This window comes from Garra rufa, chromosome 21 (genome assembly GCF_049309525.1).
Source record: "Garra rufa chromosome 21, GarRuf1.0, whole genome shotgun sequence".
Taxonomy (NCBI): domain Eukaryota; kingdom Metazoa; phylum Chordata; class Actinopteri; order Cypriniformes; family Cyprinidae; genus Garra; species Garra rufa.
Genome location: NC_133381.1, coordinates 27,316,814 through 27,450,868, shown reverse-complemented (window position 1 = coordinate 27,450,868; position 134,055 = coordinate 27,316,814). Strand labels below are relative to the sequence as shown.

Genomic DNA, 134,055 nt, shown 5'->3' with positions numbered 1-134,055 from the left:
TTCACGGCAACCTGTCAAAATAAAAGGGCTGGGTAGGTGTTGACGTTAAAAAAAAAACACAATCTAATAGGGAGAAAAAATAATTTCAGTGTTAGTTAGTTAGTAAACACAAGTACATCTAATTGAACATAATTTATTTTCATCAACAAATTATCATAGAACAGCTTTATGAGCTTTATGATCCATTCTCAAAGACTTTAAGTCATTATTTGGGTAGCACACATATTCTGAATGCCTTCAGCAGAATTAAAATTAGCCATTTTAATCTAGATTAATCTAGATTAATTCCAAAATTTAATCTAGATTAAAAAAAAAAATCTATGCCCACCCCTAATATATATATATATATATACACACACACACACACACATATTCACATATCTAGAAATATGAGAATGACTAACAGATCATTATTAATAATTAATAATTGATCACACATCAATTATTAATGATCATTAAAGTAAATGCTTACAATGTTTTTTTTTTACTATTTATACTATCTTAAATAATTTATTAATCATTTGTTAATGTTTGCGGTACACAATCTAAAGTAGAAACTATACATCAATTGCAAATGTTTATAAACATTTACTAGTCATAAGTGCCTTTTTGAGCAGTCATTTTGATTGCAAAAAGTGTCCCAATTGACTGGAATTCACCCCATTTTCACATCTTTACAAATAATTTATTAATCATTTGTTAATGTTTTTGCAGTACCCAATCTATCTAAAGTTGAGACTATTCATCATTTGTAAACATTTGTAAACATTTAGAGATATTTTTAGTATCTTTATTGGCACCGGATAAAATGCTAGTGTGGATGTATAACTTACTACAATTAAAAATGATGACACTTTATATATTTAATTGATTTAAGATTTGAATAATAGTTTTGCTTTCCATGCTTCCACATATCACAGCTCAACCACTCAAGCTATTTTCTTCACTGCACAAGTTTGGTGCTCAATGCTATTTCATCCATTAATCATCCATTAAAATCGACAGCAAATTGTGCTCTCTGATCAATCAGCCAATGTTTGATATAGGACATGTGAATAGTTTTGATGGGTAATAGTGATATTTACACTGACATTGTCTAGAAAATATCTATAAAAATAGACGAAAAGGTCTAAATATGTTTTCTAGTAACAAATAGTTAGAGAGAATAGAAAGAAATTAAGCTCAGGTTGCTATCCTATCAGGTTTGTGATACATCCTATTACAATGTTGTCTTGGATGTAGATTCATTTGTTCAGAACATTGTATCAATTATCATGACAGGAAAAAGAAGCAACTTGGCATTGCATTCTTCCCTTATGGAATGCCATAGTGATTTAATAGCTGGGCACATGTGGAAACCAGGTCAACTAAATTTGTTTATTCCCAAACAAATGAATTGACTAGATCACAGTTTACAGAGCAGACTGACAAACTGTAAAGAAATGTAGTCATGGTCCTCCTGAGCCTGAGGTGTGAATTAGTCTTTGTTTTAAACAATATTCTATCTTCCTTGTGCATTACATTCTGATTGTGTTTTCAGTTTAAATATTTTAGTTTTAATCACCAAATCATATCATACAGTTCAGTTTCTTGTGTGTCACTAATATAGGGGTCAATCTGAGCCCATCTTATCTTTGTAAATGTTTATCAGGTAATATAATTGCTATGGTAAACATGAATTTATTTTTTCCTGCTGCTTTTCTTACAGTAAGCGTTGGTTGTGTTCCGTGATGGTTGGCTGCAAATGTAATAAAGTAATGAAACAGCATTCTTTTTAAATTAAATTTTCCTACCACTAAGCTGTTTGCTTGGATCTTGCAGGGGTTTTACATTTTACATGAAACATGCTTTCCTGTACAACAGAGAAACACAATACGTCTAAGACGGCAATTATCATAAATATTGGATCTTCAGCACAGAGCTTTGTGTACTACACACCACAACACACAGTCAAGCCAGAAAACAACAACAACCTAGGATGTATAACTTGCAATTAGACCCAATCAACTCACAACTTTCCTCTCAGTGGTAAGTGTTCAACACCAAGGCAGAAAAATGCTGGAACACAACAAAGCAGCTTGACCTGGACCTCAATTCTGATTGTTTCAACCAGAATACTCTATTTAATGAGGCTTCACATTCTTATCAATTGCAGTCTCACATCATATCACGTTGTTTAAAACATTTTGCCCTGACCAGCTCAAAAAGGTTATTACAGTGCTTTAATTCCCTTCTCTGGTACAAATAAAAAGTGTCATGTTCGGCTTAAGGTCAGCACAGTAGTGAACTGCTCCTCCTGTGTGTCAATATTTGTACTATCAAAGGAGCAATAGAGGAGGTAACAATAATAAACATGATTTTGGCCAACAAATTCCCAGTATGGGTCAAACACAGTTTAGAGAAAAAAACCCAAATAAAAAAGTCTAGAATCCTTTTCTTTTGTTTAGCTTTGTTCAGAAACTTTAGTTTTATTTTTCAGCACACAACCAGCATCACTGGAATCCATCCTTACTGTGAGTGTGTAAAAATTTGAAATCACTTTTATTTGTGAATCACCATCATGTAAACCAAATACAAATGCGTAACTTGTAAAATGCATAAACCTTATGTGCATATATTATTTATTTAATATTATTAGTATTATTAAATGCATCAGCATGTGAATTACAGACAAAATTATGTATTTGTGCACATACAAAACTGTACAATATTTTGGTGCATTTTATTGCATTCTAATAAAATTTCATAGTACAGTACCTGTCACAAGGAAGGTCTGAGACGTACGGCTCCATTTGCAGCATTTATTGAGAATCGTCAACAAGCAAGAGTAATCACCGGAAAACAGGAACAACGTAGGAAATCCAGTAAACAGTTCGATACTCAGGCAATGGTCACAATGGTATGTAGCAACAATCAGAAACAAGATACACAGTCCAGGGTCATACACGGGAAATCCAACACAGAGAAAAACGCTTAGAATTATGACCACGAGGAACGATAAGACTTCGCGCCGGAAGTGTGTGTGTCTGTGGCTTAAATGCACGTGGGAAAATGTGAAACAGGTGTGTGCAGCAATCAGTTCAGTGGAAAACGAGGAGCAGATGTGTGCAGTGACTGGTGCAGTGGCTTGTGGGGATTGCAGTCCAGAAGTGTGGTGCAAGAGTTCATGATGACAGGATAGACCAGATACGTGACAGAGCCCCCCCCCCAAGGAGCGGCTTCCAGACGCTCTAACCACCTAATACAACCTGGAGGGTGGTGGAGCGGAGGCGGAACAGGGGGAGGGATGGAGGGCCAGGTCCATGTAGGGGTACTGGAACTATGAACTGAGGCGGAGCTGACGGAGGGAGAAGCCATGGCGGAGGAAGGGTTGGCTCCTGCATGGGGCCGACCGACGGAGGTGGAGCCGGTGGAGCCCGAGGGAGAACCGGAGAGTCGACGGTCCTAGGTGACACCGAGGATCCGGAGGGCCAAGGCGGAACCCAAGGCTCTGGCGACCCCGGCGGAGATGGAGGTCCGGAGGTACGCAGCGGAGCCGGAGTGACAGAGGATCGAGGCTGTGCCCACGGGAGGGAGGAGGTCCACAGAGCCGGCAGGACGGAGTGACGAGGCGCAGCCGGAGGAGTAGAGTCCAGAGGCGAAGGTGGGGCGACGACTGACCGGGGCGGAGCCGGAGAGACGATGGAGCCCGGAGGAGCTGGTGGGCCGACGGCCGACAACGGAGACGAGGGAGCACAGAGCCGGGGTGGAGCCGCAGGGTCGGAGGGCCGAGGTGGAGTCCAGGACTCTGAGACTGGAGGTGATGGTGAGGGATCCTTCAGTCTGGACACCGATGGAGACTGGCAGTCCCACGGCAAGTCCTCTGCACCGAAGGTGGGATGTGGGTGAGCAGAGGGACTGTCAGGAGACAGAGGTGGCGGGACTGGAGCAGCAGGGAGGGTGGGTGGGAACCAACCCACACAGTCCATGCATGGCCTCCGTGGCCTGAACCGGGCAGACAGGAATCTCAGGATGGCTGGACGGAACCAGCGGAGGCTCTGGAAGACTGGGCTGAACCAGCGGAGGCTCTGGAAGGCTGGGCTGAACCAGCGGAGGCTCTGGAAGGCTGGGCGGAACCAGCGGAGGCTCTGGAAGGCTGGGCTGAACCAGCGGAGGCTCTGGAAGGCTGGGCTGAACCAGCGGAGGCTCTGGAAGGCTGGGCTGAACCAGCGGAAGGCTGGGCTGAACCAGCGGAGGCTCTGGAAGGCTGGGCTGAACCAGCGGAGGCTCTGGAAGGCTGGGCTGAACCAGCGGAGGCTCTGGAAGGCTGGGCGGAACCAGCGGAGGCTCTGGAAGGCTGGGATGAACCAGCGGAGGCTCTGGAAGGCTGGGATGAACCAGCGGAGGCTCTGGAAGGCTGGGCGGAACCAGCGGAGGCTCCGGAAGCCTGGGCGGAACCAGCGGAGGCTCTGGAAGGCTGGGCGGAACCAGCGGAGGCTCTGGAAGGCTGGCCATCTTGCGAACAGACTCTAGAAGGGAGGTCATCTTGTGAACAGACTCTAGAAGGGAGGCCATCCTGCATGAAGACTCTGGAAAGGCGGCCATCTTGTGAACTGACTCAGGCAGGGCGGCCATCTTGTGAACTGACTCAGGCAGGGCGGTCATCTTGTGAACAGGCTCTGGAGTGGCAGGCATGGCATGAGCAAACTGTGATTTGGTAGATGTGACTTGAGCAGACTTTGGCTTGGTATGAGAGGACTCTGATGTGGCAGACGTGACATGAGCAGGTTGTGGTATGGGGTTTACTGCAGGATTGCGGGGGCCCTCATCCACCCTCCCAACAGTAAATGGTGAACCAGCCAGCTGGAGTGCATGGTCGATGTATTGTTCTAGAGACCAGTTAGGTGTGTGTAGTGGAATACAGGGTTTTAAGTCCTTGTTCAAGCCGTAGTAAAAAATGTGCTTTAAAAAGGTGTCTTGGAAATCTACCTGCCAGCAAAGTTCGCAGAAGTCAGCCACATACTCCTCAATTTGTCGGTTCCTCTGGCGAAGACGAACCAGACGATCTCCCGGGTTCATGATGATCTGTGGTGAAAAAGCTGCTGGATCCTTGTAGTGGCGATGTCTTTTGTCACAAGAAAGGTCTGAGACGTACGGCTCCATTTGCAGCATTTATTGAGAATCGTCAACAAGCAAGAGTAATCACCGGAAAACAGGAACAACGTAGGAAATCCAGTAAACAGTTCGATACTCAGGCAATGGTCACAATGGTATGTAGCAAGAATCAGAAACGAGATACACAGTCCAGGGTCATACACGGGAAATCCAACACAGAGAAAAACGCTTAGAATTATGACCATGAGGAACGATAAGACTTCGCGCCGGAAGTGTGTGTGTCTGTGGCTTAAATGCATGTGGGAAAATGTGAAACAGGTGTGTGCAGCAATCAGTTCAGTGGAAAACGAGGAGCAGATGTGTGCAGTGATTGGTGCAGTGGCTTGTGGGGATTGCAGTCCAGAAGTGTGGTGCAAGAGTTCATGATGACAGGATAGACCAGATACGTGACAGTACCAATGAGTAATGACAAATTAACAAACCAAAATGTGGCTGTGTTGACTCTGGTTCCAGGGCTATATCTGGATATGGTTATTTCTTATGAGTGGCCTTTCCTTGACTCCACACTACACATTAATACAAGGTACATTGGGTTCTCCTTCTGAGAAGTGTGTTGCGGATTCTGGAGAGCAAATTTTGCTTTCATGTCTTCTCACATGTTGAACTAAGGTGGGGTTTGGCTGCCTTTACTCGAGAAGCCCATTCTCTGAGTGTAAAATTCAATCTCACTATGGCCAGAGTGACCTCTGAGTTTGTGCATTTGTTGAAATGTTTCTCCATGTCTCCAATTTCTGTGGTTTTGTTTGAAAACTGTTTCATGCCTCAGATTGCACTCATGAGTGTCTATGGAGATTTAGAGCATTTTTGGCTGAACTTAAAGACTTCCTTGAGGGTCCAGGCAAAATGCGAATGTGATGACACAGTAATCCAAACAGGAAAGAGATACATGTTTGTGAAGGGCGTGCACTCTTGCAACCTTACACACAAACAAGTGGCGTGCTGTTTGCAAATCATCGTTCTCTAAAGTGCTTAGTGTGTGCCAAACTGACAAGCAAAGACATCAAGAAATACAATTACCATTTTTTTTTTAATCTGATCTTGGGTATCCATTATACTGGCAAACTGAATATTCCTCTGATTTAATGTTTGGTTGAAATAACACAATTAGCAATAAGTGCTGCATGATGAATCAAATAAATAGAGAAAACAGACAGTAGCTAGATGTGTGGTTAGAGAGGGAAAAAAGTTACAGGATATTGATTTGTTTTTATTTATTTAAATTGATTGCATAATCGGAATGTATCCTTTAGAACATTGACTTTTCTCCTACATAGAATAGATTATATGAATTTGAGCACAATACAACCACAACTACAGGGGGTTGTTTAACTTTTAAACTTTTATTGCATTGCCAAAAATGAAAACATTGCAAGATAAAGAGATGAAACATTTGCAAATGTTTTCTTTGTGCAGCACTGGTTATTTTAGCTGTCACATACACTGCAGTTCAAAAGTTTGGCATCAGTAAGATTTTTAATGTTTTTAACATTAAAAATCTTACAAAGATCCTACCTACAAAGCTACAGTACTGTTAAAAGTTTTAGGCACTTGTGTAAAATGAGGATGCTGTCTGGTGTAATAAACAGATTTTAGTTATCAATTAACTTCTATTAGCGAAATGAAATCAACATTTAGTGTGACCATCTTTTGTGTTTAAAGCAGCATTTGCACTAAATACACTTGCGCATAGTTTTTCAGGTAGCTTTGTAGGTAGGTTTCTTAAAGCATCTAGGAGACGTTGCCACAGTTCCCCTTCAGGAACTCAATCTGCGTCAAAATGCTTTGGGAATGCCTTCTGCGTGACCGTGTTCTGAAGCATCATCTCATGACTGTGAGCAGCTCTCGCTGTGTATGCTCAGCTACCGCCTGTCTGTTTTTGATGAGAGTGGTCAAGTTGTGATCCCATGGTCTTGTTGCTGCTAAGGCACAGCGTGGACTGTTGTCATAGGGATTGCGAGTGGATTTAGCAGAGGGATCCGCGAGGGGCTCGTCCTTATCTTGGTCCTCACCCACGAAATCCTTAGTGGCCTCCAACAAGCGTGATTCCTGGCTGCCACCTGGCAACAGTACTGCACGGGAATGCTCGTCCCCTCAAGTGAGGGTGCTAGAGTAGACATATCAGTTGCTTCCTGCCCGTCATCCGCTTCAGGACACAGAGTTAAATTCTCTAGCTATAATAGATGCCAGTCCTATGAGGGTGGCGTCCTCCGCTTAGTTGACACCCCTGCCACCATTGGTGCTTCAGGGCTCAGTGGGCTTCGATAAGCGAAATTCTAAGCACTGAAGTGACTCCTCTAGCCACACCAGAGGCCAGTCTCGAGAGACTGGTTCCCTTAGTTGACTTTCTAGCAGCATGGAAACTTCTGCCAAATGTCTTACGTAGATCCTGCAGACTTTAGAAGGAGGCTACAGAATCCAGTTTGGTTCTCGTTTGGGTTCTACAGTTGTTACATCTTAGTTCCAAAGAAGGATGGGGGGTTGAGTCCGATCATAGATCTGCGTCTAACCACACTACCAAAGCTTTCAGTTTAAGATGATGACTATCAAACAGATTGTGACTCTACTCAGGTCCAAGGACTGGTTTGTCATGATTGATCTCAAGGATGCATACTTCCATAATTCCTCAACACACGAAGATCCTGAGGTTTGCTTTCAGGGGCAAAGCTTACCAGTATCGGGTCCCTTTGACCTGTCACCCTCACCCCGCACTTTCACCAAGTGTGTGGAAGCTGCTCTGACTCCGCTGTAACTCCAGGGCATCCACATACTGAATTACATCGACGACTGACTAATATTAGCACAGTCTCAGCAACAGCCGATTCGTCCTCGCCCATAAGAAAGAGCTGGGGTTAAGATTAAATGAATCAATGAAAGGTGGTGTACAGGTGTAACAGTGTTAAAGAAGATGTGCTGTTCTGATCTAGAAGCACTCTTCATTAATTGTAAGCCGTTCTGTTCACCACGTGAGTTTTGCTCATTCATTTTTGTATACTTTCCGCAAGCGCAAGTGAGCTCAGCTTTACAGAAACTCGCTGAACAGATCACAGACACAGAACACCAACACCAGGACTGTTTTAATCATTCTTGGGGACTTTAACATCCTAGGGTCGGCAAAGGCGCTGCTGGTAGCACTTGCATATTTTCCAGATGACAGCGAAAAGAACTTAAACTTAAACTTGTGTACGCTCAACAAAACGTTGTACTTTTATAAAATAAAGAAAACATACATTTTTCTTTTATTTTTATTTATTAGAATGATTTCTGAAGGACAACGTGACTGGAGAAATTATGCTAAAAATTCAGCATTAAATAAATTTTTTCACTCAGTTTTATCACAGCTCTCTGTCACTAGCTTTATCTGTCAATGGATCACCAGCTTTCTGACAGATAGGCAATAGCTAGTAAGACTGGGAAAAATCAAGCAGCCGCTCCACTTGCATATTTTTCAGATGACAGAGAAAAGAACTTAAACTTAAACTTGTGTACGCTCAACAAAACGTTGTGCTTTTTTAAAATAAAGAAAATATTCATGGCACCTTTTTTTAGTCTTCTCATTCTCCGTGAATATCCTTTTGAAACTTGTTTCGTTTTTGGAAGAAAATGCTGAGAGGAATAAGCTTGGAGTGCGAGGAGATCTTTTATACAGTGTAAGTAATGTTTCTTATTGGCATTAGATAATGTGTTGTTGTGACATAAACTTGAACGCATTTACTAGTTGCCATTTTCCAAAACTATAACTCCTGACTAAATTCGAGTGCAACATTTTGAAATATGATATAGGCAATTTCATTGCATCTATACGGCGTCAGGATGTTTTTTTGTTTAATAAACAATAGGCTAATTTTTATGATATAAAATTAATGTCTAAGAATGCTTAGTTCAGACCAATCTTCAATATGAAATACTCCATCTGTAAATATCTGCCCAAACATGTTTATAATGTGCTTAATAATAATTAAGAAAAAAAATTCTCAGATGTTGTTTTTGTACTGTATGATAATAAATACAAAGCATGTGTGCATATGATGTAAAATCACATAGGCAATATTACTGATTGCTAATGTAACAATACAGTTGCTCCTGGCCTATCAACATGCTCACTGATTATTAATTAATTTATTGTAGTGACCAGATCATCATATGATGATCTAAATGCTGGTTTTCTAAACTTTCTATTTATCAAAGAAGCCAAAAATCTACTCAGCTGTGATAAATGTTTTTGAGCAGCAAATCAAAATATTAGAATGATTTCTGAAGGACAATGTAACTGGAGAAATTATGCTAAAAATTCAGCTTTAAAATCACAGGAATAAATTACATTTTAAAATATACTCAAATAAAGCCAGTCATTTTAAATAGTAAAAATATTTCAAAATGTTACTGTTTCTTTCTTGTAACACTTTTGCAGCTTATTATGTGGGCCTTTGTCATCTCAGGTGTGAATCACAGCATTATTATCATAAGCATGGCCAAAGAGGATGCTTACCAAATTAGGGACAGAGTCTTGTACAATCAGGCCAGGAACACACTGAATATTTCTAATAAGGATATTCGAGCAGCTAAGAGGGCTACGCTAAAAAGTTGGAAGATCAGTTCACTTTAAACGACCCAGCACCAGTGTGGAAAGGCTTGAAAACCATCATCAACTGCAAGACTCCATCCCCCCGCTGTCACGAGTCTGGTCTGTGTTATCTCGGTCTGTGTTTGAGGACTTTTAGTTTGTAGTCTTTGTCTCTCATTGTTGTTTGCTTCCCTGCCACTCTGTTCCCTTGATTGTCACCATGGACACTCATTTTACCACACCCACTCCTTGTTAGTTTCTATGGTTACCAATTGGTTCATTGCCCATGCTCTGTGTATAAATAGTCCTTGTGTTTCCTCTCTAGTTTGTCGGTTGTTAATTGTGTAATGGTTGTCTCTTTCCCGTGTCTGAGTTCCTGATCCTGTTCCTGTTTCTCTGGATTTTGTTGTTTCATCACGGATTCCCAATAAACTACTGCATTTAGATCCTGTTTTTCCTCATCATTTCCTCCAACGTTACAGAACAACCGACCGTGAGGATGGATCTAGCAGGAGGTTTAATCGACCCCGTAAGTGTGCTCTGCAGCATTTTTCAAAACGGTCGTCCCATTGAGTATTATGTGGAGGAATTTATCACATATAGCCACCTGGCACCATGTGAGGAGACCATGTTAAAGGAGTGCTTCTGGAGTGGACTCGACCCGGAAATCAGTTTCAACCTCCCTGAAGAAGACCCCAGTTGGACTCTCACACAATTCATCGACTTTGTTATGTCCTATTGCCAATCCCCGTTTACTGTGGGTGAGGTCGAGTCCGCTCGCAAGATGTCTGCTAGCTTCGAGCCAGAGCCTCAGCTGGTCCCGCCCAGCCTTCCAGAGCCTCCGCTGGTTCAGCCCAGCCTTCCAGAATCTCCGCTGGTCCCGCCCGGCCTTCCAGAGTCTCCGCTGGTTCAGCCCAGCTTTCCAGAGCCTCCGCTGGTTCAGCCCAGTCTTCCAGAGCCTCTGCTGTTTCAGCCCAGTCTTCCAGAGCCTCCGCTGGTTCAGCCCAGCCTTCCAGAGTCTCCGCTGGTTCCGCCCGGCCTTCCAGAGTCTCCGCTGGTTCCGCCCGGCCTTCCAGAGTCTCCGCTGGTTCCGCCCGGCCTTCCAGAGTCTCCGCTGGTCCCGCCCGGCCTTCCAGAGTCTCCGCTGGTTCCGCCCGGCCTTCCAGAGTCTCCGCTGGTTCCGCCCGGCCTTCCAGAGTCTCCGCTGGTTCCGCCCGGCCTTCCAGAGCCTCCGCTGGTCCCGCCCGGCCTTCCAGAGCCTTCGCTGGTTCAGCCCGGCCTTCCAGAGTCTCCGCTGGTTCCGCCCAGCCTTCCAGAGCCTCCGCTGGTTCCATCCAGTCGTCCTGAGGTTCCTGTCTGCCCGGTTCTGGTCACGGAGGCCATGCATGGACTGTGTGGGTTCCCACCCACCCTCCCTGCTGCTCCAGTCCCGCCACCTCTGTCTCCTGACAGTCCCTCTGCTCACCCACATCCCACCTTCGGTGCAGAGGACTTGCCGTGGGACTGCCAGTCTCCATCAGTGTCCAGACTGAAGGATCCCTCACCATCACCTCCAGTCTCAGAGTCCTGGACTCCACCTCGGCCCTCCGACCCTGCAGCTCCACCCCGGCTCTGTGCTCCCTCATCTCCGTTGTCGGCCGTCGGCCCACCAGCTCCTCCGGGCTCCATCGTCTCTCCGGCTCCGCCCCGGTCAGTCGTCGCCCCACCTTCGCCTCTGGACTCTACTCCTCCGGCTGCGCCTCGTCACTCCGTCCTGCCGGCTCTGTGGACCTCCTCCCTCCCGTGGGCACAGCCTCGATCCTCTGTCACTCCGGCTCCGCTGCGTACCTCCGGACCTCCATCTCCGCCGGGGTCGCCAGAGCCTTGGGTTCCGCCTTGGCCCTCCGGATCCTCTGTGTCGCCCAGGACCATCGACTCTCCGGTTCCGCCTCGGGCTCCACCGGCTCCACCTCCGTCGGTCGGCCCCATGGAGGAGCCAACCCTTCCTCCCTCCGTCGGCTCCGCCTCAGTCCATAGCTCCATTACCCCCACATGGACCTGGCCCTCCATCCCTCCCCCTGTTCCGCCTCCGCTCCACCACCCTCCGGGTTTCATTAGGTGGGTACAGCGTCTGGAAGCCGCTCCTTGGGGGGGGGGCTATGTCACGAGTCTGGTCTGTGTTATCTCGGTCTGTGTTTGAGGACTTTTAGTTTGTAGTCTTTGTCTCTCATTGTTGTTTGCTTCCCTGCCACTCTGCTCCCTTGTTTGTCACCATGGACACTCATTTTACCACACCCACTCCTCCATTAGTTTCTATGGTTACCAATTAGTTCATTGCCCATGCTCTGTGTATAAATAGTCCTTGTGTTTCCTCTCTAGTTTGTCGGTTGTTAATTGTGTAATGGTTGTCTCTTTCCCGTGTCTGAGTTCCTGATCCTGTTCCTCTGGATTTTGTTGTTTCATCACGGTTTCTCAATAAACTACTGCATTTAGATCCTGTTTTTCCTCATCATTTCCTCCAACATTATACACGCACTAAGGCGAATCAACTTGCTGAAGACCTGAATGAGTTTTATTGTAGATTCGACCCCCCCCCACACACACCTGTTCTGACTATCTCTTTAAACAACCATTAACACTGTAATACCCCTACCCCCCTCCTGCACTTCAAATCAGTGAAGATGATGTGCATCAGGTCTTTAGAAAGAACAAAAGAAGAAAGGCACCAGGCCAAGATGGTGTTACCACCATGGTGTCACCAGCCTGTCTGAAAACCTGTGCTGACCAACTGGCCCCCATTTTTTCACTGATTTTTATCACAGCTCTGTGTCACTAGCTTTATCTGTCAATGGATCACCAGCTTTCTGACAGATAGGCAATAGCTAGTGAGACTGGGAAAAATCAAGCTGCCGTATCATCAGCACTGGCTGCATTCTCTTCCTACTGCTATTCTCCCTGTACACCAATGACTGCACCTCTAAAGACCCCTCTGTCAAGCTCCTGGAGTTCGCAGATGACACCACACTTACCGGCCTACAGACAGGACAGGAGGTTGAATCTAGGAGGTTGATCTACCTTATGAACAGTTAAATGCCCCCCCCCCCCTACTTTTCTTTAAAAGTTTTGGTTCAATATACTTATTTGTTGATCAAAAATTGCCTTAAACTTTCATCATTTTTTGTTTAGTTTTGTTTTATTTAGTAATTTTTAAGGAGGGTGTATTAATTTCTGCAACACAACAATTTATCTTACTCTCCTGAATAATTTTGACATTCTTCTTTGGTAATTGATCAAGCAGACTGGTTGGAACATTATATCTCCATTATATCTTCTAAGTAAAGAGTAATTGCCAAATTTGTTAAGTGTACTCATTTAAGCTGTGCATTGTACATAATCGAGACATTCTTTTTAACTTTTTATTAATCAAAGAATCCTTAAAAAGTATCACAGGTTCCAATATTAAGCAACACAACTGTTTCGAACATTGATAATAAATTAGCGTATTAGAATGATTTCTGAAGAAATGTGACACTGTAGACTGGAATAATGGCTGATGAAAATTCAGCTTTGCATCACAGAAATAAGTTATATTTTAAAGTACTGTAAAATATATATTTTTTAAATGCAATATGTAATATTATTTTTTCCCTTTAATTTTGATCAAATAAATGGATGAGCATAAGAGACTTTAAAAAATATTAAATATCTTACTGATCCCAAACTTCCCAGTGTACGTTTAAAAAAATAAAAAAATAAATAAATAAACCTTACGATTTTTTAATTTTCATATTCATTTGTCTCAGCATGAGCCAAAGATTCACAATTTTCGATTCAAAAGCATAAACAAGAGTGAAATTTAGGACAAGTGCTGTTGCTAGAGAGTTTGAGCCAGCCCTTACTGGAATTTGTTGTGGTTAATGATGAGACCATCCTCTATCACAGTGTTTTTCAACCTTTTTTGAGCCAAGGTACATTTTTAATTGAAAAAAATCACAAGGCACACCAGCAATCGAAACTGTAAAAAAATGTAACTCTGTAGCCTACAATATACAGCCATTCTTATCGAAGTGTCTTGAACAGGAATCCAATAAACACAAAGAAAACAGTATTTTATGATCTTTCATATTCAGGGCTCGAAATTAACTTTTTTACTTGGTAGCGCCCAAAAAGTAAGGAGCACCAAAAAAAATTTAGGAGCACCCACTGAATATTAAGGAGCACCACAACTGCCAATTGAGCAGATCAGCCAGCACTCATCCTGGCATTTCTTTTTAGTAATGCACCAAACTTAATTTTTTATGGCTGATTGCTGATGCTTTACAAGCAAATGGGCTGGACTCTAAGACTCTAGACTCTAAAAGGCTTTTTTAAAAATATTTATTTTAAACCTTAAGCAAGGGACAAGAATATATTAAGATATGAGTACATGAACAAGATGTTTATTTTCTCTATTATAGGTAGAGCCCTTTAAATTAGAGGCAACCACTGCATTTTTAAACAATCTATGGTAGAAATAACAAAAAATAAACTACACAATTCTTTCTTAATCCTATTAAGGGCAAACAATAAATGCAGCCATAATCAAAGTAGGCTACTCTCTCAATTTCAAAGTGCAAATAGAGACCAAATTTTTCAAGCATGATACAGAGCTATTGACAAATACACAACCTATGAAGCTATTATAACCCACATATACTAATAACAGCCTAGATATGTTATGTAGCCTAATTTGCGTACATTGGGGAGTCGCTCTCTAAACCCGATGTATTAAAATTGCCTTTGAATGCGCGTGCGTGTTTTGCTTTCGGTTTCGTTTCGACGATCGCACGAAACTCTCGGCAGTGCTGATCATGCATCAACGCATTAATTTAACAAAAGAATTTGAAAGTGGGGGACCACAAACGGGATTTCGAAAAGTCTGATGTGAATGTATGCCTTGTACATTATATACTGAGGCAGAGGCGCCAGAATTGCATCTGAGAGAATGTGCACGATACTATATTTCTTCATAAGCATATTGTGAAGAGATTTTAATGGTCCACAATCAAAAATCACAATCAAGTCACATCACACACCCTTAATTGCAATGCAGTTTGTGCAAATCCGAAACGGAGGTTGAGAGAGAGAGAGAGAGAGAGAACAAAATTATTCAAAATAAACATCCCCATCAGAATTTGGACAAAGATTTTCGATAGTGTCATACTGCCTATTGCCCTGTATGGAAGCGAGATCTGGGGCCCAGCGAGTAACTACAGCCATAAAGATTGGCACAAACACCCTTTAGAAGTTCTGCATGTAGAGTTCTGCAGAAGTATCCTTCACGTCCACAGAAACACGCCTAATAACGCCTGCAGAGCTGAGCTAGGCCGTCTTCCCCTAAATCTAATCATTAAAAAAAAGAGTTTTAAAGTTTTGGATCCACTTAAACTCTAGTTCTGAGGATTCTCTTCATTTTAAAGCACTAAAAACACAAAAAATGTGTGCTCAAAAAAGTCATCTTTGTGTAATGGTGTCCAATCTGACTAACAAGGCACTCAATATCACCAAACTTGAGAAACATGGAAGAATCAAAGAAATTCTAAATGAAGAAAAGGAGACATACATACAACATTGGAAAGAACAGACCAAAGACCAAAGTCGTCTCCAATGTTATGTGAAACTCAACAGAGAGTACAGTCTAGCTGAGTATCTGGTCTCAGTCAGGAATATAACACACAGACATTTACTGACCAAATACAGACTGAGTGACCACCAGCTAGCCATAGAAAGAGGACGGCATAAAAAGACATGGTTACCTAAAGAAGAGCGAATCTGTAACGAATGTAGATCAGGAGCAGTTGAGACAGAGGAACACTTTCTCCTCCACTGTGACAAATACACATCCCTAAGAGACTCACTGTACAGTCAAATACAGCAGATTATTCCTGAGTTCCAGTCACTCCATGAAAATAACAAACTAAAAATACTACTTGGTGAAGGACCTACTTCCTCTTTGGTAGCACAACATATTTACAAATGTCATAAAATAAGAAGTAAAGAGTGAACACATCTGTATTAGTAGAACCATTAATGTTTATATAAATATATATATGAATGTATTTTTTATTTTTTATGGATGTATATTATATGTATTTTTGTTTTGATTCTATTCTGATGTATAGAATGCTTTGGCAATATGTATCCAAGTATGTCATGCCAATAAAGCAATATGAATTGAATTGAATTGAGAGAGAGAGAGAGAGAGAGAAATTTGCAGCAAAAAAAAAAAAAAACGTTCGGTTTCAGTGTCAGTGACGTGATTGATGGCTAATATCTCACATCTGAATTTAAGCTAAGAATTAAAAGATTACGTTTAATTGGTTATGTCATATTGGAGAGAGAACGGCGAGGCTATCACTGCATCAGCTCACAGCAGTCTGTGCAATAGTTAGGCTACCGAAAGTTTTGTAAAGAAATGAAAACAAGTCGCACTACAACAATTTCTCGCACTCGCACAAATGCTCCCAAATATATTTAGAGGTCGCGCAGATTAAATTTTGGGAGCATATGCAACCAAAATGGTCGCAATTTCGAGCCCTGATATTCCTTCTTGTGTCAAATAAAAAGTGCAATTAACAATATACAGTCGTTCTTATCAAAGTGTCTTGAATAGGAATCAAACAAACACAATGAAAACATTTTTTTGATCTTTCATATTTCTACCTACTCAGTGTGAAACCTAGGCCTGTTTTAGGTGAAATTGAATAATTTCCCACGGCACACCTGACGATCTCTCACGGCACACTAGTGTACCGCGGCACAGTGGTTGAAAAACACTGCTCTATCAGTTTGCCAGATTTCACAACTTTCCTGCAAGCGGTTCAATCGGTTGCCATAGACAGTGTAAGAAGAAAGGGAAACGGAAGAAAAATAAGAACGCCAACAGATACAACAGGTGCCTTCACAGCTTTGGTGCTTGGCCCCTAAATATACTTCATAAAAACGTAGCCACACTTTATAGTTAGTATATAGTATACAGTAATAAAGTACTTACAAATCATTTGTAAACTACTAGTTAGTAGTTAATTTATAAATAGTAATATAAATAGTTTATAAATTGTATTCTCTATATTGTTAATTAAGTAATAGGCTACATACAAATAGTCCTTTATTTATTTACATAATAATTTATTTACATATAGTCATGGGGATAATGCCGTTATAAATAAACAGCGTTACTAACGGAATTACTTTATTCTAGGGATGCACCGAATATTCAGCCACCGAAAATGTTCATGCCCAAAAGGGCATTTTCGGTTTTCGGCCGAAAGACTTTTATCACCGAAACAACACGGCCGAAACAGTATGTTGACGCAAACAGAAACCACGGCCTGCACGTGCTTGTCTGAAGCAACACATCTGCGGTGTGGACGTATATCAGTATATCCGAGAAAGACCCACAGATAGCGATTTGCAAAACATGTAATGCCGAAATTTCAAGAGGGGGTGTGTCTGCAGTCGTGCGGGCAGCCAGTGATGAGAACAGAGACAGATGTAGCTTTCAGTGAGTGAAAAACAATGGCTTTACGTTGGTGTTACCTCACAATATTTTAAAGATATGTCCTTTCTATATACTGTATTTTTATAAATATTTATGTTTTAAACCATGGAGGTGAGCTAATGGATATCGCACAAGCAACGTGAAAACTGCGCAATATGTGAAAGCGAAAGTGAAAACTGACAGTGCTTTCAGCATCTGACCTGCATTCTCTCAGAGACAATGAGAGACGATTATACTTTATATGCTGATATTAATTTAGTCCCCTAATATTTTTCTTGTGCCCTGAACATGGTGGGAAAAAAATAAAAAGAAACGTATTTTGTGTAAGGTTTGTTTTTTTGAAAGACTTAAATAAAGCTCTTAATTTTCATTGATGACTGCAGTTTTATTTAGGGGTTAAGAAAGTCTTAATTATAATTTCAGGTGGTCTTAAATGTGGGGACTGAAAGACAAGAATTGCGATGAAACTCAGTGGCGGCTGGTCAATAGGGGGCGCTGGGGCGCCGCCCCCCTCAAGTTAGCCAAGGAAGAAGATTACTAACATGTTAAAAATAAGTCTAATACATATTGCAAAATAATCACGAAATTGCATTATTTTGTCATACTATTCGACTGGTAGTTATGTTAGAAACTGTTAAAAAAAAAAAAATCTAAACTGTTTTTCGTTTGTTTGTGTATGCGGGACGCCGGCCAAATTTTTGAAACGCATGTGACTTGAGGCTGAGCTCTGATTGGCTTGTTTCAGATTGTCCTCGGGGCGCAGAGCACAGCGCCCCAGACCCTCCCACTTTAGATCTTAGCCAATCAATATTGTTTTTATACATTTTGTCCTCATGTGATTGGACCGTTCTCGACTGTCAAATATGTGCAATATCTTTTCCGAGATGGAAGTAAAATCGATTTTATCTAAAAAAAAAAATACCATCACAAGCCTCTCAAATGAAGAAAAAAATAAAACAAACTTACGAATCATGGAGCTTGGATAAAGTTTTCTCGCTAGATGCAATGTAAGTCATGCCTTTTATCGTTTTCCCTGTTTGTTATTTCAAAGTCCTGTCACCAAAGCGTTGTGGGCAACTAATGTTACACAGAAAGTAACTGAAACAATGCAGTTTAACTCGATCGTAGGGGTACAAGCACAATGGTTTATGTAGATGATGCAGTTACACAATAGACGTATTTTTTCAAGTAAATTGTGAGTGTTTATGTTATATATATATACAGTAGTCAACATTCGAAGTGGATCAAAACCTTTCATCAAATTTGTCCTAAAACCAAAAAGAATACCCGTTCTTATCTTTGGACAACTTTTGATTAACTTTTTTGATCCACTTCGAATGTTGACTACTATATATAGTCTACCAACTTGACAGATATATTGTCAATACCATTATAATTAGTTCAAAACAATTAATGGTCTACAAGTATTTACAGTTTTTGCATAAGTTACTTATTATATTGGACTATATATAACTTTATGAAAAGTAAATTATATGCAATGTTTTACTACAAATCAATTTATTTTCACTGTCTTTAAACTGAGATTTATCCTGTGGCTCCCTCGTGTGGATAACATTAGTATTATGGCCTTCAACTCTGAATCACATTAATATAAATGGCCAATATTTTTTGGGATGATTACAAATGTTTAATGATTACTTTACTGATAATAAAGCCTGTATTAACAATGTGATTCATTTTGTGTGCGCCCCCCTAAACATTTTTAGCACCAGCCGCCACTGAAAGGCTATCCATTGAATAAATATGAGCGCTGCACGTTTCAAAGTCATTTGCTGCACTGCTTTGTGTAATATTATTCTGACAGCGCCTCCAGCGGGAAGAGAAACGCATAGAGTTGTAAATGTGAACTGATGGATCCACAAGATAATGTGTTATAAAAATGTAAACAATTTAAACAAAGGCAGTAACATATATGTATATGCTATTTAAGTAATATAATATTTGATTGATAACAATTGTTTAAATTAATATAATTGATTTATTCTTTGAAACTTTAATATTAATTTATGCAATTGCAATGCTTCGATTTTAGTAAGATTAGTACACAGTCATAGCCATAAATGCAATGGTACTAATAATTGCCATAATTCTTTCGGTGTTTCGGTTTTCGGCCTTGGTTTACTCTTTTTCGGTTTTGGCCAAGAATTTTCATTTCGGTGCATCCCTAGTTCAGTGTTAAATAAATATTTTGAAATTGTATTTTTGTTATTTGATTTATTTCTCTGAAAAGCAATACAAAATAGTAAAAAGCAAATTTTTACTATTTAATTATTGTAATGGTGAAAAAACTGGCAAAATAAATGGAAAAAAATGCGAAACACCACGTTCGGTATTCGGCCTTCGGCCTTCGGCTAAGCATTTCATTATTATTCGGCTTCGGCCAAGAATTTCATTTCGGTGCATCTCTACTTTATTCAATAACGAGTAATCAAACAAATTACTCTTTCCCCCGTTACAATGCTGTTACCATTACTGACAATAAAAATGCGGCCTTACTATAATTGAGCTCACTGAAGCGGTTTTCATCCGAGTAGACATAGGACTTTCAGCCATAGGACTTGCAAAGCTGCACATCAAATCCCCCCAGCAAAATCTCATTTGCAAACAGATTTCTGCCTGCCCCAAATCCAGTGCACATTTTGTCTCATATTTGAACAGGAGACTGATTCATAACTATTGATCTGAAAGACGCATATTCCATTTTCAGATTGTCTAGAATGACAGAATGTTCCTCAGGTTTGCTTTTGACAAAACATACCAGTTCAAGGTTCTTCCTATGAACCTAGCCATGGTGCCTCGTATGTTCACACAATGTACTGACACCTCTCTGGCCTCATTAAAGCTCTGTAGTGTGTAGGTGTTAAACTATTTTGATGCTTGCCTGATTCCAGCACAGACAGAGGAGTTGATAATTTGACAGAGAGACTTGATTCTCGATTATGTACATATGTATCTTGAGACTAAAACTTTAGGTTACAGAAAATATTTCATGTGGTGAATCAGAACTCACGCATGACACAGGTATTCTGATTCAGAAATGACTCTACTTTTGATAGACTTTCTCACTGAAAGCAGTCGGCTTACTTTCTGTTGCAATAAAGAACCTAAAGGGTGCTTTAGCTGTCTGCACAAATGGCATAAGTAAATATACAGGAATCTTGACAAATAGCAGAACTGGACACCTTAGGAGTGAGAACGACTGATTTCTAAAGGCTGCACAGATATTTTCTTACAGGGAGCCTCAGAGAAACAGCTTAAACTTCTCTCTCCCCTCTTGAATCATGCAGGTCTCTCTTTTGAGTGCTTTTTTAAACACACACCCTTGCTTGTTCTGTTTACATTGCTGTGCATTTTAAGCAGGCCATGTGGTGGGCTTCTATGGCAATTCTCCATTACTGCAGACATGAATGAGCTTTTTGTTTGGTCTCACAACTTGTTTTCCAAGACGTCTGTTGCTTGGTTCTGGTCCTGTTTCCTGGATTCGCTTTGAGTTTTTTTCCCTCTTTATATAAACTTTCTGCTCTGAGAAATCATTTTGAGTGCAGGAGCACTGAAAGAACATTAACTGCTGAAAACCTTGTTCCAGGATCTGTTTTAGAAGCTACAAATCTTTAGCTGTACACCACTTTACCTATAATTTCCACTTCTCAAGCCCAAACAGACCAAGTCTCCAGTGCTCCAGGTGCAAGCATGTGCATATCATGGATCTAAATTTTCTAAAAGGTTTTGGAGATATAATGGAAACAAAGACAACATTTCCACATAAGTGGTTGTTGTTGTGCAGGTCCTTTCAAAACAATACCACTTCCATAAAAACATAACCTGGAAATGGCTAAAACCCATTTGTTTAAATCCGTATTCCACTGAGGCTTCTGAAAGCTGCCAGTGTCTTCTCTCGCTCTATAATCAGGGAGAAAGGGAGTAATATCCTGAAAGTGGCTGACCACAGACATGGGATCCAAAAGGATGGTGTCCAGAGGAGGAAGGGAGGGGCTGTGTGTGTGATAAGTGTGGTGGACATTTTGGCCATAGGTTTCAAAGAAGTTGTAGTTTTCCAACATCCATTTCAAAGGCTTTGTCTCACAATGAAATGTTACAATTCTAAAACTGTGAAAAATACAGCTTTTCCTTACAAACAATGCAAAATCATTCTATATCCAGTCACTAACAAAAAAAAAAAAAGTAGCTAGAGACATTTAAACTCTTTAGTAAACTGCTAAAGAAAAACTTAAATTATTATGTTATGAAGGACTCACCTTCTTCTTGCTGCAATAGATCTGCCATTTCTTCTCAGCAGGCAAAGCAAACATGGCTTCCCTGTTCTTGTCTGTAAGATCCAATTCATCCTGAGGTAAGGAAAGGACACATCAACTGAGTCACACTTAACCTCAATAAATGCAACAATAGTAATGCCAGACATATTTAATGTTGTTGGTACAGTTGTTTTTGGTTCCAATGAGAAAAACAGCTTATAAATCATACAGAATTATGTTTTTTTTTTTTTTTTCTAAAAAAAGTTTTGTGTTAGGTAATTTTTGTGAATAGATAGCAGATATTTCTCAACTGATCTGACACATGCATCTATATAAATTTATTAAAATAATAATAAATAATAGTATGTATTATTAACAAAATTGAAACAATGTAAATTAAACTGTATAAATGAAATATGAATTACCACACTTATAGGTAATTTACGCTGAAAATTATATGTATTAGTAAGAATCACACTTACAGCAGTATGAATTTCATTATATCATTCTTTTTATTTTATTTTTTAACTAGAACTCCAGATTATGTTTCAGGAAACTAAATTGAAAAGCCATTCACAATTCAGTTCACATTTGTACTACAGCTAAAATGTGTCAATAGTAGAAAGGGAACATAATGTTCAAATTCCTTAAATGAAAATAGTTAATTTCTCATTTGCCCCAGGTTGAAGACAATTTATTCTCCCTTAAGAACTCCTCTAAGTATCCATTAATTTTTATTTACTGCCAGAATAGAGCTTTGAACAAGATAAGATATTTGTCAAAGATTTACAGCCAGGATACCTGATCGACACAGAGGCCAGGTTTTGAAAAGTAACTTACTCTGACAGTGTCTGTGTGATATGATAGAGCAGATAACTTGATACTTTTTTATTTTTGTAAATGGAAAGACTCAAATATATCAAAGCTGTTAGCTTTTATAGAAGACAGATAGAAAAGATTGCTGCATAGAATGTGCAAATTATAGAGAAATGGAAACAAAACTAAAAGCTGTATAGTACTAGTGAGAAAGAGAACAAAAAAGCAGTGCTGAAGGGAGGGAGGTGCAGGAAAGACATAGAGAAGGAAAGATTTAGAGATGGTCAAAATGGAAGGAAGTCATATGTAGCCCACAGGGGACTGAGAGGAAACTGTTTTAGCCAGTAGCTACTGTACCAAGCAGAAAGCCTCATGCATAGATACACAAAAATGAAGAATAAACAACTGAGAGGAATGATTTACCTAAATATGCAAGCGTACAGTAAAACTTACTATAAAAGCAAGTCTGGTGTTAATGTTTTTAAACATAATTGGCTCTTGTGTGTCTCATTTTTGACAACAAAACCATATTTGTATTTAATTTACATGACATCTGAGAGCTACGATAAAGGGATAGCAATACAGTGACTTTCTATAGACTACTTTCCTTGCGATTTTTATTATTATTATTTTTTATTAATTTTTTGTCCTTGTGGGAGATCAACAGTCCACATTATGAAAAAAGGTATTCTCTGTAAACTCAAAAATATCTTCTTTTGTATTCAAAAATCAATGATATGGGGTTTGGACAACACAAGAGTTAGTGGTGTTGGAATTTGCATTTTTGGGTGTACTTTTCCTATAATGAAAAATGTGTAATACCAACTGAAATATTTGGCTTTATACTCGTTCATAGAAGGAACTCACCTCCACTCAAGAAAATCAGCTGTTCTTAAATTGACAAGAACAATCTTTCACAATGACAGCACAATCCTAAACTATTTTCACAAGTTCGCACTTACATATAATAAACTATGTAAAATTTATGCATATTTGGTGTGCTGTCCGGGAGAGGGCTCCAAGCTCGGTAAATATTCAGAAAGGGCAAATACAGAAAGGGCTCCTGCGGGAACAGACACTGCTGCGGGAGTGGGGAAATACAGAAAGAGTGGTCACTACTGTGGCAGAGAAGGAATAAAGAAAAAGGGGGGCTCCTGCGGGAGTGCATACCGCTGTGGCGGTAGGAGAGAGAGAGATAAAGGCACCTGCGTGAGCAGATACTGCTGCGGCAGTAGGGAAATAAAGAGAAGACACTGCTGCGGCAGTGGGAAAATAAATAGAAGGCTCCTGGGAGTGGAGACGGTAGGAAATAGAGAGATGAAGGCTACTGCGGGAGCAGACACAGCTATGGCAGTTGGAAAAAATACAGAGAGTGCTCCTGTGGGAGCTGAGTGCTGATAGGATGGTTGGATTGGGGATGGGGCCTGCAGATGGATAAAGTGATGTTCTAGGTGGTTGGCTATGAGAATCTGAGGTTCAAGGGACAGGGATAGAAATGGTGTTAGAAGGGTTGGCTGATTAGGGTTCGGTGGGCTTTCTGAATGTGGGAATGTGATCGGATTGAAATGTGTGTGATTGCTCTTGAAAGCTTCTGACGACCACTGACCGAAGGCTTGAATCTGTTGTTGGGAGAGACCTTTTTGGGCCGCTGTGTTTGCTGCTCCTATTTGGAATGAATGGCTGGAAAAGTTATCAGCTGGGGTGTCGGACAAAAGTAGAACAGACTTAAGATGTTTTTAAAACCAGAAGCAGGTGGCAGGACGGTTAATGTCGTCGGTGAAAAGAGTCGGATGGGAGTTTAGACTGGTATTTTCTGAGCTGGAGGAAGGCTAGAATGGTTTGGTGTGGTTGAATGGGTAATTGGAGATTGAAGATGTAAATTAAATGTTGTTATAGAACAACAATCAGGTTGCTGTAGTAGAAGAAGGATAGGCCGTTCCACTGTTTGAGAAAAGAGCTCATTGCAGCACAAATTAGTTAAAGATATTTGATCCTCTAAAGCAGGGGTGTCAAACATATACAGCCTGCGGGCCGAATACGGCCCACTAAGGCATCCAATATGGCTCGCGGGTTGCTTTGAACAATAATATTAAATATTTTTTTATTATCATTATTATTAGTAGTAGTAATATTAAAAAAAAGTCTATGTACGGGTATTCACGGCAATATTGTGTTTGGTTTTATTCATCTTTTTTCATTTTATCATTGATCATTTAATTGTGCTTTTATTGTGCTTCAGCAGGAACCTCATGCGCATTCTAAAGCGGCACCTAAATCAAATTTCGAACACGTCAGCTAACTGAAGACGTGTGGCAAGCACTTGCGTGTACGGTAAAGACAGCGGAGTTTGTGTGTCCTGAGAACAAAACAGGCTTTTGCCAGCTTGTCAAAAAAAAAAAAACTGTGGCTGAAAGAATTGAGGACCTTGCAAGAGACTCGAACCGTCAGCTGAAAGACAAAGTTAAGATATTTATTGCTTTCTCTGTAGCACTCAATGACAGTACTGACGTTAACTAAGTAGCTGGTTGCTGATGTTGATGCACTGTTTTCCTTTTAAATATATTTAACATTTAATCATTGTCTGATGCGCCCGCTCCGTCCGGGAGGTGAGTGGTAAAATAATAATTATTATTGATTACTAATTTTACACTGTAAAAAGTGCTACACCCATAAAGTAGGTATTATATACTTAGTTGTAATTTAGTTTATTTTATTTGTTTTATACTAAAAAGTATCAATATACTTCCTCTTTACTTAAAATATATCAGTTTTTATATAACAATATATTTTAAATAAAACTATTGCCATTTATTTGGGTAGTTATTTGTATGTGATTGTTGTGTACAAGAAATGTTATAAAAGTGAGGTGACATACGCAATTTATTAGAGCAGCTGTCGATGTGGCAGGTGTGTTCATAAAACATAAATATTTAAAAATTTTTGTAAGTTGGCATTATCCCTTTTTCACTGGCAGGGACTTTTCCAGGCAGACGAAGCATCGTCCTCGGTACTTCAACTGTTTGTTCGCTGCAGCGGACTAATTAACACGGTAAGTTGAGCAAATTTAGCCAAACGATTGGTAATGTAAAGTCACGCGAAATTGCCTACTCCAGGAAGCTAAGGTTAGGTTGGCAAATTGTACTGTTTAGCTAGCTATCCTGCACACATGACAAGCTAAGTTGGCTGAACAGTGCTAAGCAGTGTGGTCTTGTAGGCAACGATCGTCAGACAATGGCGGTTGAGACCGTGTTGTTAATATGCAATTAAATAAGTGTTGTAGTCACGCCTACGATGTGTTTTAAGGCTATTTTTAATCGTTATTTAGTGTTAACTTAAAGTAATATTTTATATTAAATGGTAAGGTAAAAGTTCTAGACAAAAAACGTTAACATTAGTACTAGTTGTGCGGGCAAATAAGGGAAAGCTGTGTGACAGGATTCTGGAATCAGAGGTCATGTTAGTATAATTTTGCATTACTAAAGCAGATGCACAGATTTGACTGTAGAGATGTGTGCTTAGTAGTCTGATTTTAGAGATTTGATCCACGTTTTAAAAAACTAACCTACCTAAATAAGTTACATTTACCACTGATTTTTAACCTTATTCTAACATGCATTTTCCTGGTCTTTAGATACCCAAGTGCTTTTGGGGTCTTCAAGCTTCACATCCAGGTAAGAAAAACTTAACAATAGATACAATTACAACTATAACTGTTTCCAGGTAAGTAAAACATAGGTGTGTTACATTGTGCTAATGTCATAAGGCTGTGAATTTTGATCACATTTTACTTTTTGACAGGATCCATCTGCCTCTGTGGAGAAAAGGAAAGAAGTGGTCCTGAGATGGCTGATTGAGTATATGGGGAGAGACAGGGAGACCTGAACAGTGTCCACCACGTTGGGCTTAAAGCTACTTGTCTATTTTTCTGTCTGTATATATTAATATATACACATATAATAACGTTTGCTCTTGAAAGATATTTAAATTCTGTAGCTTAATAAAAACAGTAATTTGATGACCAATCAGGTACAGGCAAGGACAATTGCATTGTTTTAATGTAATGCATCTATTTTTCTAGGACTGCTTTGATTATTTATAGGGATTCTCTCTAGCTCTGATTGGATGGAAATGTGATTGCTGATGCCGAACTAGCCGTGTTAATTATCTGTGTGTGCTCCTCAAATGCGTATCAAACATTTTCTTTACTGGCCCACTCCCTTCTTATCCAGATCTAATAAGCTAAGTCACAACCTTATAAATAGCAAGGCTGACTGAGGACAGTAGTCAGGAAGTTCACTGGCCAAAATCAGCACATCCAGATCTCTCAGCCACAGGAATGAGGAAGAAACAAACATCTGACTTGAGCTGAAAGGAGAGAAAGGGCTGTTCCGATATTACGTAATGTTATTCTGTAATCCAAACTCATTTTAAAAAGCAAAAGTGTTTTGCAATGCAATATGACCACATTAAGTACATTGTACTTATTTTTTCATGTAAGTACATAATAGTTAAGGCCACCTAATATAAAGTCTGACCAGATGTTTTTATGAAGGCACAGCTAGACAGTTGGTACATGCCCAATCTAATTCTGAATATGATGAGAATAACTGCAAGGAAGCTTTTAGTCACTGACATACAGTGCCCTCCACTAATATTGGCACCCTTGGTAAATATGAGCAAAGGTGGATGTGAAAATAAATCTGCATAATTTATCTTTTTGATCTTTCATTCAAAAAATTTACAAAATTCTAACCTGTCATTGAAGTAAAACAATAAACCGTGGGGGTGAAATCTCATTATCAAATAAACGTTTTTCTCTAGTTCACGCTGGCCACTATTATTGGCACCCAATTATTGCAACATCCTTTTCCCAAGATAACAGCTCTAAGTTTTCTCCAACAATGTCTAATGAGTTTGGAGAACACCTGACAAGAGATCAGAGACCATTCCTTCATACAGAATCTCTCTAGATTAGGGCTGTGCAATATATCGAACGATATTGTGAGGCGCGTTTAGTCAATGAAGCCGGTGCTTTGATTAGTAGTAAATCTCCATCACGTGCGTTCCGCTCAGGTAAATCTCTGACAAGCTACGCCATGTCAGAGATTTACGTCTCTGTGTATCAATTGCCGCTCCAGCGGAACCTGAGCGGAACGCACGTGATGGAGATTTACTACCCCCCCCCCCCCCCCCCCAGTTTCCATCGTTTTACTTCAATGAAAGGTTAGAATTTTGTGATTTTTTTTTTTAATGAAAGATCTAAAGGATAAACAATGCAGATTTATTTTCACAGTCACATTTGCTTATAATTAACAATGGTGCCAATATTAGTGGAGGGCACTGTAATTCTACAGATGATTCTGTAAGATTCCCAATAGCACCAGTGCGAACAAGACAGAATAGAAATGAGAGAGTTCTTAATCAAAGAAATTAAAATGGCTAAGCTGTTAGACAGCCATCTTTGATGGACTTTCCTGTTATAGCAGTGGATACTTTTGACCCTGATAACATGGATTCTGAAGAGTTCTTGTCAAAACTGGATAAAGCAGTGGATGTTTATAGTGTGTCAGACAAAGATTCTTGTAGACTTCTCCACATACCATGTGCATTAACAAGTGCTCTCTCACAGGAAGTTTGTAACAAAAGAGCAGACAAAGGTTCAAGGAGAGAAGCTCTACTTAGTTTATTTGGTTAAACTGAGAAAGATAACTGAGGTGACACTGGAACCTGGAGTTTGATGTTTAGCTGTTACAGTGGTTTGCCAAATGCAACTAAACAAAACTTGCCTTGCCTAGATGTAAATACACCATACGAGCAAATTATTTCCAAAATGACAGAGCATTTAACCCTTGTGCGTTCAAAAAAAAAAGTTACACATAGGTGCAAAATGGACAAAAATGTCCATGTCCAAAAACTGCCATAAAAATATAATTTATTAATATTTTTTTCCACTTTCACTGATGTAGATTTTTTAACCAGCATCTGTTCTATCCATAGATACCAAACATTCATTAATTTTCAGAATTTTAACCCTTTAAATGCTGGTTTGTTTACATAATGGCACAGGTGTTTTTTTATGAAAAAATGAAAAATAGTAGTTAATTTCCATATACTACATGATAAGCAGAATTTTTTTTCTTTGCTAATTATTTTCTTGGGTGTGTCAATGAAGAACAACAACATTAATTTTGAGGCATTTATATTTTTTATGTAGTGTCAGATTTTTTTAAAAAAAAACTAACACTTAGGCCCATAATGGACAAAAATGTCCATGTAAAAAAACTGTCATAGAAATGTTATATATTAATATTTTTTTCTACTTTCACTGACTGCTGTTTTTTTATCAGCATATCAAAAACAATGTGTTTAGGGGCTTCTAAACTTCTACATCAAATTCATGCTCACCTTTTATCTCTGTACAAAAACAATAACAAATGAAAAAGTGCAATCAAGGAATAAGATGTGTGTTTGGGTGAAAAAGAAAAATCCTCAAAGCTCATTAACCTTCTTTGATCGTATTTCGTAGTTTTCAAATTGCCCTATGACCCTGCCAAGGGTGAGACTCATATACATGGAGTGGGATTTTTGATTGCCAGTACAATATCATTTATTTCAAACTAATTACACCCATAAAATTTTCAGTAAACACATGCAAACCACACTCTGACATCCTTACCAACATAGCCACACAATTATAGCTGCATTATTTTTCCAACTCTATAATAGGCTATAATATGCATAAGCAGAAAACACAAAAAACGAGTATTTCTTTCATATGCCAAATTTGAAAAAAATGGCACAATCTAGTAAAAAATGGTAAAAATTTAAAATTTGAAACCTTGCCAATAGAATGAATGCCTATTAGCAAATATTGCATCATTTTATAGTCAAATGGCCCTGGGTTAAAAAATTGCCGTTTTAATGGGTTTCAATGTGGACATTTTTGTCCTTAAGGTCCTGAGTGTGAGTATTTTTTGTACGGAGGGTAAAATTGATTTTTTGAAGGAAATGAGGGTGAAATATTAAAATTTCAATAAAAATACACACCTGAGCCAGGATTTATGCAGTTGGCTTTAACACATGCACACTTATAACAAAAAACAAAACTGAAATGGACAAAAATGTCCATAAGGTCGCACAAGGGTTAAATGCAAAAAGTCAAATGAAAGCTGCAGAATCTAGACTTACAGTTGAGAATTTTCTAAATTATCTAATGGTTGCCATCAGAGACAAATGAGATTTGAAAGAGTAAATTCAGAAGGTGTTACTCTCAGTTATGCATGTGGAAAAGCTGGTCACATTGTGAGACATTGTCAAGACCATGAGAGACCTCATCAAAGCTTTGTCTGTCATGCATGTAGAAAGGATGTTCACATAGCAAGGCATTGTTTGGAGGTACGAAAGATCAGGAAGTTATTTGTTTTGCTTGTGAAAGGTTGGGACACAGGGCTGTAGCTCAGTCACAAGCAGATGCTGATGTGAATTTGAGGATTTTTTTTATTTTTTTATTAGTAGCATATTTGTGACCCTGGATCACAAAACCAGTAGCACTATTTGTAGCAATAGCCAAAAATACATTGTATGAGCCCAAATTATCGATTTTTCTTTCATGCCAAAAATCATAAGGATATTGTTACGTCCCAGGTCTAGGGGCTAGGAGTAACATAAATAATGGGGGCTCGTCCGGGATGTTCAATCAGGGCGGGGCCACCTGGGAGAAGGACAGAGAGAGAGAGAGAGAAAGAGAGCGCAAGAGAGAGAGAGAGAGCATGCATGCAAGAACCAGAGCTATGCATAGAGCACTTACGTCTCAACGTAACACTCCCACCCATAAAAGTCAAAATCCCATTTTGACAACAACAAACAAACACACATTTTTTTTTCATGACCTAGAAAGAGCATCAGCAAAAACGTTTTCAGTACCCTTCTTGTGGCGTATGTCGAGGTTAAAACTTTGGACCACTAGAGACCATCGCATTAGCCTTTGATTTGAGTTGGCCATGCGTAGGAGGAAGACTAAGGGGTTGTGGTCTGTGTAGACTATTACTGGTAGGGAACTACCACCGACATAGACCTCAAATTGCTGAAGGGCAAGGAGTAACGCTAAGGCCTCTTTCTCGATGGTGCTGTAACGCTGCTGTGTTTTAGAAAACTTTTTCGAAAAGTAACACACAGGGTGGTCGATTCCGTCTTCGGTTTCTTGTAGCAAGACCGCACCTGCCCCTAACGCACTAGCATCCACTTCAAGCTTAAATGGCCTGGAAAAATCAGGGGCGGAGAGAACTGGGGCACTACACAAGAGGTCTTTGGCAGCATTAAAGGCGTTATCGCACTCACGACTCCAAACGAAAGCTTTGGACACACTTAATAAATCTGTCAAAGGGCATACAACAGAGGATATATGAGAAACTGTGATCACAGGTGCCACATCCACAGCGGATTTAACAGACGTTGTCCTATTTACATAAGCTTTTAGCATGTTAACATGACAAACGCGACTCTTTTTTTCTACGCTCCGGAGTACGAATTTGATAATTTGTCTCACTCAACTTCTTTTCCACCACATAGGGTCCTGAAAACCTAGCCTGCAATGCCGAACCTGGAAGTGGAAGAAGGACTAACACCAAATCTCCTGGCTGAAAATTTCGTGCTACACTGTTCCTGTCAAAACGTTCTTTCATTTGAACTTGTTTTGAAGCCAAATTTGATTTAGCAATTTCCCACACATGATGTAAACGTTGACGCATTTGAGCTACATAATCACACACGGTCACAGGCAACTCTTTTTCTAATAACAACTGTTCCCTTAACAGTTTCAGAGGCCCACGCACAGTATGCCCAAAGACTAATTCAGCCGGACTGAACCCTAAAGATTCCTGCACAGTCTCACGGACGGCAAACATCAACATAGGCAGACCTTCATCCCAGTCCTTTCCTGTTTCCATACAAAATGCACGTAGCATGGACTTGAGAGTCTGGTGAAATCTTTCAAGCATACCCTGCGACTCTGGATGAAATGCACTGGAAAGTTGATGCTTAACGGCCAGTTCGCGAAGAACCTGGGAGAACAGTTTGGAGGTAAAATTAGAACCTTGGTCGGTTTGAATAATCTTTGGTAAGCCAAATGTAGAGCAGAATTTAATAATCTCTTTTACCACTGCTTTAGCCTTTATATTGCGCATTGGGACGGCCTCTGGAAAACGAGTGGTGGCACACATAAGAGTGAGTATGTACTGATAACCTGATTTAGACTTTGGCAATGGTCCCACACAATCGATGACAATGTGCTCAAAGGGTTCACCTATTACGGGGATTGGGTGTAGAGGGGCAAGAGGAATGTTCTGATTCGGCTTACCGGCCAGCTGACAAACATGGCATGACCGGCAGTGAGCAACAACATCAGATTTTAAACCAGGCCAAAAAAAATATCGCAGCACACGATCATAGGTTTTTCGAATTCCCAAATGGCCAGACAGAACGTGGTCATGAGCGAGATTTAATATTTGGGAACGGTAACCCACGGGAACAACAACCTGACGAACACTATCGCCGTTTTCCCACTGACGCATTAATACGCCATCATCAACGAAAAAAATTACATTTTCGCTAGGAACTTTTGTTTTGTCAGAAACAGCCGCAAAACATGTAGCTAAGGAGGGATCAGCCTTTTGAGCAGCCGCCAATTGCGAACGACCCATCTGTAACGGGGCAATATTACAGGTAGACAAGGCTGGTTCGACATACAACTTTCCTGACATACCTGTAGACTGTAGAAAAGAGTCAGATTTATCAACCACATCTTCAAATTTACGTGACTGAGCACGTGTAACCCCACATGAAGAGAACACAGCTGGAAACTGAGAAGATAGGTCACTTTTCACATCTGTTATGGGACTGTTAACAACAATCGGAGGAGGGAAAACTATACCACCCGCTAGGTCGTTTCCCAAGATAATATCCACACCTTCCACAGGAAGTTCAGGGCAGATTCCAACACACACTTTACCCGTAACTATATCTGTTTGAAGGTGGACATTGTGAAGGGGAACCTTGACACAACCTGCTCCTATGCCCCGCAAAATTACATCAGCACCTGTGTAGGTTTTCTGTGACAAAGGGAGAGTACCAGCTAGCATCAGACTTTGGGCTGCCCCTGTGTCCCGTAAAACAGACACTAGCTATGTTTCCATCCAAAAATGCGAATTTAACTTATGCGCACAACTGGAACATCGCATAAAACATTTGCGCATAAGGCACCGTTTCCATCCAACAAGACAAAGAGAACAAAATCGTCACTTCCTGATAAACTTGCAGTAGATTAAAAAAAAAAAAAACTAGGAGAAGTCATGAAAATAATAATAATAATTCTCTCGTTTCCACGCTTTTATTCGCTTTTAAAAGCTTGTAAATGTCCGTAAGCATTTTACTTTCACTTTCGATTTAGCGGCAGTTCGGCGTCAATTGATTGAATGGACAACAACAAAACAGTACGACAAACTCACTTAGTCTATTTTAAACATAGAATTATTAATTTATTAACAAAAACAAATAAACAACTGTTAAATAACTTCCACAAAGTTTAATTATGAATAATAGACCTACTGAAAATTGGCAAACACGGTGGAAAAAAATAAATAAGAAACGAATGTTCTTCCAATGAGCTTCCAAAATCACCTTAGATAAACGAAAACAGTCAACAGGCCTTTTTAAAATCCAAAATACTTTTAAAACTAAATCTTTCGGCAACGTCTTGCCTTTCTCACCTTACTCCTAATGTGATAAATGAAATCGGACTCATGCCGCGGATGTGACTGTTGTTAGACACACTGCATTGAGCAGCCGCGTTTAGTTTTTAATTGTACTGTTTGTTCTCTAACTGAACTAAATGATTTTTATTTCTATAAAATAATCAAAACGACCGCAGGGCCGGTGCAGTGGTGGGCAAGTGACGAAACCGCTGAAGGAAACATTTCAGAATGACCAAAACAACATTTCTGATGCTGTGCAACAAAATGGGTCCGCTGGTTAGTCAAGTTATCCCGTTCCAGCATGCAAAGTCACATGACTTTTTTAATGCGCATGGAGGAATTTATTCGGTAAGGTGTTTCCATCGTAGTTTATGCACATTTTTTCTTATCGGATAAAAAATTTATCCTACTCAGTTGTGCGCATAAGTTTTTTATGCGCATTTTCAGAATTTATGCGCATTTTCGCGTTTCCATTCAGAGATTTTTGTGCGCATATTCCAAAATGCGCATAAAAATAGGTGGATGGAAACACAGCTACTGACTTGGGAATGCCTTTAGCGCTCTCTGCTACCCAGCCCTGCAACATAAATGGCTTATAACCTGCAGTGTTTTGATCAGGAAAAACATGTTTTGTCAATGTTTGTACAAAACCTACACTTTTAGGCTTAGCTGACACATTCTTTTTTTTCCAGGCTTCGCAATCTGCAATAAGATGACCAGCATCAAGGCAATAGAAACAGACCCTGCCTCCTCCTGGGCGATACTGAGCACCTCTATAAACTCCTCCCCTTCCAGATCTCACAGTACCTGCTGACCCCTTCGCCTGCCCTTCAGCACCATGGACAGCAAACTTATCATATCTCACTGTAGGAGAAAAAACTGTCCGATGTGTCAATACAAATTCATCAGCCAGCACAGCGGCTGCTGAAAGGGACGTGACTTTCTGTTCGTTTAAATGTACAACAAGATTTTCAGACACACAGCTCTTAAAGTCTTCTAATAAAACTAACTCCTTTAAAGCTTCAAAAGTAGTCGTTTTATTTGCAGCACACCATTTTTCAAAAAGAGCTTGTTTTTCTCTGGCGAATTCTACAAAAGTTTGTTTGTCTGCTTTCTTATGGGCTCTAAACCTCTGTCTATACGCCTCCGGCACTAACTCATAAGCACGAAGAACAGTCTGTTTAACCACATCGTAATTTAGACTCTGTTCTATCGGCAACGCGGAGCAAACCTCCTGCGCTTTGCCGGTTAGCTTACATTGCAGAAGCAGAGCCCACATCGCTCTTGGCCACTGCAATGCAGCTGCAACACGTTCAAAAGCTGTAAAATAGCTGTCAACTTCGGCTTCTCGAAAAGGAGGGACTAAATTAATGTGTTTGCTCACGTCAAAGTCAGGCGAAGAAATCGCCGCTGGAACAGAAACGGGACTAGAAGAGACTGGCCTAGGCCCTGTAGGTAACTGAGCAAACGACGGAGAAGCAGGGGAACTCTCCGGCGCGCTCTCAGTCGGGTGAAGCCGGCCGTGATCTCGCCGAAAACGTTCCCTCTCCATCTCAAGCTCTAGCTCCCTTAAATGAAGCCTCTTTGTCTCGGTCTCTTCCCGTTTGATTTCCAATTCTATCTCCTTTGTTCTTAAAAATAACAACTGGTCCGAATTGGGTAATAATGAAGTACTACTGGGTGGTGCAGTTATTGGATACCTGGAAAGTGCGGGCGAGTGTGGCGCAGATGGCGGCTTCTCGTCGACCTCCGTCGGCGTAGAAGCATTTGCATCCACGGCACCCACCCCGGACTCATCAGGCAAAATCCGCTGCATAATCAATTCTTTGTGCAACAAGTCTTTAACCTCCTTCTTAGAAGCATTATGCGGTACAACAATTTTAAAAAATGCCGCAATTTTGAACAGATCATCCTTACGACAGCGATTAAACTGTTCCGTGCTCGGAGCGAGTGTAAAGGCGATCAAATCAAAATCCATAATACCTCTATGATCTGCTACTTTTTCACACACCAAAAAGAAAGCAGCCAAACAAAGAATAAACTGAAATGACTTACCCACTGTACAGCCACAAGAAGGGTTCATGGATGAGAAATAATCCGTTTTTGTGGATTAAGTAAAAGACGAGCCCCCAATTTATGTTACGTCCCAGGTCTAGGGTCTAGGAGTAACATAAATAATAGCCTTCACACTGACCTTTTAATCTTTCGTTCTTTTTTTATTTTTACCAAAATAGGAAGCTAGTAAACTTCAGGGTTGGGCCAAGGCCAAAATAACAAACAAAAGAATGAAACTAACTTTTCCCAAAGAAACTTAATACCCTAAAAGAAAAAAAAGTCAAACAAAAATACAGGGACTGAACTAACTCCCTGACTAGTTGAAAAACAGGAGAAAACGAATTTCACAAAAGAAAAAGGCACCCAACCCCTACAGCTTCCGTGCGAGAAAAAGGTGTATTTACAATATTTACAATAACGGGCAAAAACACACAGCCACGTTGAAAGAAAGAAAAACAATCGGAGTAAAACTTTACAATGAAAACACTAGGTGGGTAAAGTGACAAAAGCTATACAACGGTATTCACAATATTTACACAAATGTAATTATACAATGTTTCAACTTTTTCGTTACACGCAATCTTCCAAATAGCAACATGGGGGCTCGTCCGGGATTGAACATCCCGGACGAGCCCCCATTATTTATGTTACGTCCCAGGTCTAGGGGCTAGGAGTAACATAAATAATGGGGGCTCGTCCGGGATGTTCAATCAGGGCAGGGCCACCTGGGAGAAGGACAGAGAGAGAGAGAGAGAGAGAAAGAGAGCGCAAGAGAGAGAGAGAGAGCATGCATGCAAGAACCAGAGCTATGCATAGAGCACTTACGTCTCAACGTAACAATATTAGTTTAGTTTACTTTACTTTATTGTTCAGCCTTGGCTGAAAATTGATCTTTGGTCTCGCTTACATACAACAATGACAAATACAATTCCAAATATCCATACAATTTACACAACACATCAAATAAATACTTAATACATTCACCCCTCCTAAACCCAGTCCCACCCAGATAGTAACAATTCAAAGGCATAGCTCAGAGGGTGTGTTGAATCGCCAATTATAGCCAGAGCCTCCTAACTGCTACATCATACAGCTGATCAATTAATTTTTGCTTAGACTCTGTTATTTGCTGTCCTTATGATCCTATTTACTTTGACTTTATTTAAAGACGTCACTCACCCAAACCAAGCTTTTATATTATACCCTAAAACACTTTTAATTAAGCTAATGTAAACTCTTTGTAAAACACCTTGGCTAACAGGAAATTTTCCCAGTTACCTTAGCAAATATAACCTCTGATTCTATTTACAATCAATCATAGTTTCCAAGTACTTAAAAACATTCACAATTTCCACTGGTTGATCACATAATATCATTTTCGTTAAAGGTTCTGGGTGGTTTAAAATCAACTCTTTTGTGTTCCCAACATTTATCAGTAGTGCACTTGTTTTGCACCAATTTTCCAATATTTATCCTTGATGTGCTCCTGTGTTTAAAAACATAATGTCCCCCCTAATGCAGACTTGTTGTGGTCTATCTGTTAATAAATTTTTAATCCAGTGAATTATTGCATTCACTCCTAAAACTAAAAGAATTCATTACCAACCACAACATATCTTCCATAAAACATATTTAAATCGTTAACCCATATTAAAATATTTGTGTCTACGATATCATTATTTACACCTTTCAAATCACGCCCCATCATCTTATTTAACCCTAGCCAAGCACTCCTTGCCTCAATGGTTTGCAAACTGATCCTCTAGCTTACTTTTAAAATCAAATGTAGCTTTTTTTTATTATGGCTCTTAATTTGTTTTCTTTTATCTTAAAACCCTCAAAGTCATTGTCACATAAGGCTGCATTTTTCTTTTTAAGGTATTTCTTCAGATCTTTAGTAAACCAAGGCTTGTTATTTGAAAATTTGAACTATTTTAGTATCAATAACAGTCTTTTCACAAAATTGAATTTATGAAGTGATACAGTCTGTCAATTCATGAGGGTCGCTGCATGAGTCAAAGAAAACATCCCAGTTTGTAGTGCAAAATCAATCCTTTAACATGTCCTCTTTATCTTTGCTCCAAACCTGCATTTTCTTTTCCACCGTTTTCTCACTTCTAACACGTTGTCTGTAGTTTGGCAGCAAATGGATCACATTATGATCCGCGGCAGATAATAAGGTCTTAACGATACACCCAAGGTTTCATAGTCTGGGGTAAATGTCTGTTCAATTATAGTAAACTAACTACCAGCAGCAGCCTCATGTTCCATGAAGATATTTCGTATTTTTCCTGCCGTATATCAAAACTTAATTTTTGATTAGTAATATGCATTACTAAGAACTTCAATTAGACAACTTTAAAGGTGATTTTCTCAATATTTTGACTTTTTGGCACCATCAGATTCCAGATTTTCAAATAGTTGTATCGTGGCCAAATGGAAATCGAAAGCGTATTTATTAAGCTTTTTAGATTATGTATAAATCTCAATTTCAAAACTTTACCCTTATGACTGGTTTTGTGGTCCAGGGTCACATTTTAGAAAAATATGTTTACTATCAAAAGGGGGGTGATTCTTCATAATTTCTGAGAAATGTGTTAATGTCATTAATATATAAATTTAATTTATCAGAATTTATTTAATTGCATTTTGTGATTAAATGTCTGCAGCTTTGATGTTTTGAATGTGAAAAGATTATTGTGGGGGAAAAAAGGGGGGCAAACTCTTCTTCTTAATATTGTTTCAGGTATAAGCATTGAGATGTTTGTTGGAAAGGTGTAACCTTCTAGAGAAAAATAATCTGGTCATCCGAAGGTCAAGAAGGACAGCAGAACATGTGAATCCAGGGGACTTCCACAAGTAAAAAAAAAAAAAAAGAACAGAAGAACAGAGTGATCACCATGACCTAGGAAATCAATAGATATCCAGACCTGCAAGTTCCAGAACTCCAGGCCTAAAAGATCTAGAAATCCTGAAGATAATCCAAGAAAATATTTTTATGTCATTTTGCCAAATTCAAGTGTCTATGATTAATTTTGCCTAGTTGGATGGAGTAATAATTAGTGTACATGAGATAATGAGATAATGACTAAATGACAGTTAAGGTTCTCCAGAGGTTAGACGGGGGCCAACCTAAACCAGGGCTTCACTGCCACTGGGCACCTGCCCAGGAAAGGAGGTGTAATCTGTGTAATGGGAGTGAATGATGCTTCTTTTGGGCCAAGAGCATCAAAGAGGGGACTGTAAGAATCTATCTGCCTGTACCCAGATTCCACTCCACAATATACAGGTGCTGGTCATATAATTAGAATATCTTCAAAAAGTTGATTTGTTTCACTAATTCTATTTAAGAAGTGAAACTTGTATAATGTATACATTCATTCCACACAGACTGATATATTTCAAGTGTTTGTTTCTTTTAATTTTGATGATTAACTGACAACTAATGAAAACCCCAAATTCAGTATCTCAGAAAATTAGAATATTACTTAATACCAATAGAAAGAAAGAATTTTTTGAAATCTTGGCCAACTGAAAAGTATGAACATGAAAAGTATGAGCATGTACAGCCCTCAATACTTAGTTGGGGCTCCTTTTGCCTGAATTACTGCAGCAATGCGGAGTGGCATGGAGCCGATCAGTCTGTGGCACTGCTCAGGTGTTATGAGAGCCCAGGTTGCTCTGATAGTGGCCTTTAGCTCTTCTGCATTGTTGGGTCTGGCATATTGCATCTTCCTCTCCATTTTCTATGGGGTTTAGATCAGGCGAGTTTGATGGCCAATAAAGAACAGGGATACCAACGTCCTTAAACCAGGTACTGGTAGCTTTGGCACTGTGTGCAGGTGCCAAGTCCTGTTGAAAAATTAAATCTGCATCTCCATAAAATCGGTCAGCAGCAGGAAGTATGAAGTGCTCTAAAACGTCCTGGTATACAGCTGCGTTGACCTTGGACCTCAGAAAACACAGTGCTGACCAACGGCAGCAGATGACATGGCACCCCAAACCATCACTGAATGTGGAAACTTTACACTGGACCTCAAGCAACGTGGATTCTGTGCCTCTCCTCTCTTCCTCCTGAATCTGGGACCCTGATTTCCAAAGGAAATGCAAAATTCACTTTCATCAGAGAACATAACTTTGGACCACTCAGCTGCAGTCCAGTCCTTTTTGTCTTTAGCGCAGGCAAGACGCTTCTGACACTGTCTGTTGTTCAAAAGTGGCTTGACACAAGGAATGCAACAGCTGAAACCCATGTCTTGCATACGTCCCACATTTTTGAATGGTTTTTGTTTCACAATTCTCTCCAGGGTGCGGTTATCCCTATTGCTTGTACAATTTGTTCGTTAGTTTTCAGTTATAATCATCAAAATTAAAAGAAATAAACACTTGAAATATATCAGTCTGTGTGGAATGAATGTATACATTATACAAGTTTCATTCTTAAATGGAATTAGTGAAATAAATAAACTTTTTGAAGATATTCTAATTATATGACCAGCACCTGTATGTTTGTTCATGCTCATTTCCCAAAATGGCTTAATTATTATAGAGAAGAAGAAAGTCAACAGTTATTGTGGGAAGATTACATTCTGAGCAAATGGTGACCCATTGTAGCATGAAAGCAGGTGTGGGACACTGAGAACCATTTCAGACAAAGGGGTGTCAGAACTTAATTAACATACAGACTACAGCTGTTACGACTTCATTTACAATAAAGACACTAAACTTTAACGGTATAAAAGGTTTGAGCTTACGAATTTCTGTGTTCAATCCGACTCTATTTGAACCCAAGGTACTACGTGTACTTTGTCACTGCTATGCTGCAATAAACCTTCATTTAGATCTTAGACTCCCTCATCACTTTTTCTAACAAAAGGAAGGTAGCTGTGTTGGGAAAGCTTCTTTTAAAAGTAAAGCTTTCTACTAATTCTGTTGTAGTCACATCTGTGACTTTACCCATTACTTTCAACAGATATTTGATTACACTTATATTACAACCATTCTGCAACTTCACATATTTATTAAGTGCATGAATCTAAGCCAAACTACATACACGTCTGTGCACAACTTCACCACAGAGTGGAGAAGATGTCATCTGTATGCATGTTTCTCATATCATATTCCAAAAAAACTGTTAAAACTTAATCCTGTCAGCTGTGACCCAGTTCTGTCAGGTTTCTTAAAGCTTCATGAGAGAGAATATTTATTATATTACTGCAAAAAGTGCATGTTTTGACATATTCCTCATATATGGAAAACACTTTATTTTCCTCATATATGGAAAACACTTTATTTGTTTGGCCTTTGCAGCAAATGGATAAGTTTTGCTCCACATTGTGCAGACAAGCCACTTGAATGTTTAGCAGAGCAGTAATAATAATAATAATAATAATAAACTTTATTTTATAAAGCGCCTTTAAAAGCAGCTTCTCAAAGCGCTGTACACAAATTAAACAATACAAAGCTCAAGCAATAAAAGTAACATCAACAATCAAATGCTAATTTAAAAAAATAAGTCTTAAGTCTACCTTTAAAAATGTCGTAGCTCTGGGCCTCCCTAAGATCAAGAGGCAGAGAATTCCAAAGGACAGGAGCATATGAAGAAAAGGCCCTGTCACCCATAGATCGTAAACGTGTATGAGGAACAACCAACAAGTTGGATTGTGAAGAACGCAGTCTCCGAGTTGGGGTATAGGAAGTTAACAATTCAGATAAATAATAAGGAGCCAAGCCATGCAGTGCTTTGTATGTCAGCATCAAAATTTTAAAATCTACTCTGAATCGGACTGGGAGCCAGTGTAAGGACTCCAAAACTGGAGTGATGTGATTGCATACCCTGGACCCAGTCAATATCCTGGCGGCCGAGTTTTGAACATATTGTAGTTTGTTGAGTGTGGATTTAGAGACTCCGGCTAGCAGGGCGTTACAATAATCTATCCTAGAGATGACAAAGGAGTTCATCAGCTTTTCAGCTACTGAGAAATTTAGCATAGGACGTAATCTTGCTATATTTCTGAGGTGAAAAAAGGATGATTTAACTGTACTATGAACAAAAGAATCAAATGTAAGCCTAGTATCAAAAATAACTCCAAGATTCCTCACTTTAGCTTGAGTAGCCAAGGCAGAGCCATCAATAAACAAAGATAAGGAACCAGCTTTGGAAATTTGATGACGGGAACCAATAAGCATAACTTCAGTTTTATCACTATTCAGACACAGAAAATTTGTGCTCATCCATTCCTTTATCTCAGAAACACAGCCAGACAGAAAATCAACATCAGGATGTTCACCAGGTTTTGAGTGTATATAAATCTGCGTATCATCAGCATAAAAGTGATAATGGAGGCCAAGCGATCGCAACAATTGTCCAAGTGGTGACAGATAAATATTAAAAAGCAGAGGGCCCAAGACTGAGCCCTGAGGAACCCCAGTGAGAACAGAGCTAATCTCAGACCTGAAACCACCCATGGAAACGAACTGAGAACGGTCAGTAAAATAGGATTTAAACCACTTCAAAGCTGTCCCCGACACACCAAAATCTTGTTCAAGGCGGATGAGTAATAAATTATGATCCACAGTATCAAAAGCTGCTCTTAAATCAAGAAGGATGAGAATGGAAATTACACCAGAGTCAGAAGCCATCAACAAATCATTGGTAACTTTGACCAAAGCTGTTTCGGTACTGTGGAATTTACGAAAACCTGACTGAAAAGGATCAAACAGGTTATTAATTGCAAGATGGTTACGTAGATGAAAGGCAACAACACGCTCAAGTATTTTTGCCATGAACGGAAGATTAGAGATAGGTCGAAAATTATTAAAATCCTCCAGAGTAGTATTTTCTTTTTTTGGTACTGGAGTTACAGCAGCAATCTTTAATGCTGCTGGAACCTCCCCCGTCTGCAATGAGTCATTCATAATACTGAGGACAGTAGGGCTAAAAACATCGAAGCAAGATTTAAATAAGCTTGAGGGAATAGGATCAAGCAAGCAAGTGGTAGATTTCATGCTTGATACCTCTCTTTTGAGAGCCTCAGAATTAAGATGTGGAAAATTAGTGAGAGAAAAACCAATAAACCCAGATGAACAGAGAATTGAGACAGTGGAAGCAGATGAAGCAGAAATCTGTTTACGAACACTATCAATTTTAGAGTTAAAAAATTTAAGGAAAGAATCACATAGCTGTTGAGAAACAGGCAAGGTGGTGGCAGCATCAACTTTAAGCAGTCTATTTATAGTTTGAAACAAATGTCTGGGGTTTCCTTGATTGTTTTCAATAGTCTGAGAAAAATAAGAAGATCTTTCAGTCTCAATTAATGCTCTGTAGTCACCCAGAAGATCCTTCCAAGCCAAATAATGACCATTCAGGCCAGTAAGACGCCATTTACGCTCCATTTTTCGACATGCCGCCTTCCTAGTGCGCAAATTGTCATTATACCAAGGAGCAGTACGAGTTGAAGTAATCTTACGTGACCTTAGAGGAGCAAATGAGTCAAGATTAGTAACAAGAGCATTGTTAAACTGTGAAACTTTCTCCTCCAAAGATGTCGAATACTGGTCACTTAAGGTGGATACAACAGAATTAGAAAAAACTGTTTGATCGATAGACTTCCACTTCCGGAATGTTACAGTTCGGTTTGTAGGCAGACTCGAACGATGCATCTCTAGATTGAATAAAACAGCTGAGTGATCCGACAATCCAATGTCAACAGAAGATAACTGTGATACAAATGAACCATTTGTTATCACAAGATCCAGGGTATGGCCTTTACAATGAGTTGGGCCTGTTACCAACTGTGAGAAGTCAAGACAGTCAAGAAGCGATAAAAATTCCTTGGCAAACACAGAGTCACTTCGGTCCACATGTATGTTAAAGTCCCCCACAATAAGAATTCTATGGAACTTCAAGCTCAACATAGACAGAAAATCAGCAAATTCTGATGTAAAAGCTTCATTTGATGTCTTAGGGGGTTTATAGACTGTTGCAATGATGGTAGATGTAGGAGCAGAAATACTCAGAACCAGGCATTCAAATGACGAGAACTGTGAAACAGATACAGGGCTTATCTTGAATTGCAGGTTGTAAACCACAATAATGCCTCCACCTCTGCCAGATATCCTCGGGAGATCTAAGATTCCAAAACCAACAGGAGTGATCTGATTAAACAGAAGTCCATCATTTTCTCTATGCCATGTTTCAGTTAAGAACAGGAAGTCCAGCTTTTTGTCCAGAATAAAATCCGATAAGACCAGTGCCTTGTTATTCACAGAGCGGGCATTAAATAATGCAGCATAAGCCGAGCTATGAAATGTTGTCAACAATGACTTAATCTCCACACGGGGTACCAATATTAAATTACGTTGATCAATACCAGTGTAAAACAGATTGTTAGTCTTACGTCGGCATGTAGAGATACAAATGCTGGGAAAAGATGAAGCTGTAAAGCTTCGCCTCGAGCCCCGGTGAATATACCGTTTAGGACGTAGCAAGCCAGCGTCACGGCAAAGTTCGTAAGAGTCTTTAGCTAACACTGATTCTTGAAAATTTGGCAAAAACATGTCCCAACAAGAAAAGTGCTCATTCTGTTGGAAATGAAGAACATTTTCATAAATCAAAAGAATCAAGATTATAATCAGAGGGTCAGTTGCACATATGTAAGGTTCTTTTATAGTTTTCTTTTAATTTTGTATTAATTTAATTATCAAATCTGGCCCATTGCCTAAAAAATCACTTGTCCTCAGATAGGGGATAATCATTTCAGCTTGATTAAAAAAGCAAAAAGTAATCATTTAATTGAATAATATTTTTACTATATGAAAGAGTACATTGTAATATGTATCAAAAATTACAAACACTGTGTTTTGAATAATATTTACAATTATTTTTGGTTGCACAAAATGTGTCCCACATATGCGTCACCACCGTCAGATATTTATAAAAAGCAATAAAATCAGGCAACTACAAGGTCAACTGCATTCCTGAGGACCACATTATCAAATCTTCAGCTGTACTGCATGCTTCAAGATCAGCCAAGCTCCTGTAAATTTGCTATTTTCTCTTAAACTTGTTCATATTTTTGGACACTGCTACTGTGGCAACCATAACATGTCAACACCGTCTCTTTTGTATAAATAATATTAGATTTGATTATGACATAAATGTATACTTTTTAAAAACAAGTCTGAAGTAGCTAGCAACAGAGTGGAAACAAGATGGCTAATGTGAACAACTAATGCATATCATGGGAAATAGTAGGTTTTTGTCACCACCGTCAGATGTCACCACCGTCAGGTTTTCTGTCTGACAATGTTGAAATATTTGAAAAATATTTTATCACAGTGCTCAGGATTGTTATTTGTTGGACCAAATAGTTAAATAAAGTTGTTAAACAAGAAGCCGTTGACTTGAGTGGTATACATTTTGGAATTTTATGTTGTAATGAGGCCACTGTCACCACCGTCATTTTGGTGTCACCACCGTCAGAGGGAGTTTTAATTTTTTTAAATAAATATGCATAGGGGCCTACAATATATTTTGTCAGTGCTGCTGAGTTATTAAAGTAATAGTCTCTTTTAATACAAAAATACATTTGTTAAATAAAAAACATTTTTTGTATGATTTAAGCAAAAAGTAAACGTTGTAAAATGCTAAAAAGTAAAACGCCTATTTTATGAAAAAAATACAAAATGGGGAGGTGACACCAGTACATTGCTGAAAAGCTAAGACCTTGGTCTATAATAATATACATTCAGATGGTGTAATTAAACACATTTTTTTTTTTGAAAATTAAAACCTGTTTTATCCAAATTCCCAAGAATCACTGTTAAACGATACGGGTTCTGTTTTAAATTCAGCAGTTGTCGTGCAGTGTACCTTAGGGCCATGGTCATTAAATCCGCAAACACAGCTGGTCCTAGGCGTTGAATCCCCGTAGCACACCGCGATCTTAATGTCGAATCCACATATACAGTTAGACCAACGCTTTGATTCCCCGTTGCTCGTTGCAGATTATTCCGTTGCAGATTATTCCATTGAATCCCCGTAGCACACCGCGATCTTAATGTCGAATCCACATATACAGTCAGACCAACACGTTGATTCCCCGTTGCTCGTTGCAAATTATTCCGTTGCAGGGGCCTATACCATGATGGTAGTTCAACAAATTCAGAGTTACAGGATTAATTTCGAGTTGACAAATCTAAACCACTCCAATCCGGCTTTGTTGGTACCATGATGCTGATCATCAACTTTCTTTGTCAACTCTGGTTTTGATCCTGAGTTTGTGGAGCACATGCACATGAATGTGTGACATCAGTGGCAAACAGCCAATCACAAGCCTTGGTTGAATGTTAACGAGTTAGCTAAAGTTTAAGAGATTGAAGAATATGATGAATTTAAATGCATTTAAACTGAAAAAAAAATTACTTGTTTATAAAAGAGTACAAATAAAATAAATTATAGTGCTCTATCAGTGCACTCACAAGTGAAATGTGTTAAGTATATATATATATATATATATATATATATATATATATATATATACGTATGTATATGTGTATGTATACACAGTTGCATTCAAAATTATTCAACCCTCCAGAGACTGCAGTAGTTTACAAATACAAGGTTTTCTGAAGATCCAGGACTTTAAAAAAATTGCATCTATAACCAATTACTGGCATATTTAAAGTGATAATGTCAATATAATGTAATGTGTTTGAGTTATAGGATTTTTCAATAACACAGCTATGTCATAATTATTAAACCCCCGTTTAACATTGCTGTTTTTTAGTCACTTATTTGTATGGTGGGTAACAAAATTGTCTTAAAACATAATTAAGCCTTTAGAAACACTATTAGAAAACAAAATTAGCTTGAGCTGTTACACATACATATAGTTAGCCCATGCATGTGCTGAACTTTTAGTAGCTAATATGACAAAGTCAAAAGAGCTCTCACAAAAGCTATAGAGAAACTACAGAGAATAAATAATTGTATTACTTTAGAAAGTCTAAGGTTATGTGAAGATTTCCAAGGCATTAAAGGTTCCCAGAGACACAGCTGGCAGCCTTATTCCTTGGTTTAAAATGTGTTGTACCAGAAAACCTTTGAAGGTGTTGAACAAAAAAGCACAATATCATAAAATGTTTGATCAGAACAGCAGAGGAAAAACCAGCAATGTACAACCAAAGACTTGTAAGATGACCTGACGAAAGGAGGAAAAACATTTCAATGGACTGTATAAGAAGAACACTAGACAATTATGGCCTTCATGTTGAGACATCTTGCCGAATACCACTCTTGACCAAGAAGAGCAAAAAGGCTGATGTGAACATGTTAAAATTAATTTAGATAGACATGAGGAGTTCTGCAAGAATGTTTTATAGAGTGATCTGACTAAACTGGAACTTTTTGGACCTATGGATCAATGGTATGTCTGGTGCAAAAAAGGCAGAACTTATGAGCAGAAGAACACCATCTTCATCGTCAAACTTTGGGGTGGACCAGTCCTGTTAGAGGGGTGTTTTATTGTAGCAGTAAGTAGAAACCATGGCCGTATGAAGAATATCATGGATTCTTTGAAGTATCAGACCATTTTTCAGGCAAGAATTGTGATGCCTTTGGTGCAAAGACTAAAGCTGATGATCAGTGGACTTTCCTGAAGGGCCATCATCCCAAAGTATACATCCAAAAATGTATGCTTGGTTCAAGGATCAGACATTGAATGTACTTTAGTGGCCTGTTCAGTCTCCAGATTTAATTCTTGTTGAAAATATTTGGCTGAATTTGAAGAAAGAAGTGGCAAAGTGAAAACTATAGATTATGAGTGATCTGAAAGCTTTTACAGCCGAGGAATGGGCAAAGATTGCAGTAGAGAGGTGACGCTTCAAAGCACTAACAGGAGGCGTTTATTGGCGGTTTTAAAGAATAAATTCTGCATCAAATATGACTTTTAGGGATTGAATAATTTTGAACATGAACATTTGGAACCAATTAGATTTTTTTTAATTCATCAGCTTCTGTTTTCAGAATGACTCAAATGTGTATTTATACATTTCTCTAATAGTGTACTGATGCCTTTGTTGAGTTGCTTTTACAAAATTGTGTTCTCTGCTGGTCAATGGGGTTGAATATATATATATATAAATATATATATATATATATATATATAATTTTAAATATATATATATATATATATAATTAAATATATATATATATATAATTTTAAATAAATGCTTCATAATAACTCTTAAACTAAAATTGCTTGTGTGTAATGGATTAATAATTATATAAATCATATAAAATAACTATAAGTAATTATCATTAAAGCCAGACCATTGTTTTTCAAAATTTTATTTACTAATTATTTTTTTTACTAGTGACCTTTAATTTTCAAGAAACTAGGGGAGTGACTTTTTTGTGTCCAATGTCAGTTTTAGATCTTTAATCCAGAACATAACCTGCCCTGGAGCAGGTTAGCCGTGGAGTATAAGTTACTATGGCAATGAATGCTGCTAAAAGCCAAGCCACTTTCATGGTACCTAAAACCCAGGATTGGTGCAAACTAAACTGAAACTTACCTGGCTAGCCAGCTAATCTGGCTTCATGGTACAGGCCCCAGGTTATTCCGGGTGGAGCACAGGAATAAAAACAACAGTTCGAAACAGATAAACTGGCACCACCACATTGCACTCACAAAGGCGCTGAAGAATAATATTAAAATATTACTAAAATAAACAAAACGGTGAGAGGAGCGGCAGCCAAACGCGCCAGCGTACCCGACCCGACCGGAAAACGTTCTCTAGTGCACTTGCAAACCACAAGACTGTTTGTTTGTTTGTTTGTTTAAATGGATAGGATTAATCCAGAGTTAAAGAGTGGTGCATGGCAGCTGTCTGTATTTTTTTCAGTTACGATCATTATTTATATTTACCATAAATAATATATGAGTCTTTTCTTTGTGTATCAGGCATGAGGCTGCTGTGATTTACCTAACTGCTCCCATATGTTGGGCATGCTTTGATTCCAAATGATGAGCTTTATATTTTTTTTTACTTTACACAATCTGTTTTTAGCTGAAATACAGGATGGGGCAGGGACAGTTTAGCCAGACAGAAAAAAAAAGAGATAGAACAGAAAAGGAAAATTAATTATTCTTACTAACTCAATTTTCTCTTAAAGGGGTTGTGACTTATTTTAATATGTTCCTTAAGGTTCACATATAATGTTTTTTTTTTTTCTCTCTCCCACAAACAACTCGCATATTGGCAGAAAAAAATATTCTTTTTAACTCTCATTCTGCCCCTCTCTCTGAAATTATAGTTTTTTAAAGGAGCAGCTCCTTTAAAGGGCACCTATTATGCAAAATGCACTTTCACATGGTGTTTGGACATAAATATGTGTTGGCAGTGTGTGGACAACCACCCTACAACGATAAAAACCTACCCACTCCCTTTTTTTAATCCCCATTAAACCAAACCAGTCTCATTAGACCTGTCGTTTTGATTCTCAAAGCAGTGTGATGTCACATTGTTCCGGCCCCACCCATGGCTGATGACTGACAGTCCTACATAACCGTTGTTTCCGCCAAAAATCTATCAAGCAACCATTCTGAGACGTCCTGTTATATTATATATATATTTTCCACATGTTATAATAAATGATCTGTGGGGTATTTTGAGCTGAAACTTCACAGACACATTCTGGAGACACCCAAGACCTATATTACATCTTGTCAAAGACCACTGTTATGATTGGCATTGCAAATTAAATAATATTAATAAAATAAGCTCCCACACTGGAATCGAAGAAAAATAATGCCATATGTATTTGAAACATAAAGCATGTTGAATCACACTAACTTAAAAAAAAAATACATTGCATTAACAGTGCTTGCATTTTATTGCCTTGTATTTCCACAGCTTGCACTTTTATGTCCTAAAATTTAACATAGTTGTTTATTTAAGTTGTGAATATTTCAATTTAAAATATTTCACACACATTTTCATAATTAAAAATTCAATAATTCATATTCACCTTCCAGAATTCACTTCCAAAATATTCAATTTGTTTAAAAATATGATGTATAATATTTGACAGGCAAATTTCAGTCCATTTAGCGACTAGTATTAGCGCAAGTCATTCATTCACAAAACTGATTTGCAGGAATGGAGCAAGCTAAGTAGAAGTTCTGATTATCAGAGCCAGTATAAACATGCGGACACGCTGTTTGTGTTTTCGTTCAATTCAGCGTCTTTGCACTTTGCACTTGCACAACATAACTGTGGTTTATAACACCTGAGTTCAGTTTCTCTAGCCACACCCAGGCCTGATTACTGCCACACCTGTTCGCAATCAAGAAATTACTTAAATAGGACCTGCCTGACAAAGTGAAGTATACCAGAAGATCCTCAAAAGCTACACATCATGTTGAGTTCAAAAGAAATTCAGGAACAAATGAGCAAGAAAGTAATTGAGATTTATGTCCGGAAAAGGTTATAAAGCCATTTCTAAAGCTTTGGGACTCCCGCGAACCCTAGTGAGAGCCATTATCCACAAATGGCGAAAACATGGAACAGTGGTGAACCTTCCCAGGAGTGGCCAGTCAACCAAAATTACCCCAAAAGCGCAGCGACGACTCATCCAAGAGGTCACAAAAGACCCCACAACAACATCTAAAGAACTGCAGGCCTCTCTTGCCTCAGTTAAGGTCAGTGTTCATGACTCCACCATAAGAAAGAGACTGGGCAATAATGGCCTGCATGGCAGAGTTCCAAGACGAAAACCGCTGCTGAGCAAAAAGAACATAAAGGCTTGTCTCAGTTTTGCCAGAACACATCTTGATGATCCCCAAGACTTTTGGGAAAATACTCTGTGGACTGACGAGACAAAACTTGAACTTTTTGAAAGGTGTAAAAAAAACAGCATTTGCTGGTTAGGTATGTTTTGGTGCTGGGATGCTGGTTTTAGCTGGTTTATGCTGGTCCTTTGCTGGTTTATGCTGGTCCTTCGCTGGTTTATGCTGGTCCTTTGCTGGTCCTTATGCTGGTCCTTAGCTGGTCATGTTGCTGGTCAAGGACCAGCATAAACCAGCAAAGGACCAGCATAAACCAGCAAAGGACCAGCATAAACCAGCTAATACCAGCATCCCAGCACCATAAACATATAGCCTAGTCAAAGTCCTGACCTGAATCCTATTGAGATGCTGTGACATGACCTTAAAAAAGCAGTTCATGCTTGAAAACCCTTCAATGTGACTGAATTACATGCTCTCGTGTGTGAACAGGCAGCATCTGGGGTGGGAGGGGGTTGAGGCGGGAGCGGGTGCATCAGGCGCTTTTTCCACCTACCCCAGATGCTGCCTGTTCAAACACGAGAGCATGTCAGGGGAAGCGCGCAGAGTGGTAAAATAATAATTATTAGTGATTGCTTATTTAAATCAGTACATTATAATGAATGAAAATCCGACCGATTTCATCAGAGATTGTTTAGAGATGTGTCCAGTGTCAGTTAGTTATTCTTTTCAACGTATATGGGGCGTATACCCAGTTCTCCAGGCACCACTGCCAATGATCTAGAGTGGACAGTCCTACAAAGATATCAATACCACGATTAATTTTAACAGTATGCAACCACTTTATATCAGAATAAAAAGAGTTCAAAACCGCTTGGTGCATTGCTGAAAATTTTAACCGGAGAAAGCATTGACGCGCTATCGCACAAGGGACCGTCTGACAATTCAACTAACTGGGTTAAAATGTCCAATGTTTTAATAAAAATTACTTTTACCATTTAAAATAACACATGGTCAGATTGTAATGCTTGTATTGCTCATAGTGATTTACTGCAGGTGAGGGCAAATACCTCCCTTCATATATGTACAGTACACAATAATTTACATATAAAAGATCCCTGGAAAGGTTTTTTTTTAAAGTTCCAACAATATTTTGCTAGATACAACACTGACTTACTACAGGTTAGATTTTGCCAATATCTCTCTTACAGTATGTACAGTACACAAATATCGTTTTAAAAAGTACAGTAAAAGTTTTTTTTTTTACACAGGTCATAGTATGTTGTTAGTTACAAGACTTACTTTGTGCAAAATTTTGCCAAAATCTGCCTTACTGTATGTACCATTCACAATTATTTAAAACAACAAAAATCTGTAAGACCCCACAATGGACTGTTTATGTTCCAAAGGCTGTAGTATAAAATATTGATGTACTTTATGTACAGTAAGGGAGGTATTAGCAAACATTCAAACATCAAAAATCAGCATATAAATCTTAACAATGGTGACATTCAAAAGCTTCATGCTGCAATGCATGCTGGGTACCAGCAGAGTACAAAACTCACCCATGACTCCCAGTATGCATTACTGCATGAATAAATTATGCTGCTGAATTGTCCACTTATTTTCTTTCATTCTTACGTTTTGCTTTTTTAGTTTTAGTAGCATGTTTTGTGATGTTCAGAGTTGATCTATTTATTTTATTGATTGCCACCGTTGTTGAGATTCACACGCTGATTCTTGATGTCCACTGATTTTCTTTCATTCTTACTTTTTGCTTTTTTTTTTTGTTTATTTTTAAGAGTGTAGGCTCATTGAAATATGTGCCTCTATATACATTTCTGCAAACCTGAAAGACATACCTATATGTACAAATAACTGCAGTTTCCAGTTGAAATTAATGCTAGATGAATAAACTTTTATTCCTTTTCACACATACTATAATTTACACACAGTTTTGATTAATAAAGCCTAATTGTCAGACTATTACTACTGCAGAATATTATACTATGGCTTCAAAACAATTTTGACATCCTGCGTGATTTAAAAATGTATAAGTTTACCTCAACATCATGGCAATCAGGATTTGCTGTAGTTGGGCTCTTGACCCTTGACTTTTCAATATTAGATTTTTTTTCTGGTTGTTGTAATTGTGTTTGTAAAGCATGTTATAGCAAGAAAAATCAGATATTGTTTTTGGTTAATTTTTAAAAATGATGTAATCATCATCTAATGGCCTGATTTACTGATCTTGTTCAGTGGCTAATCTATAATGACATGCTTTTTTATTAGTTGTTTTTTACAATAGCTGTGTGACACTAGAAAATTACAAACTATTATGAAAGTTTTTCTCATGCACAAAACCATTAATATTACGGCATTATTTAGATACACACAAACATCAAGAATCAGCATATAAATCTCAACAATGGTGACATTTAAAAGCTTTATGCTGCAATGCATGCTGGGTACAAAACTCATCCTTGTCTCCCAGTATGCAATACTGAATGAATAAATTATGCTGCTGAATTGTCCACTTATTTTCTTTCATTCTTACTTTTTGCTTTTTTTGTTTTAGTAGCATGTTTTGTGATGTTCAGAGTTGATCTATTTATTTTATTGATTGCCACCGTTGTTGAGATTCACAAGCTAATTATTGATGTCTGTGTTTAATAGCATGCCAGACCCTTTTTTGTTATGAATGTATGTGATCTTTCATTATACCCTGCTCTTGCATTCATATGGTAATACAGTATTGCTTAGATAAGAGAATAAGAGAAGAAATACAGAATATATGAACCTGGTGTTTAATGATGATTACATCATTAGCAAAACACAATCACCAATATAGCAAATTGTGACTTGGTCGTGTTTTACCACAACAGATACAGATGCTGTTACCGCAACCAAAAAAAAGTTATCGTTAAAAAGGCAAGGTTCAATAGCCCAACTAAAGCAAAAACTGATCTCCATCATGGTAGTGTCAAAAAAAAAAATCTAAACATCTGTTAATTCTCAATAAGCACAGTCTTACAGAAATAGCATCAGTCTGGTTAATAATGTGAAGCTTGTAGTGCTGTTTTAGATGTTTAATCAGATTTAAATGTCTTTTATTTCACTTGATTTAATCTAAGGATGTGGCTGAAGTCAGTTGTAGTTCTTGTGTTTCTTTTTCATTCACTGATTCTGTTTGTTAACAGCAGGTGTTCATCACTAATGCAGAATCATCACTTAAATAATCACATAATTATCTCTCATTAACTTCAGCACTGCTTTAGTGGTACTCGAACACTCTTTAGTGTGGACAAGTTATCTCCCTATAAGTGTACATTTGAAACTAAGGATTTTGTTGTGGGGTTTAAAGGGTTAGAGTGTAATTAAAAAGTGTGACAAACGGCGACAAACTGTAGAAAAACAGTTACTTACTGGCAACTATGCTGCCAGTAAATTTCTGTTATTTCAAAGATGTAAAACGTAACAGCCAGATTAACTAAATGGAAAAAAGTTATTTTCACTGAAATATTACTGAAAGTCCACAGAAAACAGTTATGCAAAGTCATGAACCGTTAAGGAGAGTAAATATTTAACTCAACTGTTTATTTAAAGTAGGCAGAGAGCTGAAACCATATAGTTGCGCACAAATTCAAGATAATTTGCGATTCATAGATTTCACATCTGAAAGAGATGTGCGTTTTCATATGTGCATTTTCTGTACGTATGTTCATTTACACACGTATGCATATTTGAGAGATGATCGTAAGATAAAATTTAGGATGGTTTCTGCGCAACATTTTATAAATGAGGTCTTCACAGTTTTATGCAAAAAAATATTCCTTCTCAGTGGACTCATCAGTGCGAAGTTAATTTCCATGGTCAAATTACGTTAAAATGCTGTAAAAATTAAGAGCTGTAAATTAAAGGAACCGTATGTAGAATTGTGGCCAAAACTGGTACTGCAATCACTTTCAAAATACTGTAGAACGGTGTATCCCTGACTCGAGGTTGCCAGCTAAGCTGCAGGATCCAGCAGGAACGTAGGCTGCTACAAGGAGCTTCCAATGGCAAGTGACGAGTCCTACACAGTAATTTTTTTTTCTGTTAATTATATTTATGCTTCACAAGAGATGTTTTGCAAAGTAATTATGTATCGCAAAAATTTACTAATGGCGATTAGCCAAATATTTCGTAAAGATGTACTGTAATACCACATTTCAGTCAGAACATAGATTGTTTTCATACCCTGCTAGTGGTGCGATATAAAGCTTTTTATGAACGCATTTAGCATGGGCGACCGTGGAAAATCCACTGTGTACAGAAGCACGGGGCTTTTAGTCTATACCAACAAACATGGTAGAATATAGCATCCAAAAGTCAAGGGTCAATTCCATGCCAAGGGAAATTTCCACGTCCATAACGCTAAATTATGTGATGTGAAAGATTACATGACATTCTGCTATTCAAAGGCATCTCCTATACAAATCCTTGTTTTATTTCGGACTTTGTCACAACGTATTTCGGACTCATAATGAGGTCTTTTAGGTTTCGTAACATTATACATGTTTTATCTGACACATTTGTAGCTGCAGCTGTAACTAGAGCAGAGCTGGCAACCCGGATGACGAAACTCTACTGTCTTCGTGATTAGTAGATAGCTGGAGGGTGGCGCCTCATGCCAAAACACAACATGAAAACATCAACATCAGTTGAGGGCTGCAACTTTCACTTTTAAATGACAATATCCTGGCCAGACCACTGTTGTCAGTGATATAAGTATTTGAAATGAACATGATTTCTTAATGTTTAGTGACATGTCAGGGCCATTTTATGATTAACTGAAATAAATTTCTTACATACGGTTCCTTTAACGTTTGAGAGCTGTAAATTAACAGTACCTTACTGGCAACCCTGATGCCAGTAAATTACTGTTATTTAACAGCACAATTTTTTGAAACTGCCGTGAAACAAGCAGTAAGGTATGTAATCACGGTGTTGCAGAAATGTATGTAGAGTATATTTCCAATGAGCCTGGGTTGTTATAAACTGCCCTCTTGTTCCTGGCACTGGGATCCTTCTGAAGTCTATACAGAGAAGCAAACATGCTATTTAAACAGGAACATAGTTTTACTTGTCTGCTTATTCTGTTGTCAACAGATTTGTAAGGAGCACACATTGGCCCAACTATGGAATTCAACAGTGTGAGGTGAAAGTTGTATAATGCGTATTTTACTTGCACTTCAGTAAAGTTTATTTAATTTTGTTAGGATTCAGTTTTAATTTGATTCTAACTGTTGATTCTAATGTCATGATCACAAATTCGCTAGTCTGAGAGTGCAAGGTTAACCATTACATTTAAGTCGGCCACCTACTGCTTGCTCATAACAAAAAGTGTTCTTTGTTTGGTCACTTCAATACAACTTGCCAAGTCAGTGATAAACAGAAATCAGAAGGTCTCAAGTGCCTGTTGCTCCATTTATTCATGAGCCTTCAATATGTTCTATACTGAAAACAAGCCTCCACATAATCTACTAGTCATAATGATTTCAGGAGAGTTCAGAATATTTCAAATGTTAATTTTGTAAGGTAAGAATGTATCAGGCCAATTACATAAAACAATAAGAATTCAATTCAGCAAATGAACGCCAGTGGGTGAGGCCACCTAAATAGACTCCTTAAAGCCTTATTTTCTGATCAACTGATGTACTACAGGTGTTGCAAACTACCTGACGTTACAAATTATATTTTAAATTACTGTGACACTGATTGCACATAGTTAGCCCCTTGAATTTTCCACTTATATATTATTAATTATGGTTATGGATTCCTTGAAAGAATTAAGAAGTACATTTAAACATATTTGATGGCATAAACCTGACCACTAGAATAGCTGGCAGATACTAACCACTAATTCAGAGAAGCGGGCATGCAGTTCTTCCTCCGGAGGCATGGGGGCACTGAACTCTAGCAGTTGCAGCGGTACACTGTCCTTCAGATTGATCTCAGGGGGTTCACTGCTGCTGAAGCAGCACAGGAAGCCCAGGGTGGGCCGTGTGCGCTTCCGGGGAGGCATCCTCTCCAATCCGGAGGGGCCGACAGCCAGCAGGGCGAAGAGTCTGCTATCTAGGGGGCATGATCTGAAAGAGAAAAAGGAACCAATTAGGATTTTATAAAAACCAGACAAGACAACTGCATGTGTACATAATCATTTATTACAAACTAAATGGTTTTAAATCTACTGAAAAACTTTAAATGGATAATTCACCAAAAAATGAACATTTTGTCATCAAACCTGTATCAATTTCTTCCTTCTGTTGAACACATAAGATATTTTGGAGAATGTTGGTACCCAAACAGCTGCTGTAAGCCACTGACTTCCATTTTTTTTCCCATACTATGGAAGTAAATGGCTACCAGCAACAGAAGAAAGAAACTCATACAGGTTTAGAACAACTTAATTGTGAGTAAATGATAACATAATTTTTATTTTTACAGGTCCTTTTCAAAAAATGTGCATATTGTGATAAAGTTAATTATTTTCTGTAATGTACTGATAAACATTAGACTTTCATATATTTTAGATTCATTACACACATTTGAAAGTAGTTCTAGCCTTTTATTGTTTTAATATTGATGATTTTGGCATACAGCTCATGAAAACCCAAAATTCCTATCTCAAAAAATTAGCATATTTCATCTGACCAATAAAAGAAAAGTGTTTTTAATACTAAAAAAAGTCAACCTTCAAATAATTATGTTCAGTTATGCGCTCAATACTTGGTCGGGAATCCTATTGCAGAAATGACTACTTCAATGCGGCGTGGCATGGAGGCAATCAGCCTGTGGCACTGCTGAGGTGTTATGGAGGCCCAGGATGCTTTGATAGCGGCCTTAAGCTCATCCAGAGTGTTGGGTCTTGCGTCTCTCAACTTTCTCTTCACAATATCCCACAGATTCTCTATGGGGTTCAGGTCAGGAGAGTTGGCAGGCCAATTGAGCACAGTAATACCATGGTCAGTAAACCATTTACCAGTGGTTTTGGCACTGTGAGCAGGTGCCAGGTCGTGCTGAAAAATGAAATCTTCATCTCCATAAAGCTTTTCAGCAGATGCAAGCATGAAGTGCTCCAAAATCTCCTGATAGTTAGCTGCATTGACCCTGCCCTTGATAAAACACAGTGGTCCAAAGTACTTTTTTCGGATGAAAGCAAATTTTGCATGTCATTCGGAAATCAAGGTGCCAGAGTCTGGAGGAAGACTGGGGAGAGGGAAATGCCAAAATGCCTGAAGTCCAGTGTCAAGTACCCACAGTCAGTGATGGTCTGGGGTGCCATGTCAGCTGCTGGTGTTGGTCCACTGTGTTTTATCAAGGGCAGGGTCAATGCAGCTAGCTATCAGGAGATTTTGGAGCACTTCATGCTTCCATCTGCTGAAAAGCTATATGGAGATGAAGATTTAATTTTTCAGCACGACCTGGCACCTGCTCACAGTGCCAAAACCACTGGTAAATGGTTTACTGACCATGGTATTACTGTGTATTACAATAAAAGGCTAGAACTACTTTCAAATGTGTGTAATGAATCTAAAATATATGAAAATCTAATGTTTATCAGTACATTACAGAAAATAATGAACTTTATCACAATATGCTATTTTTTTGAAAAGGACCTGTATTGTCTTCTGTGAACTGTACCTTTAAGACAAACTCAATAAAGAAACTGAATAAATGTGTCAACCACAGAATTTTTTTTTAAACCCTCAGTACTCCCCGATATGGTGTTCTCTAAATTGATGTACATCACTGATGTTGAAGTTAAAGCAGTTTTACATCAGCCTGACAGCTTTAATTGCTCAACATCAGAATGGGGACATCAGTGAAAGACAGAGGATACAGGCTGAGCCCTTCAGCTGTGTGAAGTAGCCATGAAGGAGCTGGGTTTCTGAAAAGCAACAGCTCTCATCACTCTCCAGAACTTCTTCGGTCCATGTGGGTACAGAGAATGGAACCGCCTGGCACCTCTCTGGATGTGCTGGCATAACCCCCAGGGCAGTTACAAAGACTTCTCTGTTTTCAGGCTACAATGTTCACCAATGGCAAAAGAAAAGGAAAGTGAGGGAGAAGAGGTGGCTGTACCCATCACACTCACCGGAACAGAGAAAACACAAAAGGGAAATAAGCCCAGCGTTCCTAAACTCTCTGCTCTAACAAGTAAGTCAGAATAGCAGTGGTTTCCATTACGTTTACCAAAAAATTGTGACAAGGAAATTAAACTGTCAGCCTTGCTTATTTCCGATATCAAACCCTACAAGTGCAAGTGTTTGCTACAAAATAGTTAATATCAGAATGGTGTAAATTTATATGGTAGCTGGATTAGGTTTCTGCTTAGTGTTGGGCGATATGCACAATTTTCATATCGTCAGCCTGTGAGATCTCCGATACACAATACTATCATGCTAATTTATTTAATGACATGTAAATATGTCAGTATGTAATAAATTCCTTATTCTAAGTTGTGCGTGTACAGAGCATAGACAAAATAGAGATAGACGCCACATTGGCTGCTGGAAACGAGAAATGCGGCCGCCATCTTGGACTGGGCATACTCTGGAATTGATTACATCGCGTAGCAGCAGCAGTAGTGAGAGAACATGCCTGAACACTGTAGGATACTGTAGGTGTGTGAGCGAGAGAGAATGAAATACTCCAAGTAGACTCTAATGTAATATTCATATAGTGTTTCTTCAACTCATTAAAATACCTTTACCGTCACTATCTGTTTCTGCTTCTCTATCATATTTATAGTGTGTGATTTGCAAAATTCCTATCATAGCCTACACCTCATATGGTTATGGTTGCGCTTTTGTCCAAAGTGACATAAATACAAAACAATATAATACTTAAATTTAACAGGGAACAGATTGAGATGTTGGTCAGATTATAGCTAATAAGGAGAATAGCAAACATGAACAACGTCAATTCAGTCAATAGCATACTGAAATAAAAAAATGAAAAAGAGGGAAAACAGCAATAATAAACAATGTCAATTCAAGCAAAATATTAGTGATGTGACGTTTGACACCGAAGCTTCGAAGTTTGTATCAAAAAAACGAAACATCTCACAGTGAAGCACTGTACCGGAGCTTGATTTGTTTTGCCATAACCACGTGACTGCTTCATATTCTGATTCAAATAACGCGTTTCAAGTGTCATTCGCTTTTTGTTAAGAATAAATCATAATACGAATAAATATGTACATGTGTAGTTTTGTGCATGTTAAATTTGTAGTTATCCTTGCTTCACAAGCACTTCTAATTAATAATAATATTAGTCCTAACCCTAATTTAACAGTTAATTTACTTTGAATTTATATGCCTACATAAACCATGCTTATACTTTTAGAATTTTACAAAAAGTTTATTTACAGATTAATTCAAGTAAAATGACATTTTATTTCTGACAGTTTTCGTAGCACAAATTGATGTATTTGATGAAACTGTCCAAAATCGCTTTGAGATCTGGGACGCAAAGGCAACTTTTTCCACCTTTGACCACAAGATGTCACTAGTGTGCAACGTGTTGAAAAGCTTCGCGTAATGAACCTTTTTACAATACAGTTGAGGGGAATAGGGTTGTCACGATACCATAAAAATGACTTACGATACTATACCAGCTGAAGTATCACGATACCAAGTAGTATCGCGATACCATGCAGTATTTTGTTCATTTAAAATTCTATTCTACAAAATGAATCAAAGTTTCATAAATAAAAAGATGTAAATGAAAACAGACAACATTTTTTTTCTCTGAATACTTTACATTTATGTGAATGAATGACTGGCTATTGTTTTCCATGAAATCATGTCAACATAACTCATCTTAGCAATGCGCAGAAGCTGCATGAAGTGACATTTAGATGTGGTATTTATACATTTAGACTTTATTTATAATTGCATAAATAATAGATTACAGACTAATGTTTTAAATACAAAACTCTGAATATAGAAATATTATGGGAAAGAATGTAATATGATGAGAAACTTAAACCCGTCAGCAGGTGGCAGCAGTGTTTGTGATTGAATCACTGAGTCGTTCAAACGATTCTTTCAAAACAGCTGAATCATTCAGGAGTGAATCAAATGACTGTTTTTATGAATGGCTTAGTGAATCAGTGATTCGCCCAAACCAACGCAGATATGGATTCGAATACAGAAACGAAACAAAAACATCTTGCTGAACTGTCAGGAGCATTTTTGCTCGCATATCTTGAAAGTAAGCAGCTTATATATTAAAACATTAATTTATAATATATAAAATATATATAATGATTAATAAGAACCAAGTGGAAAGCAGCTAGTATGTTAATGAATGGAATTGCATTCGTGATCAACGATCCTTCCAGAAACTAATTATTTCACCTGTTCTAAAAGTGGGCAAAGGAATGAAAATACGAAAAAACTATAAATATGTTGAATAAGTGAACTGCTGTTTTTTTTAAATAACATCAGACGGTCTGAATCAGACCCTCTCTTCTGATAAACTGCAGCGTGAACAACGACGTGCGCGTGCACCTTCTCATTTCAAACTGAACTGAAGCGTCGGGAAACACTGGATACCATATGAAGCTTAGAGACAGCCTGTACTACACAAAGCACAGCAGAAAGACATTTGGTGTGCTGGCGTGCATGTTCAAATGAACGTTTTAAACAGTGTTCCTGCCGTGCATACGATACTACCGTTTCAAAAATGCAATGGCACCGCGGGTATTTTTAAGCTTTAGTATCGCGATACTACCGTAGTACCGGTATACCGTGCAACCCTAGAGGGGAAAGCCTCAGTGCTTCGAAAAGCTTCATTTTCCCATCACTACAAAATATAATAACAGCATGGTAAGACTACATTAAGGAGAATATCAGTAATGAACAACAATGTCAAATTAATAAACAGCCAAATGAAAATAGAATAAAACTATACAAACCATAACGCATTAGAAGTGCTTAATGAACTAAGTCCATGTTGTAAGTCTTTAGACCCTCTTAAAAGACCCAATACTATCACAGGAATGGAGATATTCATTATATTACTGTTAAGCTCACTATCAATATTAAAATATGCCAAACCACGTGTCATGTATCACAGCTATATTTATGACCTTTGCAGCAAAAAAAAAAAAAAAAAAAAAAACGCGTGAAAATCAGTTCGGTATTCCCTGAGGTATGATTAATTAAATGCGTTGACAGCTCGTTACACCTGCCAAACAGATTACACTGAATGGAGCGGGTGACCGGTCCAAGATGGCAGCCCCACGTCTCGTCAGCGCCAGTAGGGAGTATCGGTCGATGGGGCGTCTACTCTCTATATATGTCTATGGTACAGAGCGCTGACGGTAGTTCTGTTGGATAGGTTTAAGTTTACTTTCGGTTTCATTCTCTGCTATCTCAGGGAGTGATAAATGTGCTTGCGTGAATGCAAATGAATGTGTCTTTCTATACCCGTCATATTTCGATAATGTTACCGCTGTATGTCTGATCTTTTTCATCAGTTCATGTTGTAGTTCAGTTCATATAGAATGAGGAGAAACGGTGTAATTCACGTGCGTATGTTTAGCGCCATTTTATCGTAATTCTAGTTAACGTATACAGATGTTACTGAGGTGAATGTTTATGTTTACTATATGCAGACGAATTCTCATATATCAAATTTAATTCAGCCTAAACCACATTTTACTACCTCTGTTATCCTAATGACTGTCTACACTTAATCTATGTACACTGTATGATGAATAAATCTCTTACCCATTTTCACTGCACACATCTGCAGCGCTATCTACTCTATGCTTGTGTTTATACCGCGGCAAGTTTCTGAGGCAGAAGCGACTCTCCGCGCTGCATCGCTAAAGTTAGGTGCATTTTTGACGCATAATAATAATCGTCTTACTATCGTCAAAGGCATCAGCAACAGGCGATATCTTTGACTATCGTCGATACACGATACTATCGTCTATCGGCACAACCCTATTTCTGCTATATCAAGATTGCTTTTCTAGCAAAGATTTTTGAGAATGAAGAATTGGTATTATCCAGATTAATTCATTTACAAAAAAAAAAAAAAAAAAACAACAACTTGACTTTCAACAGTTTGGTTCCACTCATGCACACAGAGCATCATACTATTAATACTAATGCTCCTAATATACATTTTGCCTAAACTTTGCTGTTGGAATTGAATATGATATGATGAGTAAATAATACAAATAAAAAATAAATTAAATGAATAAAATCTCATCATATAGATTGTCACTGGTTACATAGAATAAACAAATGTAACCAGCAAACCTTTTTTTAAACTTTAAAGCAACATTATAAATATATAAACACAGCAAAGAGAAATGTTACTTTAAGCTTTAACACTGGGATAAATGTAGTATCTACTTTAAAAATTTACTGTGATTATGTCAAGTCTCAGATGCTTGTGAGGAGGGGCAGGAAATATATTTCTGAGGCAAGTGAAGTTACTGTCTGAATGTAGAGCATTCTAAACCAGATGCATTATAAGATTCCATTAAATTAAAAATGCTGTATCTTGTAAATGACCTCTAATGAATACATTACAGTTGTTTCATTGATGATATTGAAAACACCACTCATATAAATGCAGGTACGAATGTGTGGACACACTGGAAAACAAACAAACAAACAAACGTAATTTGTGTATACATCGATGCATAATAATGTTCATGCTGTCTTCTATTCATTTTTGCCTCAGGGAAGGGCACACTGGGTAACCTGTGTTTTCTCTTAAGAGACTATACGAAAGACAGAGAGAATCAGACAGACAGAGATGGAAAGGGGGAAGGGGGATGGGGGATGGCTGTTGCCATTTCTCATTCAGCCCATGACCACATCACATTATCCTGTGTGCTGCTGAAAGTAGGTCAGTGGAGGAGAGAGGGAGGAACCTTTCCTTCTCACACACACTGCTCAACTGGTTTCTATATCTTGCATTACTTTTTCTTGCTTGTGTGATCAGCAGCGTCTGTCTTAGGCAGATTTGTTTGCAAAATCATACATCTTCCCTTTCCTTTTCTAGCTTTTCCTCTCAACGACATGCCAACAGAAACCTTCATATTTCTATTTCTCTAAAATATGTTAGAACAATAAATATTCCAACTGACATGACTTGAATTTTTGTACACTCAAAAGACTAAATAGATGTAGAAGTCAGTATTTACTCAATATTGGGACCATTATTGGTGTTTGCTAAGGTTACAATCATTATTATTGTTGCTTTGGTTTAGGATCCTTCAACTTAAGAATTAAACTTTTGTACATAACTTATCCTACATAATTAATGCTACAGACATGAATGATACATAAAAACACTGAATAGATTTTAGAAGTCAGTATTTACTCAATATTGGGACCATTATTAGTGTTTGCTAAGGTTACAATCATTATTATTGTTGCTTTGGTTTAGGATCATTCAACCTAAGAATTTAACTTTGGTACATAACTTATCCTACGTAATTAATATTACAGACATGAATGATACCTCAACTATTAAAATATATAGTACAACAAGGGAAGAGCATTTGAGCCTCTGGGGAAGTTGAGCCAGCCCTTGCTTCTAGGCAACCATAAACAAAATTGGTAATTTGACCACAAATATTTGAAGAGTCATCCATTTTACTCCCACTACTACTCCCATGAAGAGAGATCCATGAAATAATTGGCAACTACATTCTGTCAGGGTAGGGTTGCAGGGATGAGGTGAGGACTCGCAAAGTGACAACAAAACAGAACAAGCACCAAAACTACCCCATGGGGGAAAAGCACAGCTAGCGGTGTGGCGAGGCAAGGCACAACCAGGGTAAATTTGATTTGCAACAGGATTGCAAACACAAGAAGAATAAACCCTGACGTGAAACCAAAATTCAACACAACATGAGTGCCGGGATCTGAACTAGTGATGTGTCCTTCATGAACGATTCGTTCAATTTAAACTAATCTTTAATGTGACTCAGGACAAACGAGTGGTCTCAGAAAGGGATTCATTCATTTTGTGTTGACCGTGCATGTACGCTATCCTGTTGGTTCTTCATAGGAAACAGAAATGATTAGTTCACCTCTTGAGTCTTCGGGTTCTGGTTTGAGTCATTCGTCCATTCTGGGATAGCCCCATTGATGCTATGCCATCTGTACCGGAAGGAGATATTATTTATTCACCTCTAGAGATTTCAGGTCCGAGTTGTTCATTTTTTTTGTCACGTGACGTGACAGCAGTAGTGGTTCTCAACCTTATTTACATAATGATTATAGCCTATGGGACTGGGAATAAACGACTCGAACCCGAAGACTCGAGAGGTAAACTAATCAATACTGTTTCCGGTACAGACTGCATAACTTTAGACATTTAGCTATGTTTACAAGCCAGTTTTGTGCTGTTGAACATGCTTTTTGTGTCTGAACAATTACAGACACTTTTTATTATTTTAAATTTCACTTTTTTGTGCTTTAGGAAGTTATAATATGAGGCAATACTGTTTGCATGATGTTAGCTCTAAACTGCTGGATGGAGTTTCTTAAAATGGTAGGAGGGCAAAGTCCTGGGTTGAATTGAGCCAGTGGATCGCCCACTCTGATGATTACTTATCAAGTATTATTTTACTATAATTATCCATTTCATTAATTTTATTTTTGAATGGACTTTTTTTGAGAGTCATATTTTAGATCCAAGGTGATTCCCAAGGACCATATCCTGAAATTTATGTACATACTTTAGTTGGACACATTACTTTCATGCGCTCACTTTAAAGACAATGCAAGGAAAAAAGTGACTCAACTTACCCTGCTCTCCCGAGTGATTAAATTATGCTTTTCATTTTACAAGTTACACACTTACAAATAATCAGATATAGTACAATATTTGTATTTAACATACTGTTCGAGGAGAGGGGTCTGAGCTTGGAATTTGGCTCAAACCCAGAGTACTCCCCCATCTTTGGTTGGCATTGGAATACTTTAGAGTGAGGAGATAGGGTAGAGGAAGGTTGCTAAAAACTGTCGTTGAACAGAGGAAAGTTTATTTGTACATGCTCCTCTTAAACTTTGTTAATAAAACATAATTTGCTGCATGCTCATGCCTTAACTTGCTAATTCTAGTATTGCATCCTTCTCATGGGCATTTAATAATAAGTTAAATATCTTTTTTGGCTGATTTTATCCTACCTTGGCTCATTGGAAATACATGCCTCTATATACATTTCTGCAAAACTGAGAAAAAAAAAAAAACTTATTTGTATGAATCACTGCTGTTTGCAGTTGAAATAACCACTAGAGGCAGTAAAACTCCAAAAACAATAAAGGCATTAAGCTTTAGCAACACTCCTTAGAAATTTGAATTCTAAACAGCCGCAATATGTACCTCAAGCAGCGCAATAAAAATGCAGCAATGCGTGCCTGTACCAACATAAAAAAATGTGCCTTGGTCACATTTTAAATGTGTGTTTTAGTGCCACTCTCTGGACATTTCACTTTGAAACTAATGCAAAACATGCAGTAAGATATGCAGTATCTGGTTTTCTCTTTTGGAAGATCCCCATTAGAGCCAACCTGTTATCCCTGGTTGGAATGTAAAAGTTTGGGTTTGGCCTATGAATAATCAACAAAGATTGGTCTTTATTTAGCCACAGTTTACTGATGGCAGGGGTGACAGAGTGCCTCATCACAACTGGGCACTGTTCCGATTGCATCAGTTACTGACACGGCGTCTTGTTCCCTTTTCCGGGAAGCATAGTTACATACGTTACTGAGACAACCTCAGCCATATAGACAGACACAAATATCTCAGAAACATGGATGAGAGATCATTTGACTAGGGCCAATAAGCAACCAACCAGAACAAACTCCTGCAACCACACAACAATGTACCAAAAACAGCACTGTGGCAATGAGTTTTAAGCACTGTTAAACACTGTTAAACAAATGCCTCTCTCTTCACATAACCCTCATCTCCTTACCGAAATAATCGTTTATTCTCTCTATACGCGTTTTTCCACATTGCATCTTCCCCACACTGCTTGGGCTTTCTGTAATGTAAATACACTTCTCTCCCCTACAAGTTTCTACCAGAATTCATTTCATAATGTCCTCACGACAAAACCCAGGGGGGCTCAGAGGAATCTATGGCATCCCAAACCGCCTCTGTCACAGTGGCCAAATGGAATCTTTTCATTTTTTCTCATCGCTCTCTCTCTCACTGTCTTTACCATTAGTATCAGAGGTTGCCCTTTCTTGAGGGGATGTTCAAAACCAGCACAGCAAATGTTTCCCAGTATCTGAGAAAAAAATACAGTAGCAACGGACAAAGTCAAAATGTAAAAACAATCTAAAAAATAAGAAGAACAGCTGTACAAAAAAGATAACTAGGCTGCATCCCATTTCAGATACTGCATTAGAAGTATTTACTTTGATTGCTTCCTTTTGAGTAAAGTAATACAGGACCAGGACATAGTCTACTCTCATAAAATTATGTCTTGAAATGACTACAGCTAAATCCAATAACTGTGTGAGCTTAACTCACACTGTACTTTTCTTCAATTGACTCACAATAATACAATATTGGTTTCCATGTATTAGCCACTGTGTGAATGTACTGTGTGTTTGTTTATCTGCACATTAATTTTGACTGCATAGCTTGGTGATTTCAGATGTAATGTGCATAATTATGTGTCAGTCCAGTTAACTAGAGTACAGTTATATGTATTAGATTACCTATTATTTAAATGTAACATACGGGTCAATGACATATGTAGTGTCTGTAATAAAACAAACTAAACAGTAATCATGCATCAACTTCATAGAAATGTTTCTATTCATTAACATGTGACCAAAAATCACCACACACATGTAGCAATATACTGTACATTTTATGCAAATACTGACAAGGCTGCAGGCCTTATAAATGTGGCTAGAGAAGCAATTGTGTCAGAATCTTGCCCTTTACGCTGCCAGCATTGAAGACGCAACAGAGGATACCACAACTTTTTTACCGCATGTGATGGCAAAGTTACACATTTACATATAATCAGATATAGTACAATATTTGTATTTAACATACTGTTCAAGGAGAGGGGTCTGAGCTTGGAATTTGGCTCAAACCCAGAGTACTCCCCCATCTTTGATTGGCATTGGAATACTTTAGAGTGAGGAGATAGGGTAGAGGAAGGTTGCTGAAAAACTCGTTAAACAGAGGAAAGTTTATTTGAACATGCTCCTCTTAAACTTTAACTCTTAAACTAAATATCTTTTTTTGGCTGATTTTATCCTACCTTGGCTCATTGGAAATATGTGCCTCTATATACATTTCTGCAAAACTGAAAAAAAAAAAAGACGCAACAGAGGATACCACAACTTTTTTTACCGCATGTGATGGCAACGTTCTGCCGACTTTACATGGGCCCACCAACCCGCCTGACCCGCCAATGCTGAGGTTGCATTCTCTGAGTCATGCATGCATGCCTTACAGTGATGAAGCCCATTTTTCTTAAAACAGTCCTTTTTGTGCATGTATTCTTCCTCGCAAAGCCGATAACATGATGATATTTTGCCACCAGCCAAAACTATTTGCTCTGCAACAAATAATAAATTAATTAGACCAAATGCTGCCAGTTAGATTTGCCCAAAACAAATTATATCTCACATTTAACAACTACAGCGACATCAGAGCCATGATATGAAAGATATAATACCACTTGGTTTGTGGTCCGTTTGTTCGGATTGCTTTCTCACCATGAGCAAACCGCTCCAGACCGCTTCTTCAAGGAGGTCTCAGTACGCTTGTTTGGTCCGCTTCTGTTGTGTACCCGAATGCGACTGCTGCATTCACACCTGCCCAAACAAACTGCCCCAAAACGAACAGTAAACTCTAGTGCGATTCAACCGAATTAAACGAGGCAGGTGTGAACGCACCATAAGGTGCAAAGCACTGTGAATAAGTGAGCAAGATCATTTTAAAATTATTTTTTAGCAAGAACTCTTATTTTGGTGACTTAAATACTTTTTTCACTAAACACACATAAACCTAATGTTCTCAGAAATAAAAATTTGTACATACATGCTGATTACATACTATTGTAGCACAGTTTGTGCTGAATACAGTGCAATCAGACTTTAGCCATTAATATGTTTATAAGAAATTTAAAAAAAATCTCATTGCATGTCAAAATTTCTCCAGGGCCCCAAAATGCCTCAGATCCAAGAGGGTTAAATGTCTTGTTTTTCTTTGTTTATTTAACAAATCATTAACTACTGATTTTGCATGTTGATTTTGTACTCCTGACAGATATTAAGAAATTACTGTCATAGTTACCTTTTTCATTAACCCTCTGGGGTCTAAAGGGTGTTTTGGGGCCCTGAAGAAGTTTTGACATGCCCTGATATTTGTGTTTTTTTCAGTATCTTAAAAACATATTAATGGCTAAAATGTGATCACACTGTAATCAGCACAAATTGGGCTACAATAATATGTAAACAACATGAATGTACATGTTTGTGTTTTTGAGAAAACAGCGTGGTTAGTGAGAAACTAAATTTTTGAAGTCACTGAAATAAGGCCATGTTCACAAGGCTTTTGAGAAATGAAGGCTAGAATTTTTTCAACCAAATGATGTGAAAATCATCTTGTTCACTCATTCAAAGAAAACAATATATTGAAATAAAATTTCAAAAACATGTTTTGTGATCGAAAGGGAATATGCATAGGAGTGGCAATGACCAATGAATATTTAGAAATTCACACCAGAAGGTCCTTGAAGGCTCCGTCCTTGCCCTCCAAGCCACTGGGCACCACCTCAGCGCTTGTGGGCAAGGGGTACACGGCAGCCCCGCTTACGTCTTCTGGCCTGTTTGGCGACGCAGTAGATTCTGTCGTCAACACACGCACGCAAGCAAGCGGCAGCGTTCCTCTCTAGCTTCCGGGACTGCTGGCCGTGAGCAGTCCCAGCCGAGTACCAGCTCCTCATACAGAGAGAGTCAAAAGCGGAGTGTTGCGACCCACACCCCAACACTCCGCCTCGGGGGCTTCCAAGGCTAGGCTCGACCTGAGGGTCATGCTTCAGTCTCGGCGGCCCCCGGCGAAGCAGTCCTGACAGACACAGGACCATTGAGGGCAGCCCCTATCGAGGAAGAGCGGGTTACATCGCATTACACGGTGTCCATCTCTCCTCGGTGCCCTCAGGAGATCAGTCTGCCACCCCTGCCAGTGTTACAGGGCACAGTGGTCTCCAGCGAGTACATCTCTCGGGTCTTTTTGCCCGGAAACATAGCGGAGCCGAGTACCTCGCCACCCCTGCTGGGGTCCCTAGAGCAGTTAGTTCGGCTGGTTCCTGCCGGTACGCCGTTACCGGACACCAAACTAGCAGTTCAATCATTTACATTTACATTTACATTTATTCATTTAGCAGACGCTTTTATCCAAAGCGACTTACAATTGGGGAAAACAACAAGTGATTCATCCTAAGGAGGCAGATCGACATAGGAAGTGCTCAAAAATACCATATATCAGGCGTTGTTAGATGAGTACGGGCTAGAAAGGGAAGATCAGGAAAGAGAGGAGAAGAATTTTTTTTTTTTTTTTAATTGAGTCAAATAGTGTCGAAAAAGATGGGTTTTCAGCAGTTGCTTGAAGACAGTTATGGAGCCTGCGTTCCGGATGGGGGTGGGAAGATCATTCCACCAGGCAGGGACGTTGAAGGAGAATGTTTTGGAAAGTGATTTCATGCCTCTCTGTGGTGGTACAATAAGGCGTCTTTCACTAGAGGATCTCAGACTTCTGGAGGGAGTGTAGATGCGTAGTAGTGAATGGAGGTAGGCAGGTGATGAGACGGTGGCTGTCCTATAGGCCAGCATCAGTGTCTTGAATTTGATGCGAGCCGTAACCGGTAGCCTGTGCAGGGATATGAAGAGAGGTGTGACATGGGCCTTCTTGGGCTCATTGAAGACCAGCCGTGCTGCTGCATTCTGAATCATTTGTAGAGGCCTGATTGTACATGCTGGAAGACCGGCTAAAAGAGCATTGCAGTAGTCCAGCCTGGAGATGACCAGGGCCTGGATGATGAGTTGTGCAGCATGCTCTGTTAGGAAGGGCCTGATCTTTCTGATGTTGTGCAATGCAAACCTGCAGGATCGAGCAGTTTTAGCTATGTGGTCTTTAAAAGTCAATTGGTCATCAAAGATTACACCAAGATTTCTGGCTGAAGTCGATGGGGTAATTGTTGATGAACCTAACTGGATGGAGAAGTCATGTTGTAAAGTTGGAGTGGCGGGAAAGACAAGGAGCTCAGTCTTAGCTAGATTGAGCTGAAGATGGTGTTCCTTCATCCATGCAGAGATATCCGCCAGGCAGCCAGAGATCCTTGCAGCTACTGATGGATCATCTGGTTTGAAAGAAAGATAGAGCTGTGTGTCATCAGCATAGCAATGGTAGGAGAAGCCATGTGCCTGTATGATGGGGCCCAGAGATGTGGTATATATGGAGAAGAGGAGGGGTCCAAGAACTGATCCCTGAGGAACCCCAGTGACCAGTTGATGAGTTTTGGAAACCTCCCCTCCCCAGGCCACCCTGAAAGACCTACCAGAGAGATAGGATTTGAACCAGCGAAGTGAAGTCCCTGTGATGCCCAACGATGAGAGGGTAGACAGGAGGATCTGGTGATTCACCGTGTCAAATGCTGCAGATAGGTCCAGCAAGATGAGTACTGATGATTTGGAATCAGCTTTTGCAGTCCGCAAGGCTTTAGTGACAGACAGTAGCGCCGTCTCAGTTGAATGGCCACTCCTGAACCCTGACTGGTTAGCATCCAATAGATTGTTCTGTGAGAGAAATAAAGATAGCTGGTTGAAAACAGCTCGTTCCAATGTTTTTGCTATGAACGGAAGGAGAGAGACAGGTCTGTAGTTGTCTATGAGTGAAGTGTTAAGTGTAGGTTTTTTGAGCAGTGGGGTTACCCGGGCATGCTTAAATGTAGTGGGGAAAGTGCCTGTGAGAAGAGATGTGTTGATGATGTGTGTGAGCGCTGGTAGGATTGTAGGGGAGATTGCTTGGATAAGGTGTGAGGGGATGGGGTCTAAAGGACATGTCGTCGGATGGCTGGAGAGGAGAAGTTTGGTTACTTCTGCCTCAGAATGGGGATGGAAGGAGAAGAGGGGAGTTTCAGCCGTGGGTGTGGTCAGTTTTAGTTCCTGTATGTGTGGAGCTGAGAACTTATTACTGATAGATGTAGTTTTGTCTGTAAAGAATGTGGCAAAATCATCAGCTGTTATAGAAGTGGTGGGAGGTGGTGGAGGGAGACAGAGCAGTGAATTAAGTTTTGAAAAGGTTGCGTGTGTCCGGAGCATTGTTGATCTTGTTGTGGAAGTATGAAGATTTGGCAGTATGGACTTGGGTAGAGAAAGATGAAAGCAGAGACTGATACATACTCAAGTCAGATGGATCCTTAGATTTGTGCCATTTTCTCTCAGCTGCCCTAAGTTTGGACCGATGCTCACGAAGAACATCGGATAGCCAAGGGTTCGAAGGAGCAGCCCGTGCTGGCCTGGAGGAGAGAGGGCATATATCATCTAGGCAAGAAGTAAGAGTGGAGCATAACGTGTCGGTTGCTGCATTAGTATCCAGGGATGTGAAGTGGGTAGGAGAGGGAAGAGAGGAGGATACTGAGGAAGAAAGGTGGGAGGGTGAGAGAGAGCGTAGGTTTCGTCTAAAAGTAACAGGTAGGGGGGATGGGGGTGCACAAGTAGCAAGATGTAGGTTAAGTGTAATGAAGAAGTGGTCAGAGATGTGTAGGGGTTTGACCACAATGTTGTCTGAAGTACAATTTCATGTGTAAATGAGATCAAGTTGGTTGCCGGATTTATGAGTGTATGCAGTGGTAATGCGTTTTAGGTCAAATGAAGCAAGGAGTGAATGGAAGTCTGCAGCATAGGGTTTGTCCAGATGAATGTTAAAATCTCCAAAGACTAGAAGTGGGCTGCCATCTTCTGGAAAAGAGGATAGCAGCCCATCCAGCTCTTCTAAGAAGATGCCAAGTTGACTAGGAGGGCGGTAAATTACCACAACATGGAGTTTGATAGGAGATGTTATAGTGATTGTATGAGATTCAAATGAGTTATAATTGCATAGAGGAGAATGGGTTGAGTATTTCCAGTTGTTGGAAATAAGAAGTCCCGTACCCCCACCCCTTCCAGTCTGATGCGGGGTGTGAGAGAAGGAGAATTTATTAGATAGAGCGGCTGGGGTTACAGAGTCTTCTGGACGTATCAACATCAGAGGCCAGTCTCAAGAGGCTGGTTCCCTTAGTAGACTATTTGGCAGCGTGGAAACTACTGCCAAACTGGCTACGTGGGTCCTGCGCACTGTAGAAAAGGGTTATTACATTCAGTTCGGTGCCCCGCTTCCACCCTTCAACGGGGTCTTTCCCACCGTGGTGTGCCCTCAACAGGCTCTGATCATGGAGCAAGAAGTAAAATCTCTTCTGAGGAACGAGAGGCCATCGAGGTGGTCCCTCCTCACGACAGGGAGTCCAGGTTCTGCAGCCGGTACTTCATTTTTCCAAAGATGGATGGGGGCCTTCGTCCCATTTTAGATCTGCGTCTGTTGAACCGCTCAGTCAGACGGCTGAAGTTCAAGATGCTCATTGTCAAGCAGGTTGTGTCACAGATCAGGTACGAGGACTGGTTTGTCACGATAGATCTAAAGGACGCTTATTTCCTCGTCTCCAACCTTCCACTTCAAAGGAATTTCCTGAGGTTCGCTTTCAGGGGTGAAGCGTACCAATATCGGGTTCTTTCGTTCGGCCTAGGGCTCTCACCCCATATGTTCACAAAGTGTGTGGATGCAGCTCTGGCTCCTCTGAGACTCCAGGGCATCTGTATACTCAACTACATCGACGATTGGTTGATTTTGGCTCAATCAGAGCAGTTGGCAGTTCGGCATCAAGATGTCGTTCTTGCCCATATAAGAACGTTGGGATTAAGACTAAATGCCAAGAAAAGTGTGCTGTCTCCATTACAGAGCACCACTTATCTAGGTGTGGTGTGGGATTCGACCACGATGCAGGCATGTATGTCACCTGTTTGGATCGAGTCGATCCTCGCTGCAGTCAGGAAAGTCAGAGAAGTCCAGTCACTCACTGTAAGACAGTTTCAGAAACTGCTGGGTCTCATGGCAGCTGCGTCCAACGTAATACCTTTTGGCCTGCTGTACACGAGGCCCCTACAGTGGTGGCTCAAGTCCAAGGGGTTCTCCCCGAGGGGAAACTCACTTCGCATGATCAAGGTCATGCAGTGATGTCTATGTGCCTTGGACATGTGGAGAAAACCTTGGTTCTCGAAACTGGGCCCAGTGCTGGGAGCTCCTTGTCACCGCGTAATGCTAGTGACGGATGCATCCCTCACTGGCTGGGGGGGCGGTCATGAACCATCTCACGTGGCACATCAACTGCCTTGAGATGCTGGCCGTGTTTCAGGCAGTGAGACACTTTCTTCCATACCTCAGAGATTACCATGTGTTAGTTTGCACCAAGAACACAGCGGTGTTCTATTACATCAACCACCAGGGAGGTCTGTGTTCGAGCCCCTTGTACAATCTGGTGCAGCAGATCCTTGTATGGTCCCAGGGCAAACTCCTCATTGAGAGCAGTTCACATCCCTGGGCATCGAAATGTGGGAGCAGACATCCTGTCGAGGCAGGGGCCGAGGCCCGGGGAATGGATGCTTCACCCTGAGGTGGTGAAGCAGATTTGGAGACTGTTTGGTCCAGCTCAGGTGGATCTGTTTGCGACGAAGCAGAATGCTCAATGTCCCCTTTGGTATTCTGACTCATCCAGCTCCACTGGGGCTGGATGCCATGGTACAGACGTGGCCAAGGCTACGTCTGTACACTTTTCCCACTGGATCGCTCTGCTCCCGGGAGTTCTGGAAAGAGTGCGCCGGGACGGGGTTCGACTAACATTAGTAGCCCGTCAGGAGGGATCTCCTCTCACAAGCGGAAGGCGACATCCTTCACCCCCACCCGGAGCTGTGGAAGTTGTGGGTGTGGCCCCTGAGGGGGCACAACTCATAGCTTCCGGTCTCTCAACTGAGGTTGTGGAGACTATCCTCCAATCCAGAGCTCCCTCCACGAGGAAACTGTATGCCCTGAAGTGGAGGCTCTTCACTTCATGGTGTGGGGATCGCCAGCTTGACCCAGTTAACTGCCCAGTTGATACAGTGCTGGAGTTCTTGCAGGCTCACTTCTCCACAGAGTTAACCCACTCCACCTTGAAGGTCTATGTGGCGGCAATTTCAGCCTACCACACCCCTCTTGGTGGCATTTCAGTGGGTAAAGACCCTCTGGTTACACATTTCCTCCGCGGTGCCATGAGGCTGAGGCCTCCAGTTCATCATCGAGTCCCTACGTGGGACCTTTCTGTGGTTCTTGATGCCCTCTGTAGGCCTCCCTTCGAGCCTATAGAGGAGATTTCTGATCGGTTGCTTACCTTCAAAACTATTTTGTTGTTAGCAATTACATCCCTTAAGTGGGTTGGGGACCTGCAGGCCCTTTCGGTGACCCCCTCTTATTTGGACTATGTCCCTGGCATGGTCAAAGCATTTCTTTACCCTTGTGCGGGGTATGTTCCTAAGGTCCCCTCTGCTACCCCATACCCTATTGAACTTCAGGCCTTCTGTCCTCCACAGAGCTGCCCTGTGGCGTAAATCGTTGACGCTATTTCCTCTGCTTATGAGTCATCAGGCCTGCCCTCACCCTTGGGGGACAAGGCCCATTGAACTAGAGGTATGGCGGCCTCCAAAGCTCTTTCTGCGGGGGTCCCTATTCAAGATGTCTGCAATGTTGCTGGGTGGTCCACGCCTCTTACTTTCATCAGGTTCTATGACCTAAATCTCCGAGCCACTCCTGACTCCTCTGTTCTTCTGCCCTAGCTGTGACGTCACACTAGGCAGGGATTTGCAAGTCTGTGGGTGTAGGCATCTCGTTCCCATAGCGTTTCGACGCAGTTCGAGTTATCGGAAGAGAACATCCCAGGTTATGGATGTAACCCTGGTTCCCTGAGGGAACGAGACGCTTCGTCTTGATGCCATACTTCCTGCATCCCTGCGAGCGTTTGCTTCACCAGAAGCGTTTGCTTCACTTTGCAAGTGCTTTTATAGTTCCAGGTCGCTTACGTCACCCGCCCGTGACGTCTCTCTCTCCCATTGGATGGATTACACATGTATTCAGAGCGTGGGTATACTGAAGGCGTTCCCATAGGGTTTCGACATCTCGTTCCCTCAGGGAACCAGGGTTACATCCGTGACCTGGGACGTTTTCTGTGAAGCTGCTGTGCAAAGATTTGTAACATAAAAAACTGCGGAATGTGGATGGAATTGAATTTGACCAGTGGCATGATCTGAGAGGTCCCATTTCATGCATCTTTAGGTGCTGCATGTCATTTTTTTAATATACTAAACCAAAAAAAAAAAAAAAAAGTTTGCAGATGAACATGCACATACTTCTCAGAAAAAACAGTGCTACAGCCATTTATGATACTTTAAAATCTGTGTTCCATGTTGAAATGTCAGTTTTTCCTTTGGTCTGTGTAGTTCCACCCACTGATAGTTTACCCAATAGTATTTTGACACTGCAGGTTATCAGTTAGAAGATTTTAGATCAAAATCTATCGATCATCACCTTCCACTGTCAACTGTACTTGTGGAAAGTACAGTTGACAGTGGCAACCCACAGGAGTGTCACATCTGAGGAGGAGGTGAGGGGGGAACACCTCTCTCCAATATATCTCTAGTTAAATTTAGAAATGTAGTACCCATTTTAACTGCTAGCTGTCAGTATTACATACTGCACCTTTAAGAGCCTGTTGTGTTTATGTTATGATGATGTGTATATGAAGGCTCTGGATGCATGCGTAATCAGCTTGAACATGAAGAGTTTTATTAAACACTTTTCAGCTATGCAACATGAGTGCTAACCAACTCCTCAGCAACAAATACACAACTAAACTTTTGACTACTCTGAATTACCTATACTGACAGGTAATATAGTCAATAGGAACAGAAAATACGTTGCCTCTGACATATTATTGGTGTAGCCCAACGTAAGAATACTACAGTGCCTACGTGCAATAGAGACAATCGGCAAGTCCAACCCTCCCTATCTTTCCTCTATTCTCTCCAAATCACTTCCTCTCTCCTCTCTTGTCAGATAAAAGAAAGACTACAGCCTTTAGGCAAGGAGTGTTCAAAATTTTCACGGTGAAAACCTAGGGCAAACTTGACTCAATTTGTAGAAAATATGCCAATTCTGTCAATTAAATAAATACATAAATAGCATAGAAGGAGTCATAAATGTTGTCAATTGTCATTTAAATGTTATTATGAGTATTTATTATTTAGATTTTATATTTGTATACTAATTATTGTGTAAAAAAGAAATTGTAATTAGATTTAAAGAATTAAAACTTAGGGCTACAATATGGATTTCCATATTAAATTTTGATTCAATTCTTGATTCAACTCGGTATTGATTATTTAGGCATTTTTTAAGTTCCTGTGTGAATGTCAACTGCATAAACCTGTGCTCTACAGAATTATCAACATTAACATCGATCCCTCCTGCACTTTTGTTAAGGCAGTATGGTCTCATTGTTTAAACATAGACAGATGTAACATATAAAGATACGAAACACACGTTTTAGTATGTTTTGATAGAAGCTGAAAGATCAACAATTTGCTGATAAGAATGGAATTGAAGAGCACTAAATAACAGCCAACAAAATTAATATTAAAATAAACAATTACAGAGATGTTATTAGGGCCCGAGCACCGATGGTGTGAGGACCCTATTGGAATTGCTCCGTTTATTAGGGCCCGAGCCCAAAGGGGCGAAGGCCCTATTGTTCTTCTAAGGGTTCTTATTAGGGCCCGAGCCCAAAAGGGCGAAGGCCCTATTGTTCTTCTAAGGGTTCTTATTTTTTAGGGCCCGAGCCCAAAAGGGCGAAGGCCCTATTGTTCTTCTAAGGATTATTATTTAGGGCCCGAGCCCAAAAGGGCAAAGGCCCTATTGTTCTTCTAAGGATTCTTATTAGGGCCCGAGCCCAAAAGGGCGAAGGCCCTATTGTTCTTCTAAGGATTCTTATTTTTAGGGCCCGAGCCCAAAAGGGCGAAGGCCCTATTGTTCTTCTAAGGATTCTTATTAGGGCCCGAGCACCGATGGTGTGAGGACCCTATTGGATCTGCTCCGTTTCTTCTTATTAGGGCCCGAGCCCAAAAGGGCGAAGGCCCTGTTGTTCTTCTAAGGGTTCTTTTTTTTTTTTTTTTTTCAACCGTTGGGGCACTTTTGGGGGCCTTAACATACTCAAAAACTCTTGAAAATGTGCACACACGTCGGAATCTGCGGCCATCAGGACGCCACAGAGGCTGGGACCCGGGCGTGGTTCAGGGCCTCTACAGCGCCCCCTGGAACACAGTTTGAAAACTTGATGTACTGCGCACACATACTTGCACGCACTGATATGAAACTCGGTACACATATAGATCTCACTGAGCCAAACAACTTTTGTACTCTATGTCATAGGCTCCACGCAACAGGAAGTGAGATATTTAGGGCTGTTTAAAAAGCGCATGCTCTGGAATTTAACGTACTCCTCCCAGGGTTTCCATAGGATTGTCACCAAACTCGGTCAGCATGATCTCAAGACATTGGGGATGCTAAATTGCGAGGGGATTTTTGATATCTCGAACGGTTTGGCCGTGGCAAGGCAACAAAGTTATGGCGAGAAATGAGAAACAGGAAGTGTCTAATTACTGTTGCACACATTGCCTGATTCTTATGAAACTTCACCAGTTTGTTCGTTGTATTATGCCGATTCCATAAATGTGACTATTATGAGTCAAAGTTATAGCGCCACCAACTGGCAGCAGGAAGCGTGTCATTTTCAAAATCCTTTGAAATCAGCCTCTTAATTTTACTTGATTATCTTCAAACTTCATCAAAATAATGTCAAAACACGGCCGATAAGAATATGTAAAGGGTTCGATGATAAATCAAATGCTGTTGCCATGGCAACGTGTCAAACTTTAAAATTAGATTCCTGTCTTTTCGAGGCAGATAACATGCTTAGAATTTCATGAAACTCAACACACACATCAATATTAATGATAGTTAGACACTGGCAAAAGGTCATAAATGGGCGTGGAGCAGGCACTCTATAGCGCCATCTTTTGACAAAAGTTGGGGGGTTAGTTTTTCCTACAGTCACCAAACTCTGTACATATATTGTTCTCATCAATCTGGACAGCTTTCTAAATCAAACTCATTAGCTAAGACCAACAGGAAGCAGGCTATTTTGATTTGAATGTGGATTTTTGGAAAAATCAGGCTGTAAACAAAATCACACTCCTTCTAAGAACAACAAGGTATTCACACCAAACTTTTTTAACATGAAGAGAAGATTCTGAAGATAATAAATTGCGAGCGGATTTGGGATATCTTGAACGGTGTTGACGTGGTGATTTTTTAAAGATGTAGTAAAAAACATAACCGTAATTTTTTAATATCTTTAAAGTGCAGCATCCAAACTCTTTACAACTTTTTTCACACAGAGATCTTATCATTCTGAGCAAGTGGTGTAAATATCAATTTTATACAAGCTTCTATGAATTAAAGAAAATTAAAAAAAGAAATTAGAAACCTGCTGTCACTCTGCCTGTGCCTGTCTGTGTTCAGTCACCATTGAGTCACTGAAGAGTGACTGAAGGGGGGAGGGGTGTAAGGGAGAGAGACCAGTGGAACATGCTGTTTTGCTTAAGACCATCTTTGAGGAAGATGCACATTGCTGTAGCGTAATCAACATAAATATGTCTGATATTTTGAGAAAATATAAAGGGTCATTAAATCTTTCATTGTTTGTATTTTGCAGTTGTTGTTTTTTATTTATTTTTACTGAACTGTACCATGAACTTGTCCTATTCAGTCACATAGCAAAAGATTAAGAAAAATACAACTTTTAAGCATGAGTGATTTATCTTCATTGTAGACAATATTTTCATAGTGTTATTTATTGAATATAAAATTATAATAATTAAAAATTTCAAGACAAACTTTGACAACAAAACAAACTTTGCTGTTATCTGTTCAAAACATCCGAAAACCATCATTTTAAGATCAGTTATATATATATCGCCCCATTAAAACACTCAACTTGATTTTTAAAGATATTTTGAAAGAATTAAGCGTATATAGAGCACTTTATTGTGTATTGCTGTACACCCACATGAACTGTGTTCATGTTCATGTTAATTCACAGTACATAAACTAAAAGATACTAATTTACCTTTAAACAATATATGAATACTTTTTTTTTTAGCTTAATATTAATTAACATTAATAAATGCTATTTAATTATTGTTCATGTTAACTAATATAGTTAATGTTAACAAATGAAACTGGATGGCAACATTTTATATATTGTGTGTATGTGTCTCTGTGTTGATTTTAAAGTGTAACCCTTTCAATTCAGTAAACTTAAAATCCAAACTAGCAGAGGGTTACTGTGAATGCATTTACCAACTGTGCACCGTTTTCCTTATTGATTCTTAGTTATGTAGCGCTTAAGAGTGATGTCTTATAACAGGAGTCACCAGCAAAGCAATATCCACAGACAAATTGTACAGATAGGTAACGATTTAAGCAGAAGTGGTGAATGTAATGCAAGCAATAATAACATTTTGTTATCATCATGAATTACATGTTCTTATCATCATCATCATCAGAATATAGGGAAAATGTTCACATTTGGTTCACAGTTGGCATTATCTGAAGTCCTTGCAGGGCATTAGGTTTATAGCAAACTCCTCCTAGACATTTAATGAAATCAACATTATATTTGGTCAGTCTGATCTAGAGGCCTTAGAGATGTTAAATTGCGAAGATCTTGAGTTTCAGTAAAGGGCGTGTCCGTGGCGGCCTGACAAAGTTTGTTGTTTTGCCATAGACATAGGTGTAATAACTCAGCCATAAAATGTCTGATCTGCCTCAAACTTCAGAGGTTTGGTAAGAGTCCTGGCCTGAAGACACCTAAAGGCCAATATTCAGATATTATCATAGCGCCACCTGTTGACACCAGGATATATCATATCTTTCACTAACTCAAACATACCAAGGTCAATCTGCACCAAACTTCATATGTTTGATAATAGTGCTGGCCTGAACACATCTACATGCCAATAATAATTTATAGGCATAGCGCCACCAGCTGCCAATGGGAAGTTTGGCACATTTAAATGACTTATGACATATTTCTCATATATTTACTGTATTAAAAGCATACTGCCCACCGTTTGCTGTTTTCCTAAAGCCACCGGTCGGCGGTGAGCCCGGGTGCGAGGGCCCGTTCATCGCTGCTTGCAGCTTTAATTAGGGCCCGAGCCCAAAAGGGCGAAGGCCCTATTGTTCTTCTAAGGATTCTTATTTTTTTATTTTTAGGGCCCGAGCCCAAAAGGGCGAAGGCCCTATTGTTCTTCTAAGGGTTCTTATTAGGGCCCGAGCCCAGAATGGGCGAAGGCCCTCTTGTTTTCCTAAGGATTCTTATTTTTTTATTTTTTATTTTTTGTTAACCTTCCGGGCACTTAAGGGGGTCTTAACATGCTCAAAAACTCTTGAAAATTTGCACACATGTCGGAATCTGCGGCCATCAGGACGTCACAGAGGCTGGTACCGGGGCGTGGCAAGGGGACTCTACAGCGCCCCCTGGAATTTTTAGGGCCATATAGCACACATACTTGAACGTACACATATGAAACTCGGTACACATATAGAACTCATTGAGCTGAACAACTTTTGTACTCTATGTCATTTTCTTAACGCAACAGGAAGTGAGATATTTAGGGCTGTGTAAAAAGCGCATGCTCTGGAATTTAACGTACTCCTCCCAGGATTTCCATACTATTGTCACCAAACTCGGTCAGCATGATCTCAAGACATTGGGGACGCTAAATTGCGAGGGGATTTTTGATATCTCGAACGGTTTGGCCGTGGCAAGGCAACAAAGTTATGGCGAGAAATGAGAAACAGGAAGTGTCTAATAACTGTTGCACACATTGCCTGATTCTGATGAAACTTCACCAGATTGTTCGTTGTATGATGCCGATTCCATAAATGTGACTATTATGAGTCAAAGTTATAGCGCCACCAACTGGTAGCAGAAAGCGTGTCATTTTCAAAATGCGTTGAAATCAGCCTCTTAATTTTACTTGATTTTCTTCAAACTTCATCAAAATAATGTAAAAACACGGCCGATAAGAATATGTAAAGGGTACGATGATAAATCAAATGCTGTTGCCATGGCAACGTGTCAAACTTTAAAATTAGATTCCTGTCTTTTCGAAGCAGATAACATGCTTAGAATTTCATGAAACTCAACACACACATCAATATTAATGATAGTTAGACACTGGCAAAAGGCCATAAATGGGCGTGGAGCAGGCACTCTATAGCGCCATCTTTTGACAAAAGTTGGGGGGTTAGTTTTTCCTACAGTCACCAAACTATGTACATATATTGTTCTCATCAATCTGGACAACTTTCTAAATCAAACTCATTAGCTAAGACCAACAGGAAGCCGGCTATTTTGATTTGAATGTGGATTTTTGGAAAAATCAGGCTGTAAAGAAATTCACACTTCTTCTAAGAATAACAAGGTATTCACACCAAACTTTTTTAACATAAAGAGAAGATTCTGAAGATGTTAAATTGCGAGCGGATTTGGGATATCTTGAACGGTGTTGACGTGGTGATTTTTTAAAAAACATAACCCTAATTTTTTATATCTTTAAAGTGCAGCATCCAAACTCTTTAAAACTTTTTTCACACAGAGATCTAATCATTATGGGCAAGTGCTGGTAATATCATAGTTATTCAAGTTTCTATGAATTAAAGAAAATTAAAAAAATAAATCAGTAAACTGTTGTCACTGGGCTGACAGTCTGTGTTGACACTAAGAGTGACTGAAGGGGGGAGGGGTGAAAGGGAGAGAGACCAGTGGAACATGCTGTTTTTCTTAAGACCATCTTTGAGGAAGATGCAATTTGCACATTGCACATTGCTGTAGTTTAATCTGCATAAATAAGTCTGAACTTTGAGAGTCTGATCTTTGAGAAAATATAAAGGGTCACGAACTCTTTCATTCTTTGTATATTGCAGTTGTTGTTTTTTTATTTATTTTTTACTGAACTGTAACATGAACTTGTCCTATTCAGTCACATAGCAAAAGATTAAGAAAAATACAGCTTTTTAGCATGAGCGATTTATCTTCATTGATAGACATTTATTTTCATAATTAAAATTTTTGATTCAATAAAAAAAAACACTAACAATTTAAGACAAACTTTGACAACAAAACAAACTTTGCTGTTATCTGTTCAAAACATCTGAAAATTGTACCATTTTAAGATGAGTTATATTTATATATCGCCCCATTACAATACCCAACTTGATTTTTAAAGATATTTTGAAAGAATGAAGCGTTTATTGAGCACTTTATTGTGTATTGTTGTATACCCACATGAACTGTGTTCATGTTCATGTTAATTCACAGTACATACACTATGTTAAAAGATACTAATTTACCTTTAAACAATATATGAGTACTTTTTTAGGTTAATATTAATTAACATTAATAAATGCTATTTATTATTGTTCATGTTAACAATGTTAACAAATGAAACTGGATGGTAAAGTTGTATATTTTGTGTGTATTTGTCTGTGTGTTGATTTAAAAATGTAACCCTTTCATTTCTGTAAACTTTAAATCCAAACTGGCAGAGGGTTACTGTGAATGCATGTGCCAACTGGGCACCGTTTTCCTAATTGATTCTTAGTTATGTAGCGCTTAAGAGTGATGTCTTATAACAGGAGTCACCTGAAAAGCAATATCCACACACAAATTGAACAGATAGGTAACGATGACATTTAAGCAGAAGTGGTGGATGTAAAGCAAGCAATAATAACATTTTGTTATCATCATGAATTACATGTTCTTATCATCATCCTCAGAATATTGGGAAAATGTTCCCTATATTGTGAACAACTTTGGGATATCTTGAACAGTGTTGATGTGGTGATTTATGAAAGTAACAATGAAAAAGATGAAGAGTTATTTTCATATATCTTTAAATTGCATTATTCTAACTCATCAAAACTTTTTACATATAAAGAACAAGAAATTATTAGGAAATACGTGTAGTTTCAAAATGTTATCATGCAAAGAGGGCCCAAAAACATTAAAAGTGTCACATAAATTTGTCAGATTAAAGTTGTAATACCAGGGAGGAACACTAGAGGTCCTCATAAAATAAGGAATAGTTTGACCTCTAATGCTATTTAACTCATTCTCAGTATATAAGAATGACAATAATCCATAGAATCAGTTGATATGTACTGTATTGTCAGTCTACTTTTACATAATTATTTTGTATAGGTGCTTAAAGAGCATTAAAATCTTTTTTTTTATCTTTTAAGGAAAAATTATATGATTTAAATACATATATACACTCTCACTGATAGAACAAAAAATCTTATAAGTATGACACTATACTGCTCAGTTCACTTAATTAGAATGAGAAACAATTACAAAAAGGCCAAAAAAATCTACTAAGTAAATATGTATTTATTTTTAATATATTTGTTTATAATTATTTCACATAAAGGCGTCCCTGATGCATCAAATGCTGTTGTCATGGCAAATAAATAAAAATTAAAAATAGTTTCAAATATTTGTTTCCTGTGTTTTTGAGGCAAATAGCGTGCTTAGAATTTCATTTTAATTTTTAAATTTTCAATGATTTATTATATATTTAAAGTGCAGCATCCTAACTCTTTGAAACTTTTTTCATACAAATAACTATTCATTCTGATCAAACACAGATCATTTCATAATTATACAAAACTCCACGAATGAAAGAAAATAAAAAAACATATCTGATCTCGCTCTGCTCTGCACTTAATGTGTGTGTTTGTGTGGTAAGTGGCTGAGTGTAAAGAGGGGGGATGGGTGGTAAGAGAAAGAGTCAGAGAGGAGGAGAGACAGTTAGGGTTAGTCCAAAGGGTTACTGTGAATGCATGTGCCAACTGGGCACCGTTTTCCTGATGCTATCGGGATGGCGACTGCCAGACGGCGAGGGCCCGGTCAACGCTGCTTGCAGCTTTAATTAGGGCCCGAGCACCGATGGTGTGAGGACCCTATTGAATCTGCTCCGTTTATTATTATTAGGGCCCGAGCCCAAAAGGGCGAAGGCCCTATTGTTCTTCTAAGGATTCTTATTTTTTTTTTATTTTTTTTGTTAACCTTCCGGGCACTTAAGGGGGTCTTAACATACTCAAAAACTCTTGAAAATTTGCACACATGTCGGAATCTGCGGCCATCAGGACGTCACAGACGCTGGTACCGGGGCGTGGCAAGGGGACTCTACAGCGCCCCCTGGAATTTTGAGGGCCATATAGCACACATACTTGAACGTACACATATGAAACTCGGTACACATATAGAACTCATTGAGCTGAACAACTTTTGTACTCTATGTCATTTTCTCAATGCAACAGGAAGTGAGATATTTAGGGCTGTATAAAAAGCGCATGCTCTGGAATTTAACGTACTCCTCCCAGGATTTCCATACGATTGTCACCAAACTCGGTCAGCATGATCTCAAGACATTGAGGACGCTAAATTGCGAGGGGATTTTTGATATCTCGAACGGTTTGGCCGTGGCAAGGCGACAAAGTTATGGCGAGAAATGAGAAACAGGAAGTGTCTAATAACTGTTGCACACATTGCCTGATTCTGATGAAACTTCACCAGTTTGTTCGTTGTATGATGCCGATCCATAAATGTGACTATTATGAGTCAAAGTTATAGCGCCACCAACTGGCAGCAGGAAGCGTGTCATTTTCAAAATGCTTTGAAATCAGCCTCTTAATTTTACTTGATTTTCTTTAAACTTCATCAAAATCATGACAAAACACGGCCGATAAGAATATGTAAAGGGGTTGATGATAAATCAAATGCTGTTGCCATGGCAACGTCTCAAACTTTACAATTAGATTCCTGTCTTTTCGAGGCAGATAACATGCTTAGAATTTCATGAAACTCAACACACACATCAATATTAATGATAGTTAGACACTGGCAAAAGATCATAAATGGGCGTGGAGCAGGCACTCTATAGCGCCATCTTTTGACAAAAGTTGGGGGGTTAGTTTTTCCTACAGTCACCAAACTCTGTACATATATTGTTCTCATCAATCTGGACAACTTTCTAAATTAAACTAATTAGCTAACACCAACAGGAAGCCGGCTATTTTGATTTGAATGTGGATTTTTGGAAAAATCAGGCTGTAAACAAATTTATACTCCTCCTAAGAAGAACAAGCTGTTCACACCAAACTTTTTTAACATGAAGAGAAGATTCAGAAGATTTTAAATTGCGAGCGGTTTTGGGATATCTTGAACGGTGTTGACGTGGTGATTTTTTAAAGATGTATAACCGTCATTTTCTATATCTTTAAAGTGCAGCATCTTAACTATTTAAAACTTTTTTCACACAGAGATCGTATCATTCTGAGCAAGTGCTGTAAATATCAATTTAATTCAAGCTTCTACGAATTAAAGAAAATTAAAAAAATAAATCAGAAACCTGCTGTCACTCTGCCTTGAGTGTCTGTGTTCAGTCACCATTGAGTGACTGAAGAGAGACTGAAGGGGGAGGGGTGAAAGGGAGAGAGGGAGAGAGAGTAGAACATGCTGTCTTGCTAAAGACCATCTTTGAGGAAAAAATGCACATTGATGTTACATAAATATGTTTGATCTTTGAGAGTCTGATATTTTGAGAAAATATAAAGGGTCACTAAGTCTTTCATTGTTTGTATTTTGCAGTTGTTGTTTTTTTATTTATTTTTTACTGAACTGTACCATGAACTTGTCCTATTCAGTCACATAGCAAAAGATTAAGAAAAATACAACTTTTTAGCATGAGCGGTTTATCTTCATTGATAGACATTTATTTTCATAGTGTTATTTATTGAATATAACATTTTAATTAACAGTTTCAAGACAAACTTTGTCAACAAAACAAACTTTGCTGTTATCTGTTCAAAACATCTGAAAATTTTACCATTTTAAGATCAGTTATATATATATATATCGCCCCATTACAATACTCAACTTGATTTTTAAAGATATTTTCAAAGAATGAAGCGTTTATAGAGCACTTTATTGGGTATTGCTGTACGCCCACATGAACTGTGTTCATGTTCATGTTAATTCACAGTACATAAACTAATGTTAAAAGATACTAATTTACCTTTAAACAATATATGAATACTTTTTTTAGCTTAATATTAATTAACATTAATAAATGCTATTTAATTATTGTTCATGTTAACTAATATAGTTAATGTTAACAAATGAAACTGGATGGCAACATTTTATATAGTATGTGTATGTGTCTCTGTGTTGATTTTAAAGTCTAACCCTTTCAATTCTGTAAACTTTAAATCCAAACTGGCTGAGGGTTACTGTGAATGCATGTGCCAACTGGGCACCGTTTTCCTAATTGATTCTTTCTTAGTTATGTAGCGCTTAAAAGTTATGTCTTATAACAGGAGTCACCTGCAAAGCAATATCCACACACAAAATGAACAGATAGGTAACGATGACATTGAAGCAGAAGTGGTTGACGTAAAGCAAGCAATAATAACATTTTGTTATCATCATGAATTACATGTTCTTATCATCATCATCAGAATATAGGGAAAATGTTCCCTATATTGTGAACGGCTTTGGGATATCTTGAACGGTGTTGATGTGGTGATTTATGAAAGTAACAATAAAAAAGATGGAGAGTTATTTTCATATATCTTTAAATTGCATTATTCTAACTCATCAAAACTTTTTACATATAAAGAACAAGAAATTCTTAGGAAATACGTATAGTTTCAAAATGTTATCATGCTCAGAGGCCCCAAAAACATTAAAAGTGTCATTTAAATTTGTCAGATTAAAGCTCTAATACCAGGGATGAACACTAGAGGTCCTCATAAGATAAGGAATCGTTTGACCTCTAATGCTATTTAGCTCATTGTCAGTGTATAAGAATGACAATAATCCATAGAATCAGTTGATTTATACTGTACTGTCAGTGTACTTTTACATAATTATTTTGTATAGGTGCTTAAAGAGCATTAAAATCTTTTTTTATCTTTTAAGGAAAAACTATATGATTTAAATACATATATACACTCTCACTGGTAGAACAAAAAATCTTATAAGTATGACACTATACAGGGAGTGCAGAATTATTAGGCAAGTTGATATTCTTGTCATATTTTTTTCCCAAGCACATTTGAATAATTCCAAACCACATCAATCTTAATAACTACTATTCATTTTGTATTTAATTATTTATAATTGATATATAATTGTCCATGAAGGCTGGAAGTGAAAAACTCCTTATTTTCAGGTGTGCAGAATTATTAGGCACATTTTCTTTTACAGATAAAATGAGCCAAAAAAGAGATTTACCTCAGACTGAAAAGTCAAAAACTATTAAATGCCCATGAGAAGGATGCAATACTGCAATTTGCAAAGTTAAGGCATGACCACCAGACAGAAAAACGCTTGTTGCATCTGCATTGTCATAAAAAACAGGTGGAGGAGAAAAGATGCATGTTAATTGCAAAAAAAGTAAGAATTAATGTTAAGAATCAGATATGAAACCATCAGGAACCATTTAGTCTCCAGCGCCACCGTTTTCCAGAACTGCAACCTACCTTGAGTCTCCAGAAGTGCAATGTGTCAGGTTCTCAGAGACTTTGCTTGGGCAAAAAATCCTAAAAAATGACCCTCAGTTAATAATAATAACATTCTGAAGTATTGTCAAATACATAGAGATGTTTTTTTTCTAGGCTTTATAGACAGATGAGTTGAGAGTGACTCTTGAAGGACCAGCACCACATCCTCTTGTAGCACTCTTTCAAGTTTATCCTCCAGAATCTGGCAGTAAGTTTTGGGACTTCAGTTTTAGTCCATCTCCTATCCTGAAATGTCTGTCTTGCAGAGAGGGACCAAAATAAACTCTTAAAACTTACTGCCAGATTCTGGAAAATATATTTTTGAAAGAGTGCTACAAGAGGATGTGATAACTATTCATTCTGATCAAACACAGTTCATTTCATAATTATACAAAACTCCACGAATTAAAGAAAATAAAAAAAAACATATCTGATCTCACTCTGCTCTGCACTCAATGTGTGTGTTTGTGTGGTAAGTGGTTGAGTGTAAGGAGGGGGGATGGGTGGTAAGAGAAAGAGTCAGAGAGGAGGAGAGACAGTTAGGGTTAGTCCAAAGGGTTACTGTGAATGCATGTGCCAACTGGGCACCGTTTTCCTGATGCTATCGGGATTGCGAATGCACAGACGGCGAGGGCCCGGTCATCGCTGCTTGCAGCTTTAATTATTTTTTTATTTTTTATTTTTTTAAACCTTCTGGGCACTTTTGGGGGCCTTAACATACTCAAAAACTCTTGAAAATTTGCACACACGTCGGAATCTGCGGCCATCAGGACGCCACAGAGGCTGGGACCCGGGCGTGGTTCAGGGCCTCTACAGCGCCCCCTGGAACACAGTTTGAAAACTTGATGTACTGCGCACACATACTTGCACGTATTGATATGAAACTCGGTGCACATATAGATCTCATTGAGCCAAACAACTTTTGTACTCTATGTCATGGGCTGAACGCGACAGGAAGTGCGATATTTAGGGCTGTTTAAAAAGCGCATGCTCTGGAATTTAACGTACTCCTCCCAGGGTTTCCAGAGGATTGTCACCAAACTCGGTCAGCATGATCTCAAGACATTGGGGACGCTAAATTGCGAGGAGATTTTTGATATCTCGAACGGTTTGGCCGTGGCAAGGCGACAAAGTTATGGCGAGAAATGAGAAACAGGAAGTGTCTAATAACTGTTGACCACATTGCCTGATTCTGATGAAACTTCACCAGTTTGTTCCTTGTATGATGCCGATTCCATAAATGTGACTATTATGAGTCAAAGTTATAGCACCACCAACTGGCAGCAGGAAGTGTGTCATTTTCAAAATGCTTTGAAATCAGCCTCTTAATTTTACTCGATTTTCTTTAAACTTCATCAAAATCATGTCAAAACACGGCCGATAAGAATATGTAAAGGGGTCGATGATAAATCGAATGCTGTTGCCATGGCGACATGTCAAACTTTAAAATTAGATTCCTGTCTTTTCGAGGCAGTTAACATGCTTAGAATTTCATGAAACTCAACACACACATCAATATTAATGATAGTTAGACACTGGCAAAAGGTCATAAATGGGCGTGGAGCAGGCACTCTATAGCGCCATCTTTTGACAAAAGTTGGGGGGTTAGTTTTTCCTACAGTCACCAAACTCTGTACATATATTAATCTCATCAATTTGGACAACTTTCTAAATTAAACTCATTAGCTAAGACCAACAGGAAGCCGGCTATTTTGATTTGAATGTGGATTTTTGGAAAAATCAGGCTGTAAACAAATGCACACTACTTCTAAGAACAACCAGCTGTTCACACCAAACTTTTTTAACATGAAGAGAATATTCTGAAGATGTTAAATTGCGACCGGATTTTGGATATCTTGAACGGTGTGGACGTGGTGATTTTTTAAAGATATAGTAAAAAATATTTTTATATCTTTAAAGTGCAGCATCCAAACTCTTTAAAACTTTTTTCACACAGAGATCGTATCATTCTGAGCAAGTGCTGGAAATATAAATTTTATACAAGCTTCAATGAATTAAAGAAAATTAAAAAAATAACTCAGAAACCTGCTGTCACTCTGGTGAATGTCTCTACAGTATGTGTGTGCGTTCAGTCAGGCACAGAGAAGCTCATTATTGCAGGGGGGAGGGGTGAGAGGCAGAGAGGGTGACAGAGTAGAGAGCCATCCTACAGACCATCTTTGAACAAAAAATGCACATATGTATTGTAATTACATAAATATGTCTGATCTTTGAGAGTCTGATATTTTGAGAAAATATAAAGGGTCACTTAGTCTTTCATTGTTCGTATTTTGCAGTTGTTGTTTTTTATTAATTTTTTACTTAACTGTACCATGAACTTGTCCTATTCAGTCACATAGCAAAAGATTTAAAAAAATACAACTTTTTAGCATGATCAATTTATCTTCATTGATAGACAATATTTAAATAGTGTTATTTATTGAATATAAAATAATAATAATAAAAAATTAAGACAAACTTTGACAACAAAACAAACGTTACTGTTATCTCTTCAAAACATCTGAAAACCATAATTTTAAGATCAGTTATAAATATATATATCACCCCGTTAAAATACTCAACTTGATTTTTAAAGATATTTTGAAAGAATGAAGAGTTTATAGAGCACTTTATTGTGTATTGCTGTACACCCACATGAACTGTGTTCATGTTCATGCTAATTCACAGTACATAAACTATATATGAATACTTTTTTTTAGCTTAATATTAATTAACATTAATAAATGCTATTTATTTATTGGTCATGTTAACTAATATAGTTAATGCTAACAAATAAAACTGAATGGCAACATTTTATATTTTGTGTGTATGTGTCTGTGTGTTGATTTTAAAGTCTTACCCTTTCAATTCTGTAAACTTTAAATCCAAACTAGCAGAGGGTTACTTTGAATGCATGTGCCAAGTGGGCACCGTCTTCATTATTGATTCTTAGTTATGTAGCGCTTAAGAGTGATGTCTTATAACAGGAGGAGTCACCAGCAAAGCAATATCCACACAAAAATTGTACAGATAGGTAACGATGACATTTCAGCAGAAGTGGTGGACGTAAAGCAAGCAATAATAACATTTTGTTATCATGAATCTTGTTCTTACTTGTTAGCAACAGGATATATCATATCTTTCACTAACTCAAACATACCAAGGTCAATCTGCACCAAACTTCATATGTTTGATAATAGTGCTGGCCTGAACACATCTACATGCCAATAATTAGTTACAAGCATAGCGCCACCATCTGGCAGCAGCAAGTTTGGCACATTTAAATGACTAATGACTTTTTTCTATATTTACTGTATTAAAAGCATACTGCCCACCGTTTGCTGATTTCCTGAAGCCACCGGTCGGCGGTGAGCCCAGGTGCGAGGGCCCGTTCATCGCTGCTCGCAGCTTTAATTAGGGCCCGAGCCCAAAAGGGCGAAGGCCCTATTGTTCTTCTAAGGATTCTTATTTTTTATTTTTTTTTTATTTTTTGTTAACCTTCCGGGCACTTAAGGGGGTCTTAACATACTCAAAAACTCTTGAAAATTTGCACACATGTCGGAATCTGCGGCCATCAGGACGCCACAGAGGCTGGTACCGGGGCGTGGCAAGGGGACTCTACAGCGCCCCCTGGAATTTTGAGGGCCATATAGCACACATACTTGAACGTACACATATGAAACTCGGTACACATATAGAACTCATTGAGCTGAACAACTTTTGTACTCTATGTCATTTTCTCAATGCAACAGGAAGTGAGATATTTAGGGCTGTATAAAAAGCGCATGCTCTGGAATTTAACGTACTCCTCCCAGGATTTCCATACGATTGTCACCAAACTCGGTCAGCATGATCTCAAGACATTGGGGACGCTAAATTGCGAGGGGATTTTTGATATCTCGAACGGTTTGGCCGTGGCAAGGCGACAAAGTTATGGCGAGAAATGAGAAACAGGAAGTGTCTAATAACTGTTGCACACATTGCCTGATTCTGATGAAACTTCACCAGATTGTTCGTTGTATGATGCCGATTCCATAAAGGTGACTATTATGAGTCAAAGTTATAGCGCCACCAACTGGCAGCAGGAAGCGTGTCATTTTCAAAATGCTTTGAAATCAGCCTCTTAATTTTACTTGATTTTCTTTAAACTTCATTAAAATCATGTCAAAACACGGCCGATAAGAATATGTAAAGGGGTCGATGATAAATCAAATGCTGTTGCCATGGCAACGTCTCAAACTTTAAAATTAGATTCCTGTCTTTTCGAGGCAGATAACATGCTTAGAATTTCATGAAACTCAACACACACATCAATATTAATGATAGTTAGACACTGGCAAAAGATCATAAATGGGCGTGGAGCAGGCACTCTATAGCGCCATCTTTTGACAAAAGTTGGGGGGTTAGTTTTTCCTACAGTCACCAAACTCTGTACATATATTGTTCTCATCAATCTGGACAACTTTCTAAATTAAACTAATTAGCTAACACCAACAGGAAGCCGGCTATTTTGATTTGAATGTGGATTTTTGGAAAAATCAGGCTGTAAACAAATTTATACTCCTCCTAAGAAGAACAAGCTGTTCACACCAAACTTTTTTAACATGGAGAGAAGATTCTGAAGATGTTAAATTGCGAGCGGTTTTGGGATATCTTGAACGGTGTTGACGTGGTGATTTTTTAAAGATGTATAACCGTCATTTTCTATATCTTTAAAGTGCAGCATCTTAACTATTTAAAACTTTTTTCACACAGAGATCTTATCATTCTGAGCAAGTGCTGTAAATATCAATTTAATTCAAGCTTCTACGAATTAAAGAAAATTAAAAAAAGAAATCAGAAGCCTGCTGTCACTCTGCCTTGAGTGTCTGTGTTCAGTCACCATTAAGTGACTGAAGAGAGACTGAAGGGGGAGGGGTGAAAGGGAGAGAGGGAGAGAGAGTAGAACATGCTGTCTTGCTAAAGACCATCTTTGAGGAAAAAATGCACATTGATGTTACATAAATATGTTTGATCTTTGAGAGTCTGATATTTTGAGAAAATATAAAGGGTCACTAAGTCTTTCATTGTTTGTATTTTGCAGTTGTTGTTTTTTTATTTATTTTTTACTAAACTGTACCATGAACTTGTCCTATTCAGTCACATAGCAAAAGATTAAGAAAAATACAACTTTTTAGCATGAGCGGTTTATCTTCATTGATAGACATTTATTTTCATAGTGTTATTTATTGAATATAACATTTTAATTAACAGTTTCAAGACAAACTTTGTCAACAAAACAAACTTTGCTGTTATCTGTTCAAAACATCTGAAAATTTTACCATTTTAAGATCAGTTATATATATATATATATATATCGCCCCATTACAATACTCAACTTGATTTTTAAAGATATTTTGAAAGAAAGAAGCGTTTATAGAGCACTTTGTGTATTGCTGTACACCCACATGAACTGTGTTCATGTTCATGTTAATTCACAGTACATAAACTAATGTTAAAATATACTATTTTACCATTAAACAATATATGAATACTTTTTTTTAGCTTAATATTAATTAACATTAATAAATACTATTTAATTATTGTTCATGTTAACTAATATAGTTAATGTTAACAAATGAAACTGGTTGGCAATTTTATATATTGTGTGTATGTGTCTGTGTGTTGATTTTAAAGTTTAACCCTTTCAATTCAGTAAACTTTAAATCCAACTGACTGAGGGTTACTGTGAATGCATGTGCCAACTGGGCACCGTTTTCCTAATTGATTCTTTCTTAGTTATGTAGCGCTTAAAAGTGATGTCTTATAACAGGAGTCACCTGCAAAGCAATATCCACACACAAATTGTACAGATAGGTAACGATGACATTTAAGCAGAAGTGGTGGACGTAAAGCAAGCAATAATAACATTTTGTTATCCTCATGAATTACATGTTCTTATCGTCATCATCAGAATATAGGGAAAATGTTCCCTATATTGTGAATGGCTTTGGGATATCTTGAACAGTGTTGATGTGGTGATTTATGAAAGTAACAATAAAAAAGATGAAGAGTTATTTTCATATATCTTTAAATTGCATTATTCTAACTCATCAAAACTTTTTACATATAAAGAACAAGAAATTCTTAGGAAATACGTGTAGTTTCAAAATGTTATCATGCTCAGGGGCCCCCAAACATTAAAAGTGTCACATAAATTTGTCAGATTAAAGCTCTAATACCAGGGATGAACACTAGAGGTCCTCATAAGATAAGGAATCGTTTGACCTCTAATGCTATTTAGCTCATTCTCAGTGTATAAGAATGACAATAATCCATAGAATCAGTTGATATATACTGTACTGTCAGTGTAATTTTACATAATTATTTTGTATAGGTGCTTAAAGAGCATTAAAATCTTTTTTTTTTATCTTTTAAGGAAAAATTATATGATTTAAATACATATATACACTCTCACTGGTAGAACAAAAAATCTTATAAGTATGAAACTATACTGCTCAGTTCACTTAATTAGAATGAGAAACAAATACAAAAAGGCCAAAAAAAAAATCAACTAAGTTAATATGTATTTATTTTTAATATATTTGTTTATAATTATTTCACAGATGCTTATAGATTATTAAAATAATATTTAAAAATGCTTGTAGACCATAAAACATGGTAACTATTTAAAATAGGGTCTCTTTTGTTAACAATGGTTAATGAACTAACAAACACGAACAAACAACGAACAATATATTTGTACTCGATTTTCTTCAAACTTCATCAGAATAATGTAAAAGCCCTGATGCATCAAATGCTGTTGCCATGGCAAATAAATAAAAATAAAAAATACATTCAAATATTTGTTTCCTGTGATATTTAAGGCAGATAGCGTGCTTAGAATTTCATTTTCCATTTTCAATTTTCAATGATTTATTATATATTTAAAGTGCAGCATCCTAACTCTTTGAAACTTTTTTCATACAAATAACTATTCATTCTGATCAAACACAGTTCATTTCATAATTATACAAAACTCCACGAATGAAAGAAAATAAAAAAACATATCTGATCTCACTCTGCTCTGCACTCAATGTGTGTGTTTGTGTGGTAAGTGGTTGAGTGTAAGGAGGGGGGATGGGTGGTAAGAGAAAGAGTCAGAGAGGAGGAGAGACAGTTAGGGTTAGTCCAAAGGGTTACTGTGAATGCATGTGCCAACTGGGCACCGTTTTCCTGATCCTATCGGGATGGCGACTGCGCAGACGGCGAGGGCCCGGTCATCGCTGCTTGCAGCTTTAATTATTATTCTTCTTCTTCTCCAAAATGAAAAGTCTTTTTGAGGGCCTAAACATGCCCGAAAACTCACAAAACTTTGCACACGCATCAGACCTGGCGAAAATTTACATCTGATATGGTTTTCAGAAGTGGGTGTGCCAAAATGGCTCGATAGCGCCACCTATAAAATTTCAACGGAGTGCGCCTTGAGCTACGTTTCACGTACATGTACGAAACTCGGTACACACATGTAACACACCAATACCTACAAAAAAGTCTCCTGGTGCAACATCCGAAACCCAACAGGAAGTCTGTTATATTGAATTTCCTGTACGATTTTTGTGCAGTTTTTGCCATTTTCATGCCTCGTACTTTAACGAACTCCTCCTACAGTTTTTATCCGATCATCTTCAAATTTGCTGAGTGTCTTCATAAGGCCTTTGCGATGTTAAATTGCGAAGCTTTAGATTTTTTGTCAAAGGGCGTGTCCGTGGCGGCCGGACAAACTTTGATGTTTCGCCATGAAAAAGGAAGTTGCTATAACTCAGGCATACAATGTCCGATCTGCCTCAAACTTCACATGTTTGATAACAGTCCGGTCCTGAACACACGTCAGTGCCCATATTCAGTTATAGTCATAGCGCCACCTGCTGACAACAGGAAGTGACATGTTTAACACTGTTACGGACTCTTAGCAACATATTGAAAAGCCTTAACAAGTCTTAAATAGGCTAGCAACATGCTAGAAACATGCTAAAACATGCTAGCAACACTTAGCTAATATGCTAAAGCATGCTAATAATACAAATACAAAAGGAAATTGCTGTAACTCATGCATATAATGTCAAATCTGACCCAAACTTAATATTCAACATGCTACAAACATAGTAAAGCATGCTAGCAACACTTAGCTAATATGCTAAAGCATGCTAATAATACAATGAAACAGGAAGTTACTCTAACTCAGGCATACAATGTCCAATCAGCCCCAAACTTCACATGTTTGATAAGAGGCCTGGCCTGAACACACGCCCATGCCCGTATTCAGTTATAGTCATAGCGCCACCAGCTGGTAACAGGAAGCCACATGTTCAATACTCTTGTGGATGCCTACCAAAATTTTGTGTGTTAAACAGCGTAGCAACATGCTAGAAACATGATATAACATGTTAGCAACATTTAGCATTTAGCAACATTTAACCTCCTACATTTTCTGTGTTAATAGCATAGTGCCCACCATTCGCCACCGATCAGCGGTGAGCCCGAGTGCGAGGGCCCTACCATCGCTGCTTGCAGCTTTAATTAGGGCCCGAGCACTACAGTGCGAGGACCCTATTGGAATTGCTCCGTTTATTCTTCTTCTTCTTCTTCTTCTTCTTCTTCTTCTTCTTCTCCAAAATGAAAAGTCTTTTTGAGGGCCTAAACATGCCCGAAAACTCACGAAACTTTGCACACGCATCAGACCTGGCGAAAATTTACATCTGATATGGTTTTCAAAAGTGGGTGTGGCAAAATGGCTCGATAGCGCCACCTATAAAATTTCAACGGAGTGCCCCTCGAGCTACTTTTCACGTACATGTACGAAACTCGGTACACATATGTAACACACCAATACCTACAAAAAAGTCTCCTGGTGCAACATCCGAAACCCAACAGGAAGTCCGTTATATTGAATTTCCTGTACGATTTTTGTGCAGTTTTTGCGAAGTTTTTAACGAACTCCTCCTACAGTTTTTATCCGATCATCTTCAAATTTGCTGAGTGTCATCATAAGGCCTTTGCGATGTTAAATTGCGAAACTTTAGAGTTTTCGTCGAAGGGCGTGTCCGTGGCGGTCGGACAAACTTTGATGTTTCGCCATGAAAAAGGAAGTTGCTATAACTCAGGCATACGATGTCCGATCTGCCTCAAACTTCACATGTTTGATGACAGTCCGGTCCTGAACACACGTCAGTGCCCATATTCAGTTATAGTCATAGCGCCACCTGCTGACAACAGGAAATGACATGTTTAACACTGTTACGGACTCCTAGAAACATATTGAAAAGCGTTAACAAGTCTTAAATAGGCTAGCTACATGCTACAAACATGCTAAAACATGCTAGCAACACTTAGCTAAGAGCTAAAGCATGCTATTAATACAAATACAAAAGGAAATTGCTGTAACTCATGTATATAATGTTGAATCTGACCCAAACTTAATATTCAACATGCTACAAAAATAATAAAGCATGCTAGCAACACTTAGCTAATATGCTAAAGCATGCTAATAATACAATGAAACAGGAAGTTACTCTAACTCAGGCATACAATGTCCAATCAGCCCCAAACTTAACATGTTTGATAAGAATCCTGGCCTAAACACACGCCAATGCCCGTATTCAGTTAAAGTCATAGCGCCACCAGCTGGTAACAGGAAGCCACATGTTTAATACTGTTGTGGATGCCTAGCAACATTTTAAAAAAATTCAACAACTGTTAAACAGGGTAGCAACATGCTAGAAACATGCTATAACATGTTAGCAACATTTAGCTAGGTGCTAAAGCATACTCTTAATGCAATGAAACAGGAAGTTACTCTAACTCAGGCATGCAATGTCCAATCAGCCCCAAACTTCACATGTTTGATAACAGTCCTGGCCTGAAGATATCTACATGCCAATATTCAGTTATAGTTATAGCGCCACCTACTGTCAACAGGAAGTGACATGTTTAACACTGTGACACACTATTAGCAACACACTAAAAAAGCCATTGAGTGCTAAACTAGTTTAAAACGTACTCAAACATACTAGCAACACTTACTTAGTGCTAAAGCATGTTGTTAAAGACATAAAACAGGAAGTTACTGTAACTCAGACATGCAATGTCCAATCAGCCCCAAACTTCACGTTTGATAAGAGTCCTGGCCTGAAGATATATACATGCCCATATTCAGTTATAGTCACAGCGCCACCTGCTGACAACAGGAAGTGACGTTTAATGGTGTTACGGACTCCTAGCAACATAATAAAAAGCGTCAGCAAGTTTTAAATAGGCTAGCATCATGCTAGAATCATGTTAAAACATGCTAGCAACACTTAGCTGAGAGCTAAAGCATGATATTAATACAAAGAAAAATAAGTGTAACTCATGCATACAATGTCCAATCTGACCCAAGCTTAATATATTTGATAAGAGTCCTGGTCTGAACACAAGCCCATGCCCATATTCAGTTATAGTGATAGTGCCACCTGCTGGCAACAGGAAGTCACATGTTTAATACTGTTGTGGATGCCAAGCAACATTTTAAAAATATCAACAAGTGTTAAATAGGGTAGCAACATGCTAGAAACATGTTAGCAACATTTAGCTAAGTGCTAAAGCATACTCTTAATGCAATGAAACAGGAAGTTACTGTAACTCAGGCATGCAATGTCCAATCAGCCCCAAACTTAATATGTTTGATAAGAGTCTTGGCCTGAATACATTTACATGCCAATATTTAGTTATAGTCATAGCGCCACCAGCTGGCAACAGCAAATTACTTGTTTTACACTAACTTAAACATGCAATGTACAATTTGCACCAAACTTGACATGTTTGCCAATAGTCCTGGCCTGAAGACATCTAAAAGCCAATATTTTGTAATAGCGCCACCTGTTGGCAGCAGGATATGTCATGACTTACACTCAAGCATGCCATGTTCAAGCTTCACCAAACTTCATATGTTTGATAAAAGCACTGGCCTGAACACATCTGCATGCCAATATTCAGTTATAGGCATAGCGCCACCAGCTGGCAGAAGGAAGATTGGCACATATCAATGACATATTCCTCCTACATTTTCTGTGTTAATAGCATAGTGCCCACCATTCGCCACCGATCGGCGGTGAGCCCGAGTGCGAGGGCCCTACCATCGCTGCTTGCAGCTTTAATTATTAGGGCCCGAGCCCAAAAGGGCGAAGGCCCTATTGTTCTTCTAAGGATTCTTATTTTTTTTTTTTTTTTTTTTTTTTTTCAACCGTTGGGGCACTTTTGGGGGCCTTAACATACTCAAAAACTCTTGAAAATTTGCACACACGTTGGAATCTGCCGTCCTCCGGACGCCACAGAGGCTGGGACCCGGGCGTGGTTCAGGGCATCTACAGCGCCCCCTGGAACACAGTTTGAAAACTTGATGTACTGCGCACACATACTTGCACGTACTCATATGAAACTCGGTACACATATAGAACTCATCGAGCTGAACAACTTTTGTACTCTATGTCATGGGCTCCACGCAACAGGAAGTGAGATATTTAGGGCTGTTTAAAAAGCGCATGCTCTGGAATTTAACGTACTCCTCCCAGGAATTCCATGGGATTGTCACCAAACTCGGTCAGCATGATCTCAAGACATTGGGGACGCTAAATTGCGAGGAGATTTTTGATATCTCGAACGGTTTGGCCGTGGCAAGGCGACAAAGTTATGGCGAGAAATGAGAAACAGGAAGTGTCTAATAACTGTTGCACACATTGCCTGATTCTGATGAAACTTCACCAGTTTGTTCCTTGTATGATGCCGATTCCATAAATGTGACTATTATGAGTCAAAGTTATAGCGCCACCAACTGGCAGCAGGAAACGTGTCATTTTCAAAATGCTTTGAAATCAGCCTCTTAATTTTACTCGATTTTCTTTAAACTTCATCAAAATCATGTCAAAACACGGCCGATAAGAATATGTAAAGGGGTCGATGATAAATCAAATGCTGTTGCCATGGCAACGTGTCAAACTTTAAAATTACATTCCTGTCTTTTCGAGGCAGATAACATGCTTAGAATTTCATGAAACTCAACACACACATCAATATTAATGATAGTTAGACACTGGCAAAAGGTCATAAATGGGCGTGGAGCAGGCACTCTATAGCGCCATCTTTTGACAAAAGTTGGGGGGTTAGTTTTTCCTACAGTCACCAAACTCTGTACATATATTGTTCTCATCAATCTGGACAACTTTCTAAATCAAACTCATTAGCTAAGACCAACAGAAAGCCGGCTATTTTGATTTGAAGGTGGATTTTTTGAAAAATCAGGTAGTAAACAAATTCACACTACTCATAAGAACAACCAGCTGTTCACACCAAACTTTTTTAACATGAAGAAAAGATTCTGAAGATGTTAAATTGCGAGCGGATTTTGGATATCTCGAACGGTGTGGACGTGGTGATTTTTTAAAGATATAGTAAAAAACATAACCCTAATTTTTTATATCTTTAAAGTGCAGCATCCAAACTCTTTAAAACTTTTTTCACACAGAGATCTAATCATTCTGAGCAAGTGCTGGAAATATAAATTTTATACAAGCTTCAATGAATTAAAGAAAATTAAAAAAATAACTCAGAAACCTGCTGTCACTCTGGGTGAATGTCTCTACAGTATGTGTGTGCGTTCAGTCAGGCACAGAGAAGCTCATTATTGCAGGGGGGAGGGGTGAGAGGCAGAGAGGGTGACAGAGTAGAGAGCCATCCTACAGACCATCTTTGAACAAAAAATGCACATATGTATTGTAATTACATAAATATGTCTGATCTTTGAGAGTCTGATATTTTGAGAAAATATAAAGGGTCACTTAGTCTTTCATTGTTCGTATTTTGCAGTTGTTGTTTTTTATTTATTTTTTACTTAACTGTACCATGAACTTGTCCTATTCAGTCACATAGCAAAAGATTTAAAAAAATACAACTTTTTAGCATGATCAATTTATCTTCATTGATAGACAATATTTACATAGTGTTATTTATTGAATATAAAATAATAATAATAAAAAATTAAGACAAACTTTGACAACAAAACAAACGTTACTGTTATCTCTTCAAAACATCTGAAAACCATAATTTTAAGATCAGTTATAAATATATATATCACCCCGTTAAAATACTCAACTTGATTTTTAAAGATATTTTGAAAGAATGAAGAGTTTATAGAGCACTTTATTGTGTATTGCTGTACACCCACATGAACTGTGTTCATGTTCATGTTAATTCACAGTACATAAACTATATATGAATACTTTTTTTAGCTTAATATTAATTAACATTAATAAATGCTATTTATTTATTGGTCATGTTAACTAATATAGTTAATGCTAACAAATAAAACTGAATGGCAACATTTTATATTTTGTGTGTATGTGTCTGTGTGTTGATTTTAAAGTCTAACCCTTTCAATTCTGTAAACTTTAAATCCAAACTAGCAGAGGGTTACTTTGAATGCATGTGCCAACTGGGCACCGTCTTCATTATTGATTCTTAGTAATGTAGCGCTTAAGAGTGATGTCTTATAACAGGAGTCACCGGCAAAGCAATATCCACACACAAATTGTACAGATAGGTAACGATGACATTTAAGCAGAAGTGGTGGACGTAAAGCAAGCAATAATAACATTTTGTTATCATCATGAATCTTGTTCTTATCATCATCATCATCAGAGTATAGGGAAAATTTAGCATATTGGTTCACAGTTGGCATTATCTGAAGTCCTTGCATTGATTGCATTTAATTAAATCAACATTATATTTGGTCAGTCTGATCTTGAGGCCTTAGAGATGTTAAATTTTGAAGATCTTGAGTTTTCATTGAGTTGTTATAACTTAGCCATAAAATGTCCGATCTGCCTCAAACTTCACAGGTTTTGTAAGAGTCCTGGCCTGAAGACACCTAAAGACCAATATTCAGATATTATCATAGCGCCACTTGTTAGCAGCAGGATATATCATATCTTTCACTAACTCAAACATACCAAGGTCAATCTGCACCAAACTTCATATGTTTGATAATAGTGCTGGCCTGAACACATCTACATGCCAATAATTAGTTACAAGCATAGCGCCACCATCTGGCAGCGGCAAGTTTGGCACATTTAAATGACTTATGACTTTTTTTCTATATTTACTGTATTAAAAGCATACTGCCCACCGTTTGCTGATTTCCTGAAGCCACCGGTCGGCGGTGAGCCCAGGTGCGAGGGCCCGTTCATCGCTGCTCGCAGCTTTAATTATTATTATTCTCCAAAATGAATCGCATTTTTGAGGGCTTAGACATACCCGAAAACTCATGAAACTTCGCACACACATCAGACCTGGCGAAAATTTACGTCTGATATGGGTTGCATAAGTGGGTGTGGCAAAATGGCTCGACAGCGCCACCTTTACACGTTCCGCGGTGTGCGCATTCAACTGTGATTCACGTACATGCACGAAAATAGGTACACACATGTAACACACCAATACCTACAAAAAAGCCTCTTGGAGCAAAATTTGACACCCAACAGGAAGTCGGTTATTTTTAATTTTCTCAGCAAATTTTGTGTCATTTTTGCCATTTTCAGGCCTCGTACTTGAACGAACTCCTCCTAGAGATTTATTCTGATCAATGCCAAATTTGCTGAGTTTAATCTAAAGCCCTTTGTGACGTTAAATTGCGAAGATCTAGAGTTTTCATCAGAGGGCGTGTCCGTGGCGGCCTGGCAAATTTCGATGCTTCGCCATGAAAAAGGAAGTTGCTATAACTCAGGCATAAAATGTCCGATCTGCCCCAAACTTCACATGTGTGATAACACTCCTGACCTGATGACATCTATATGTCCATATTCAGTTATAGTCATAGCGCCACCTGCTGGCAACAGGAAGTGTCATGCTGTACTCTGCAACAAACTCCTCCTAGAGATTTATACAGATCAACACCAAAATCGGTCAGTCTAAGCAAAAGGCTTTAGTGATGTTAAATTGCGAAGATCTTGAGTTTTCGTTGAAGGGCGTGTCCGTGGCGGCCTGACAAATTTCGAGGTCTCGCCATGGATATAAAACTTGTTATAACTCAGCCATAAAATGTCCGATTTGCCTCAAACTTCACATATTCGATAAGAGTCCTGGCCTGAACAAATCTGAAGGCCAATATTCTATTATAATCACAGCGCCACCTGTTGGCAACAGGAAATGACTTGTAGCAAACTCCTCCTAGAGATTTAATGATATCAACTTTATATTTGCTCAGTCTGATCTAGAGGCCTTAGAGATGTTAAATTGCGAAGATCTTGAGTTTTCGTTAAAGGGCGTGTCTGTGGCGGCGTGACAAAGTTTGATGTTTCGCCATGGACATAGAAGTTGTTATAACTCAGATATAAAATGTCCGATCTGCCTCAAACTTCACAGGTTTGGTAAGAGTCCTGGCCTGAAGACTCCTAAAGGCCAATATTGAGATATTATCATAGTGCCACCTGTTGGCAGCAGGATAAATCATATCTTTCACTAATTCAAACATACCAAGGTCAATCTGCACCAAACTTCATATGTTTGATGAAAGTTGTGGCCTGAACACATCTACATGCCAATAATCAGTTATAGGCATAGCGCCACCAGCTGGCAGCAGGAAATTTGGCACATTTAAGTGACTTTGACATATTTTTCCTATTTTTACTGTATTAAAAGCATACTGCCCACCATTAGCTGTGTTCCTAAAGCCACCGGTCGGCGGTGAGCCCGTGTGCGAGGGCCCGTTCATCGCTGCTTGCAGCTTTAATTATTATTATTATTCTTCTCCAAAATGAATCGCATTTTTGAGGCCTTAGACATACCCGAAAACTCATGAAACTTTGCACACACATCAAACCTGGCGAAAATTTACGTCTGATATGGGTTTCAGAAGTGGGTGTGCCAAAATGGCTCGACAGCGCCACCTTTAGACGTTCAGCGGTGTGCGCTTTCAGCTGTGATTCACGTACATGCACGGAAATCGGTACACACATGTAACACACCAATACCTACAAAAAAGCCTCTTGGAGCAAAATCCGGAACCCAACAGGAAGTCGGTTAATATTAATATTCTCAACAAAATTTGTGTCATTTTTGCCATTTTCAGGCGTCGTACTTGAACGAACTCCTCCTAGAGATTTATTCGGATCAACGCCAAATTTGCAGAGTCTAGTCTAAAGCCCTTTGTGACGTTAAATTGTGAAGATCTAGAGTTTTCATCGGAGGGCGTGTCCGTGGCGGCCTCGCAAATTTCGATGTTTCGCCATGAAAAAGTAAGTTGCTATAACTCAGGCATACAATGTCCGATCTGTCCCAAACTTCTCATGTGTGATAACACTCCTGACCTGATGACATCTACATGCCCATATTCAGTTTTACTCATAGCGCCACCTGCTGGCAACAGGAAGTGTCATGCTGTACTCTGCAACAAACTCCTCCAAGAGATTTAATCAGATCAACACCAAAATCGGTCAGTCTAATAAAAAGGCTTTAGCCATGTTAAATTGCGAAGATCTTGAGTTTTTGTTGAAGGGCGTGTCCGTGGCGGCCTGACAAATTTCGAGGTCTCGCCATGGATATAAAACTTGTTATAACTCAGCCATAAAATGTCCGATTTGCCTCAAACTTCACATGTTCGATAAGAGTCCTGACCTGAAAACATCTGAAGGCCAATATTCTATTATAATCACAGCGCCACCTGTTGGCAACAGGAAATGACTTGTAGCAAACTCCTCCTAGAGATTTAATGATATCAACATTATATTTGGTCAGTCTGATCTAGAGGCCTTAGATATGTTAAATTGCGAAGATCTTGAGTTTTCGTTATAGGGCGTGTCTGTGGCGGCGTGACAAAGTTTGATGTTTCGCCATGGACATAGAAGTTGTTATAACTCAGCCATAAAATGTCTGATCTGCCTCAAACTTCACAGGTTTGGTAAGAGTCCTGGCCTGAAGATACCTAATGGCCAATATTCAGATATTATCATAGCGCCACCTGTTGGCAGCAGGATATATCATATCTTTCACTAACTCAAACATACCAAGGCCAATCTGCACAAAACTTCATATGTTTGATAAAAGTGCTGGCCTGAACACATCTACATGCCAATAATCAGTTATAGGCATAGCGCCACCAGCTGGCAGCAGGAAATTTGGCACTTTTAAGTGACTTTCACATATTTCTCCTATTTTTACTGTATTAAAAGCATACTGCCCACCATTAGCTGTGTTCCTAAAGCCACCGGTCGGCGGTGAGCCCGTGTGCGAGGGCCCGTTCATCGCTGCTTGCAGCTTTAATTTTATTAGGGCCCGAGCCCAAAAGGGCGAAGGCCCTATTGTTTTTCTAAGGATTATTATTATTATTATTATTATTATTTTTTCAATGTTTTGGGGGATTTCGGGGGCCTTAACATACACGAAAACTCTTGAAACTTTGCACACACATTGGAACCTGCGGCCATCAGGGCCGGACAGACTTTGACATGGGGGGGTCACCTGGGGGGGGCATGGCACAGCGTTAAAAATTGCGACTTTTGAAGGGCTCTGGAGCGCACAACGGTTGACCTACAGTCACCAAAATTCATACACATATAGACCTCATCGGGCCGAACAAATTTCACACTCCTAGTCCGTGCTTCGCCAAACAGGAAGTCGGCTATTCAGGGATGTCTAAAAAGTGCATGCAATGGAATTTGAAATACTCCTACTAGGCCTTTCCACCGATGGCCACCAAACTCGGTCAGCATGATCTCAAGACATTGGGGACGCAAAATTGCCAGGGGATTTTTGATATCTCGAACGGTTTGACCGTGACGGGGCGACAAATTTATGGCGAGAAATGAGAAACAGGAAGTGCCTAATAACTTTGACATACTTTGTCTGATTTTGACCAAACTTCAGCAGTTTGTTCGTCGTCTGATGCCGATCACAGAGATGTGACTAATATGAGTCAAAGTTATAGCGCCACCAACTGGCAGCAGAAAGCGTGACGTTTTTGAAACGCTTTAAACTCAGCCTCTTAATTTTACTCAATTTGCTTCAAACTTCATCACAATAATGTCAAAACACGACCGATAAGAATCTGTGAAGGGCGTTATCCATAACTTTTATCATGTTGCCATGGCAACGTGTCAAACTTTAACTTTAGTTTTTTGTGTTTTTGAGCCACTTAAAATGCTTAGAATTTCATGAAACTCAACACACACATCTGTATTAATGACAGTTAAACACTGATAAACGCCCATAAATGGGCGTGGAGCAGGCGCTCCATAGCGCCACCTTTTGACAAAAGTTGGGGGGTTACTTTGTCCTACAGTCACCAAACTCGGTACATATATTGGACTCATCAAGCCGGACAACTTTCTAATTTACACCCATTAGCTACGACCAACAGGAAGTCAGCTATTTTTATTTAAATATGGATTTTTGGAAAAATCAGGCTGTAAACAAATTCACACTTCTTCTAAGAACAAAAAGCTTTTCACACCAAACTTTTTTAACATGAAGAGAAGATTCTGAAGATGTTAAATTGCGAGCGGATTTGGGATATCTTGAACGGTGTTGACGTGGTGATTTTTTAAAGATGTAGTAAAAAACAAACCCCTAATTTTTTATATCTTTAAAGTGCAGCATCCAAACTCTTTAAAACTTTTTTCACACAGAGATCTAATCATTATGAGCAAGTGCTGGTAATATCATAATTATTCAAGCTTCTATGAATTAAAGAAAATTAAAAAAATAAATCAGTAACCTGCTGTCACTGGGCTTGACTGTCTGTGTTGACACTAAGAGTGACTGAAGGGGGGAGGGGTGAAAGGGAGAGAGACCAGTGGAACATGTTGTTTTGCTTAAGACTATCTTTGAGTAAGATGCTCATTGCACATTGCTGTAGTTTAATCTACATAAATATGTCTGAACTTTGAGAGTCTGATCTTTGAGAAAATATAAAGGGTCACGAACTCTTTCATTCTTTGTATATTGCAGTTGTTGTTTTTTTATTTTTATTTTTTACTGAACGGTACCATGAACTTGTCCTATTCAGTCACATAGCAAAAGATTAAGAAAAATACAACTTTTTAGCATGAGCAATTTAGCTTCATTGATAGACATTTATTTTCATAATTTAAATTTTAGATTCAATAAAAAAACACTAACAATTTTAAGACAAACTTTGACAACAAAACAAACTTTGCTGTTATCTGTTCAAAACATCTGAAAATTATACCATTTTAAGATGAGTTATATATATATATATATATATATATATATATCTATATATCGCCCCATTACAATACTAAACTTGATTTTTAAAGATATTTTGAAAGAAAGAAGCGTTTATAGAGCACTTTGTGCATTGATGTACACCCACATGAACTGTGTTCATGTTCATGTTAATTCACAGTACATAAACTAATGTTAAAATATACTATTTTACCATTAAACAATATATGAATACTTTTTTTAGCTTAATATTAATTAACATTAATAAATGCTATTTATTTATTGGTCATGTTAACTGATATAGTTAATTTTAACAAATGAAACTGGATGGCAACATTTTATATTTTGTGTGTATGTGTCTGTGTGTTGATCTTAAAGTGTAACCCTTTCAATTCTGTAAACTTAAAATCCAAACTAGCAGATGGTTACTGTGAATGCATGTGCCAACTGGGCACCGTCTTCCTTATTGATTCTTAGTTATGACAACAATTGATTTTATACAAAAATATATTATACAAAAATTGTAAAGATAGGTAACAATGACATTTAAGCAGAAGTGGTGGATATAAAGGAAGCAATAATAACATTTTGCTATCATCATGAATTACATGTTCTTATTTGTAGCATACTGGTTCACAGTTGGCATCTATCTGAAGTCCTTGCATTGATTGCATTTAATTAAATCAACATTATATTTGGTCAGTCTGATCTTGAGGCCTTAGAGATGTTAAATTGTGAAGATCTTGAGTTTTCATTAAAGGGCATGTGCGGGGTGGCCTGACAAAGTTTGATGTTTCTGCATAGACATAGAAGTGGTTATAACTTAGCCTGAAAATGTCTGATCTGCCACAAAATTCACAGATTTGGTAAGAGTCCTGGCCTGAAGACACCTAAAGACCAATATTCAGATATTATCATAGCGCCACCTGTTGGCAGCAGGATATCTCATATATTTCACTAACTCAAACATACCAAGGTCAATCTGCACCAAACTTCATATGTTTGATAATAGTGCTGGCCTGAACACATCTACATGCCAATAATCAGTTATAGGCATAGCGCCACCATCTGGCAGTGGCAAGTTTGGCACATTTAAATGACTTATGACATATTTTTTCTATATTTACTGTATTAAAAGCATACTGCCCACCGTTTGCTGATTTCCTGAAGCCACCGGTCGGCGGTGAGCCCAGGTGCGAGGGCCCGTTCATCGCTGCTCGCAGCTTTAATTATTATTCTTCTTCTCCGGAATGAATCACATTTTTGAGGGCCTAAACATACCCGAAAACTCATGAAACTTTGCACACACATCAAACCTGGTGAAAATGGACGTCTGATATGGGTTGCAGAAGTGGGTGTGGCAAAATGGCTCAATAGCGCCACCTTTACACGTTCCGCGGTGTGCGCATTCAGCTGTGATTCACGTACATGCACGCAAATCGGTACACACATGTAACTCACCAATACCTACAAAAAAGCCTCCTGGGACAAAATCCGAAACCCAACAGGAAGTTGGTTATTATTAATTTTCTTAGCAAAATTTGTGTCATTTTTGCCATTTTCAGGCATCATACTTGAACGAACTCCTCCTAAAGATTTATTCGGATCAACACCAAATTTGGTGAGTCTAATCTAAAGCCCTTTGTGACGTTAAATTGCGAAGATCTAGAGTTTTCATCAGAGGGCGTGTCCGTGGCGGCCTCGCAAATTTCGATGTTTCGCCATGAAAAAGGAAGTTGCTATAACTCAGGCATAAAATGCCCGATCTGCCCCAAACTTCACATGTGTGATAACACTCCTGACCTGAAGACATCTAAATGCCCATATTCAGTTTTACTCATAGCGCCACCTGCAGGCACCAGGAAGTGTCATGCTGTACTCTGCAACAAATTCCTCCTGGAGATTTAATCAGATCAACACCAAAATCGGTCAGTCTAATAAAAACGCTTTAGCGATGTTAAATTGCGAAGATCTTGAGTTTTCGTTGAAGGGCGTGTCCGTGGCGGCCTGGCAAATTTCGTGGTCTCGCCATGGATATAAAACTTGTTATAACTCAGCCATAAAATGTCCGATTTGCCTCAAACTTCACATGTTCGATAAGAGTCCTGGCCTGAACCAATCTGAAGGCCTATATTCTATTATAATCACAGCGCCACCTGTTGGCAACAGGAAATGACTTGTACCAAACTCCTCCTAGAGATTTAATGATATCAACATTATATTTGGTCAGTCTGATCTCGAGGCCTTAGAGATGTTAAATTGTGAAGATCTTGAGTTTTCGTTAAAGGGCGTGTCCATGGCGGCCTGACAAAGTTTGATGTTTCGCCATGGACATAAAAGTTGTTATAACTCAGCCATAAAATGTCCGATCTGCCTCAAACTTCACATGTTTGGTAAGAGTCCTGGCCTGAAGACATCTAAAGGCCAATATACAGATATTATTATAGTGCCACCTATTGGCAGCAGGATATATCATATCTTGCACTAACTCAAACATACCAAGGTCAATCTGCACCAAACTTCATATGTTTGATGAAAGTGCTGGCCTGAACACATCTACATGCCAATAATCAGTTATAGGCATAGCGCCACCAGCTGGCAGCAGGAAGTTTGGCACATTTAAGTGACTTTGATCTATTTTTCCTACATTTACTGTATTAAAAGCATACTGCCCACCGTTTGCTGTGTTCCTAAAGCCACCGGTCGGCGGTGAGCCCGTGTGCGAGGGCCCGTTCATCGCTGCTTGCAGCTTTAATTTGTTTTTGTTTTTTTTCAACCGTTGGGGCACTTTTGGGGGCCTTAACATACTCAAAAACTCTTGAAAATTTGCACACACGTTGGAATCTGCCGTCGTCCGGACGCCACAGAGGCTGGGACCCGGGCGTGGTTCAGGGCCTCTACAGCGCCCCCTGGAACACAGTTTGAAAACTTGATGTACTGCGCACACATACTTGCACGTATTGATATGAAACTCGGTACACATATAGAACTCATCGAGCTGAACAACTTTTGTCCTCTATGTGATAGGCTCCACGCAACAGGAAGTGAGATATTTAGGGCTGTTTAAAAAGCGCATGCTCTGGAATTTAACGTACTCCTCCCAGGATTTCCATAGGATTGTCACCAAACTCGGTCAGCATGATCTCAAGACATTGGGGACGCTAAATTGCGAGGAGATTTTTGATATCTCGAACGGTTTGGCCGTGGCAAGGCGACAAAGTTATGGCAAGAAATGAGAAACAGGAAGTGTCTAATAACTGTTGCACACATTGCCTGATTCTGATGAAACTTCACCAGTTTGTTCGTTGTATGATGCCGATTCCATAAATGTGACTATTATGACTCAAAGTTATAGCGCCACCAACTGGCAGCAGGAAGCGTATCATTTTCAAAATGGTTTGAAATCAGCCTCTTAATTTTACTTGATTTTCTTTAAACTTCATCAAAATCATGTCAAAACACGGCCGATAAGAATATGTAAAGGGGTCGATGATAAATCAAATGCTGTTGCCATGGCAACGTGTCAAACTTTACAATTAGATTCCTGTCTTTCCGAGGCAGATAACATGCTTAGAATTTCATGAAACTCAACACACACATCAATATTAATGATAGTTAGACATTGGCGAAAGGTCATAAATGGGCGTGGAGCAGGCACTCTATAGCGCCATCTTTTGACAAAAGTTGGGGGGTTAGTTTTTCCTACAGTCACCAAACTCTTTACATATATTAATCTCATCAATCTGGACAACTTTCTAAATCAAACTCATTAGCTAAGACCAACAGGATGCCGGCTATTTTAATTTGAATGTGGATTTTTGGAGAAATCAGGCTGTAAACAAATTCACACTCCTACTAAGAACAACAAGCTTTTCACACCAAACTTTTTTAACATGAAGAGAAGATTCTGAAGATGTTAAATTGCGAGCGGATTTGGGATATCTTGAACGGTGTTGACGTGGTGATTTTTTAAAGATGTAGTAAAAAACATAACTGTCATTTTTTTTCAGAAACCTGCTGTCACTCTAGCTGAATGTCTCTATGTGTATGTGTTGTCAGAGTGAGTGAAGCTCAGTGCAGGGGGGAGGGGTGAGAGGGAGAGAGGGTGAGAGAGCCCTGACCCATGCTGCAGACCATCTTTGAGGAAGAAATGCACATATATGTAGTGTAATTACATAAATATGTCTGATCTTTGAGAGTCTGATATTTTGAGAAAATATAAAGGGTCACTAAGTCTTTCATTGTTTGTATTTTGCAGTTGTTGTTTTTTATTTATTTTTTACTGAACTGTACCATGAACTTGTCCTATTCAGTCACATAGCAAAAGATTAAGAAAAATACAACTTTTTAGCATGAGCGATTTATCTTCATTGATAGACAATATTTTCATAGTGTTATTTATTGAATATAAAATTATAATTAAACATTTCAAGACAAACTTTGACAACAAAACAAACTTTGCTGTTATCTGTTGAAAACATCTGAAAACCATCATTTTAAGATCAGTTATATATATCGCCCCATTAAAATACTCAACTTGATTTTTAAAGATATTTTGAAAGAATGGAGCGTTTATAGAGCACTTTATTGTGTATTACTGTACACCCACATGAACTGTGTTCATGTTCATGTTAATTCTCAGTACATAAACTAATGTTAAAAGATACTAATTTACCTTTAAACAATATATGAATACTTTTTTTTAGCTTAATATTAATTAACATTAATAAATGCTATTTAATTATTGTTCATGTTAACTAATATAGTTAATGTTAACAATTGAAACTGGATGGCAAAATTGTATATATTGTGTGTATGTGTATGTGTCTGTGTGTTGATTTTAAAGTGTAACCCTTTCAATTCTGTAAACTTTAAATCCAAACTGGCTGAGGGTTACTGTGAATGCATGTGCCAACTGGGCACCGTTTTCCTAATTGATTCTTAGTTATGTAGCGCTTAAGAGTGATGTCTTATAACAGGAGTCACCAGCAAAGCAATATCCACACAAAAATTGAACAGATAGGTAACGATGACATTTAAGCAGGATGTGGATGTAATGCAAGCAATAATAACATTTTGTTATCATCATGAATCATGTTCTTATCATCATCATCATCATCATCATCATCATCATAATATAGGGAAAATGTAGCATATTGGTTCACAGTTGGCATTTTCTGAAGTCCTTGCAGGGGGTTAGGTTTATAGCAAATGACCTAGAGATTTAATGATATCAACATTATATTTGCTCAGTCTGATCTAGAGGCCTTAGAGATGTTAAATTGTGAAGATCTTGAGTTTCATTAAAGGGCGTGTCCGTGGCGGCCTGACAAAGTTTCGTCATGGACATAGAAGTTGTTATAACTCAACCATAAAATCTCCGATCTGCCTCGAAATTCACAGGTTTGGTAAGAGTCCTGGCCTGAAGACACCTAAAGGCCAATATTCAGATATTATAATAGCGCCACCTGTTGGCAGCAGGATATATCATATCTTTCACTAACTCAAACATACCAAGGTCAATCTGCACCAAACTTCATATGTTTGATAATAGTGCTGGCCTGAACACATCTACATGCCAATAATCAGTTATAGGCATAGCGCCACCAGCTGCCAACGGGAAGTTTGGCACATTTAAATGACTTATGACATATTTCTCGTATATTTACTGTATTAAAAGCATACTGCCCACCGTTTGCTGTTTTCCTAAAGCCACCGGTCGGCGGTGAGCCCGGGTGCGAGGGCCCGTTCATCGCTGCTTGCAGCTTTAATTAGGGCCCGAGCACTGCAGTGCGAGGACCCTATTGGAATTGCTCCGTTTATTCTTCTTCTTCTTCTTCTTCTCCAAAATGAAAAGTCTTTTTGAGGGCCTAAACATGGTCAAAAACTCACAAAACTTTGCACACGCATCAGACCTGGCGAAAATTTACATCTGATACGGTTTTCAGAAGTGGGTGTGCCAAAATGGCTCAATAGCGCCACCTATAAAATTTCAACGGAGTGCGCCTCGAGCTGCGTTTCACGTACATGTACGAAACTCGGTACACATATGTAACACACGCCCATGCCCGTATTCAGTTATAGTCATATTGCCACCTGCTGGTAACAGGAAGTCACATGCTTAATACTGTTGTGAATGCCTAGCAACATTTTAAAAATATCAACAAGTGTTAAATAGGGTAGCAACATACTAGAAACATGCTATAACATGTTAGCAACACTTAGCTAAGTGCTAAAGCATGCTCTTAATGCATCGAAACAGGAAGTTACTGTAACTCAGACATGCAATGTCCAATCAGCCCCAAACTTAACATGTTTGATAAGACTCCTGGCCTGAACACATGCCCATGCCCATATTCAGTTATAGTCATAGCGCCACCTGCTGGCAACATGAAGTGACACATTTAATACTGTTCTGGATGCCTATCAATATTTTAAAAAGTATCAACAAGTGTGAAATATGGTAGCAACATGCTAGAAACATGCTAAAACATGTTAGCAACACTTAGCTAAGTGTTAAAGCATGCTCTTAATGCAATGAAACAGGAAGTTACTGTAACTCAGGCATGCAATGTCCAATCAGCCCCAAACTTAACATGTTTGATAAGAGTCCTGACCTGAACACATTTACATGCCAATATTCAGTTATAGTCATAGCGCCACCTACTGTCAACAGGAAGTGACGTTTATCACTGTGATACACTATTAGCAACACACTAAAATAACCATTGAGTGCTAAACATGCTAAAAACAAGCTCAAACATGCTAGCAACACTTACTAAGTAATAAAGCATGCTGTTAATGCGATGAAAGAGGAAGTTGTAACTCAACCATGCAATGTCCGATTTGCCCCAAACTTCACGTTTGATAAGAGTCCTGGCCTGAACACATCTAAAGGCCAATATTCCATTACAATCATAGCGCCACCAGCTGGCAACAGCAAATTACTTGTTTTACACTAACTTAAACATGCAATGTACAATTTGCACCAAACTTGACATGTTTGGCAAGAGTCTTGGCCTGAAGACATCTAAAAGCCAATATTCCGTAATAGCGCCACCTGTTGGCAGTAGGATATGTCATGTCTTACACTCAAGCATGCCATGTTCAATCTGCACCAAACTTCATATATTTGATAAAATCGCTGGCCTGAAGACATCTGCATGCCAATATTCAGTTATACACATAGCGCCACCAGCTGGCAGCAAGAAGTCTGGCACTTCTAAATGACTTTGACATATTCCTCCTAAATTTACTATGTTAAAAGCATAGTGCCCACCATTCGCCACAGGTCGGCGGTGAGCCCGGTGCGAGGGCCCGCCCATCGCTGCTTGCAGCTTTAATTCATTTTAAAGTTTTAAAGTGTAGTCTTGTTTAACATATATGTAATCCTATAAAATATGTTGGCAGCAGAAGCCACACACAACATACTGAAATGTTATTTCATATTAAGTAGATGAGTAAACTGTGTTTAATAAATGCAATTGAAAACCATGTCATTGATATGACAACTTAATTCAATATAATCAAAGTGTTAATGCCATGATTTTACATATTAATATATAATCATAAATATTTTACATTGTATATGCTATCAATTCATCAATATTGTACATTTCACTGTCTCTGTGATAGAACCTAAAATACTCATGAGATCATGTTAGATTAGAAGACTTTACCCATGGACAGATGCAGCAAAAGTAAGAAGGGATGTAGAGAGGGGGAAAACTGACAGAAAATGAGGATTCGTCACTGCCAATATCTTCTAAATGTGCCTTTCTGGAAGTTTAAATCATTCTGCTAAATCACTGGAAAGCAAGGATCCACAAAGAATGTCGCTAAACCCTGTTTCATTCATTCTCTTTCATAAATTCAAACCATGCCCACTTCTGCTTCTAGGCACTGCAAACTCATTCACTTTAACAAGAGTTCTTATGTTTAAAACAGAATTGCATATTGCAATAAGTCAGTTTCTCTACTTTAAAAACATCAGAGAGCATTATAGCTATCAGGGGTCAAGGATGTGATGGATGTACTTCAAATGGAAAAATCATCTAAGCTTTGCTTAGGTGTAAAATGGCATATTGCTCTCCATTTTTAACACGGACTTGCAGAGTAATGCTGACTCGTGTTTACAAAAACATGATGCATGCATAAACCATTATTTCCTGTTTATTACTGTGAAACTACTTCGAAACAATTTCTATTGCACTGTTTAAAGTGCTTTATAAATAGAGGTGACTCCTTTTGACTAATGAGTCTTGTACACACTTTTCTTCCCCTCGTTGGTCTGCCATGGCGAAATACAAAAAAGGTAATATTTTGAGCGGCACTGTTAATTCAGAACATACACTTAGTTGAAAGCATTTTTATAAGTTAACTTGTCACAACAAATGTTTGTCACAACAAAAAGTTGCCAACTGAAACTGCTGATGTACATTTTTTTCAACCTGAATTTATCATTCCCTGAAGTCTTCCAAACCTATCCAGAACACTTCAGCTTTAGAACACTTTAACACTTTAGAAACTCCAGGTTTCCCAAAAGTATCTGACTGAAAATAAACACTTTTAAACACATTTTTACAATCAGCCCGCTAGAAATGGTACAGTTGTTTACAAGGTGCGGGCACGATGTGGAATTCGGGACACTCTCAAGCATGTAGTACTACTGACCCACTTTTTCCCAAGCAGACATTGCCATTGCTGAGACTCCCACAAATAGATGATTGACTGATATGAACTGCATACTAATTATAGCCAGAGTCACTGGTTAGTTAGATGTTCAACATTCCATTAGATCATACATTTCCCATATGTCATTGGGGCTGTATTAGAAACCTGATCACACAGTGCCTCAAATCAAAATCCTGAGCATCCTGTAGTGTGCGGACAACAAATCCCACTTAAGGCACATTTACAATTCTGTAAAGGCAACTTAAGGTAATTAAGAAGAACACATAAATACAAAATTTAGTCATAAAACTCAAGATGGCACAGACTAATAGGTTCTAACTCAATCTGATATAATTACATCATCATTCACATGGAGCAGCTGACTGGTTTCTTTTTGCATCAGCAGTCAATGAGCTTGCTGCTCAACATTCAAATACTTGGCTAATGTGTGCTTTGCCAGCTGAATAAATCTGCTATGGTGTCATTTTTATGTGTTATACATGGGGGTTATTTCATATATGTTATGTGCAGCAGCAGTATTTCTTACAGCAGCATGTCTGTGGATTTATTAGTAGCAGCAAGACCTATTCCACCAAGACTAAACACATTAACATTGCCATGCATATTACCATGCTAAACTTTCTAAGAGTTGTCATAAAACTGTAACAATGTTAAACTCCAACCTGTGGACCAGATTTTGCTCAGGAAATGGAAGCAGGGTCACTACAGCTGATTGGGAACTACATCAAAGGGTGGTGATCACACATTTGATTATAAAGGAATTCCACCACTTGCTCAGTTGTTAAATTTATCCAGCCGCAACGACAGGCAAATGTGTATGTCTACACTGACCTCAAAAACATAGTCAATTAGAACAGTTCCCTTGCACTATTAATGGACTGCAGCTGAAGAGACTGTCACCAACGCGGTCTCTGTGGCTCCCTCTGACCGCCGCCAGCGGGAACCCTCCCCGGAATATTAAACTACATTTCCCATGACCCCGTACCTGAGACTCACGCCTGTGTTTCCGGTTCACCGGTTCACTTCCTTTTGGCGGCCATTTATAGACTCGCTTCGCGGGGTGTTCCTCGCGAAGTTTTGCTAGTCTCACTACAATCCTAAGCGTTATTCCATTGCATTGATTCTTGTTGCCGACTGGACTGTTTATTCTCCCTGTGATTGCTTGCTTGTTTCCCTCGACCCCCCGCCTGGATTTGACTACGCTATTGGATTATCTGCATTGCTCTGTTTACTGGTGATAGACCTTGCTTGTTTGACTACGCTAATAAAGTTGTTTGCACATGGATCCTCTGCCTCCGACTCAGTCCATGGAGGGCTTACAGAAAACTTCGCCGCCTTTGGATCCAGCAACAACTTCGGCTCTCGATGGCGCTACAGCCGAGGCGGCCACGAGGCAACAGCTCACCACTGAGTTATCAGCTCAAGCCACGGCTCTCCGTAACCAGCAGCAACAACTGGATCGCCTAACGGAGGTCACCAGCCAGCTGGTAAGAGCTCTTCAAGGGCTTCAATTGACGGCGCCGCCCGCCACACCTCCTCATGTTCAACCACCGCCTGTTGTACCACCTGTCTCAGCCAGCCCGCGACTGGCATTTCCTGAGAAGTTTGATGGCAACCCGTCTAAATGCAAGGGCTTCCTTCTACAATGCTCGTTGTTTACCAGCCAACAACCGCATCTGTATCCCACTGATGAAGGAAGGATCGCATTTGTTTGTTCACTACTCTCAGGAAGGGCCTTGGACTGGGCCACGGCGGTATGGCGGTTGGATCGACCTACCTTTCCCTCTTTCACCAACTTTTTGCAGAGGTTTAAGGAAGTGTTTCAGCCCAGTCAGGAGAGTGGCGATGCTGGAGAACAGATCATGGTGCTTCGTCAGGGAAAGAGAACCGCGGCGGATTATGCTTTGACTTTCCGCACTCTTGCAGCTCAGAGCGGATGGGATGAAGGACCGCTTAAACTCCACTACCGTCGAGGTCTTCAGTCTGATCTTCAAGTGGAACTAGCCTGTCGGGATGAGAATATCAACTTGGAACAGTACATTGAACTCTCCATCCGGGTGGACAACATCATGAGAGCACGTAAGCCAGCCCGTTCATTCACCTCCACACCTCTTACGACGCACCCCACTGAGGCCGCCCCCGAACCCATGCAACTTGGGGCCACCAAACTGACTTTGGAGGAAAGGGAGAGACGATTCAGGGGGAATCTTTGTCTATACTGTGGACTGTCTGGACACATTCGGGCTAACTGTCCCACTCGTCCACCACGCCAATTCACCTCGGTGAGTAACTCAGCTACCTCTACCAGTTGCTGTCACATTCCCGTTAGACTGAGTTATTTGAACTGTGTCCTTGAAACTACTGCTTTGATTGACTCTGGTGCAGCTGGTAACTTCATAGACTCTGAATTTGTTACCACTAATCACCTACCCACTCTTTCTTGTGCTTCACATGTATCAGTGGCCGCCGTCGACGGGCGACCATTAGGATCTGGAAAGATACTGCACACCACCAAGGACATCACTCTATCCATTGAACCAGGACACCAGGAGACTATCCGCTTCTTCCTCATTGCATCACCTCAGTCACCCGTCATTCTCGGATATCCCTGGCTGAACCAACACGGGCCTACCGTCGCCTGGGCCGAACGCACCATCACAAGCTGGTCACCTCACTGCCAGCGTCGCTGTCTCCAAGTCCCAACCCAGCCAGCTACCAACCAGGATAATCAACCAAGACTCTCATCCATCCCATCCGAATATCAGGACCTGCTGAAGGCCTTCAGTCACATCCAGGCTACCCAGTTACCTCCCCATCGCCCAGGAGACTGTGCTGTCGACCTCATTCCTGGAGCTTCTCCTCCTCGGGGTCGAGTCTTCCCCCTGTCACAAGCTGAGTCTCAGGCCATGAACATCTACATCCAGGAGGAGTTGGCCAAAGGCTTCATTGTACCATCCACGTCACCAGCTTCAGCAGGCTTCTTCTTCGTCAAAAAGAAGGATGGGGGCTTGCGTCCCTGTATCGATTATCGTGGACTCAATGAGGTGACCATTAAATTCCGCTACCCACTCCCACTTGTCCCATCCGCTCTAGAACAACTACGCTCTGCTAAGGTTTTCACAAAACTGGACTTACGTTCGGCCTACAACCTCATCAGAATCAGAGCGGGTGACGAGTGGAAGACGGCCTTCTCCACGACATCGGGGCACTATGAATACCGGGTTATGCCCTTCGGCCTGGCCAACAGTCCCTCGTGTTTCCAAGCCTTCATCAACGAGGTCTTCAGGGATATGTTAAACCGGTGGGTCATCGTCTACATTGACGATATACTCATTTATTCAGATTCCCTCACTCAACATGTTCAACACGTTCGGGCAGTACTGCAACGGCTCATCTCACATCAGCTGTACGCCAAGGAGGAGAAATGTGAATTCCACGTGAGCAAGATCTCCTTCCTTGGGTACATCATCAGCTCGGAGGGAGTTGCTATGGATGAGAGGAAGGTGAGCGCAGTACTTGAATGGCCACGCCCCAACACTTTGAAGGAACTCCAACGTTTCCTCGGATTTGCAAACTTCTACCGCCGATTCATTCGGCTCTTCAGCACCGTGGCAGGTCCCCTCACTGCCATGGTAAAGAAAGGGACCACACGTCTCTCCTGGTCCAGCTCTGCTCTACAGGCTTTTGAAGATCTCCGTCAGAGATTCACCACGGCTCCTATTCTTCACCACCCAGATCCTGACAAGCCCTTCATAGTAGAGGTGGATGCCTCTAGCTCGGGGGTCGGAGCAGTGCTATCCCAACGGCAGGGAGAACCACCCAAAATGTTCCCCTGCGCCTACTACTCACACAAACTCACACCCCCCGAGAGGAACTACGACGTGGGTAACCGTGAACTGTTAGCCATCAAACTAGCTTTGGAGGAATGGCGCCACTGGCTGGAGGGCGCTAAACATCCATTCACAGTGCTCACGGACCACAAGAACCTAGAATACCTACGTACAGCCAAGGTTCTAAATCATCGTCAGGCTCGATGGGCCTTATTCTTCACCCGCTTCCAATTCCAAGTTTCATATCGCCCAGGCACCCAGAACACAAAGGCAGATGCTCTATCACGAATTCACGAACAATTTCAACATCATACTGCCACTGAACCCATTCTACCCACCATGGTTATGGTGGCACCAGTATCATGGGACATCATGACTGAGATCTCGGAAGCCCAGTCCCAGGACCCTGCACCCCCTGACTGCCCAGCCAACCTTACGTACGTTCCTCTCACCCTTCGATCTCGTGTCCTCGCCCAGGTCCACTCCACTCCCAGCTCAGGTCACCCAGGCATCGAGGGTACTCTAAACCTTCTCAACAATAAGTTTTGGTGGTCAACCATACGTCAGGACACCATTCAATTCATCCAGAAATGTACCACTTGCAATATCACCAAGGTACCACGCCGCTTGCCAGCTGGCTTGCTTCAACCTCTGCCCATTCCCCAACGTCCATGGTCTCACATAGCCATGGACTTCATCACAGACTTACCTCCCTCCAAGGGCTTCACAACCATTCTGACCATCATCGACCGCTTCTCCAAGGGATGTCGCTTTATTCCCCTTCAGAAACTCCCTTCGGCCATGGAAACTGCTGACCTCCTCTGCAACTGGGTATTCAGGATCTACGGTCTTCCAGAGGACATAGTCACCGATCGTGGTCCCCAATTCACCTCACGTCTCTGGGCCAGCTTCTGTCGTCTCCTCAACATCAACGTGAGTCTCACCTCAGGCTACCACCCAGAATCCAACGGGCAGGCCGAACGTTTGAATCAGGAACTGATTCGCTTCCTCCGCTCATACTGTCACAACCATCAGGAGAACTGGAGCAACTATCTATTCTGGGCCGAATATGCCCAGAACTCCCTCCGCAAACCTACCACCAACCTCACCCCCTTCCAATGCACCCTAGGACACCAACCTCCCTTGTTCCCCTGGACCGGAGAACCCTCTGATCTCCCAGCAATCAATTCCTGGTTTCAGCAGAGCGAGGAGACATGGAATCAGGCTCACGTACATCTTCAGGGGGCTGTTCGTCGTACACAGATCCAGGCCAATAGGAGACGTCGTCCAAACCCGCCGTATGAGCCAGGCCAGTGGGTCTGGCTTTCCACCCGGGACATACGACTCCGTCTACCTAGCAAGAAACTCAGTCCCAGGTACGTGGGTCCATTCAAAATCATTAGACAAATCACACCAGTTTCATTTCGTCTAGACTTACCTGCTCAATATCGTATCTCACCCACCTTTCATGTCTCTCTGTTAAAGCCCGCTGGCGCTCCGGAAGGAGTGGAGAACCTAGACGAGACCGCAAACCAGGGACCCCCTCCCATCATCGAGGGCGAGGAGGTGTATCGGGTTAACACCATCTTGGACTCCCGACGCCGGAGGGGTCAACTCCAATATCTGGTCGACTGGGAAGGCTATGGTCCCGAGGAGAGATCCTGGGTCTCCGCAGGAGATATCCTGGATCCATCACTTACCACCGACTTCCACAACAGCCACCCAGATCGACCAGCACCCCGCAGAAGAGGTAGACCCCGGCGTCGGCCGCCTCCTCGCTCCAGGAGTAGCTCGCAGGGAGGGGGCTCTGTCACCAACGCGGTCTCTGTGGCTCCCTCTGACCGCCGCCAGCGGGAACCCTCCCCGGAATATTAAACTACATTTCCCATGACCCCGTACCTGAGACTCACGCCTGTGTTTCCGGTTCACCGGTTCACTTCCTTATGCATATTACCATGCTAAACTTTCTAAGAGTTGTCATAAAACTGTAACAATGTTAAACTCCAACCTGTGGACCAGATTTTGCTCAGGAAATGGAAGCAGGGTCACTACAGCTGATTGGGAACTACATCAAAGGGTGGTGATCACACATTTGATTATAAAGGAATTCCACCACTTGCTCAGTTGTTAAATTTATCCAGCCGCAACGACAGGCAAATGTGTATGTCTACACTGACCTCAAAAACATAGTCAATTAGAACAGTTCCCTTGCACTATTAATGGACTGCAGCTGAAGAGACTAAAACTAAGAAAATATCCTGTATTTTATGACTTGCATGTTGTTCTTTCTGATTTTCCATGAGAAACTGAAAAGACATGTCATATAGTATCTAATTCCAGATTCCCACCCTCAACTCAAAACTCCAAACATCTATGCAAGGTGAAAGGTGAACAGCTGCATCATGAAAGACAGAGGTCTTAAAGATCATCCATGTTCCTGGAATATAGATGATAGACCTTTATAGCTAGCATGCTAGATGAGATGAGAGCATCACCTCAGGTTTCTCAAGGGAAATTACATAATTACATACATAACCTTTAATCCAGTACTATGCCTAAATTATAACAACATGTATGTGAAATATCTGAATCCAATATCAGATGGAAATTTTTGCCACATTTGGCGTGTGCACAGTTTCATGAGTTTTCAAGCATGTTTAGGCCCTCAAAAATGTGATTCATTTTGGAGAAGAAGAATCTGAGCACTTCCAATAGGGTTCTCGCAGTGTTTGGGCCCTAAAAAAAACTTGTGTGTGTGTGTGTCAGTCAGCCGTGAGGCGGTGGCCACTTGTTTTCATTGTGAATTAAAGTCTGCGTAAATGTTATTAATGTTGAGCCAGCTTCTTCCTCCTTATTCCTCAAGCAAAAGTATTACAGTTCCAAAACAGCTTTTATTGACACCAAGCTGCCAAAACAACACATTTACTTCCTGGTTTTTATTACATAATAGAGGTAAATACATAGACACAAAACCTGCTCAGACACAGATTATTGCCTGCTTTTTCACAATCGCCTCTTTGCCTCTCCACTGGCATGTTAGTGGGGTAATAGTCTCAGCCTCAGACGTCACGCCCATGGAACGTTGGCTAAACGTCTGATGCATATGGTACACTTAACTGGAAACACTTCAATAATGTCGAAGTCGTCATCTGATTAGTTGAATTTGATCGGATTTCCGGGAGACGCGAGTGTCGCGTTTATTTTCGGTCCGCCGGGAAACAAAGCGCAGACTGATTTACTCTGCATTTTGCTAAAACGTGCTTATGCAGACGCCACTGTTGTTGTACACATTTGTGACGTTCCTGAACAAATTACTGACTTACTGCTTGTTCTTCCTCTTCTTATTTAACTTTCAATGCTGGTTATTTCAATGACTGACTTGTTGCACACCAGTCTGTTGTTGTGGGGGCATTTCCATGCACGAAACATGCTGAACGAAACGAACTGTGATTAGTTGTTTGACATGTCGGTCAAACGGCCTTATGGGCGGGCCTTGGCCAATGAAAGCTGCCATGAATTCCAGACCTTCAGCCGTCAGTCTGAAGGTCTGGCTATGCGAGACTAGTGGGGTAATGAAAAAAAAAAAAAAGTAAAACAGGATCACTAGACTAAAAATAGTGGCAGAAACTGTGATTATTGCTTTTTGAGATAAGGCTGAGTATACAGTGGGACAATGTTTGTCACAAAAGTCAACTTCATATTGTTCTATTTAGCAGCATTTTTTTTTTAAAGTAAATAAATTATATACAGAAAGTTCCTCCCTCCACAAAACTGAATGTGAAAGAATGTGCCGTTATCTACACTGCACAATTCATATTTATATTGTGTCTGTGCTGTAATGACAGCATTTATAATAGTGCAGTAACTGAGTTGCAATAGTGAGACTGTTGCATTCAGACTCAGTACTGTAACTTTTTATACAATAGGAGTTGATCTAAATATAACACAATAAAAACATTTTACGTTAAGTTAATCCTGGCAGCTGCAATAGTTATAAAGTAGTAAAAGTTTTAAAAAAGACATAAAAGTGAGTGTTTAAATAGGTAGACTTCATAGTAACTTCATAGTGTTCAAATCAGAGAAAATGTTCTTCTATTTCTAAATTATGACACTTGACATAGAAAACCTTATAAGTGCATCTCAGGAAACTGAGACTATAAAAATGCCATTCATGATCCCTTTAATGTTCTTACATTCACAGTTTGTTTCAAATTTGACTTAGCTTCACTTCACATGCATAATACATATTGTGATTAAAGAACAACAGAGAGGTTTGCTGCCAAAGCTAGTAACTGATGATTGGGTATAGTGGAAGCATCTTTGTGAGACTGATTGATTACAAAGTAATGATGTGTGCTTGCACAGCCTTTTCCTGATAAGAGATCTCAACTACTCTGTTCTTACCATCTAAAAGATTTACGACTGCACAAATGCCCTGATAAGGGGAACAGACACACTTAATTGTACTGAACAGAAACCAGAAACACAAAGATTCTCATTAGCATGACAAGCATGTAGATTAGCATGTTTTGTTTAGCTCTGTGATAGATGATCAAATGATCAAGAAATGATGGACCAGGGCTAAAGTTTTACATTATTCTAAAAAAATATTTAATCCTTATTCTTAATTTCTCAATATGTCATCCTCTCTGGACCTAATGCAGATATGTCAGTAATGTTGCTGTCACAGGCAGTGGAAACAGTCGCACACTTTCTTTTTTGGCAGACAGCTTACAAATGCCATTAAAACAGTCCTCACATAATGCTTCTTAATTTAAAATGTTTATGATGCACTAAAGTTGAACATTTGGTCTTTGCAAGTACTTACCCACTTTAGAGTCCAGCCCTTTTGGATATCTCATCCTTGCCCTATTCATTTCCTAGTGCCTTTTAAATGTACACATCCCAGTCCTCTTAGTCCCCCAAGTCCTACTACTCCTTTTATTTTAAACTGTTATATCTGTGCTTTAAGGAGTATATAAAAGCAAAATGATACTTCCAACCCAGAGCGACCTGAGTGCTACTGCGCCAGAGCCTGGATTTCAGCTGACTGTGCTGGAATCAAAGCTGTTGACATTGCTCCCTCCCTCCCTCACATTGCTCTCTTCTCTCTCTCTCACTTCCTCCCCTCCCTCTCCGCTTCTCTGGAATTCAGGCTTAGCACATGACAGCATGCATGTGTATATCTGTAAACCAGCATGAGAAGAAATGGGGTGATATAGAACAGCATAAGAAGGAATGACCCATCATAGCTTCCTGGTGTCATTTAAGCATTCTTAATGTCTAATAAGAACTAGCAGTGTTAAGCTTTTGTTTTGTCAAGCAAATTTAAATGAGGCGCATGAATCACCAAATCTCATATGTATATGTATATGTTTAAACAGCTATATTCTTATTATACAAATCAACCCTCTACATTGCAAGTAAATCAGTCACACATGTAACTACATTGCACACTAGGTAACTAAATGTCTGTCATGAGCCATCCATATTCACTCACCATTGAGTTAGAGGCTAAGAAAATTTTAGCACAGATATATTTCACTGTGTATTGTGTCAACAAGCAGATTCTGATTGGTGAACTATGTTTGCATGTTATTTCAGCCTGGATTTTAATCATTTTATTTGCAGAGTAAGAATTTAAAATACAGTTCAAAATACAGTTAACTGGTTTTGGTTATCAGACAAAACTATCCTGACAGTTTTGAACACCAGACAAAATGAATGTCTTCTAACAGGATCTGGTCAAGAGGCTGGATCTAATTTTCCTGACGTGGAGAAGAAATATAACATTTCTGACATAATTGGCATGATGTCTGCACAATCTAACAGTTTTTACATTTTTACAGAGAACCTTAACAACAGCAATTCATAACAAATACTGAAAAATTGGTATCAGACAACACTAGCTCTTTCCATAAACACATGTATTATTTGTAAACACATCTGAACTACATGGAATCTACCAACGTGACTCTACACCATCTTTCTTCAATATGAAACAAACCCCCACTTCCTGTTTATTTAACTAAATAACAAGAGCTGTTACTGTTTCCACAGTGTCGTTGCCTCAAGAGATTCAAGCTATTCAAGAGATCACTTTTGAGCATTACTAAAGTAACATCATATTTAATCTTACTGAAAATGCTTTGTGGCATTAACAATTTTACAAAATGACAAATACCACTATTATGATAATGTTAGAAAACCTATCTAGTTATGTTCTTATCTTACAATTTTAAAACATGCATAAAAAATTTCATACAAAAATAATCTGTTCCAGTGTGGAGCTGTATAAAACTAAAAGAGCAATGTCTTTACTGTGTCACCCCTCAGCAACAATTCAGAGAGCCCTTGATCCTTTGACCTCGAAATTACACAGCTTTACATACCTCTTGCTCCTCATAGGCTTTGAAATTCATCTAAAGTTAGCTTCCATTCAAAGCTCTTAAATATAGCTCTCATTTTAGATAGTCCAGTCATCAAACTGTAAAATGAAAACTTAAACTTCAGTTAATGCACTTAGCTTTAAATAGCCATTGATATGCTGGGCAACCACTATATGCTAAATGCTACGCAGTAAAAAGGCTAACTAGTTGCTGTGTAATTCTGTAATGTAGAGAAAAAAGTTTAGAAGGAAGTGTGTGTGGTTCAGGTATAAGACAAAATGTCTCCACAAAAATGCCAATATCCAAAATCCTTGTCCTTTTGGTCCCCATGAGGAAACAAGCAAATATAAATCATACAGAATTAAGTTTTTAAAAAATCTAAAAATGCAGAAAGTTTCCTGTGAGGGATAGGTTTAGTTGTAGGGTTAGGGTAAGGGGATAGTAAATACAGTTTGTACAGTTGTACAAGTTTGTTGTATGTGTGGACTTGGAAGGAAAACTTATTGCATCTCTGACCAGGCTCAAAGTTTCTGCAAGGGAAATGAGTAGCAGTTGAGAGGAGAGAGACACAGAGACACAGAGGGTGAATAACAGTGAAAAAAGAGAGACTGCAAATTCAGATGAGGGAGCTCTGTGTGCTTTTTTTGGAAGTGCTGATTGAAACCAGCTGTGCCTGTTGGGCTATTCGGCTCTTGCAACGTGACTCTACAGTATGCTGGCTTTGGGATGGCTTGATAACATTAAATTAACATAACTCATTCAATCATAATGCGCCTTAAACTTTAAATGTCCTTTAACACTGTGTTTGCTAGCCCTGTTTTTAAAGCTGCACCAACTGTACACATTCTAGATGTGTACCTAATCAAATACACCCTATTCTGCACAATCAAATGCATCATTAGTGGAGAATTAGATGAATCAGATAAATAACAATGTGTATTGTTGGTGTGCCTCCAGGAGCATGGTACCAAAAACTGCTCTAACAACTGTCATTTACTGCTTCATGTGCCAGTGTTTCTGCTAACATGTCTTCACATCTACGAGTAAACAGTTGCGTTAAATTTGTAATCAAAATAAAACTTGTCTGTGATTAGTAAATCAAATGCTGGTTATTGATAGTAAGTAAGGTAGTTGTTGTTTTAGTTATGTTTAGGTATTGGGTTCTGTTAAGGGATCTAGAATATGGTCATGCTAACTAAGGCATTAATATGTGCTTTATAAGTATAATACACAGCAAACATGCTAACATGCTGTAATATGCATGCTAGTAAACAATTAGTTAATACCCTGCTGAAAAAAAAACAGCATATGCTGGTTAGGTATGTTTTGGTGCTGGGATGCTGGTTTTAGCTGGTTTATGCTGGTCCTTTGCTGGTTTAGGCTGGCCCTTTGCTGGTTTATGCTTGTCCTTGACCAGCAACATGACCAGCATAAACCAGCAAAGGACCAGCATTAACCAGCTAAGGACCAGCATAAACCAGCAAAGGACCAGCATAAACCAGCAAAGGACCAGTATTAACCAGCATAAACCAGTTAAAACCAGCATCCCAGCACCAAAACATACCTAACCAGCATATGCTGTGTTTTTCAGCAGGGTAGTGAATAGTAAAACTTTTTTTCTAAATGGTTCAATTTCAGAAATATGGGGATCTCAAACTGTCTTGTAAAGTGCACACAGTTTTAGTGGTCAAAAACCAAATGTGGGTCACTTTCCATACATGTTGTCACAAGGAGGGTCAGAGACGTGCGGATCCATTTGCAGCATTCATTGAGAATCGTCAACAATCAAGAGTAATCACCGGAAAACAGGAACAACGTAGGAAATCCGGGAAACAGTTCAATACTCAAGCAATGGTCGCAATGGCAGGCAGCAGGAATCAATAACGGGGTACACAGTCCAGAGTCATACACAGAGAATCCAACACAGCGATAAACGCTTAGAATTACGACCATAGGAACAATAAGACTTCGCCAGGAAGTGTGTGTGTCTGTGGCTTAAATGCATGTGGGTAAATGTGAAACAGGTGTGTGCAGCAATCAGTTCAGTGGGAAACAAGGAGCAGCTGAGTGCAGTGATTGGTGCAGTGGCTTATGGGGATTGCAGTCCAGAATGTGTGTGCAAGAGTTCATGATGAGAAGACAGACCAGATACATGACACATGTCTTGAGAACAAATGTAGTGAGACTAGAACTGTATCTTGTTTCCCTCAATGAAAACAATTGCATAGAACATACCAAACATTAACAATATATGACTGCTGAAGGGGTCAAGTTGTGGCTCTCAGTAATGCTTTCCTAAGATTATATGTTTTGATCAGTTTCATGGATATCTGCAAGAAGGGATTTTGTTCATCGTAACTGCTTCTGAAATTACCAAGAGTTCAAATATGCAGTATCATAGCTTGTTGGAAAAAAAAAAAACTTCAATAAACCAAGAATTTCTTCACAAAGAATTTTTAATTATTAGAATTTCCTCTTGTCATAAAAATGAAACATAGTCATACACAGATCAAGGTAGATCAAAAAGCATCCACTGCTATGGGTTATATTTAACAGAATCAGAACCAGAATCAGAATTAGCTTTAAGGGGATAAGGGGGTAAAGGGGATAAGTGCCTAGTAAATTTTGTGATCATTCTGCAACTGATTTCTGCTTTTTCAAAAGTATTTTATTAATCCTTAAACAACATTGTGTTTGTATCATATTTGTTCTATATACCCATTTCTATAGGAGGTCTGTTGTGACCCTTTTCCTATAAACTACTGATCCACAAACAATATCAGAACCATCATCAGGACACTTCTAGGGCAGAAATTTTGTGTCACCCAAACTGTATCTGACGCAGCACACAGTACTGACAATACTCCACAGGGGAAGAATCAAGCATGGATATTGCTGCAATAGCTGTATCTTGTAGATATGACATCTCTACACTCTCTAGACACTCTGCAGAGGCTGTTAATATTAGCTTCACTATTACAGGTTTTTTGACCTCTCAAAAAAACAAAACAACAACAAAAAATCTGCAGAGGCTAACAGTCCAGTCTGGTCTCAGGTGGCCCCAAGCTTAAATATTTTTGCAGTTCTCCTGAAAGGAAAAGAGAAAAAGAGAGAGAAAGAGAGTGCTTTGCAATTTTTGATTAAGTGATTCCTGCCTTGAAGGATAAGGTCCAGACTTTGACATTAGCCTTAACCAGTTGAATTACTGAGAGAAAGAATGTATTGTTTCAGTTATCCTAAAAGAGTGCAACGCTGTTGGTTGAGGGTGTGATAATAAAAACAGGGTAAGGAGCTGAATCAGAAAACCGTGAATAAGGTCATTGCAGTTTATGACAGTGATGAGTAAGGAAGGATTGAAGTAGTTTAAGTCTGTGAAGGGTAATAGATGCAAAAAAAAAAAAAAAAAGACTTCCGCTATACTTTTATGGACCATTTTATGAAATTGGTTTAAAGTCAGAGTTGGAAACGTAAAAAAAAAAAAAGTATTTTTCCACAAATTGTGTATGTATGCAAACTGTATAATATCCAAGGTACACATTTCTAGTGGAGTTATTTCTCATATTCTATTTTCAGAAAGTTTTGGAATATTTGTCCTCTCCCCAGATTTGTCACTACCGAAACACAGTAATATATAATTTTATAATAAGGGTTATATTGACCTATTAAGGTTTTGCTTATATGTTCCTTGTAAATATATATTTTTCTAGGTTTTCAGAGGTAAATCACTAGTAATTACAATTTTAACAAGTGTGATTTTTGAGGTATGTTGTATTTTGATTTCAAATTTTCTTTGTAAAAGGCAAAAAGTTGATCATACTGATTTCAAACTTAAGAATTCATTAGTTTGAAAATATATTGAAGCAAACACTATCATAACATCTTAGTTGTTTCTTTTTGACAAAACATGCCATGTTTTGGTAGTAACAGCACATTTTCATTACATTGACAGTAATATTACATAACTACATAATTATAATAAGTTATGCATGTTTGCATAACTGTACTAAAACTTTGTTTATTTCCCCCAAATGAAGGATTATGTGTTCCCTTGAAACAATGATGACATATTTTGGTTGTGACTGTTTTAGTAGTGACAATTTTGGGGAATAACATCCGAAAAAATAATAATGTCACTACCAAAATATATATATATATATATATTAAGCTTACTGATTTTTTAAATTTTGGGTTTCAATAGGTAATAGAAGGATCTTAGTAAACATCTAAGACCTAACATTTGAAATGTGTTATATATATATATATATATATATATATATATATATATATATATATATATATATATACTAAGCTCAAAGAAAAAGAGCCATTCTGCAGAGTGTAAAAAAGGAACACTTACAGATCAGTGCATTAATAATTATTAGGCAAGTCAATATTCTGTTCATAAACTTTTTTTCAACCATATTTTAACATAAAAAATTATCAAATGCCCATGAAAAGAATGCAAATTTAAAAAAAAGTTGCAAAATTAAGCCATGACCATTGGACAAAAAAATCCTCATTGGGGCAGCAGTGTCACAAAAAATAAATAAATAAATAATATAATAAAATAAACAGAAGAAAAAAAACTGCAAAAGACTTTAAAAGAAAAGTGGTGAACTTTGCGCTTAACCTAACGTGGCATTGTACAGGTGACATAAATATCCGCTATGAAAATTCATTAATACACTATCATCCACTCATAATAAAAATTAATGTTGACAGGCAAGTGGCAAATACTGGCACTTAACATAACTCACTGAAGTGTAGAAACATTGCTCAAGCAGAAAACAAAGTGGCAAGTCCCAGTTTATTAATATGATATTGACTCTAGTTGAGCCATGCTAGAAAACAATGCCCCAGCTGGCCTAGAAGCTTATTGTAACTGAATGGGCTATGACTAGTTAAAATACCATGCATCAGAGAAGGGGGCAGGACCTATCCCACCACTTAGGCTGTAAATTTTAAAGCGACAGCAGTATAACAGATAAAGGATATCTGTTACTTTTCTATTCAATACTGTGAAGCAGCTTTGAAACAGTCTCTACTGTATGAAGCGACATAAAAACAAAGGTAACTTGATTTGACCTAGTCGTTGATAGTCCTTGTCGTTAACTTTCGGTTTTTGACCACTGTTCTTCTTGGCTGATGAAGTCTTTTCATGCTTTGTGTATGCAGTCGTAATTAACACCAATCAGGCTGTCAGGGTTACTATAGCTGCTGTTATACCGGCTATCAGGATTTGACTTTTTTGGAAGTCTGTCAAATCACTTCACTTCATGAAGCACTTCTACTAACCACTGCTGAACACAACTTATACACACTAGATTTTATAGACAATGAAAAAAATAAATAAAATATAATCGCAACATTAGTTTTTTTTTTTTTCAGTGTAGCCTGCACAAATTATATTAACCCTTATAATAATGGCTGTTTGCTTATTTTATCCAATCCCTGTCTATCCACAATAAGGAAATGCACATATGAACATAATATGCTACTATCTCTAGTCTTCAGTGTAACTGAAGAACATTTTAACTTGTCCATCTAAATTTCTCACTGTACAATTTATCTCACATCAAAGTGCGTACACATCTTATCAACTGTAAATGTGTAGCATCACCATGACCCAGTGATAACATTAAATATGATTAAACTTAGATCATTTCACAAGCATGCTGCTTTTTTCCACACAATGTCAGATTTTCTACCTATTTTTCTTTTCGGTGGACAGCTTTTTGTGTGTGCCTAGTTGTGTCTGTCCGATCCTTTGGCATAATCAGTTAAATTACACAACCACCACTGAAGAGCAACAGTTGCACAAAATAAATCTAGGTCAACCATATCTGCTGCCGCAGAAACATAAAATCACATAAATACACACACACACACACACACACACACACACACACACACACACACACACACACACACACACACACACACACACACACACACACACACACTACTCCCATCAGAAGCCACAAAAAGTGTGGTGAGACTAAGATGTTTTACCCTGAATAAGTATTCTGCCAAAGCAAATAAGTTCTTGTAAACGAGCAGTTGTTTAGTGTTTCCTTTCAAAAGCAATAGTGTGTCTGTAACTACTGTTTACAGAAGAGCCATTATACAAAACGTTTGTAAGATCAAACTTTAAAAAAAAAAAAAAGACTATAACTTGAAAGACAAGTTAACCCTCCAAAAACATTTTTTCCTACCTCAGGCACAAACTCTTCAGGCAAGGGCACCTTTCTTGTACCACCCCGTTACGGACAACATGTATGCCATTAGAGAAGTAAAACATTAAATATATTTTAAATATTTTATGCTTTCCTAATATTGAAATGTCCTTTTTTTGGAAAACATCAATAGAGAGTCTGTAATTTAATAAATTTTTTCATTGTTAGATTTTTAATCTTGGAAAATGAATTTGACATTTCAATGGCCTCACTGTTTGTAGTGAAAAAACAAATTCACTCAAAAAATACAAATAAAGTTGCATTAATTTAATTAGTCCATACAAAAAGAATATCATATAAAACATTAACTCAAGTAACATTTCATTTTATTTATATAAACTTTTTACAAAATGACCCTGTGATGGGGTGGTAAGCGATGTGACGGGGTGGTTTACTTTGATTAAATATGGTTAAGTTTGGTTAAGTTAACAGAAAATACGGATTAAAAATTGATTAACCTATATTTAGGGTGGCGTGCCGTTCATACGGGACACGTCCTGGCCACAATTTAAATATTGCCTAAAACATCCAAAGTAGTTTGACCAATAACATAAAGGTATTGTACAAAATTTACCAATCATGGCGTTGCACGTGAGAAGGTGAGATCAACAGAGAACGATCAAAGCAATGCAAATATGTGCACATTTGTTCGTTCATTTGACTAGAAGCATTGCTGCGCACCAATCAAAAAAGACACCTGTATGGTCACCCTACCTATATTAGAATCCTATATTAGAATAGTTTCACACATCTTCTCATTCAAACAGGAAGCAGAACCACCCCATCACATCCATTGGTTGGTTTAAGCTTGACGGACCCTGTCTAACATGAAAAAAAAAAAAACATCAAATAAACAATGTAAAAGAATGTCAGTACTTAAATTATGTCACTTCTTCTTTTTGATGTCATTTAAAGCAACAATACATTAATTATAGATAAAACAAGTTAGTGTGACGGGGTGGTAAGTTAAACTGAGGGACACACAAATCAAAAAATATTTACAAAAAAATTATGTTTTATTTGAATAAATTTATCTTATGTAAACAGGGACACACATATAATGCTGAAAACAATAAAAATTTGAAAAAAAAAATATATAACCTATATGGTGATATTTCAGATGAAAATATCATGTTGGTCAACACGGACGTGTAAAAATTGGCTATGTACTAATGAAAAATGATTAATAAAGAGTATGTTATTTTTTAAGAATAGTGTTTTATTATACATCATGTTAACAAGAACACTTGAATTAATAACTTTAAGCTTTGGAAACACACTTTAGGATATTATTTGTGCCTTAAGCATCTCATCAAACGTGGCGGACCCAAATAGCATCCGTTTGGTAGAATGACTCAGAAAGCTGGAACATCCGAGGAAGTTTAACTTCAATACTTGTTCCATTGAAAGATGAAACAGCCAGTGCATGATTATCCAGTAAAATATTGTAAGCCCTAATTAGTTTACTGGAAAACTTTTACAGAAATTTTGCCTTATCAGGACCAACAAATTGTAATGTGATTATTTTGGGATATGTTGTTTTGAGCATGTATGCAGAGCTGCCTACAAACTCCATCGAGAGTGTTGAAGCTGACTTCTGCTGATGAAACTGTCATTAAAACTTTGCTGTGTTCTACCAAAACACACAGGTTAAAGTTGTAATTGCAGCTGCACTCCATTCCCTTTTCATTAATTTCTTTTCCCGTTCACTTGTAAGCCATGTTTGTTTATTCACTAGTACGTGTGTGCTGCACTCTGTGCTCCTTTGAATGTGATGTAGATTGTGATGAAATAAGAAAAGGGAGTGTCACAACAAAATCTGAAAACAAGTGGTTTGCATTTGAAATGTAGGTTG

At 39.0% G+C, this 134,055-nt stretch overlaps 2 protein-coding genes across 2 annotated transcripts in view; both read right to left on the bottom strand.

The window, feature by feature from the left end:
- Nucleotides 1–5,142, bottom strand: part of LOC141295371 (disheveled-associated activator of morphogenesis 2-like) — a 36,844-nt gene extending 31,702 nt beyond the window's left edge. Inside the window, exon 1 of the mRNA XM_073826580.1 lies at nucleotides 4,628–5,142. Within this exon, the coding sequence (XP_073682681.1) occupies nucleotides 4,628–5,142 (515 nt within the window). The remainder of the gene's footprint in view (nucleotides 1–4,627) is intronic.
- Nucleotides 5,143–12,640: 7,498 nt separating this feature from the next.
- On the bottom strand, nucleotides 12,641–124,587 carry LOC141295370 (disheveled-associated activator of morphogenesis 2-like). The gene is made up of 4 exons (XM_073826579.1): nucleotides 124,404–124,587; nucleotides 55,819–56,050; nucleotides 21,512–21,601; nucleotides 12,641–12,727 (listed from the first exon to the last, which is right to left on the bottom strand). The coding sequence occupies exons 2-4, from the start codon at nucleotides 55,984–55,986 to the stop codon at nucleotides 12,641–12,643; spliced, it is 345 nt and encodes a 114-aa protein (XP_073682680.1). The 5' UTR covers nucleotides 55,987–56,050; nucleotides 124,404–124,587.
- Nucleotides 124,588–134,055: the final 9,468 nt, after the last annotated feature.

What these genes read in the sequence shown, in the direction of transcription:
- LOC141295370 (XM_073826579.1), bottom strand. Translation starts at nt 55,986, where the DNA reads ATGCCTCCCCGGAAGCGCACACGGCCCACCCTGGGCTTCCTGTGCTGC. An exon ending in CCCGCTTCTCTGAATTAGTG is followed by an intron (nt 21,602 to 55,818) that starts GTTAGTATCTGC and finishes TCCTTACCTCAG; the next exon opens with GATGAATTGGATCTTACAGA. An exon ending in TCTATTGCAGCAAGAAGAAG is followed by an intron (nt 12,728 to 21,511) that starts GTGAGTCCTTCA and finishes TCCTGTCTGTAG; the next exon opens with GCCGGTAAGTGTGGTGTCAT.